The sequence below is a fragment of the Cardiocondyla obscurior genome, linkage group LG04 (assembly GCF_019399895.1).
Source record: "Cardiocondyla obscurior isolate alpha-2009 linkage group LG04, Cobs3.1, whole genome shotgun sequence".
NCBI lineage: Eukaryota > Metazoa > Arthropoda > Insecta > Hymenoptera > Formicidae > Cardiocondyla > Cardiocondyla obscurior.
In genome coordinates, this window is record NC_091867.1 from 607,220 (window position 1) to 740,173 (window position 132,954).

The 132,954-nt window shown below is 39.3% G+C and overlaps 3 protein-coding genes and 3 pseudogenes across 3 annotated transcripts; 4 read left to right on the forward strand and 2 right to left on the reverse strand.

Moving 5' to 3' along the window:
* The first annotated feature begins 14,484 nt into the window (after nucleotides 1-14,484).
* On the forward strand, nucleotides 14,485-16,279 carry LOC139102105 (uncharacterized; annotated as a pseudogene).
* A 4,585-nt stretch (nucleotides 16,280-20,864) lies between these two features.
* LOC139102115 (uncharacterized) lies at nucleotides 20,865-22,113 on the reverse strand. Its single transcript, XM_070655804.1, has 4 exons — nucleotides 22,027-22,113; nucleotides 21,510-21,916; nucleotides 21,227-21,326; nucleotides 20,865-20,906 (listed from the first exon to the last, which is right to left on the reverse strand). Exons 1-4 carry the CDS (start codon nucleotides 22,111-22,113, stop codon nucleotides 20,865-20,867), a joined length of 636 nt encoding a protein of 211 aa, XP_070511905.1.
* Nucleotides 22,114-31,998: 9,885 nt separating this feature from the next.
* On the reverse strand, nucleotides 31,999-89,847 carry LOC139102148 (odorant receptor 49b-like). The gene is made up of 6 exons (XM_070655862.1): nucleotides 87,904-89,847; nucleotides 86,288-86,697; nucleotides 86,064-86,163; nucleotides 75,446-75,547; nucleotides 75,214-75,372; nucleotides 31,999-33,156 (listed from the first exon to the last, which is right to left on the reverse strand). Exons 1-6 carry the CDS (start codon nucleotides 88,195-88,197, stop codon nucleotides 33,085-33,087), a joined length of 1,137 nt encoding a protein of 378 aa, XP_070511963.1. The 5' UTR covers nucleotides 88,198-89,847; the 3' UTR covers nucleotides 31,999-33,084.
* Nucleotides 36,203-44,479, forward strand: LOC139101786 (uncharacterized; annotated as a pseudogene).
* On the forward strand, nucleotides 51,066-56,007 carry LOC139101577 (uncharacterized; annotated as a pseudogene).
* Nucleotides 89,848-91,336: 1,489 nt separating the features above from the next.
* LOC139101652 (uncharacterized) lies at nucleotides 91,337-94,944 on the forward strand. The gene is made up of 2 exons (XM_070654973.1): nucleotides 91,337-94,144; nucleotides 94,336-94,944. Exon 1 carries the CDS (start codon nucleotides 91,339-91,341, stop codon nucleotides 93,010-93,012), a length of 1,674 nt encoding a protein of 557 aa, XP_070511074.1. The 5' UTR covers nucleotides 91,337-91,338; the 3' UTR covers nucleotides 93,013-94,144; nucleotides 94,336-94,944.
* The last annotated feature ends 38,010 nt before the right edge of the window (nucleotides 94,945-132,954 follow it).

Below are 132,954 nucleotides of genomic sequence, written 5' to 3' on the forward strand. Positions count from 1 at the left end.
ACCACGACGCGTCTTCGCGGAAAATTTCTTCTCGCCGGGGCGTGCAACTCGTCAACGAGTCGCCTCCTCTCGGGACCTGCGTCGCTCGACTTGCGCGATCTAGACATGATCGATTCTGTCGCTCGATTCCTCCCGGTCGATCAATTTATAATCAAACCCGCCTCGCGCAGTTCCTCGACGATCGACAGAATTTCGTTGTCGTGAGCGTTGTGACCGGCTCGACGCGAAGCATCCAGCAATCGAAGACGATCCACGAGCTCGTTAGGATCGTCCCAGTGCACGTAGTCGATCGTGTGATCGTTTAACGTCATGAGGCGAGGTAATCCTTTACCGGAGCTTTTTCTTCTCGATTTCCTGGCCGAATCGCCTGACAGCAGCGGTGCGATCACCTTCACGTACTTTGAGCCTCTGTTACCCATGACGCGACCGCTGTCGCTGAAATCTTTCTTATGCGCGTTCGTCGCTTCGAGTATGCTCTTGTAGTGACGTTTATCCGCCTCGGTGTAAGCGGTTTCATCGGGTACCTTCTTGAAAATCAACTCGTACAGACCTTCCGTACCGGGATATCTCTTACCAGCGACGATTATATCATCGTTTTTATGGTCGAATTCGACATGCTTGTTCCCGAGCATTACTTTGTTCGTGTCAAAGTATATACCGAAAACGTCATCGATATTTATTCTTCTGTCACCGCTCGCCGCTTCCAGATACATCGTTGCCATCGATACGCTGGGCCGCGGCGTCGATACGCCAGATCGCGGCGTCGATACGCCGAACCGCGGCGTCGATGTGCGGGGCCGTGGCGTCGACGGAAGTTCGACGTTTTGGTCGTAACGTACGAATCGACGGTCGTATCGACGGTCGTATCACTCAATGACGGATTAGCTACGATCGTATCGCCTAACGTTGCCGACGACAACGAATCGTCAAACGTGACGTTTAAACGCCGTTCGGGTTTTGGTGTCGACCACAATCGTCGCTCCAGTTTCGGTGTCAATCGCTCCGATTTCGACTCCACCTTCGGTACCGCGATACCGGATTCCTCGACGGTCTCGACCATCCGCTTTAGAGGTTCGACGATGGGCTTGAGGCGCTTCTCCGACGCGATGTCGGCGTCGATCGTGTCGGTCTTTATAGCTCGATGCTTCCTGCGAATCGCCTCGCTCGTCTTCTCGATCTCCCGCGTAATCTTTTCATGCTCGCGCGCATCATGGTTGTCGTTTCTCCCCGTCATATCGATCGTATCGCGCGATCCGTTCTCGACGAAGCGTCTTCGACGACTGATTGTCACGCGATATCATCAATCTGTTAAAAATCAACTCGACGGTACCGCAAACACGTCGAATCCTCGCCTGTATCGCCCGTTGTCGAGCGGACTGTCCTTGTCGATTACCGCGAAACCGTGATCATGTTGCCAGCATTCGCGACACAACGCACTGAACTCGTCGTACGACATGTCGGTGTTGACGTGATCGTTGTACACGTGTTTCAGATTGGTTCCGTCCTGTTTGAACAGGATCAGCAGATTCGCGTTGTCGCGTATCAGATGCTTCGGTATCCTCGCGTACGACTGACACAGATAGAAGCAGTCTACGTTCGAGTGACGACCCATCGCGAAGTATTCTCTCACGGCGTCTTGCTTGTCGCACGCGATATCGTCAAAGACGAAGATCGAATGCGGAAGCGCCTCGCTCGGCGGAACGACGTCGCTGTTGTTGGAGAACGTGAAATAGCCGATCTCTTCGATCGGCGTCAGCAGACTTTCCAAGTACTGATACTTGGGCTGCTGCAGCGACTTCGAGTACACGTACACGTTCTCGAAACGCAAACCGTGCGGACTCTCCAACAGACTGATCAGAACGTTCGTTTTGCCGCAGTTCGATGGGCCGCACACGATCGCGCGCACGGTGTTTGGCAGCATCTCACCATGTCTGCGTTTTTTCTCCCTCTCGAGACTGTCCATCAGTCGTAATCTGTCGTCGCAATTCGCGACGCGTATCGTCTGCGGTTGTCGCACGAACCGCATCTCGTACCCGCTGTACGGAGACGATCACTCGCGCGCCTATTTATAGTCGCGCGACCCCGCGAATAGCTCATTAATCGACATGTATCTCGCGCTGAAACATCCCTTTGACGTGTTGAATTTGACCGCGGAACAGTTGAGCATCGTACCAAAAGCCGTTTTGCTGCACGTCTGCGGCGATTACGTTCATCACGTGTGGGACAAACTTCCCGTGCACTTGACGGAAGATCCGGAGGTTCGAACCTACCGCAGGTGCCTCGAGCATTACAATCAACCCTGGCAAGAAACGCACATCGACGGACCTGCTCCGTTAATCCGAGAGTGCGGCGAGTGTCAACGTCGTCTACCGCTTCATCGGAAGTAAAGTGCTGCGGCAAAGGTTTGTTGAATCGCGCGATAAACGCCCTCCCCTTCGAACTGCACATCCCCGGTTATCAATTTTGCGGGCCGGGAACTCGACTGAAGGAACGCATAGCGAGAGGCGATCGAGGCGTTAATCCGTTGGACGAAGCGTGTCGCGAGCACGACTTGGCGTACGCGCGAAGCAACGATCTCACAGATAGACACGCAGCGGACAAAGAACTCGCCAAGAGAGCGGGAAAACGCGTTATAGCGAAAGATTCAGGCTTACGCGAGAGAGCCGCCGCAGCAGCCGTGTGGGCTGCGATGAAAGCTAAAACGAAAATTGGGATGGGTATGTCGACTAGAAAGAACAGGTTGAGGACTGTGAGAAACAGAACGATTACGAAGAGGAGAAGAAGAAGTACGATTCGCAAAAAACGCATGCTTCCAACAGCAAAACGCGGTGGCATGCTGCCGATCATTCCGATTCTCGGCGCAGTCGGATCACTTGTCGGTGGAGCCGCGAGTATAGCGAGAGCCGTAAACGAGAGAAAAGCTGCTCGCGCGGCAGCCGGTGGATCCGGCGTACATCTGGCCCCGTACAACGGTGGACGGGGTCTCTCTCTCAAGCCGTACAGGTACGGCAGAGGTATGACTGTTGCGAAGAGAGGAAGAAAAAAAAACGTCGAGCAGACGTTAAAAATGCCTTTGGGTGCGACTACAAACGTGCAGTTGAATCATCTGGCCAGACGTATGCGCGTTCCTTATTTCAGAGGCGTCTTTATGCGCGACACCCTACCTATGAGTGGTGCGCGTACAAACGAGAGCGGTATCGTGAACCTGGACAACGTGACGGGTCCGGGGACTCACTGGGTAGCGTACGCCAAAAGAGGAAATCGCGTCGCGTACTTTGACGGCTTCGGTAATCTCCGACCGCCCATAGAATTGGTGAGATATCTCGGAGTCGACGTCTCGTCGATAGAATACAATCGACGATCCTATCAAACGTACGATCAGAGTATCTGTGGACAGCTGTGTCTGCGATTTTTAAGTACGATCGACGCGATTACGTTTAAAAACTGACGTCGCGACATACTTCGTCTCAGTATCGCTTCGAACATGTCGATCACGCTCACGTTAACCGGTAGGAGCAGCGTTCTCCATTCGAGCTACTCACCGGCGTTGGATTTCAGCGACGGTGATTACGAGCTCGGTCTCACGGACTTTGCGACTTACAACACCATACCGAACGTCGATTCTACAAACAATAAATTCTACTACGGCACGGACGGCAAGGAAATTACGATTCCCGAGGGATCGTATGAGATACAGGCAATAGACAAATTTTTGAAACATGCGATGCCGCGACAACGCGACACCGCCGATGGTAATCGTAATGAGAAGAGCGAGAAGAACGATGATTTCTCGATAACGATTCGCGCAAACTTCAACACTATGAGAAGCGAGATCAAATCAGCGTACACGGTAAACTTTTCGAAACCAAACTCGTTGGGACCGCTTCTCGGATTCTCGCCACACCGCGTACTGCAACCGCGAAAATGGCACGAGTCCGACTTACCGATCAATATAATCAACCTGAATATTATCCGCATCGAATGTAACGTAACCGCGGGAGCGTACTGCAACGGCGAACGCATGCACACGATTCACGAGTTTTCACCGAAAGTGCCACCAGGATATAAGATCACGGAAACGCCCACGCAAGTCATTTACCTGCCGATCATCGTGCGATACGTTACGGATCTCACGATACGCGTCACCAACCAGAACGGTCGACCGCTCGACTTTCGCGGAGAGGAGATCACCGTCAGATTGCACGTGCGACAACAACAACGACGACCACAACGATAACGTGGTATGTTAATACCGAACAAAACGAGTCGCGTTACAACGATCAGTTTCGGTGCTGGGACGATCCAACAGCCTGAACCGCAACAACAACATTTCGCTGTAAATAGCGTCGAAAGGATAGGAAGAAGAAAAAAAAGATTAACCGAAACAAACGTTGAATTTCTGAGATCGCTCGGATTCGCTGTGCGAAATAACTTTATCTGAACGATGTCCGACATTTTGAATATCCGAGACGAACCGGTCTTCGACGATCGAATCGTCAAGATCGAGACTCACGCTTACAATCCGTTCGCCAATACGACGTTCGAACACAGCGATGAGATAAGAATACCGATACAACAGCAAGATCTGTACACGCTACCGCACGATAGTTTTCTCTACGTCGAGGGAAAATTAACGAAGGGCAAGGTGGTTGCGGGAGCTGACGTGACTCTCGGAGACAACTGCATCGCCTTCATGTTCGACGAGATACGATACGAGCTCGACGGTGTGGAGATCGATCGTAACCGAAATGTCGGCATAACCAGCACGCTGAAAAATTACGCGACTGTTTCGTCCAACAGGAGCGTGATTCTGCGGAACGCGGGATGGCTCAGTCCCACGATCAATGCAAACGGTTACTTCAATTTCTGCGTACCGCTCAACATGCTGCTGGGATTTTGCGAGGACTATAGACGCGTCGTGATCAACGCTCGTCACGAATTGATTCTCATACGAGCGCGCAACGACAACAATTGCCTGGTGGGCAGTTCCGCGGTCGAGCCTAAGGTTGACTTGCTGAAAATACAATGGCGTATGCCTCACGTACTTTTAAACGAGGTAAAGAAATTGGCGATGTTGCGCACCTTGGAGAGCGGTCGATTCGTCAGTATGGGATTTCGCTCATGGGATCTGTATGAGTTTCCGCTACTGCAACTCACGACCAAGCACTCGTGGGCCATCAAGACCGCCACGCAACTCGAGAAACCTCGATACGTCATCTTCGCTCTGCAGACAGGTCGAAAAAACATCATGTCCGAGGACAACAGTCGTTTCGACGACTGCAAACTGACCAACGTGAAGCTCTATCTCAACTCCGAGTGCTACCCGTACGACGATATGAACCTCGACTTTAGCAAACGTAGATACGCGATTCTCTACGACGCGTACGCGCGTTTCTGCAAAGAATATTACGGCTACGAGTATCTCGAACCGAATCTCACCGTCACGTCGTTTCTGCTCAACGGTCCGTTCGTCATCATCGACTGCTCGCGTCAAAACGAGTCGGTTAAAACCGCTACCGTGGACGTGAGATTAGAGTTTGAATGCAAGGACAATGTAGCGCCAAATACCACGGCTTACTGTCTCATCATACACGATCGTTTGGTTCAATACAATCCGTTGACCAACGTTGTACGTAAGATCACGTAGAAATGATCTTCGACGTGTGTATGTAAAGCGGTGAATCGACGACCGTTGCGTATTCACTTCCATTCCGTCGTATGCGTAACGTCGATAGAGAGAGAGAGATTGTCATCGTCGTCATGAAACCATCAAAGTATCAACCGTCTTGTTGGTGCGATAACGCGAGTCGCATGAAGGAAGATAAAGGTACGCAAACGGATCCTAGATCGACGGATCACTTATTGAACAGAGGAATGACGTATCGAGTGACACCCTCGGGAAACACAGTGGTTGATGCATTCACGCAAACGGATAAAAAGTCGCGAACCGAACGACTTCAGGAACGCGTGACGGATTTTGTCTCGAAGCATTTAAAAAAGTAATGCGATTTGGAAAGGAGGGGGAAATTAACAAGACCAATGAATTTGCTCGCGCGTATTCAGTATTGTAACTTCCTTCGATTGAGTCGCATCGTCAAACGTCATCATCATGTCCACACCAACGTTCGTCGATCTGCAAGGTTATCCCATTGGACGACGTTTCGTCGTGAAGGAAGCAGCGGTGCTGCGAGGTGGTGCCGTTCTCGCGCATTACGTCTTTACGACTCCTATGTCGTGGGGTGCAGTATCGCGAGATGACAGACGTCTCGTTACCTGGCTGGTACGAAATCATCACGGTATAGCGTGGGAAGATGGGGACGTTCCATACAGTCGGGCTAAACGCCTGATCATCAGAGCCCTACAGAATGAGGAGGACTGCTACGATCACGCCATCGTATACGTTAAAGGACTAGAAAAACGCGATTGGCTGCAAGATATGCTTGAAGAGGATTACTACGGCGACGATTATGATGATATCAAATTCTACACAGACAATCTGATCGTCAGGAACATCGAAGAGGATTTTGAAAACATTGAATCGCTCAACGATTTGGACGATTCGAATACTTTCCGCTGTAGAAGACATTGCAAAAATTGCGCCGTACAAAATGTATTTAAATTGTACAATTGGTGGCGTAACCATCAAAATGATGACGTATAATTTTGAATAAAAACTTTTTTTGTATCACATACCTATACATGTACGTCTTTCGATTATTTTACCCTCTCCCCAATCACCCCCTCTCTTAATTACCCTCTCCAAAAATTTTTCTAACTGCGTTTTATATTTCCCCACTCTATGCAAATTTTAATTAATGAAAGAGGGGATTTTTCGCAACCGTCCTCGACTCGAGGTACCCTCAGATCGTGCGATCAGTACATTCTTCGCTTTGGCCGCAGCAACGACTTCCTCTACGACTACGACTACGACTGCGAATACGACGATGTATTACAACGAGAGAAACTGTTACGAAGTGCGTCGAAATGATTGCGGTGCTGAAGCCTCATCTAGCGAGAAAAATTTAACGAGTAAGTTTTTTCATTCTTATAAAATTAATTACTTCCAATTAATATATTTATATTCATAATTGCGTTTATTTAATTTCCAGCATCTCGCCAAAACGATACGTGACGCGCTTACTCTGCCGGCGATACCCACTGACTCAAACGGGATACAAATATCTTGAGATCGGCGTGAACGTTGGCACGCGTTGTTTTGCGGAAATCATCATAGGTGATAATCGAGGAGATGAATTAACCATGTCGCTCGACACCTGGAAAGAACTGTGCGAGCATCGATGGACAATTCTGAATATGCTTCACGATCGACCGAAGCAACCGTACGACGTTGCGAACATAGGTTCGCTCACAGTACGAATTTGCCGCATGAACGAAATGAAACTTGTACGACTCGAATCGGTCGACACACGTATGGCCATGACCGAAGCTACGTTCACGCGAATGCTGGATTTCGATGATTGCGTCTCTTTGACGTTCAACGTACTTAACAAAGTCCTACCGAAGATCGACGACAAATACGAGCGATTTTGCAAAATCGCTTCCGCATCGAGGAATCGCACCGAGGCAGTGAGCGCTATACGCAGCAGCGATTCCTTCGACGAACAACAAATTGTAGATTGCGAACTACTTGCGCTTGTAATAAATGTATAAAACTGTGTAATATATTTTAACGCATATTCATAAAATAAATATATAATTTTGTAATCGGCACGTATCATTTTTAATCGCTTCTATTCCATCCTTCATTTTATTATAATTGTGAGTCCGCCCTCGTTCGTATGCAACATACGTATCTGAGTGAGAGAGAAACCAGATAATAAGGAGGAGTCGTAGTCGATGGTGACGAACGCGTGAACGAGAGCGAGCGAGAGGGAACGATAGGCGGCGCGAACGGGTGCGAGCGAGTCGTAGTCGATGGTGACGAACGCGTGAACGAGAGCGAGCGAGAGGGAACGATAGGCGGCGCGAACGGGTGCGAGCGAGACGGAACGATGGGCGCGCGATCCTTTGCGATCCGCCGCCGCCCCGCCGCTCGCCGCCGCCGACGCCATGACTAAGACTCGCGTGATCACCCCCAACACCCACCCCCCCCCCTTTACCCCCTGTAAAAATAAGACACCCCCCCCCTTTCCCCTTTTGAAAAAATGCCAACCCTTTGAAATTCGCGATGCCGCAGGAAAATACCGCGGCGCGATAACGCACTTATTTATTTTTAAAAAATATCAAATTACGTAATTAAAATATCATATTACGTAATTAAAATATCAAATTTCATAACTTTTATGTTATTGTTATATTTATAAACAATCGATTCCGAGAATCGCAGACAAAGGAGCGATTCCTGGAAAAACACCCCTCCCCGCGTGACGTCATTACCCCTCGCCCTAGGTCACACGGACACACTAACACGAATTGGTCCAGAACCGGCCTATGTACATCTACTCTCAGCACCGAAGCCCGACAACAAAGCGAGAAGCGACGCGATCTTGCTTATTCGGCTTATCGCTAAATAATTCTCACGCTTTTAATTTCGTTCCGAATAACCACGCACTTGACTCACACTGACTTTTGTCATCACTAGCCCTATAAAATACAATCTCTTTCTTATATCAGGATCTATTAGGATTAGATTCTGATAAAACCCAGTGGACATAAGAACTGCTTTTTATTTGAGTCAGAAGGACCAAAATGATTTGAACTTGTGCATTCTAGTACAGAAAGTCGGAGTGTAGCCTGGGAACCAACGTGCGCCACCCAAAGAGTACCTTATTTTCTGTCTACTTATGTTGCACCGTTAAAGATAAACTTTTATTTTTACTGATTGGGTACTATGTATTGCAATGCAATTTATTTCCATTAATCGCTGCTTTCGTCAACCTTTCACCAAATTTATTCAACCACGCTCTGCTACCATGTTAAAATAATTGTATATTTAGTGGAATTATTTGACAATAAATTGATTTCTTAATTTGGTAAATTTAATCAATATTCTTTTAGTCTTATTCTTCAATACGTGGTTATGGATTAGTAGTTAAGGACCGAATAAATCATCTTAATTAATAAAACTTAAGGTACAGAGGCTGCACTGATAGTCTTTTCTTAACTCGTATCTTACTACTCTGGATTCTCGCTCTTCCTCTTGTGCGGCTATACGTTCCGCCTAACACGCCTTTGAACGCGCGATGATTATACATAAATTTATCATTATTCTAACACACATATTTAGAGATCAATATTAAATAAATTTAAAAACTAATATTAGCTGCTAATATTCGGTTTTGAAGGGCGAAACCACCTCTAAAAATTATTATAAAACCAATTTACACTTTTTTTAATATATCTCGAAAACTATTTAAAATATTAAAAAATGTTTCATACTAAAGTTTTATGGTGATAATAGTTTTATTTAATTGTAGTAATGAAATTAAAAAAAAATGTTATAACAATTTGTTACGTCTCCAACTCCACATCTCATTTTTTCGACATATATTAGAAAATTTAGTTAAGGGGAAGTACACCGTATTCCATTGAAGCACAAAGAGAAGACTTTGGAACCTTCCAAAAAGACAATTTTATAACTAGAAATATCCACTATTACCATACGTTTGAAAAAAAAAAAAAAAACATATAACAAATTGTAAACTTGGCGCCAACGAAAACCAGACAATAAAAACTTGTCTGGACGCGACACAAAAAATCAAACTTAGAAGCCCATAAATATTTCCAACTTTTATCAAACGTATGACCGTAGGTAACAGGATTCAAGAAGAAGAAGTAATTTTCCGAGTTGTAATTACGCCGTGGATTCCAAGTTTTAAAAAAACCAAGGGCGCGAGAGGCCTACAATTAGAAGAATGTGACGTTCGGACGAAAGACATCAAAATTCAGGCAACAAAATGTGAGGTGCCTATAATAAAATTCTCTAACCATTTTTTCTAAAAATGTTAACAACATTTTGGAAGGCTCGAAGGGGAAGACTCGCTAAGGCGGAGTCTCTTATAAACATTTATTTTAAAACCAATAGATATTGGAAACTCCTCACCAAAATCTAGAAACTGAGGGCGAAAACCTAGAAATTTAAGAAACGGAGAAGGGATGAGGCGCAAGTACCCAATAATTGTAAAAAAAGGAAAGTGGAGGAACATGCTCGGCAAATGAAAATTTTGAGTTTCTGAAAAATTAAAATTCGGCCATAGTCCTCCTCTTTTCCGAGCTTATAAAATTTTGTGTTTCGGCGGAGCACGCTCTCTTGCTCTCCAAACTTTTGACGCAAAGTTTATTTTAAACAAATCGTGTGTGCCTGTGAATTCAGAGAAAATTTCAAAAAAGAATCAAAAGAAGATCTCCTAAAAAGTAAGTCTCAACAGTTAATTATCATATCCTGCGTATTCTTGATTCCGCTAAATATGTAATGAATTCAAGTGTTTTATTTAATAAATCCAAATAAAATGAGAAGAGATCGTCCGTGTCGGGATTTCAAGGTATCAAATAAGTCCTCTGGACTTTGCGGTGAATCGTTTCACGAAGCTAATTGCTGCCGAATATAAGCTACGACATGCTGTCGATGAATTGGCAACTTTCCGTAGTTCACCCCGCAAAATGTTACTAAGGAATTGGCGACTGTTTAAGGCTTAAAAATCGTGTAGCATTCTTTGCGTTCAATAAACTCTAAAGATCCATGGTTGGGCGAACCAAGAATTCCGAATGGATGAGTACGACGAGTCTCCCTCGATCCTTTCTTTATTTTAACTTAATTAATTCCATGTCATATTAAATTAAATTCAATTATATATTCTAGTGAAATCATCGAATAGAAAAACGCTAAAGAAGAGCCAGGTGCGGCGTAATAAACAAATAAGGAATCTTCAAGAATTAGTTCGAAGGTTCTTTATCCAATACCTGTGTGCGGCGGCCCCGAATAAAGAAGTATTTCTGACTCCTCCGCGTCAAGAAGATAGGCCGTGGTCCCCGCGACCGGGTGCTCCTTCAACATCCTCCATACACGGAAACCCCGAGCCACTTTACTGCTATAATCCGCCGACTGATTTACTCGACGCGTCAGACTTCTCCGAACGGTCCACGAAGCCAGGATCGGAACAATTCCGCCCCACGACTCCGTCTTATACACTTAGCTCTTCTCTCATCTCCGACTCACGTTTTCCTGAAAGTGAGTTCAGGGCCTGTTCCTCTCCTCTCTCTCCGCCTCTTTTTCCTTTCGTTCCCGATGAGATCGACTCTCCGGGTGAGGATGATTCAATCTCTCTCCCGGAGATAGACTTCCGAGATTATTCTCCGTCACCTGTCCCGAGTATCGAGGTTCTCGAAGAGCAACCAGAATCAAGGGAGGTCATAGATCCTCTCCTGGAGCTCCTTCGAAGAACTAGTACTCCGTGGACGGATCCTGTTCCAAAAGGGGCCTTCAACATCGGCCCCGACTATTTTGATCTCGAAAAGATTAGTAGGCAGGCGAGTCAATCTCCTCCTGACTCAAATTTCTTTATTTACTATCCGGGGGTGGAAACTCCCTTCCTGGCCTCGATGGGACTTATAAACTTAGTGTTCCCGCGCACAACTGTCAGGGTATGCGAGATTGAGGAGATCACCCTCGACTAAGTTAATTACACACTAAGTAAATTACACACACACATACACGCGCACACGCACACATACACCCACCCACCCAGTAATATACTCTCGCTTTAATGTTTAAGATGTTAAAAATTTACTTAATGTTAAGACTTATTCCATTCTCTTATTATACAGGGTGTCCCATACTAAACGGACGTAATTTGAGAAGTAGGTAGAACTGGTCTAGACAAATAGAAAAGTCTTATATTATTTTGTAAAATTCTCAACCGTTATTGAGAAAATAATTAATTTGTCTAACGCAAGAGCGACAAGGAAGCTACGCGTGAATGAGCGCGACAGACGAGTAACTAAAAATGATGCCGTCGCTTGTCGCGCTCATTTACGCGTAGCTTTCTTGTCGCTCTTGCGCTAGACAAATTAATTTTTTTTTCAATAACTGTTGAGAATTTTACAAAATAATATAAGACTTTTCTATTCGTCTAGACCAGTTCTACTTACTTCTCAAATTACGTCCGTTTAGTATGGGACACCCTGTATAATTTTTTTCTTTCAAATCGATAAATTTATTTTTTTTTGTTAAATGTATCTAGTTAATTAAAAACCTTGTTTATTACATTTGAAAGTTTAAACTATTTTTTTTTCAAGAAAACCCGAATATCCATTAATTGCGAAACATCACTGCTGGTTTTGTCCCAGAGAAGAAGGATTAAATTTTTTTCTCTAAAAAAGAACCATCTACGCGTTTATCTCCGTATTAAAACCTTCCTGGTTCTTCGAAGGAGCTCCAGGAGAGGATCTATGACCTCTCTTGATTCTGGTTGCTCTTCGAGAGCCTCAATACTTTTCTAATTGTCTTTGCGCGTAAACTGCGTGGTTTTCGAATACAAAATCCCTCGCAAAATTCGGTGGTATGTCATTTCTCTGCCTTATCCACGAATCTCTTTCTTAAGGATTTCCTCCTATTTTTAATCAAATAAATTATTTACTTGACGTAACAAATTAAACAAAAAAAATTTATTAAAAAAAAATTTTTTTTTATTTTGTTACTGCAGTTAAATAAAACTATTTTTACCATAAAATTTTTGTATAAAACATTTTTTAATACTTTAAATAGTTTTCGAGATATATCAAAAAAAGTATAATTTGGTTTTAACTTTGAGGGATGGTTTTACCTCTTAAAATCGAATATTAACAGCTAATATTATTTTTTAAATTTATTTTATATCAATTTCTAAGTGTGTGCAAAGCTTCAATTAAAAAAAAATTTTTTATTTTGCGAGGTTCCGTTGTCTGTTAAATAATTGTGGGTTGTCGCTCGCGATCAGTCGTAAGTAATCTCTTACAAGCAACGTGAGATTGATCGCGTGTCGAATACCATAGTACCTTGCAAAGACGAGACCATGCAATAACGCTGTGTCGTGAAAATAGTGTAGTGAAGGGAAGATTGAATCAAGTGTAACGCTCCTCGAAGAAACTTAAAATATATCTATATTTATTCAACTACACTACAATTATTTTACATCCGCTCCTCGCATCGACGGTCCTCGAAGGACAAACCCCGTCACCAACTGCGGTGCAACAGCAGCTTTCAGGCTCCTTTTAAGTAATATTAAATAATTACCTTGATAACTGTACTTAACATAATTTTGTTAATTTGATATACAATGGAGATTCACTAAAATTCACCCATTAATTATCAACATTAACGATCATAAATATTTGGTGGCGACTCCTCGTCTTTTTGAGGTACTTTGATATGTAACACGCAACAAGTTTCACGTTGCTAGTGAGATATCTCTTGGGATTGATTGCACGGGTGACGATCCGATAGATATTTAAACGTGATGCTGATTCTTCAGTATCAGCAGTTTGCATGGCTGTAATTAAGTTACTCGGCTAATGCGATCTCAGCAATTTCGGCAATAAGGTCTCGCAACTGTTTTTATTTCTATTTATTCTTATATTTATTAATTTTAACTTTCGTCATTCTAAGTGAGTTACTGATGCCGCCTTATCTAATGTTTGTTGCGATATCTTATGCAAAATTTTGTTATTATTTAATTACTGAAGTTACAGCAATATTAAAAAAAAACTATTATTTTAATTACTTTTTTTTATAAATGTAATTATTATTTGACAAATGTCTTTGTGTAGTGAAAACTTTTTTTAAATAAAAGAAATTTTATATGGATTTCTTATAGATATTCTTAGTTGATATTCTAAAAATATTTTTGGTAATTATTCACTTTAGGGGAGGCAGCTCTGATGACTTTGACCTTGACATATGTTGTCAAAGTCATTTCCCCGAGTAACGAACTCAAGGTCATATTCGGCGGTCGTGCCTCCTTAAAAAGTTATAACGAAAAAAAAATCTTATCAAGATCTACACATCAATTACAATGGGTTGGGTTAGGTTAGTTTTGACAATCGTGAGGCTCCCCGCAGGAGGCCTAAACTTTCTTTCTGGTATTTTTATATGTTATAACAAAAACAAAATTTTTTTAAGCAGAGACTTATTGTTGTTGTTCTATATCCAGTACAAGACGTTCACAACGTGAAATTATTACGGTGACTGAAAAATTATAACTAGGTACCTAAAGTTACCGACTTTAGTTTATTTAGATTAATATACCAAAATATGAAACAAATTGAAATATAAACACAAAGTATCATAAATTCTATTTCCACTTCTGTGTTTATCCTTACATGTAGTTAGAACAGCAGGACACAGTTGTTCCTTTACTACGGATGTGATTACTTACCATCATGCTCTTTTACGAGTTTATTCATTAAACTTACAATTTTATAAAATTGATACGATACTTACAGAGCAAAAAAGTGCTTCGACATCATGTTACATGTCCACGATGCAATATGGATATTAAAGTAAAACCGGAAACAGATTTACTTATAATGCATTGTGTTGAAACTTTTATTTAAGGATGAATAAAAGGAAAGAATGAAATTATAAGAGTATTTTAATGAACAACTAAGTGTACGAAATAAGGGGAGATATATACGTGCCAGTTGCCAAGGCGAGACTGACTGCCTGCTAATTGAGCGTATGCGAATAAAGCCTATGCGAATAAAACGGGATAGTCCCTCGTAGGATATATGATGCTAAGCAATTATTTCAAGGCCCTTGGCGTCTTGTTACAGAAAAATACTACTGAGAAACGCTCGATAAAATATATATATATAAAATAGTATTGCAATTTTATTATTTCAACACATTGTACCAATTATTATTATAAACAAGTACACAAAAAAAATACAACAAAAAACATGTAATTTTAAATTGAGCGCATTGACGGGAACATGGTTTTCAAAAGCACATTTAAATTTAGTTTTATTCTGGCGAATTATTTTCTATTTTCTAATGATAAATTCTCCACGACAACAATTATTGCAAAGTAAATTGCAAATATCATTCAGTATCGCTGTGGATTGCATTAATTTTGGCCGTGAAGTAAGTATTGCTTAAAAACGTTATATAGTTTAAAAAACTAACAGAATTACCTACGTTTTTTGTAAATGGAATATTTTGTTATTTGAAATAATGAGTGAATTGTGTATAGTTGTTTGAGAGATGTATAGGCGAGCAGTTCAATATTAATTCGTTTTGCTTTCAATCGCAGAATTTGCTTGGTTCGAAACAGAGCACGTGTATGTAAGATGCTCGCACAGCTGTTGTTCTGTCTAGGTCGCTTTCGCTGTTATTATCATCCGTTCGACGCTCTCTTACCAAGCGAAAATAGCTGTGTATTACAGCGTATGGTCTATGTGCTTCGTCGACCGTTTTTCAATGTTGAGAGTCTGGCATTCGAATTCATCGAATGTTCCACCATTTTTGTGGTATAAAAAGCCCGGTTCTCCGAAAGCGGGTTTAGTCGCCGAGTGTAAGAACACACCTCTGTGCTTCAGAGTTTCTTTATACTGTTCTTACGTTCTTTCTTTCGCTCAGGTTATCATATATCGCGCTAAGTATTCTCGCGCTTCGAGAATACCAGTCGATCGCGTTGCTTTGCGCGTTTCTCGGTTTTTACTCACGCTGAATGCAACTGAGTTGATTAAATGTATAATTGACGTTATTAAATTTAATTTGTGACTCTTGCAAACAGTCTTTTAATTTGCTCGTAGCCTAACGTCGCGTAATTCCGTACAATAGTATATTTTATTAATTTTATTGTTGCTGCATCAATGGTTAACTGATAACACTACAACATTAGGCGGTCTAGATATTATTGTTGAAATAAATGAAGCAAAATTTGGACGTCAAAAACATCATAGAAGATGAGTAATTAATAGACAGTGGTTATTTGTAGGTGTAAAACGGCAAAGCGGAAAATCGTTAGTTCTTTTAGTGCCAAATCAATCATTGACCACGTTAATTTCATTAATTCGTCGCTACATTAAACCGTGAACCATATTGTATAGCGATTCTTGGCGTGTCTATGATGTTTTGTGTGAAGAAAGATATTTACATAAGAAAGTAAATTATTCTCAAAATTTTGTGGACCCTATTACTGGTGTTCATACACAAAACATTGAACGATTATGGCGCGATATACGATATGGAATTCCTCGATTTGGTACACGTAAACATCATTATTTACATTATTTAACAAATTTATTTTTAAGCGGCAATATAATTATGCAGACCGTATAAACAAATTTTTTTAAATTATTGCTCAAATCTATCCACTGAATAATAATCAATAAATCATGTATAAACATTAAACAGCTGTTTATTAATAACAATGCACTACACCAGAAGGTCTCTGCTTTAAATAATTTTCTTTTCGATATTACTTTTTAAGGATGCATAAATAATTAAAAATGCCAGACAGAAAGTTCGGCCCCCCTGCGGGGGGCCTCACGATTGTCAAAACTAACTTAACCCAACCCATTGTAATTGATGTGTGGATCTTGATAAGATTTTCTTTTTGTTATAACTTTTTAAGGAGGCACGACTGCCGATTATGACCTTGAGTTCGTTACTCGGGGCAGTGACCTTGACAACATATGTCAAGGTCAAAGTCATCGGAGCTGCCTTCCCTAAAGTAAATAATTATCATATTTTTAAATAATTTATCTTAACCCTACTTAAGGAATCTCATTGTTGGTGTCCATTTTACATTGTACGCATTTGGACACACCTGATATAAATATTACCAAATCTTTTAATTAAAAAATGAAATGTGCATATAAATATTAATTAAATTTATATTATATACAATTTCTTAAATAAAGTGATAGCTGAAAATTGTTGGTAAACCATAAGAATCCGAAACGAAATATCATATACCATTTTACAAAAGCATAATGATTATTGAATAATTAATTTAAGCATCTGAGCGAATGAGCATTTTAAAATTCACAGAATAAATACGGCAGACGACACCAAGTATATTTAAAAGAAATAGATTAGATAGAAGGGTGCGTTTCAGGAGACGCTATTTGTGCTATTTAGCGCTATCGACCGTTCATGGAGCTAGGAGATAGTGCTACCAAACACAACCGTGACGTCACCGATGATATTATTTACAGTTGGCCAACTTGCCCCGTTCTCTCCTATGTAACGTCATTCTTTGACGCTATCAACGCTATTTCTTCCGAAGAAGTGTGTCGATAGCGTTTACGTTGGTAGTGTCTCCGTGAACACCAATAAACGCATTTGTCAGCATCTGTATAGCACGTGATAGCACCGGCTGCTAATGTCTTTGATATCGACGATTATTTAAAACAAAAATTATAGAAAATTGTGCAATTTGTTAATAGACGCTAAAAAATGAGGTCAAGTGGTAATTGTTAACACACTCATTAGATATGCTAGAACACAATTTGTTAATTTAAATACAGACGTAAATTTATATTACTAAAAAATGTAAAAAGAGAAATAATTGTAGTTAAATAAATGATGGATGAATTACGATGCTCGGATTTCGAGGCTTCGATCTTCATTAGATAACATGAAGATCATTTTTTTTTTTTACATCTTTATTTGTGATAACATGACTAATGCTGTCAAACATTGTTCCGCCACACCAAAAAGGTTAGCAGTCGGTGCTGTACTGGCTAACGCTATCTACCGTTTATAGAGAACGCTACTGCTATCGCGCTGTTGGCTCTGTGAACAGAGTTGACAGCGTTTGCGTTGGTAGCGTTAATAGCGTCTTTTTAAACGCACCCTAAGTCAGCGATCAATGATAGACTAGCATCACGCGATAAAGTTGTTTTGTGGTTGCAACATACAGGGTGTCCCAAACGTACGTAAACAAACTTCTAAGATAGATAGAACGTCTCGAAAGAAGACGAAAAGTCCTGTACCACTTTCTAAAATTCTCAACTGTAGGTTTTCCCGTAAGGATTTAACGTAAAAAGGTATAAAGTTCATAAATGTTTATTACGATATATATATAAGGTTCGCGAAGCGACTGTTTGAACTTAATGCTAGCAACCGACTGACTGCGACGACTTTTTTTAGAGACGACCGCCTACGACGATTGACGATCGGACTCGAGTCCTTACGAGGACGTTTCAATGTTATCTGTTTCGGAAATCGCGTTCCGAAACGGTGGTATTTACAAAAGCCGCGCGCGTATTTTGAGGCACTCTACAAACACATCGGCGCGATTCAAAGGCTGTGTCGGTATCTCGGCGGACGACTCGCTACACAACCGTTATCGAAAAAAAATTTTTATTTGTATGCGTAAAAGCGACAACAAAGCGCAAGCCGAGTCAGCGCGCGACAGACGGTGGCGAGTATATCTCAAAGAGAATGGGCGGAGTTAATGCGCGACAAGTGAAGCAAAGCGCCAACACGCGAGCAAAATAAAGCGATTATGCGCGAGCGGGATTAACTTCCGAATTTACTTGTAAATTTTTACGAATTTCTAAAAGAAACGCTATTGTTCGATCGAGGAATAAGGCGCTTAGAGAACTCGCGTTATTTCGTTTAATTCGTGTTTATATTTCGGAGCAGATTTAAGCATCGTCGTTCGATCTAGCGAGACCCGTCGATGTTTACGATCAAAACCTAGTGTTACACCGCGAGGGTGCCGTGGGGTTCGTTCTCCGGAGAGATTTGTAACAGGACCGATAAATAAAGTCGTCTCGTAATTATATGGGTTGATTTCTTTTATTTCATTCTTCTTACAGATCGTCACTTGCACTAATTATATTATAAATTCCACGCGTGATTCTTGGTAGCGACTGACTGTCCGGGCCACGGCTGCCCCTGTATATCTCCTACTGTTGCTATGCCAAAATTCATAGCAATCAGCGGAATCGCGGGTGGCAACCGCGACTGTCCTCGGACTTCGCATCCCGGCCGGAAATGCCGGGTTACCTTGATCGGCGGTATTCTGCCGATCAAGCTAAACGGTCGCGCGCGTGCGACATTCCGGCGTTATTCCCGAGCCTCTGTTGCTAAGGGCTCGGGATATAACACTAGTGTTATAACTGGTTTAATCCAGTTATAACTAGGTTCCTCGATATTGTCTATAACGAGACACTGTTTTCGTCATTTGCTGCTCGCTTTTCATCGAAATCGAGCCAGTCTCGTCCGAATTCACCTGTTCGACAGATCGGCGTCAGGCTCCGTTGTTCAGAGCGAGCATATCTCGCTGCTATCACGGCCAAATTAATAATCGCGCTAAGGGAATTAAATTACGTGGAATTCTGAGTTGCAGAATCGTGGTCGCGTTAAAGAACTAGGCTCGCGAAGAAGATCCTTCGTCGCCTCGCGGTAAAATATCCGCCGTTCGGATAAGAAATTGCTTATCCCCCAAGATTTCCGTCGGTCAGCCTAGGCAGAAGATCTCCGAGACGACCATCAATCCGCAATTCATTCTAATCTTTTGTGTGTTACTATTTTGGTTTTTTTGTTTATTAAATATAGAATTTGAATTTGTTGAACTTAATGTGCTTTTAATTTAATTTATTGCCTACCGCGTCGGAGCTCATCGCTGAGCAGTTCCAGCGATTCATTTTCGTGACTAGATTTGTCACACACAGCTATCGTTTTCACACCACTTTGTGAGGAGGTAAATAGCTCAATGCGTTTTTTTTTAATGTGATATCCCCAGTACGCCTAATCCACTGCAAAAGTTCAACGCAGCAATTGTTCGAAGTACCACTTTTGTGCCTGTAAAAAAATTTCGGATTTTCGAATAATTTGCTGCGTTGCTTTTTGCGCCATGTCAGTCGTAATCGTATCGAAGGCCGCTATAATTGCATTGCAAATCTCTTCAATTGTACGATCACGTATCTTCTCTATTTGGGTTTTAATGTGACCCCACACAAAATAATCCAGCACGTTCAGATCCGGAGAACGTGCTAACCACGCAATTGGTCTCCCTCGACCCATCTATTTATCCGCGAAACGGGTATTCAATATTTGTCGCGGGCGACGAGCAAAGTGCGGAAGTGCGCTGTTTTGCTGATGAATATTATTCTACCGTGTTTGAAGCGGCAGATACTCTAAAAGAATCGACAGATTATTCTCCAAGAAGTCTGCGTATATCTCTCTGTTTAGATTAGAAAGAAGAAAGTATGGTTCAATCTAAAAATTGGTAATAAAAATACTATAAATTTTTTAAAATATTTTAAACAAGTTTTTACGTACACAATACTTACAATCGCATCTCCTATTATTCCTGTCCATATGTTTATTTTCTACCGAAAATGGAACACTTCTTTGCGGACAGCTTGTGGATTTTCGTGAGATTAACGAATAAAATTCTTAGAATTAAACACGCCGTTCGGCGTGAAAAGAGCCTTGTCTGTTTAAAGGATTTGGTCAGGAAATAATAGATTGAGAATTTTAGAAAATGGTATAGAACTTTTCGTCTTTTTTTGAAACGTTCAATCTATCCTTAAAGTTTATTTACGTATGTTTAGGACATCCTGTATAATACCGTGCCAAGAAACCGCTCCTTTACTGCGTTCTACTTGACTCTTATAACTGATTCCATTTCCTATAAACTCACCATCGCCCACTGCGTTCATCTGTTGTAACCCGACCCTGGCAACTAGAAGGCCGCGCACGCGAAGGCGCAGGCCGGGTTAACAACCGAGGCCAGCGGATCTCCCGATTATTGGAATCCGCTGACTTATCGACGCCTTGCAATTTTCACGTTGGCAATGACCGAAAACGGTTCTTTACCTACGTGACCAAAACCCGCTGACTGTTGCTTTTCCGTCTTAGCAACAGTCGCGTATAAAACCCGCGGCCACCAAACATCCGCGGGTTATTGTGAATCTACAACGCAAACCGTTACGCTGCTCGACGCCTGTAAAACCAAGAGAGACAAATAAACGAAGATTATTAAAGTACAAACGCATTTATTAAACGATTAATCTACATCCTCCGGGCACTTCCCGAATATACCGGGAGAACGGACCCCTTGCACCGACCCCGGTGCAACACATCATACAGCTTTTAAGGCGCTCATTTGCTTAGATGTTTTAATTAATTATTTGATAACCATTACGATTATTTCAGAATGATATGACTTTTTCTTTAAGTTTTCATAATCTGTTTAGAAATTTTGGTTCTGACACTTTTCTTCAAATATTCTGTATACGACTAAAACAGTTAATTTATACTTACAGTTAATAATATGAGACCTACAATTATTAGTGCAATAGTACTGAGGCATATAGTTGATAATGCAAAAGGACGAACTAAGATTACCACTTCTTCCGTATATCTAATGTCAAAACACCGATATTAATAGTATCAATTATTAAACATTTTTTATGTATATAATAAAAACTTTATATTTAATGATATAACGTAATAATTTAATATAATTTAAATTGTTTTTAAAAATACTAAATTATTATTTTTTAATTATATTAAAAAATTAAATTTATTATAAATAGCGTCTTACTTTAATAAGTTTTGATGTTCTTGAATGCATTCTTTTAATTCATAAAGGTTTGTGACCTCTTGCAGCTTCTCGACCAATATTTCAAATCTCGCTGATGCAAACCATAATAAAAGTGCTATAAAAATATTCATGCATAACTGAGCGGCTCCTTGAATGCAAGCTATAGTTTGCTGTATAAAGATAATGGATTTAATAGGCTGATGATAAACATTGAATGGATACTCGGCGTTTGTCGGAAAATATTGATCCAGCGTGATTGGTCCAGACATAATAAAAACGGCACTCAAATAAATCCAAATCATAGATCCACCATAAAAGTAGACGCATTTATGAATGTATCGTTGTATAACTATTTCCTCGCGAGGTTTAAGCAATTTACAGAAATTTTCCATTTCAAAAGTAACCAACTGAAATTGGTTATTAATATATTAAATAAATTTACAAAGAAAAAATGTATAAAAGTGTCAATATTTAATTGCTTTTTATTTTACGTGATAACTGCATTGATATTAATTACTTGTAACCGATAACAATTGACTTTGCAGCATACAATATTATAAACAACTTGTATAGCAGGGCAGAGTACGCTTATCGATTTTGCCATAATGACGGGATCGTCAAAGTGATTTCGCACCGTATTTATCAAACCTAGGGCTACGCTGAAGGTCACGATTAGACAAAAGTACTGATAAACTCCTGCGCAGATAACTTTTAATTTAATCGCATCTTTTGGGAGAGGCCAACACCAAGTGATGAACAAACTTAATTTTACAATGGCGATAACCTTTTTAATTGTCAACTTTAACCACATTGTTAACATAATAAATGCACATATGTACACGTATTACAATATATGTTAAAAAAATTTTTTAAAGTTTAAAAGAGAAAAAACAGATAAACAGCAAGAAAAATTTTTACATAAATAATTTTGAGCGTTTTTATATTTTAATTCTACATCGAATATACGTCCGCTATGCAATTCTTAAAAACCCAACGGCGAAGATACATATATGTATATACGTATAATGTAAAAAGTAAGACTTGTAGATTCACATTTTACCAATGTCTACTTTGAGGTAAATTACAAAAGTGGCGTGAGGGATGTTACTAATTTACTACATAGTTTAAAGTTTTTTTTTCTTTAGATTTTCTCGGAGACATCAAAATCGAAGCTTTTAAAAGAATTTTTTCCATCTACACGTAAAAAAATGGAAATATATACATTATGAATGCTCGAAGATTGAAGAATCATTTTGCAGAAATTACTTTATGTCTTATTCAACGTACGGTGAACTTTCTAACATAACCTTCGCTTCATGAAAATTATCTTGAAAATAAAGGTAGTTTATTCTATTTCACAATTACACAATTCCTAGTACTGCATGTGGGTGCTAGTGAATGTTGCATTGAATGTTATCTGTACGTACTGGAACGTAACAGTTTTTATTTTTATTTCTAGAAATGAGCGATCTATAATGAATCTTAAATGTAATGTATTACGAAATAATTTTTTAATATTATGTTTATTACATTTTTTCTGTTTTATCGTATTATACTGTATTTTATGATGAATCTATATGTCGAACTTTACTGTTAATTTTTAACATTTATTTCGCACGTCAAGTTTTTTCTTTTTCTTTTCTTTCCTAAGTATTTATATTTTATTTTTTTCTACTTTTTTTGGGTTATTTTCCATTTTTTTGTCTTTTCTATTTTTGCCATTTTTCTTTTATTCTTGGGTTTTTTTTAAGTTTTTTTTTCGATTTTTTTACTTGACGTTTATTTACTAATATCATTTTTTTTTTTTGAGATTTTGTCTTTTTATTTTTTAAAGTTGAGCAATTTTTTTTTCCTTTATTGCCACTTTTTGCGTTTTTTACCCTTTTTTGTAGAGGTTGTTGGTTTTTAAGTTTTTTTCTCTCACTTGTTGTTTTTTTTTTAAAGTTCGTACATAACGCTTTTTTTGCTTTTTTTTTAAAGTTAATTTTTTCAAGATATTACTTTTTTTTTAGAAACTGAATTGTTGTCTGACGAAATTTCGAAATCTCTTTAATGGCTAAAACGTTCCTTTTCTAACATGGTATATTCAAAAGATTGGGTTCGATTTTATTAATAAAAGTTTTTTTAATTTTTTTCTATTTGATGTAGAAACTGAGTCATTATGTTTTAAATTTTATATTTTCAGTTTTTTTTGTTTGTTTAATTTTAGAAGATCAATTAATATACAGAACTTATCGTCAATCATTAACGCAAAACAATAACGCGTTTCTTGATATATTTTTATACAAATAATATAACAACTTCAGGAAAACGAAAAATCAATACATATTTATATACAATATAACACTTCAGAGCAAACACAAAATCAATACAACCATCTCGTGGAAAAAAAAGAAAAGTACGCTGACGATGACGAGAACAAAAAAGAAAATTGACATTATAATATTTGAAATAAAATAACACAGCTTCCAGACTAAATAAAAGAAAAGTAAAAAGACTTTTATTAACAAAATCAAACACAATCTTTCGATTAAACAAATTAAAAAAAAAAAAAAAAAAAAAAAAAAAAAAAAACGGTTTAGCCGTTAAAGAGATCTCGAAATCTCGTCAGATAACAACTCGGTCTTTCGCGTAAAAAATACGGGGTAGACTCCAAACTTCATACACTTAACGCGAGACACTACCGCGTCTCTTGATAAGTAGATGTGTAAGCGCCGGTTCTGGAACACTCTGTGTTAGAGTGTCCGTGTGACCTAGGGCGAGGGGTAATGACGTCACGCGGGGAAGGGTGTTTTTCCATAAATCGCATCTGTGTCGGCGATCCTCGGAACTGACTGTTTATAAAAATAATAACAACATCGAAATAATAAAATTCAATATTTTTTGAAAATGATAAACGCGTTATCCCGCGGTGGTATTTTCATGCGGCATCGCGAGTTTCAAAGGAGTCGTAAATTTTCAAAGGAATCGCGCGAGCCTTAGCCGTGGCGTCGCGGCAGCGGAGGCGGCGAGCGACGGGCGGCGGATCGCCAAGTATCGCCCGCCCATCGTTCCCTCTCGCTCGCACCCGTTCGCACCGCCTATCGTTTCTCTCGCTTGCACTCGTTCGCACCGCCTATCGTTTATCAACGATTCTTTTACGCGCTCATACAATTCGAATGCGGGTGACGCTGCACACACACTTTGGCTAATCGCTCCTCCTTCTTATCCTATTTCTCTCACTCAGATACGTACGTTGCATACGAACAAAGCGGATTCACGAGGCGGACTCACGCTTCGCAATTATAAGAAATAAAGGATAGAATAGAAATAATTAAAAAATGATACGTGTCGACTATAAAGTATAAATATTTTATGAATATGCGATACAATATATTACATTATACTTTTTTTATGTTATATTCCGAGCCCCTGATAACAGAAGGCTCGAGAATAACGACGAAACCTCGCACACGCGCGACAATTTAGCAGGATCGGCAGAATATCGCCGATCAAGGTAACCCGGCATTTCCGACCGGGACGCGACGCTTCGAGAACATTCGCGGCTGCCACCCGCGAATTTGCTGATTGTAAGATTTTTGGCCTAGCAACAGCAAGGCATATACAGGGTGTATCATTTAATGTGTTTGTATCACACCGGAAAGGAATAGGTGGGTCTTAATGAAAAAAATTAAAAAGTCTAATACCATTTTGCAAAATTCTCAATGGTTATTGAGAAAATAATTAATTTGTCTAACGCAAGAGCGACAAGGAAGCCGCGCGCGAGCGAAGCGACGCGACGATACGGAAAGCGGAGCGAATGGCGACGCGCGAGCGAGATGTTGCGACAATCCACGAGTGAGACGAACCGACCGATATGCGAGCGACGTAAAACGATACCGTGCGAGCGAGACGATGCGACAATCCGCGAGTGAGGCAAGCCGACCGATATGCGAGCGACGCGAAACGATACCGCGCGAGCGAGACGATGCGACAATCTGAGAGTGAGGCGAGCCGACCGATATGCGAGCGAAGTGAAACGATACCACGCAAGCGAGAACAATTAATATTTTTGGAAACGCTATCGTTTCCGCACTACCTTTTGAGGTAGATAGCTCAGTGCGTTTTTTTTTATAGTGGTATCCCCAGTAGGCCTAATCCACTGTAAAAAATTAACGCAACATATGTTCGAAGTGCCGACCTTGTGTTTGTACGCACAGTTCGGCCCTCCAAACAATATTTTGCGTTGCTCTTTCTGCCATGCAAGGCGAGATAGACCTGAACGCCGCTACAATGGTCTCGCGAACTTCATTTACTGCAAGATCTTTCATAGACTCGACTAATGATTTTACGTGGCCTCAAACAAAATAGTCAAGCACGATCAAGTCTGGTAAACTAAAACTTGTCGCGCGCGACGCGAAAAGTGCGGTGAAACATTAGTTCTTTTCCGGTCCAAACGGGGAAGTAGAAAGTATGGTCCAATCTGAAAGTGATAATAACAATATTATGAGTTTTTTTAACTTTTAATGTAATGAATTTTTCTGTGATAGAAATACTTACAATTCTGTTTCCAATTATCCCCGCCGACACATTCAGATTTCACCTGTATTGAAACTGTCGCACTGTCTTATAACACGGAGATTCTCGTTGCTCTCGATAAAGAAATTCTTAGAATTTAAAATTCCGTTTGGTGTGAACAACGCCTCGTCGGTCCACAATATTTTTTCAGCGAACGACGCATTTCGCCTGCACTGTGCTAGTATCTTACACGTATTTTATTAATTATTCATTAATAACAGAAGCGTACTTTAAATGAAAATATACTTAACAAAAAAAGATGTACCTTCGCAGAAATGTATTCACTGTTCTTCATCCCGAGGAAGAAGCTGTTGCACCCGATGGAAATGATATGGGTGTAATCCTTCTTCCCAGAGAACGCGGTGTACAACGCAGGACGGTACACCTAGTGTTCGCCATGCATAACGCACGCTCGCCTCTGGGTTTTGTTAAAAAAAGTCAAGAATTTGCTCCTCGATTGCAACGTCCCGACGCACTACGCCTTCTCTGTGCTGATATTGCTGTGAAATTATAGAGCCTATCTCTCGTGTCCGTTGCACGCACCTCGCGATCGTCCGCGAAGAATGCTCCGCACGATCCGGAAATCTTTCTGCGTATAATCTTTGTGCGGTACGCGAGTTTTTTCCCGCGACACCATTGCAGATAAGCATATCTGTGTACTTAAAACTTCTAATCGACAGATGCTGTTATCGATAGTTTTGGGCAATTATTGTTGCTAAACGTTGCTAGAGCAGCACCGAAGACGTTTACGATTTTCAATTGTTTTTTCTCGATCGCCACGTTGCTCGCTGAAAAGTTATTGTGTGGTATATCTCGCGCAAAAATGTTGAAGTTCACGCAACAAGAATACACAGATATGGTTATCTGTTATGGTACCGCGGAAGAAAACGTGCGTGCCGCACAACGAATATACGCGGAAAGGTTTCCGAATCGTACGGAGCCTTCTTCGCGGACGATCGCGAGGTGCGTACAACGAACACAAGAAACAGGCTTTATGATTTCACAGCAATATCGGCACAGAGAAAGACTTGATTTGTGGAGAACTTTTGAGGACTTATGAGGACTTTTCAGTTTTTGTGTTTTATATACAGGGTGTCCCGCGAAATGCGGAAAATCTTTCGGGTATAGGTAGATATTAGGAATATATTTAGAAAATTTTAGCACCATTTTGTCGAATTCGCGATTGTAACATTTATACGAATTTTCATAACCAAGCGAATAAACGCGCGCTCTTAGAAGCGGTCCACGCCTAATAGCACTGCCCCAGTATTTTCGCCGCTTAGCGATTGGCCGATCCCCCCTTCGGCGGACCGTGCGAAGATAAGAGACGGCGACTAGCCTGCATAAGTTGCGTGGTGTGCGTCAAATGTACAATGACATCGAAGCGCGTACGTACGTGTGCTGTAGAGCGCCGAGGACGCGGGGGAAGTAGCGAGTATAGAAAAACGTACGATAGATTACCGTATTTTAAAATTATTTTTTAATTTTAATTATTATGCTATCCTTTCCGCACCATCTATTGAGGTAAATAGCTTATTGGCGCGTTTTTTTTTTTAACGTGGTATCCTCAGTAGGCCTAATCCACATTAAAAATTCAACGCAACAATTGTTCGAAGTGCCGCCCTTGTGCTTGTAGGCACAGTTCGACCCTTCAAACAATTTGTTGCGTTGCATGATGTGCCATGTCGGGAGTCACTGTGTTGAAGGCCGCAATGATTTTATTGCGAACCTCTTCGACAGTGCCTTCCGGCACGTGTTCGACTCGCGCTTTAATGTATCCCCAAACAAAATACTCTAAGGCATTCATGTCTGGGGATCGCGGTGGCCAAGTAATCGGCCCACCTCTGCCCATCCAACGATCGGAAAACATATTGTTTAGTACAGTCCGCGCGCATTGAGCAAAATGGGCAGGAGCACCGTCTTGTTGAAAGATTAGAGTTGCCTGTACTTGCAGAGGAAGCTCCTCTAAAAGTACGGGTAACTCCTCTTCCAAAAATCAGGCATACTCCCGCCCATTCAACCGCGGGGGCAAAAAATACGGTCCGATCTGAAAATAAACAATATAAATAATAATTTTGTTATTAAGTTTTTATAAAATTTTATAAAATTACTAACCATTTTGTTTCCTATTATGCCTGCCCAAACTTTTAATTTCCAACGGAATTGAAACAAACATTGTCGAACAGCCCGTGGATTTTTATTTGCCCATAACAGGAAATTCCGCGAGTAAATACGCAGTCAGGCGTAAATATCGCTTCATCTGTCCACAGAATCCGTTCTGGAAAGGCTTTGTTTCGACGGGACTGTGCCAAGAAGCCTACAAATGTTTTATTAATTATTGTTAAGTAAACGCGTCGTATTTAAACGGAATAAATAAATAAATAAATAAATAAATAAATATACCTTCACACAAAATTGCATTTCGTCGCGCGGCAAAAGGTGTTGCACTCGTGTGTAATTGTATGGGTGCAAGTTATTTTCTTTTAGAATTCTGTGTACTAATGTCTTAGATAATCTTAATCTTTGGGCTACGCAGCGCATGCTATTTGAAGGATTTTCTTCAAACTCGCGTAACACATTTTCTTTGTCGTTTAGACGCCTTTGAACATGACGCTCGTAATTTGGCTGCCGCTCTCCTCCTACGTAGCCCGTTTCTTGTGCTTGTTGTACGCACCGTAAAATTGTGTTTACGGAAAGACGTCCACGATTTGGATGCCTATTGATGTATAGGCGCCTTGCTTCCAATGCTACCTCGTCGGCCATACCGTAGCAAATGATCATGTTTGTATAATCATTAGCTGTGTAATTCATTGTCACTGAATTTATTATCAACGCGAAGTTGCACCGACAAGAATACTTTGCGATGGTACATAAAGGCACGTCGCAATTGAGACAAAACAATTGAAAGTTAAAAACTTCTACGCTGCTGCAACGACAGATTTTAAACGGAACTATTTTAGTCGGAAACATTAGAATTTATCGATAAATTGGCAAAGGTAATTGAAAACTGTTGCATTTATCGATAAATTCTAATGTTATCGACTAAAATAGTTCCGTTTAAGATCTGTCGTTTTTTCAAGTGTCTCTCAACCTTCTTATGCAGTCACTTGATTATTGAGATTAAAATAATCATTGCGTATGGGCTATTTTTTAATTTGCGCTGAACGTTTCGATGGGCATACACGTCGTCCGTATAGTAGAACGATTTTACGCGTTGTACATAAATTACGCGAGACGGGATGTCTTTTCCACGATTTAAAAAACACTCCTTTACGTCGTCTGGTTCAAGATGAAGAAAGAATTCTCGACCTATTTTTTCATCAACCGGGAACGAGCATTCGTCGTGCGGCAAATCAACTTAATTTGCCGAAAAACATGGTCCATCGTACCTTACGGTATCATGCGTTGCACCCGCATCATTACCAGCGAGTGCAACAACTTTTACCGAGGGACTTCGAAACACGAGTGTATTTCTGTCGAGGTATTTTTATTAACTATTTGTATTGGCAGTAATTTGAAAATGTAATAATCGTTCCAAATAATTTTTTACAGGATTTGTCGCACAATGCCAGCAAAATATGTCGTTTTGTGACAAAATTTTATAGACCGACGAATCAACGTTTACGCCAAACGGTATTTTTAATTCGCGGAACCATTTGGTTTGGGCAGACGAAAATCCACATGTTGTTCGTCAGGAAGCATTTCAATACCGATGGACTATAAATGTATGGGCGGGAGTCATCGGTAGTCAAGTGGTAAGTATAAATAGAAAGAATTATTTTCTACATATTTTATAGTTAAAATATTTTCTTTTATTATTTTTAGATCGGTCCATATTTTTTCCCAGCGCGTTTAACAGGAAACATTTACAAGAATTTTCTTGTAAATAAATTACCTGCTTTTCTTGAGGATGTGTGGACGTTGACGGTGTCCAGCCGGCGCTACAAGTCGCGCAGAATAAGGGGGTCACAATTTAAGACACAAAGGCAGACACTTGACAAATTCACAAACAAAATCAGATATATTTAACAAACAAATAAAGAAAATAACAAGCGATAATAAACACAATAAAAAGTAGAGTACAAATTATAAAAAGAAGCAATCCTCTCATTTGAGGAAATAAAAGCGGATCGGTATAGACCGCGTTAAACTTATCTGTATTCCGCAGCGGCGGAAGAATGCTGTCGGCAGCAAGCGCAAGGAACTCGCAGTTCGCAGCTTGCGGTTCGCAATTCGTGGTTCGCCGTTCACAATTTGTGATTCGCAACAGAGCCTGGCCAGGCTTGAGAACGCAGAGTGTTTCGCACACATGCACTCGATGCACAAACTGGAACGCGGTAGAACGAATGGAATATAAAATACAAAGTGTCGTAGAAGACGACAGCTCAGTGATGTGTTCGCTATGAAACTCGGAGGGACTCTGAGGACTCGGCTGACGCAACGAGCCTACAGAGCTATTGTATAAGAAAAGTAAATCGGGAGAGTCCCGGAAGTTAGCCGGGTAAAGTCCCGAGACAAAGTCCGTTCATGGAGGAGATAAAGTCCGTTCATGGAGTAAATAATTATTAGAAGAAAGGCCGCGGTACTAGAATTTGCTTTCTTCTTCGTATGGTCGGTAACGTGTGAGGTGGCGTCATCCGACGTGTAGCGTCGGAGGGATCCGCCACAGATGTACCACTCGAAATAAGGAGAGAGTTAATATTCCAGCACGACAGAGCACCAGCTCATTCGAGTAGGATAGTGCGTCAGGAATTAAATGCGCGGTTTCCGGAAAGATGGATAGGACGCGGTGGGCCAATTGTCTGGCCGCCTCGTTCACCTGATTTAACAGTGTTAAACTTCTTTTTATGGGGATACATAAAAAATCAGGTTGAGCCCTGGCGAAATGGTACGATAAATGAAGTTCGGGACGCTATCGTTGCAACTTTTACAACCATCACCTTGGATATGGTATAGAGTGCGACGCGAAATGTTTACCGAAGGGCCCAGTTGTGTGTAGAAAAGAAAGGAGGACATTTCGAACAATTTTTAAATTAAATATTTAAGAGTGGATTAAGCCTACCGGGGATACCACTATAAAAAAAACGCGCCACGCTATCTACCGCAAGGTGGTGCGGAAATGATGGCACATCATTTTCTTGTTAATAATTTTTTTCATATTTTTGCTATCCTCTTAAACGATTACGAGCGCGATCGATATCTTTTCCTTGCAAATGTTTGTCGATTGCAGTTATTTCTTCTCGCTCGCTGCGTGCCGCTCGCTTATCTTTACGCGGTGACTCCACCCATTCCTTCTACGATATATCGCGCGCTCGCTCTTATTTCGCGGCTTTCTCGTCGCTCTCACGCCTAAACACTTTAATTTTTTTCTCGAAAACGGTTCAAAATTTTACAAAATTTTATTGAACTTTTTCTCTCCAAATTGAGTTTTCTACTCATATATTTTGGGAGCGACATGTTGTTTGGGACACCCTGTATATTGACGGTGGCTGCTAGCGCGAGATGCTGTGAGGGGGGTAAACACGGGTTCTAATTCAGGAGCGTTAAGAGCGGCGAGGAGACGGGGGAAGAATCTACGATGAGAGGAGCGCGGGGAGAGGTAACCATAGGTGGAAAGAGACAAGGGGGAGAAATTGTCAGTCATTTATATTTATCCCCCCCCCGTCTCTTCCCACCTATAATTTCTTCTCCCCGCGCTCCTCTCATCACGGATTCTTCCCCCGTCCCCTCGCCTCCCTCAACGCTCCTGGGTTAGAACCCGTGTTTATTCCCTACTCTTATCATTTTCAAAAAATATTGAATTTTATAATTTCGATGTTGTTATTATTTTTATAAACAGTCAGTTCCGAAAATCACCGACACAGGGACGATTCATGGAAAAACACCCCTCCCCGCGTGATGTCATTACCCCTCGCTCTAGGTCACATGGACACACTAATACAGAGTGTTCCACAACCGGCGCTTACACATCTACTTTAATACAATGTATGATTTATTTTGTTTAATATGAAACGTAACTATGTTAAATAAAACATTTATTATGTTGCATCGCAGCCGGTGCTGTGGGGTCCGTTCTCCGAATATTGTAGTAAAGAGGACGAGAATGCCGTAAAATAAAGTAAGTAGTTCTTTTATAGTAGATCCTTTATTTTATTTTTTTATTCTTTTACACTGGCGACTTAACGTAGTTTTCGTAATCTGGTTGTCCAAGGTACGCGCCTCGGAATCAAATCGTGTCAACTGCCCGCGGTGGCCTGCGAACCGTCATTATTATACCCGCCTATTGCTAACAATAAGTCAAAAATTATAACAATCAGCAATTCGCGGGTGGCAACCGCAACGTTCTCAAATTGTCGCGGTCGTTCGGAAATCGTCCGGAAATTCCAGAGTGGTCTAATTGTCAAAATTCTGCAAATTTGGCAGTTTCGTTTCGCGCATGTAGAACCTTGCCAGTTAAATCTGAGCTTCTTGTTGCCAAAGTTTCGAGATATAACAATTATTCAATTATTATTAAATTATTTAAAAGTTAAGCACGATTTCTATTATTTCATATTTCTTTTTTTAAAACACTTAGAAATGGTTTTATTTTATTTTAAGTATAAATCTATTTATTTGTTAAAGAAATAATTAAACTGGCAAATTTAATTTGAGAATAGGTGTATGATTTATTTTGTCCAGTACTGTATATATATTTATAGTTTGTATATTATTTTATAATATATATATAAAGTTTTCAAAATTAAAACTGTGATATAATGATTAAAACAACTACCGTTTAAAATCAAAGAAATTAAAAAATTTATATTGCAACTTTTTACATTTCTTTTAGATATTCTACATACTTGATTATGTCCTGCAAAATAAACAGATTTTCTAAAATAAAATCTAATTAAAATAAATATATAATCTGTTCAAATGTTCACAACTAAATAATTTAATTATGTATTATAACCGTGCAGAACTTTTTTATATTATTATTTTCTTTGTTATCAATGACTTTTTAAAAATATCGTTTTATTTACACTTCGGATTTTTTGTCTTCAAACATTAACCGCATTGTAGTAATGTAGGAGAATATAGACGAGAGGTACTGGAACATTTATTACAATGTTATTCACAAGTTTGTAATCAATTATTATTATAAATCGAAATGTAACTTTGTTATAATTATTTTTGCAAATTGTTTTTAAAAATTAAGCGTATAATTAATGCAAACATATGTACATTAACATCTTGGCTGCCAACGTTTCACCAGTGAACACTTAAGAGGATCCTAAAGTGGATGGCGAACTCAAACGGGGATGGTAATAATGGAATTACAAATGTTGGTATTATCGACAGAGTCGGTAATATCAACATTTGTAATTTTTTTATTACCATCCCTGTTTTTAATTATTGCATATTATGCATACGTACATAGATGTACAAACGCATAAAGCATTAGATGCTTCTGATTTTTCTTAGAATCAGTACCATCGTACTAGATGCTTCTGATTCTTGTTATATTCAGTACCATGTAAAGAGATGCTTCTGATTTTTCTTAGAATCAGTACCATCTAAACAGATGTTTCTGATTCTTGTTAGAATCGGTACCATCGTATTAGATGCTTCTGATTTTTCATAGAATTAGTACCATTTAAATAAATGCTTCTGATTCTTGTTACATTTACTGTCTCAATGATCGCGGCGAACCTCACGTCGGAAGCTCTAGGTATTTTGACAGCAACAAGCAACATAACCCTATTCAGGATCGGTAATCTCGCTCCGCTGAGATCGCTGGATCGAATCCCTTCGGATACATTGTAAATTTTTTTTTTTTTAATTTCTTTTACGTGTACAAAAAAGAATTATATTTGACAAAAATACATCGTGTTCTTTGCTAAGTAATAACGGTGTATTTGTGTAAAATATAATTATTCTTTGCAAACGCAAAAAAAAAAATTAAAAAAAAAAAAAAATTTAAATTGTATCCGACGGGATTTAATCCAGCGATCTCAGCGGAGCGAGATTACCAATCCTGCGTCTAGTCGCTGCGCCACAATGATCTCTTTATTAACCTACTTACGTTACGGGTATTTATGTCGCAATACAGTATGAACCGACAAGAGGAACAGAAGGAAGAAGAGACGAATTGACGGATAGATGGTTGTAATATCGTTGGAATAAAGGTATTTTTAAGTTTATTTTTATTCGTAGTTGTCGGTGGGTACGGGATCATCGCCGACGAAGACGACGTACCCGCCGGCGACGATCCCGTACCCGCCGATGACGATTCCGTACCCGCCCGCAACTATGAATGAAAATAAATTAAAAAAAAAACATTTTTTTCAACGATGTTACAACCATCCATCCGTCAATTCGTTTCTTCTTCCTTCTGTTTCTCTTGTCGGTTCATACTGTATTGCGACATAAATACCCGTAACGTAAGTAAGTTAATAAAAAAATCGCTGTGGCGCAGCGACTAGACGCGGGATCGGTAATCTCGCTCCGCTGAGATCGCTGGATCGAATCCCGTCGGATACATTTTAAATTTTATTTATTTTTTTATTTTTTTTTGCATGTGCGAAGAGCAATTATATATTACACAAATGCATCGTTTTCTTTTGCTAAGTAATAACGGTTTATTTGTGCAAAATATAATTGCTCTTTATACACACAAAAAAATAATTTGACAATGTTTATATTGTTGTCCGTCCGTGCCATCTGTCAGAAGATGTGACAATTAATCTTAGACATAATTCTTGACATCTTTACCATAAAATATCATTATGGCACATGCTGACACATGCACAGATATTTAAATCGTAAAATAGACTAATCTTTTTTTGTAAGCTTTTAATCGTAATATAAACAGTGATATCGTCTTCTCGGTGTTGACTGCATTGGAGACTGGCATCTGATTGTGCGTCTTAACAACATAACCTGTATACAAATATTGTGCAGATAAATATAATAAGAAAATTTTTTTTTCATTTTTGGTCTTAATTTGACCAGTCTCCAATACATTGAAGTATGTACATTAATCATGTAAAGCGACTTTTAATTCCGTAAAACTGATTCAAAAATTAATCTATTCTCGTAGTAGGTGGTAAAACAAGGAGCTTTTGGATCCCCTTAACATGAACAAAGTGTTCTTTCACACGTTAGTGTTTCACCGATGACTTATTCCCAAATATTTCCAATAAAATAGAAATTGTTCAGAATTGTTTTTATTAAAAAATAAAATTTATATGAAAATTAAATGATAAGAATGTTTTTTTCATTAAAAAAAAATATATACAGGGTGTCCCATAGTAAAGTATCGTAATTGCAGGAATAGGTAGAGCTTGTCAAGACAAATAGAAAAGTCTTATACCATTTTGTAAAATTCTCAACCGTTATTGAGAAAAAAATTAATTTGTCTAGCACAAGAGCGACAAGGAAGCTACGCGTGAGTGAGTGTGACAGGCGACGGCGCCATTCCTAGTCATTCGCCTGTCGCGTTCACTCGCCCGCAGCTTTCTTGTCGCTTTTGCGCTAAACAAATTAATTTTTTTTTCAATAACCATTGAGAATTTTGCAAAATGGTATAAAACTTTTTTATTTTCCTCACCAAGACCTACCTATTCCTGCTCGGTGTGACACATTAAATGATACACCCTGTACATATGGTAATTTTTTTACAGTTAATACACTATATGCCACAGTATCTTGATAACTCAATATAATAAAAAAAAAAAGATAAGAAAATACTTTTTCTATAAATATTCAAAAAAAATTTAACAAAAAACAAGTAATTCATAAAAACAAAAGTTTATAATCTCACACAAAAATCCAAACCAAAACTTAAATACATCTAATGACATCTGTAAAATTAGCATCTACTTTTCGATTTTTGAACAAAACAGCAGAGTTCCGGTAGACCTCGAAAAAGTTGTAAAATTTCTTGTAGGTTATACAGGGTGGTCCATTTAACTCTGCCACTCCAAATAATTTGGTTTTGCGGCGACCGCTAAAGCGCGCCACAAGCACCTGCCGAACGGCAACCCGGCAGGCGTATAAAAACTGTGTGTTGCAGAGCTCACCGCTAGGAGGCACCGTTTTCTCAAGAGTAAGATTTCTTCAGAGATCCTATATAAAGCGCGAGATAAGGATCGATATTCGCTTTAGCCTGCAGTAAGCTAGTCTTGAGCACATCTCTAGGGATAGTGCCAGACAAGCATAGTAAGCAAGCAAGCCATTTTTGAAATCGTAACTCTCAGAGCATTCGGTCTTAGTTGAACTCTGAATGAACAAACAGTCAGCGGCAAGCAGAGATCTTGGTATAGCCAAGAAGAAAAAGGTGCGGCGAGGACGGAGTAAGCCACCACCACGGGAAACCAGCTCTCTAGACAGCACTACTGGTGGACAGATCCACTGGTGCCACGGATCCTGGCCGTAAAGACATTCCCGCCGGGGCAGCTGCTACTAACCCTGCAGCCGAAATCGGGGCAGCCAGTACTAACCCTGCAGCAGAAGTCAGGGCAGCCAATAGTAACCCTGCCGCCGAGGCCGCAGTCGGTACTACCGCAGCTGCCACTGGGACTACCACCGCTGACACCCCGGCCCTGGGCACCGTGCGCTTTGCGACTGCCGCTGCCACAGCTCACATGGCTACTGAAGGCAGCGCTACTACCCGGGGACATCAGGGCCTACCGGCTGACAAGCCCTCGCTACCAGGTACCATCCACGCCCAGGCCGATACCGGTGCACCAAGGCACGCAAACCAAAGAGCCGTCTAAAACCGTGCAGCACGCGCCGATTACCACAGAGTTAGATACTCAGACTGATCTGTGGGCGACAACATCCGCCTCCGACTCGGAACCCGTGGTCTATCCGGGAGACGAGCAATGGGGGCTTATTAAGGTGACCTTAACGGCACCGCATATTTTGTTTCGAGAACGCCGGGTTTAATACCTGTGCTCGGCTTCTCGATTTTTGTGGAAAGCACCCTCGTGGTGCAATTTGAAATAATTCAAACACAACTGTAAATAATTGTAAATAAAATTTTAGCCTTTAAGACCTACACTTTAGTTTATCATTCTTCCGAGATGGCACAAGCGCTACAGGTTTATTATTGCTTTGTCAACCTATAATTTTTTTTCTTTATTTCAATTCCGCTTGAGAAAAGCCGTGGAAATGAACTATGAGCAAGTATATAGGAGGGAAAGATTGGAGTTGACGTGTTCACTGAATATGCGCGATACGTTAAAAGAGAGTGTCTTACATGAAGCGCACTAGGGATAAGTATAAAGAGTGCGGTTTAGAATAAAAAGACGCGTAGTCGGTTTTTTTTAAAAAAAGAAAATTAATCCGTATTTCCTGTGTTGCACCGTAGCCGGTGCACGTGGTCCGTTTTCCGGGACTGACTAGTTGTTCGAGCAATTTAATTAATAGACGGAATTATTATACTCTTTAAAATATTAACGACCAAAAAGGACAAAGAAATATAAAACGCGCGCAACGAGATAAACATTATAAATAACACAAAAATAAAGACAAGCGAGCGTCGCTAATAAACAAACTTAATAAGTAAACTAAAAACCGACATCCATTGACAACTAACAAAGCGAGCTAAATATATACAAAAACGAAAAATGTTCAAATTTAACGGATAAACGGTGACGGGGGACCGAGGGGAACATCTTTGTTAGCGGGAATATAAAAAGGCGTAATTTAAGAGCGCGGTACAGTTCGCAACAATTTTATAAATCAAGTTCATGTATTTAAGCTATCCGACTCCTGTACGTGGGGCGATCGCCGATCTGTGGAGAGCGACTCACATTTCGAGAACCATTTCCTGATCCTCCCGAGACCGAGATTGTCGGTGACGATCAAACACTACTTGTACGAGCAATGTTAAAATAAAGATGCCTTTTGTTAGTTATACTTACGTGGTTTATTTGCCTTGATTACACTTTCTGTCGCATTTATAGGTGAACGTCGTAATTATAATTACGTGTCGCTTGTTGGTAACTGACTTGCACGAGCTTGGCCGCTCGTGCATTATATTGATGACTGTTATAAATAGTCAGCAAAATTATGGAAGACGATAACCAGATGACCGAGTGCCTTCCGCTGATCGCGCGATGTGGCGAAAACGCTAACTTAATGTCAGCGTAGGCTCAGCAAATTCCATGAGGTTTTGTAATCTGCAGAGTTTCGATTTTTAAACTGACACATAATGTGCCAACAATAAAACCTAGGGACTCGGGTTACAATATCTAAGACAGAACCAGCGGATTGTTTCGTAGGCAAATGAGTTAGAAAATTTAATAAAAAGAGAAATTGTTTATTTTAAAACACAAACTTAACAATATTTAATGATTAATTTACACATTAGGCTTTAACTTTAAAATAATAATAAAAACTATTAAAATTTAATTGGCTGTAAAAAATTATATAAAAAAAAGGGAAAATTTATTCTAAATCACAAATAGCATTTTATGTTTATATATATAAGAAATAATAATTGGAATGTGTGTATGGACGAATGAGTACGCGCGTGCGCGCGCGCGCGTGTGTGTGTATGTGTGTGTGTATCTATTTCGAATATTTCCGCAATCCGCGCTGTGGATCGTGGGAATGCTTTATCTATAAGTTATATCGTTGCCAAAAAGAGTTTCTATCCCCGGATAAAAAATAAGAGAATGTTCATAAGGAGACGAGATGCTCGCCCATTTTCTGATGTCTTCGGCATTGAAATGGTCAGGGCGTATTGTATAGACCCCATCCGGGATGGAATTTGTTCATGAAATGCAAGTCCTCCTCAGGAGTCTGAGGAGAGGGTTTGATATCCCTCGTGGTTTCTCTGGTTCTCTGTGTAACTCGACGCTCGAGACTGGTGACGGGGAAAGATTCGGAAAGTCAAAACCTGGTAGGAAGGCAAGTCTCATCTTCCGTTTGGAAATTGACTTACTTGTGTTCTAAAAAGAAACAAGAAGTTGGGGTATAGAGGAAAAGAGCGGAGGAATTCTAAAAACTTACCCTCACGATACTGAGGTTCGCTACAGCAGCTGAGTGAAGAACAGTTTGTGTATCCCGACAGTTCTCACAAGAGGTCTTGGATAGAGAAAAAGAAAATAAAAGGAGGAGATAGCCGAATGCTTTTCTTATATAAAATTAGCAATTTTGTATTTCCGTAAACGGGAGATGATGGAGGCGCTCGGGAGCCGGAGACTACGGGCGATCCTTTTTGACTTTCACGACAGCTGGTGCTTCTACCTTTGGTGCCTTTGCGAAAAAGAATTGCACCAAAAAGCTCTGCACAATCTCGCGCTAACGGAGAACTTAGTTTCTTTCAAATCTCACCCAAATCACGACGGTATATTAATGAATTTTACTTGTTTTAATTTAAAAAGCCCGAATAGGCATCCGCGGGCTTGAGGTCGACGAGCTTTCTTGGGGGCTGATTGACCTCGGACCGGTGAAGGCTCTAAGGCTGAGTGCCAACCGGGCGCGTCTCCAGGTGGCGAATAAAAAGGCGCCCAGAAGGTCTTCCAGCCCGGACGTAAAACTCTGTGTGCTGGGTAGGCGTCTGGGTAGTGAGTGCTATAACCCGCTCTCAACGGAAGTAAAACCCTATCTCGGGGGGAGGCGGGAGAGGGGGAGGGGCAAGGCTGCACCGCGGACCAACTCTCTAAGCCAAGCTGAAAGCAATCGTGGCGAAGGCTGCGTGACACTGGGATTGCAGTGCTTTTAACGATGCCTCCGGAAAACCGGGCAAAACTCAGTGAATAAATAGGTGAGAAATTGACGACCAAAATAAACAATTAGCAATTGAGAGTCCGGAAGAAATCTGAAGTGACGTTGCCGCGGTTGCGAGTACCATCGGGAACCAGTCAGAACCAGCTGAAGTCGCAAATGCAACAAATACGAGAGCAAACAAAGCAGGGTCTCATAAGAGAAACCGCTCTGGTGCTGAAAAGAGGCCAGGAGCACCAAGGCTGAAGCTCGTAAGGGAATCAGCCAGAAAACTCCGACCGGCCCGATTTTATCGAACGGAGGGAGCCAAGGGGACCACCGGTAACAAGCGCCGATGGGCTCCAATAACACTCCTCCATCGGTAAAACGCGCCGTAAAAAAGCCAAAGACTCACAAAAGTGGGACTTACGCCACAGCGGTGGATCCCCTAACTAAGGTAATAGTAATAGTGGCGGAGGGCTACCCTGATAGGTACTGGACGCTGTGCGCCTAAAACTACTGAGAAATGCGGTCTCGAAAGAGATCGACGGGATCCGAGAGGGTACCGTGCCCAAATTCTGTAGTACTCAGCTTAAAGCAGATGCTGCAGTAGTGAAGTACGCGGATGAGATGTTGCTGAGCTGGTTATCAGACTGAATCGGCAGCATTTCGCCGTGGGAAGGTGCCAAGCTCAAGTTAATGGGCTTGGAAGTGCTTCAAAAACAGCACAAGGCAGTGATTTGGGTCCCGGGTCCGCTCGAGATCCTGACCGTCATCTTGAAGCGGCTGGAGAGGCAGAATCCGAGGCTTTCCATAGCGGGCTGGCGGATATATGCCGAGAACGTAGGGGCCACCGATAAAGGTAAAAATCTAATTCTCGGAGTTTCGAAGTCCAGTGTCTTGAAACTCAAGGCACTGGACTTCAGACCGTTCCTTGGAATGGACCGTGTCACCTTCAAGGTGAACCGAATACAGGAAAGGAGAAGGGGGTAAGGAGGTAAACCTAGCAGCTTTGTCTTAAATTCAAGGACAGAGCGAGGGTAAGCTTCAATTCAATTAACTTGCATCACAATAAAGGCGCCTCAGCTGTTCTTACTAGGCGACTATCTATGATGCATACAGCGGTTTCCCTAATCCAGGAGCCATGGTTCGTAAAAAACTGCATCAGAGGACCAGTGGGATGCGGAAAGCTATATAAAGCTCTTGGCAATGTAAAGCCCAGAGCATGTATAGCAATCAAAGGCATTAACTCCGAACTACTAACGGCTTTTTGTTCCAGAGATGTAGTGCCGATTAAACAAAAGTTTATCGGCGCAGAAAACAGGTTGGAGAGAATTGTAATGTGCTCAGCTTACTTCGACGGAGCGGGAGCGCGGCCTCCCCAACATCTGGAAAATCTGGTGGACTACTGCCAAGAGAAGCACATCCCCTTGATCATTGGCTGCGACACAAACGCACACCACGTGAATTGGGGAAGCACGGAAAAAAGAGATAAAAAACTGTTGAAATATTTTGCGTCTACGGGCCTGAGAATTATCAACAAAGGTAACGAGCCCACCGTCTGCACTGTAATAAGAAGGGAGGTCTTGGATTTAATCATCTGCTCTAGGCGGATGTTGAAGAAAATGAAAGACTGGAGAGTTTCAAATGAACCCTTCTTGTCGGATCATAGGCAGATCGTTTTTAAGCTGGACGAAATCCAGCTAAAAACGATCAGGGTGAGAAACCCTAAGAAAACTAAATGGGACTTGTTTCAGATAGACTTGAAAAGTAGCTTCAAGGACTGTCCCAAAAGGCATGGAAACGTAGCAGAAATCGAGCTCTGTGTGGAACATCTTTGTAGGGCTTTGATGGACAGCTACGAGAAAAACTGCCCAGAAAGGACAATTACGAACACCAAGAACACAGCGTGGTATAACTCCGGATTACAGAGTCTTAGAAAAAAGGCACGTAAAGCTTGAAGTAGAACCAGGAATACGGGCCATCAGTCCAACTAGAACCTTTTCAAGAGGACCCAGAAAGAATACAAGGACTGTAATCAAGGCGAAAAAGAACAGCTGAGAGAAACTCTGCGAGTCGGTAAAGGGCTTGCCCTACACCACTAGACTATGCAGGGTTCTTTCCAGGATTTCAGAGGCCACACTGGAGACTATCAAGCTGCCAGACGGTAATCTGGCGACGGGAGAGCAATGCCTCCTTCACCTCCTAAAGGAAAACTTTTCTGGCTTTTGCAAAGAAGCAGAGGAAAGCTCACCAAGAACAAGGACAGAACAACAGCGATTACGCAATCCAGACTGAGAACTGACTGCATAGGTAGTGAAACATGAAAGGGTTAAATGGGCCGTCAACGCCTTCGGGCTTTTCAGGTCGGCAGGGCCGGTCCGGCTGTTCCCGGGTCTTCTACAAAAGTGACTAAGGGTGCTGATAGGGCCCCTAATTAGAACCTTGAGGACTTGTGTGTCATTTGGCTATACCCCCCACGCCTGGAGGCAGGCCAGGGTGGTGTTTATCCCAAAAGCGGGAAGAACAGAATACACCTTGGCCAAAGACTTCAGACCAATCTGCCTCATTTTATTCATGCTAAAAACGCTAGAGAAGTTGGTAAACAGATACGTGCGTGAGGTGGTTCTAGTACAGCAGCCGCTGCATCTGAACCAACACTCATATCGAACGGGCTTTTCCGTAGACACTGCTCTTTATTTGACCGTATCGGTCATTGAGGAACCGCTAGAAAGAAAAGGCTACGTGGTGGGCACCTTCCTAGCCATCGAAGGTGCATTTAACAACACACCCCATGAGGTAGTGTGTGAATAGGAGGCCCTTAAAAGTGTACCGGCAAAACTGGTAGAGTGGATCTGGGGAATGCTTGGGCGCAGAGTAACAGCTTCACAAGGAACGACCGAGGTCACAGAATGGGTGAAAAAAGGCTGCCCCCAAAAAGGGGTACTCTTCCCACTACTATGATGTCTAGTTGCGGACAGACTACTTAGTACACTTAATAATAATTGATTCTACACGCGGGCATACGCGGACGATCTGGCAATTCTTGTAAGAGGTCCTTTCTTGGAGCCACTGCTCTAAAGCCACTGTTACACAAAGGGCTTTTGCAGAGGTTGAAAAATGGTGTAGAAGGACTGGCTTATCCGTGAACCCACGAAAAACTGAGTTCGTCATATTTACCCACAAATACAAGGTGGGCTCCGTGGAGAGGCCCACCCTGGGAGGGATAAGACTAACCCCAACTGGCTCAGTGAAGTATCTAAGAGTAATCCTGGATAGTAAACTGAGCTGGAGGGAATATCTTGATAGACGCTGTAAGAGCATAAACGCATATTTCTGGATATGCATAAAGACATTTGGTCAAACCTGGGGCCTAAGTCCCAGGTCAATAGTCCCAGGTCAATACTATGGATCTATATGGCGATACTTTGACCCAAGTTACTATATACTTCGGTAGTGTGGTGGCCCAGGGCAATGAAGACACACGTCAAAATTACGCTAGAGCACACTAAGGCCCTAATGCTCAGAGGAAGCCTAGGAGCCATGTACACACCCACAGTGGCGGCAATGGACGTCTTACTTGGTATTGGCCCTGTTTAATTTATTTAAATCGTTTGGATAGTTTGGAAGAAGATGTTAGAAATAAAAGTATGTTTCACAATACAATTATTTTATTTTTTTTTCGATTGTTTTTATTTAGCACAATACACGATATATTCGTTTTAACAAAATTAAACTGCACACGATTGCATGCGTCGATTTGAATGTAACAAAAATGCTTCTGTAAAGCTTAACGCAATAGCACGCGATTGCTTTTTCTACGCAATATTATTCTTATCGCGATGAATAAGAAAAGCTTGATATATTTCGAAAGTATCTGCAAAGCGAAAGAGTACTTAACGAAACGGTTGCCGAAAGGCAACTGACTATCGAGAGCAGGTTAGGACATTGCAGTCATATTCTTAATAGTTTTAAACAAAGACTCCGAACCTTCGAGAAGCAGGGTCTTCCCGCAGGATCTTCCGACGCCTAGCGCGATTAAGCACGAATGGATCGAATTTTATTGCTATCGCGTCGCATTACAAGTGTGGTGACACTGACATTGACCGTTGCAGGTCTGTTTTTACCATCCTAAAGATGCTGATCTTAAACTATATAGAATTTATGTTATATTTTCAAACAGGCCCACTACACCTAGAGGTGGTAGCAAGTGCCGCGATAACCGCTCTTTGGTTAAAATGCGAGCATAAATGGGGTAATAGCGTTAAGTACTATCCAGTTCCGTGATCAGCATGAGACAGGATAGTGAAACGACCGTAATTTTTGGGCCGCGAATATCGGGCCAGCAGGATTGTCCGGATGTGCTCGCCGGGCTTACAGGATTCGCGATAGAATAAGTAAGTCCGTAAATACAACGAGACGTGGATGAACAATTAACTGATTGTTTATTTAATTAAAAAAATTAAAGAACAATTCACAATAAAGATAAATATGACGAACGCGTGGTTGAAACGTCGCCAGAAAGAACAATCGTATAGTAGAACGCTTGCGGTAACGCGGTAATTGGAGCGTGTATGCGCCGGATCGTTACGGCGGTGATCGATACGCGGATCTTTGGCGGGCGGGCCGTTACAAGCTTTTCGGCAACCGCCTAGATAACGCCCTAACGGATCGCGGGGCTAGCGGCGTGAATATTCCCCGTTGGCGCGGGCCTGGGCGGGGCCTGACCGATGTACGCGGAGCGGGACGCGGTGCTGTGAGGCGAACGGAACGAGAACGGTGCGCGACTTTCCCGAATTCGTTTTTTTATCTAGAAAAGGCGACGGCCGGGGGTATCCCGGTACGTGGCGCCTGCCGCGGTATTCCGCGGTACCGTACGCGGCGTGTTCGTTCGGACGAGCTCGGGGCCGCTCGTGTAAGTCCGTTCCGCGGGACTTTGCGCGTACTCGACACTTGTTAAATTATCGCGCCGATGATCGGTTTCTTTGGGAGCCCCCGCGCTCCCCTTCCTGTCCGAGAGGATGGTCGTCTCGGCCTCCGGCGGTTCTTCTCCGGGAACGATACTTTTCCCGGGGGCATCGTTACAATAGAACAGCAGCTATCTGCATCGGGGAGAGGCCATTTGAGCTAGTCTTCCCCGAACGTGAGGATTGGTTTGATGCCCGGAGGTCGAACGTGCTCAATGGGGACATTTGGTTTACAGATGGCTCTAAGGCAGACGACGGAACCGGGGCAGGAATATATAATCAACGCCTAGGAATCGGGAAATCAATTCCGCTCAGTAACTACGCTACAATCTATCAGGCCGAGGTGGTAGCAATTATGTGGTGTGCACAGACAGTGCTCTCGACAAGAGAAACTGGAAGACATATTAAGATATGCTCGGACAGCCAAGCAGCGATTAAAGCGCTCGGAACTCCGATCACGACCTCCAAACTAACTCTAGACTGCAGGTGAGTTCTGGAGTCAGTAGCGGAGAGCAACAAGGTTACTTTGACCTGGGTTCTTGGGCACGTAGGGATAAAGAGTAATGTGAAAGCCGACAAGCTAGCGAAAGCGGGTGTCAGTGCTGAGTTTATGGACCCGGAGCCGGCCCTTGGGGTCCCCTTCTGTTAAAGCAGAGGAGCGATTCGTGGCTGGCTTAGGGACCAAAACGCAATGTATTGGAAAACGGAAATCAAAGACAGGTGTAGACAGGCCGGAAACCTAAAGGGAGAAACTCTGGAAGAGGATCTGGCCAAATACATTAAGTCACTTAACAGGAGGGATGCCAGGCAAGTGACCCAGATGCTAACGGGGCACTGCAACCTCCGATATCACAGGCACAAGATGGGACGAGCAGATACCCCCAGTTGTGGGCTGTGTGGAGAGAAAGAAACAAGCCTTCATGTATTCGGGTATTGTCAGGCGATCGCCAGACTAAGGCTAGTGTTGCTGGGCTTAGCTCTATTTGAGCCCGAGTAAATAAGACAGATACCGACCGATAGTCTTCTTCAATTCTGGAAGAAGGCCACAGCCGGCCGGTAAACGTCATCATGGGGAAGACACAATGGACTCTGAGTGCCAATGGCGGGACCTAAAGACCGTCCCTTCAATAACATTCATATTCATATTTATAATTTAAAGAGTATAATGGTGGAATCGAAGTATGAGTTAAATTAAATTTAACTTTTGGTGTCTAACGAGTTGTTTTGACGGAACGGTTCCTGGTGGTTCTCTTCTCGTGGTTACACGGTCACACTTTTTAAAATTGCTACTGAGTATTGGTGAGCAATCGGGAAACAAGAAAACGTGTCCCGCCGGAACACTTCGTTTATAAGCTTGAAAAAGGGAATAATTGTCGTTGAATTTCCGATTTTCAAAAGCTCAGATTTTTCATTTGTCGTTTTTGTTCCTCCATTTTTTTTCCATGATAATTGGGCTACTCGTGCTTCTTCTTTACTCTTGTTCCTTTAAATTTTCTAAACGCATTTGTGATTCTAAATTTTACTGAGGAATTTCTAATATCCACTAGTGTTCAGGATAAATGTTTATAAATGGCTTCGCCCTTAAAGACCTAAATCTCTTGAATCATTTAGAATGTAGCTAACAAATTAAAAACAATATTTAAAAAAATTCCGGGGCTCAGCGAGGTTCGTGACGTATTCTGACGCGTGGCGCCGAGGCCCCCGGAATTGGCGTGCCCGGAAACGTCAACGGCGCGGTTCGGCGGCGCTCGGGATACTTCGGCTAAGCCCGCAAATAGACTTAGCCGCGGAATAGCTGCGAGTACGCTGTCGTTGTATCTCGCGTTTTCGGCTGTTTAAAATATTGTTTGGGGCGCACCGCGCCCCGGGTCTTCGCCGGACGGTGTTTTGTCCGGCGGGCGGCCGATGTCGTGGCCGGAACGGTGCATCGCCGGGTGCACCGTTACAAATCTATAGCTATTAGAGTTTCAATATTACGTCTTTTAGAGAAAAATGCTATTTGTTGTGTTCTTCAGTCAGAAGATCAATTTTTATCTAACATTTTCCTGATTGAAAAACCTGACGGATTATATAGATTAATTTTAAATCTTAAAAAATTGAATGATTTTATATTTACTCAGCATTTTAAATTAGAGGATGCTAAAGTTGTTCAACGTTTAATTTATAGAAATTGTTTCATGGCCACTATAGATCTTAAAGACGCATATTACTTTGTGTCTATTAAAAAATCTTATAGGAAATATCTTAGATTTAAATTTGAAAATTAGATATATGAATTTCGCTGTCTTCCTTTCGGTTTGAGCTCGGCGCCATTTTTATTTACAAAACTTATGAAACCAGTGGTTGCCTGGTTACGTCAGCAAGGTTTTTTATCTTGTTTTTATCTGGACGATATTTTAGTTTTTGGCGATTCCTATGTCTCTTGCAAAAAGAATGTCCAAGCAACGTGCCAGTTATTAACAAAATTAGGCTTTATTATAAAGAAAGAAAAGAGCATATTTACTCTTTCCACCAGTTGTAAATTTTTAGGACTGATTTATAACTCTATTAAGATGACAGTTGAATTCCCGGAAGAAAAAATATGTAAAATTAAAAAGTTTTTAGAAAAATTTAAGAAAATTCGAAAATTCAAAATTCGAGAATTTTCAAAGTTTGTAAGCTCTCTCGAATTCTGTTGTCCTACTTTAAAATACGGGAGAGCTCATATAAGAAGTTTTGAACGAGAAAGAATTATTGCGCTATTTCGAAATAACGATAACTATAATGCATCAATGAATATTTTAGACACAATTTCAGATGATCTTTGCTGATGGATGAATCACATAGAATTAGCTCGCAATAGTATAGGCTCTCGAAACCCGGATTTAGTTATTTTTATGGACGCTTCTCTTTCGGGATGGAGAACGGTTTATAATAATAAACAAGTTCATGGATACTGAAATAATCAAGAAAAAAATTGAAGCATTAATAGGCTGGAACTTAAGGCAGCTCTTTTTGGTTTAAAATCTTTAATTAATGAGACTAGAAATAGTAATATTTTTGTACGTATTGATAATACGACAGCTTTATCATATATTAATGAGAAAGGAGGGACTCGTTATCCAGAACTTCAATCAATAGCAAAAGAGATTTGGGATTGGTGCGAAGAAAGAAGTAACTGCATTTTTGCTTCATATATATGTTCTGATGAAAATTTTAAAGCAGATCTAGAATCTAGGTAGGTTAGAACCGGAAACAGAATACGCACTATCTAATTTTGCTTTTACAGAAATTGTAATTAATTTTGGTTCTCCGGACATCGATCTTTTGCCATTAGAACAAATACAAAGTGTAAAAAATATGTTTCATGGAAGAAAGATCTGGGAACTATAGCTATCGATGCCTTCATGCTCAATTGAAAATACATATTACTTCTTTTATGCCTTCCCTTCTTTCATACTGTTAAGCCCGGTATACGGAGCGGCGTGAAGCTGCCGACTCGCTCGAAGATCTCGATTTCCCGTTGCTAGAGGAACGAAGATGTTTAATGTTAATGTTTTTGACAGTTCTGCCCGTGATTTAAAACAGTGAGGCCGTCACTCCTTTGTAACTTATTTCTCATTAAATTCATTCGTTCTTTTATAATTCCGAATGATTTATTCGCGGTGCACGAGTGCCGCGAGTGTGAGTGAGAAAAGCGAGTGTGAGCGGAGCGTCTTTACGGAAACGTCTGTTTATCCCGTTCCCGGCGTAACAATATTAATCCCGCGTGTTTTAGAAAAAATTAGACGGGATCATAGTAAAGGTATCGTTGTTGCTCTTTACTGGCCGGCTCATCCTTGGTTCCCAGTATTCATAAAAATGTTACAAACAAAACCCTTATTTTTTAAACCACATAGAAAATTACTATCTTCTCTTGATAGAGATCCCCATCCGTTATGGAGAAAGCTTACCCTGGTTGCCGGGACCTTATCAGGGTAGCTTTCGAGAAGAAACAAATTGTAAGAGCTCGAGAAGTCATGCTAGCTTCGATTTCAGAATCATCTTTAAAACAGTATGATACCTGTTTTAAGCGTTGGTGGAATTTTTGTGAAACTGAAGGTCTTCAAGTTCTTCAATTTTCAATAACGGATGTATTATTTTTTTTATCACTCGAATTTAACAAAGGAATGTCTTACGAGTCAATTAACAGCTTTCGTTTGGCATTGGCCTTCCTTGCTGGTCCAGAATTGAGTAATAATCAACAGATTAAAAGATTTGTCAAACGAACTGCTAGACTTCGGCCAATGGCCCCAAAGTATGAATTAACGTGAGATCCGAATATCGTATTAAAATATCTAACATTTTGGGGTCCTAATGAGTCTTTACCTTTAGAGAAATTATCGCTTAAATTAATTACATTGCTTGCTCTTATTACAAGTCATCGGTTACAGACCTTCACTCTAACAGACATTAGAAACATAATTTTTCAGAATAAAAAATTTGAAATTAAAATTTCTGATAGAATTAAAACATCGGTTATTGGACGAAAACAACCTTTATTAATAATTCCTTTTTATAAACCTAATCTGTTAATTTGCCCTGCGAAGACCCTTGTGTAGTATATGTAGTATATGTAGAATGGTTAATAGTAGATGTAGTATATGTAGAACGGTTAATAGTAATTATGTAGAGCCTTACTAATGTAGCATGGTTAATAGTAATATTAATCAGTGCATTGTAAGCAAAGCGAATAAAAGTCAGTTGTCGTTTAACAGTCTCAATGATCACAACGTTCCCTTCCTAATGAATACAATATCTTGATTATTATTTACAAAAGATAAAAAAATTTAGACATTTAGATTTTCTCTTTTTTTATCTTTTAAGGAGCCATATAAAAAAGTTTCTGCACAGACACTTAGCCGTTGGATTAAAAAAGTGTTAACTGAAGCGGGTATCGACACAAATTATTTTAGCGCCTATAGTACCCGCCATGCTTTATCTTCATTTTTACCTATATTTCCAATATCTTTTTAAATCCGCGGTGGCGGACACTTGAGGCGGGACACCCTGTATAGATATATATTGGTACGCCGGGAACAGGTCAGCGGGCGTCTCCGCGTTCGCGCTTCTCACTCATTCGTCTCATTCACACACTCGCGACGCTTGAGCTCCGCGAAAGAAAGGAAGACGTCTTTTAGAAAAATAAACGGGAATGGTTTAATACAAGAACAATACAGAATGACGTCTACACCGATCCGAGTCACGGGCAGAACTGTCAATTTAACATTCATCAATAATCTTCGTTCCTCTGGCAACGGGGAACCGGAATCTCGAAGCGAACCGGCAGCTTCATGTCGCTCCGTATACCGGGCGTAACAATATATATAGAGTGTCTTATTGTAAAGTATTGTAATTGCAAGAGTAGATAGAGCTTGTCAAGACGAGTAGAAAAGTCTTATATTATTTTGTAAAATTTTTAACCGTTATTGAGAAAAAAATTAATTTGTCTAGCACAAGAGCGACAAGGAAGCTACGCGTGAGTGAGCGCGACAGATGACGGCACCATTCTTAGCTACTGGCCTGTCGCACTCACTCACGTGTAGCTTTCTTGTCGCTGTTGTGCTAAACAAATTAATTTTTTTCTTAATAACGGTTGAAAATGTTACAAAATGGTATAAGACTTTTCTATTTGGCTTGACAAGCCCTACCTACTTTTGAAATTACGATACTTTAGTATGAGACACCCTGTATATATTGAGATTGATACGCATTTGTAATTTGTATAGTCAGGTAATCAAATACGACAAGTACGTTTGATAATCAAGAGTGAAGTCATCAAGAGTAAAAAACGGAAAAACAAAGACAATAGTAAGTGTAAAAATAAAGAAAAGGTATAAAAATGGTGCAGTACTGTGTACCAAAGTGCAAAAATCGTTCGGATTGCCAAAATTAGAAAAATTTAACATACAAAAACAAAATTACGTTTTATAGATTAGAACATTCAATATTTATAATTTAATAAAATATTTCGTAATATTTGTTATAGAATTAATATCATTATTTATTAACATTTTTGTAAGAATATATTTAATATAATAGTGTTTGTGTTTAGTATTTCAAAGAATGATAACAACCGCAAGTTATGGATTAAGATTTTGGATCTTCCAGCACAAATCCCCAATGTTGCTCGAATTTGTTCAAACCATTTTTTACAGGAAGCTTTTGATGAGACAAATTTATTTCGAAAGAGGTTAAAACCAAATGCCTTATCAAATGCAAATATACTGAGCATGCGTACTATCTTAGCCAATAAAATTCAGGCACATATTTCCCTCCGCATTTCGGCTTCACTCTCCTCGCCTATGTTCTAGGCTTACACTCCATCCCTATATTCCTATAACCATGGTTACTCCGTTCACACGTATAATAACGTATTTCTTTAGTTCAATGTGAAATCAGCTCTGGACATTTTATTTTGCTTTTGATCGCGCCTCGTAACTCTAACATATTCTCTGTTCAAAATAAAACGAGTATTTAATAATTTGTAATAAATTATTGCCTCGCAGAACAACATCGTGTTGTTAATAAGACAAAATTACATATTACATTTATGTATGCATTATTTCTCAAAGGCACAGACCTTTAGAGATATCGGGCATCTTTTTTAGAAAATTAGCATTGCAACTATTTTCTTTGTCTTGACTAACATTGCTCTTGCGTTCCGTCGGGCAGCAACAGCGCGCTCCCGTTAGTATACTGTCAATCAAGCTTTCATGAGCTACAATCTTTGTCTCGCATACAACAAGTGTAAAATTGTGATTTGAAATAAACAATATAAAGTAAAAAAGTGTTCAGTGACACACGCCTTAATCTTATTCCTCGTCATTCACTGCCAAGCGCGAGTTATTTGCTATTATTACAAACAGGCTCGGTCAGTTATTTTTTCTGTAGCGCTGTTCCGACAGATTTCCATTGTTTGTGTTTGCTGGCGCCGACTTTTATAGTTCTATTTCATTTCGGACGTCTAACAATATCGCGCATAATTTTTTGTTATACTAAAAAAGAATTCTCTCCAGAAAGTTTGATGTCTAACGCTTTATTCACTAATAGATTATGGTTTACTCTTCTCTTAATTAATATTCTATCAATTTCGCGTCGAAAAAAGAAACGGTGAAGTAGAAAACGTAACATTATTGATTATGTTCTCTGGTCTCGTTCGGATAGTGAATATGTAGTCGTGCGTTTGCACGGCGTTTGATAACAGTTTTTAAAGCAATCAAAAAACCCGCGACCTGGCGCGGTGGCGTTGTGGTCGACTTCCGGGGCCACGTTCGGCCTGCGGCGCTCATCGACACGCGCATCGCGCACCTGATTGTGTTTTTGTTTGTGCAACAGACAACAGTGTTCGCCTTTCGGAAGAATTACTTCGTGAAAATGCCTCGCAGGGCTTCTCGGTCGCATCGCGATCATTCCGAAAGTGTTTCTCGAGGTGAGGAGTCTTCTTCCCCGTCGAGTACCGGCTCGAGGAGATCGTCAGGTAGGAAGGGGCATCAAAAATCGTTGCGGGAAAAGTCGGCACGCCGCCGGTCACGCCGTGAATTCCGAGACAAAATGGCCTTGATCCTGAGCGGCATACAGGTCTTGCTAGAACAAGCCCGCCAACCGATTGAGGTTAGGGCGCCATGTGCCGTACAAACAGCGTCGAGCTACGAGGATGCGACCTTGGGGCAGGATAATGAGCAGGCTACGGGTGAGCAGACGACCCTCCAGGGCCGGGGCCATGAACCAGGTGTCTCTCCTTGCCGACCCGAAGCACAGCTTTGGCAAAGAGGAGAGACAACCGACTGTCTCACCCATTTTGCTCAAGGTTTCCTTTTTTCAGGCAACGTGTCTCCTCAAGGGGGAGCGGCCCCTCCTCTCGGCGATCCTGAGTCCCCCAGTCAGTGCCTGGCTATTGAAACGGATCCTGAAACACAGGTTAGGGCAGTTGGCTTCTCTGAGCCTTTGGAGATTGAGACGCCCTCCGAGATGGAGGCCCTCACATTGGAATTGTTTGGGGCGGCTGACTTACCCTCTGAGGCGGCCTGTTGGTCATCAACGGTGCTGACTTCCATCCAGGCAAAAGTGCGTGCTGGCGTGAAGGAAGACCTACGCTCTACTCTGCTGGAAAGGTACGAGACTAAGAAAGATTTAGCTAACCTTGGGCCACCAAAGCTGAATAAGAAACTGGTGCCGGCCCTGAAGACGTCAGCATCCATCATTAAACGGGACGAGCACCAGGCTCAGGCTCAATGGCAGGTGGCAGCTTGCCTTAATGCGCTGGGCAGGCAGTCTCCGAGCTGCTCAAGCAGGAGGTAGCTTCGAAGCTGGGTGACCCGGGCAAGACGGCCCTGAAGAAGATGGCGGATGCGCTTCATTTGATGGTTGACCACCAGCACCGTCCTTCGCTTGCCAGAAGAGCCTTTATAAAGCCTTCTCTGAGTTTGATAGGCAAAGGCATGTCGGACACCGCGCAAATAGACGAATGGCTGTTCGGATCCGCCTTTGCAGATGATTTCAAAGCAGCGCAGGCCTGCGAAAAAGCAGGCCGTGATCTTGCGAGATCCACGCTAACTCCAGGGAAGGGCACTCAGCAACCGGTATCTCGGACTGCAAATACCTTGGTACCTCGCACTCAGACTCCTGCACAGCGTTCGGGAAACGCCAGAGCCCCTGTTCGCTCGAAGTCAACACCGGCTCGCCGACCAGGGGCATCCAATCAGAACAGCAGGAGGTCGTATTTCCGTCATCGTCCATCGAGCCGTCGTTAAATCAGGTATATCGGGCGGGACGTCTCTCTCTTTTTACAGATAGATGGGAGGTTTTTACTTCGGACCTCACAGTTCTGGAGGCCATCCGAGGATACCGTATCCCTTTTCTTTCTTCTTCACCGGCCCGTCCTTGTCTGCAAGAGCAGCTTCACTCAACCGCTAGGGCAGAATCCTGTGATATTGAGTTGGAGAGGCTGTTAAGTAAGGGCGCCATTGAAAAAGTCTCTCCTTCTGGAGACCAATTTTTATCCCCCTTTTTCCTTATAGAAAAGCCTACGGAGGGCATGCGGTTTATTTTAAATCTCAGAGATCTCAACTCATACATCAACCCATCATTTCAAGATGGAGAATTGGCGTACTGTAACTCGCCTCTTATTGCCGGAATCTTTTATGGCCACATTCGATTTGGAGGATGCCTACTTTCTAGTGTCGGTAGCTCCATCGGATAGACGTTTCGTGCGTTTTCAATGGCGGGGTCTCACCTATCAATTTTCGGTGTTACCGTTTGGTCTGTCCACAGCCCCGTTCATCTTTACTAAAATTCTCAGGCCGGTAGTGGGATATCTCCGTGAAATGGGTCTACAATCAGTCATTTACTTGGACGACCTATTATTATTTGGTTCTTCCAAACAGGAATGTTCAGACAACATTCAAGCGTCAGTTACTCTGCTTACTTCCTTGGGATTTATCATCAACCAGGCCAAGTCTTCCTTTCGACCATCGACAAGGTGCAAATATCTCGGCTTCGAATTTGACTCAGTCCAACAATCCATTTCAATTCTCTCGGGTCGTCGGGTAAAGCTTCTTTAGCTTTCACGTGCTATGAGCTCCAAGAAATCTTGCAAAATTAGGGATTTTGCTAGTTTTATAGGCTCGTTAGTTTCGGTCTGCCCGGCCGTCCAGTACGGCCTTCTTTACACTAAGGCTTTTGAAAGGGCTAAATTCTTGGCCATGTCTCAATCCGGAGGCAATTATTCATCCTCCATGTCTCTCCCTAGGTCTTTGAAGCGGGACTTCCAATGGTGGATACGGGTCTTCTCCAATCCCAACCAAGCCTGCATCTTTCACTCTGGTCAGTATGTCCGCGAAATTTTTACGGACTCATCCCTGTCGGGATGGGGTGCTTCTTGTGACATCTTAAAGACGCATGGATGGTGGTCTAAGGAGGACAGACTTTCCCATATTAACTTGCTGGAGTTAAAAGCGGTTTTTTATGGTCTTCGTTGCTTCGCCTCAGACCTCGTCGACTATGACATTCTCTTGAGAATAGATAACACCACGGCTCTCTCATATATTAATAGGTCTGGCTCAATCCAACACCCTGCCCTCTCTGCGATTGCCAGGGATATTTGGCATTGGTGTGAAGAGAGAAACATATTTCTTTTTGCTTCTTACGTTCCATCTGCCCAGAATGTAATAGCGGATGCGGAATCGCGTATGGAGAAAAGAAATACAGAATGATCCTTGTCTAGAGACGTTTTCTCCCTCATCATCGATAAATTAGGACCTTTTAATATCGACTTCTTCACTTCCACGCTAAACGCGAAATGCGACCTATACGTTTCCTGGTTCCCTGACCCGGGTTCATTCGCTACAGACGTGTTCATCCTCTCCTGGAGCGGTATTTCCTTTTACGCTTTTTCTCCGTTTATTCTTTTACCTCGGGTTTTGCCTAAGATTGTTGACGACGAGGCGGAGGGAGTTCTAGTGGTCCCATGGTGGCCATCGCAACCTTGGTTCCCTTTGTTTCGTCGTTTATTAATAGCCAAACCCTTTATTATACCTCCAGCTTACTCTCTTCTTTCTTCTCCATCTAGAGATCATTACCCGGACTGGAGATCGCTTTCCCTGAGTGTAGGGAGACTATCAGGCAGGCTTTCCGGCTAAGAGAGGTCCCAGAGTCAGCAATAGACACTTGCATCGCCTCTCTGGCACCCTCTACGGTGTCACAGTACTCACACCCTCTCCAGGCATGGTGGACCTTCTGCCGGACTCACAATGCTTCAGTCTTTGCGCCCAACGCTAGTCAAGTTCTCTTCTTCTTAACAGAGGTATTGAGAAAGCCTGTCTCTTTCTCATCAATAAATACGGCGAGATCGGCCTTCTCATTAATATCGTCAAATGGAATTGGAAGCCATCCTTTGGTGAAACGTTTCTGTAAGGGAGTGGGGGTCTTAAGACCCTCAAATCCTAGATACGACTATATTTGGGACCCAGCTCCGGTTATTGACAAGCTTGCAGCGTTGTATCCTCATGACCAGCTTCCCCTTGAGGTAATTACAAAAAAGCTGGTGTTATGTACGAAGAGGAACAATAAAATATAATAATATATATAAAACTAGAGTCGTCTTTATTGGCATGATGTACAGCAACGACTGACTAAACTAAGCGCATCGAGACGGTACGAACGAGCGCAAACTGATACAGGATGAGTCCGTACCGTGTGCATATCTATGAGAATATAATATGATAGCTGTACTACTAAGGATACTAAGAATGATATTAGTCACATAACACCTTCCCTTGTAAGAGAAATTAATAACTTATTCGTATGATAAGTAATCCGGTCTTTTTCTTAGACGCGTCGGACGCTGTATAATTTCTTGTGGTGAAACACGCGGTGAGATATGTGGGGAAGTATGTGGTGACACACGAACGGGAGATGGTCCTTTTGGTATCGGCGCTATATGATCTTTACCGTCTGTGGTATCCCAGTAGTATACGGGGTCAGAAATATTATTTTCTTGTAATAGTGTATTGTTGCCTATGGAGCGTATTTGATTTACATGACGGGACCAAATACGACCGTCGTCGAGTAATATTTTGTAATGTAGTTTTCCGGTTTTGGCGGAAACCGAACCAAATTTCCATTTCTCTTTACCGAAATAATTTCTACATGCTACTCTTTCATTGCATTTGAAAGTTCGCGCTAATATATCAGAATTTGTATAATCAGTATTTTTTTTAACAGGTAAAATTAAATCTATTGAATTTTGTAATTAAATCCCTGTAGGAATATGGCATAATGTTGCATACGCATAGCCGTGTAAATTGGTAGACTTTTGTTTGGAGAAAAGATTTGTACTAGCGGACTGTGGTCTGTGATTAAAGTAAACGTGTTACCATAAAGATATTGAAAGAATTTCTTGATGCCGAATATTATCGCGTACGCTTCCTTATCTATCTGCGAATACTTTTTTTGTGTATTAGAAAATATTTGCGACGCAAATTGAATAACCTTTTCAGAACCATCCGGGTATTTATGCGATAAAATTGCGCCAACTCCATATGCACTAGCGTCTGTAGCTAAAACTAAAGGAATTTTAGGATCAAAATGCGTCAGAAATTCATCACTGGCGAATGCTTCTTTGGCCTTTTGAAAGGCAGTTTCGCAATTTTGGAACCATAAGAATGGATGATCCTTATGCAGTAGGTTATTTAACAGTTGCAGAATTGAACAAAGGTTTGGAATAAATCTGCTATAATAATTAATCATTCCGGTGAAAGCTCGAACTTCTGACACATTTTTCGGACGGGGCATTCGCTTAATGGCTTCTGTTTTAGTCGCGTTCTTATGAATACCGTGTTTATCAATAATGAAACCGCAGTAAGTTATTTTGTCTAAAAAGAAAGAGGATTTTTCCCAATTGATTTGAACATTGAATTTACGCAATTGATCAAGCACCGCCTTAAGTCTTTGTAAGTGCAACTCGTCCGTTTCGCCTGTAATTACAATTTCATCGAAGAAACTTGCAACGCCTGGAATTCCTTGTAAGATATTTTTGATTTCTCGTTGCCAAATAGTAGGCGCAGAAGCAATTCCGAACATTAATCTATTGACTTTGTAGAGTCCCTTGCATGTACTGATAGTAAGCAAATTTCGTTGTTCGGGAACTAATTCTAATTGAAGATAAGCCTTTGTTAAATCTATTTTTGAGAACTTGGAGCCTTTAGTTAATTTCGCAAAAAGTTCATCAATAGAAGGAAAGGGATGATCGTCCACTATTAAATTCGGATTAACCGTGACTTTGTAATCCCCGCAAATTCTTATTTTTCCGTTCTTTTTGAGGATAGGGACGATCGGCGTTGCCCACTCGGAAGTACTAACTTTTTCGAGCACTCCCTCTTTTTCTAAATTATCTAATTCCTGCTCGACAAGCGGGATTAATTTGAAAGGAATCGGACGAGCTCGTATGAATACCGGTTTGACGTCAGGTTTTAAAGTTAGTTTGGCTTGAATACCGTTAATCGCGGAAAATTCTGACGAAATTGAGTTTTGATATTCCGCAAGTAGAATTTGTAACTTGCCTTCTAATTGATTCGCCACGGTATTAATAAATACGCGCTGCGGGGAAAAATTGCATCCGATGTTTAACTGACGTAACCATTCTCGACTTAACAGTGGTTTCTGATGGCCCGAAACTATGTAGATATTTAATTTCTTTTTTGTATTATTGAACTCGACAGTAACCGGAATAAATCCTTTACTTTGAACCACTTTTCCGCAGTATGAGACAAGTTGAAGGTCAGTATTTTGCCATTGAACAACCGGAAAGTACTGTTTCGCGTCATATTCATTGATAACAGTAACAGTTGCGCCGCTGTCTATTTCAAAAATAATTTTTGTACCGTTTACGAAGAGAGCGAGAAAGAATTTGTCTCTGTGATTCGCATGTTCCAACGCTAGAATTTCTTCTAGTTGATTATTTGAGGCAACCGGTTTAAAACAAACAGTATTTAAGTGGCCGCGTTTTCCGCAATTGAAGCATTGAATATCGCGACTGAGGGTACATTTGTTAGCTAAATGTGGTTTTCTGCATCGATAACATTTAACAGAAGTTTTAGTGGTCGCCTTAGAATTAGAGTTAACGCGCGCCGATGATTTCCTAGAATCACGCTTTTGAATTACTATCGGTCTTAAATTTACTTTTTCTTTCTTGTTTTGAGGTAATCGATGGAAGACGATGTAAGATTGTCCGTCTTCATTTGTTCTGAACTCTTCTCCGAAAGGTCCATGGTGACTGCAGTTCGCACTGCCTCCTCGAAGCTGAGGTCTTTCCTTTCCAATAGGCGAGCCTGGCTCTTCTTGTTGGCGAGACCGAAGACGAATTGATTTCGTAAGGCCGTTTTCAAGTAATCGCCGAAATTGCAGTGAATACTGAGCTTGTGAAGAACGGCAACGTACTGTTGTATTGATTCGCCAGTTTCCTGCCTTCGCTGATGGAACTTGAAGTTTTCCGCAATTTTCAGTGGTGTAGGCTCATAGAATTCTGCCAGTTTTAATACCAACGTGTCGTAGGATTGCAAGAATGGGTCGGCAGGATCTAGCCGATCGCAAAGAACGTCAAAGGCTGCCGGTCCAACATAGTAAAGTAAATAGGGAACCCTTGCGTTGTCCACTATGTGGAAGATTAGAAATGCGCCTTGCAGGTGCTGAACCCATCTCCTCCACGAAGTTGCTGCCGGATCGAATGCTTCGATCGCGAAGAAACCCGATATATTTGGCTTGGCATCAACATTCGTGGGTCTTGCCGGTGTAGTCGTAGCCATAATTAACACTGAACTTTCTAATTTATTTTTCTTGAAATGTCACCAAAAGCACAGGATTGAGCGTATTTCAATCCGCCATCCTCGTCGCCAATATTTGTTACGTACAAAGAGGAACAATAAAATATAATAATATATATAAAACTAGAGTCGTCTTTATTGGCATGATGTACAGCAACGACTGACTAAACTAAGCGCATCGAGACGGTACGAACGAGCGTAAACTGATACAGGATGGTCCGTATCGTGTGCATATCTATGATAATATAATATGATAGCTGTACTACTAAGGATACTAAGAATGATATTAGTCACATAACAGCTGGCCTTGCTGCTTGCCCTTGGTTCGGCCAACGTTGTCAAACTCTAGCTAACCTACGCATCTCGCAGATCAACATTGGAGAGAGAGCCATCATCAAAATCACCGACCGTGTGAAGACCTCTGCCGTTGGACGCTGCCAGCCGATTCTTTACTTCCCGCGGTTTACTGATCGTATCAGTTTATGTATCGTTGGACTTCTCGAGCATTATATATCCCGCACAAAGAGCCTTCGGACTCCAGAATCAGACAATCTTTTTATTTCATGGCAAAAGCCTTATAAATGCGTTGGAGTTAACTCTATTAGTCGTTGGATTAAAAAATCTCTGTTAGATTGTGGAGTTGAAAATTCTTTCTCCGCCCATAGTACGCGGCACGCCTCTACATCGCTTGCAGCGAGTAAGGGTATCTCCGTCAATATTATAAAACGCGCGGCGGGTTGGTCGGGTAATTCGCGCGTTTTTGCCTACTTTTATAACCGTCCGATTATAGACCCGGACGAATTCGCTAACGCGGTGGTTGGTTCCTAATTTTCTTATTTTAATTTTTGTTTTACCTTACATAATTAGATTAAGAACATCTTATGTTTGTAATATCTTAGTTCTAAGATTTGGCATAATATATTTGTACTCTTTGGAACCGTTACCCTCTTACTGGTCACAAATTGCGTGCTTTCAACATCTACATATTCACTATCTGGACGAGACCAGAGAACATAATTTTGAGATTAAACAAACTCACCAAGTGAAGTTTGATCCTAATTATGTTCCTGGTCTCATCCGGATAGGTTCCCTCCCGCTCTACATTTCCCTCCCGTTTTGGGACGATTTGTGCCCCCCTTTTGTTCTTTAAAGATTGAGGTGCGCGGTGCGCGTGTCGATGAGCGCCGCAGGCCGAACGTGGCCCCGGAAGTCGACCACAACGCCACCGCGCCAGGTCGCGGGTTTTTTGATTGCTTTAAAAACTGTTGTCAAACGCCGTGCAAACGCACGACTACATATTCACTATCCGGACGAGACCAGGAACATAATTAGGATCAAATTTCACTCGGTGAGTTCGTTTAATCTCAAAATTACACTGTAAAATATCACATGGAAAAATTGTTGCATTTGAAGGGAAAAAATGAGTTTTTAAAGCTAATGTCATCAAAAGGTCATATTTCCTGAGATTTAAATAATAGCAATATTTGTTTTAAATGGAACTATCTATTTATGTACTCTGTACGAAGAAGTTGATATCGAAACGCATTAAACCATGTAAAAATTTTTTTGCAAATTTCAGTGTTCTGAGTGAAGTTTCGTTGGCTGTTCTTAATAGAACTCAGCTCAGAATTTTGAAATTTGCGAAATAATTTTCACCCTTAAAAATTTAAAACTTTGAAGATCTGTAGTTCAGTAAGAATTGGTAGGTGCTTTTCGGACCACAAGAGTTTTTGGTAGAATTTTTGCGAGAGCCAACAGAACTTCGCTCAGAACTCCAAAATTCAATAAAAAGTTTCACCTTTAATAATTCAAACTTTAAAGGGCTTTTTATTAATTTTGATTTTAGAGTTTAGAGTTATAAGAGTTATTGATAGCTTTCTTCGTGAAACTTTTATACTTTGTCTGAAAATTGCAATTTTCAAATTATTTCGAAAATGTGATAATATATTTGGAATTTGTTTTAATTCTTTGAGAAGTTATTTACACGAAACTCTTTATATAATCTACAGAGACCTTTAGAACTCTTGCGGAGGCTATCAGAATTTTGTTGTTTTGTTCAAAAATAGAAAAATAGGGGCTAATTTTACAGACATATTTTAATATTGCACGTGGAAATACTCCAAGCATAAAAATGGATTTTCATTGCAAGTGTTGTAATAAATGTTCACCAATTTCGCTTTTTTCCTAGCGATAACGGCTCCAATTGAACTTAATAAATCCGCGTAGGATTGAACACATCTTCTATGCTTCCGACGATTGTCCTTTGTTATTTCTCTGTTCAACGTGAGGATATGCACTGAGCACTTTAATTCACAACAAATAAATCCACATTAAAACTCTCTTTCCAAAAATTCTACTTATAAAATTAATACGATTTTGACATATCTGAGCAGAACAGTCTCTTTTTCATCGATGAAGCATTGGCAGCCAAAATGTTAAAATATTTTAAAGATTAAAAATATATTAAGGAATTCCTAAAAGTTTCTATTTTACCACCTATTTATATTGTACACTATTTTTTAAATTGGCTTTAGAGAATTAAAAATTATTACTAGTCAGTTTGAGAAAAAAAATGCAAAAAAATTTTTAAATTACAGTTATCTACACAAACATTTGTTTAATGTATGAAGTATATAGCTGATACATACAAATGTTCTTAACAGCACACTTACATACTGAGAATATCCGTATAATATCGCAAAAGTCTATTGCGTAATTCTCAGAACATTTAATATATGATATTTTAAGTACATTTTAAGACTGTATGTTTTCCTACTTTAGTTAATAATATATACTCAGAATATCTTATCTTACTATATAGACAATTCAAATTGTTTCTGTTAACCGGTTCCCTGGTGGAATAAAATTGACGTTTCGTGCCAAAACTGGTGAGAGTTAAAAGTTGTAATGGAGGTAAGAATATTTTTGATGGATACTATTTTAGTCACTACATGCCGCCATCTTGGATTTTTTTTTGAATTTCTCAAATTTGACTTCAGATTCATAATCAGCGACCAAAGTACATAAAATACAGCAAGTTTCATGTAAATTCGTTGAAAATTGGCAAAGTTATTCAAGGTGCCCATATATGAGTCAGCACCAGATTCGGCACGACTTTTTTTTGCCCATATATAAGTCACTACCAGGCAACCGGTTAAAGGGACATGAGCATATGTATTGTTGCGTTTTGGCTCGATAGTCGCGCGCTTGCCCGGTTTCTCGCTCGCAGCTCCGAAATACACGCTTACACTCGGGAAAGAACATTTTACACACTCTTACAAAAGAGACAGACTATATTACTAAAGGCAAACAGAAATCTCATTATAAAGATACGATAGTTTGTGTTGACAGCACAAACCGCAATCCTTCCGCTAATTAAACCAAACATTTTTTTGACAATGGCAAAAAAGCGCAACGTCGCGCAAAACAATCGCGCGCTAACCGCGAACGAGCCAACCGCTGCTAAGCGCCACAAGACGCGGTCAAATATGAGAACTTTGAGTGACGATCGGATTTTGCTTGCTTGCGTTTGACATCCCTGTATACCACCACTTTTATTGATTGTTTGATTGTTCGACACCTTGTAATGAGAAGAGGGCTTTAATTGCACTAACTCAATCGGTTCAACTGTTGAACAAGTGTCAGCGTAATCTTTATTATTAATCACTATGTTGTACATTGTTATACAGTGTTAGGCTCGGCGGCTGTCGGAAGACTGGTCGCCTTCAGTCGGAGCTCCGCTGTTCTCTCTTTTCGCATTTTTGTTCCCAAAGATTCTTTCCCGAAGGTGTTCTTGCTAATCTTTGATTGTGCTTAATAGTTATACGCTTACAGTTCGGCCGTTCTGACCGTTTAAACCGTCCCGGTCAAACGCCTTTTTTTTACAAACATAATAAACAATAAAGGAAAAGGTTATACAACGTAGTTTATACCTATGTTCAAGGTATCAAACGCTGAACGCAAAAACAAATACTATAATAACGCATAACAATTAATAGTCGCGCTAGTGTTTCTTTAGTTAAGTGACATACAGTACTATTTAGCGCATATTCGACCTGTTGAAGAATGCAATCCCATTTTGACGGTGTATCACTCAGTTTCGCGAGCATTGGCACGATTACTTTATTAAATCGTTCAATCTGACCATTTGCTCTGGGAGTACCTATCCCGATTAATATATATGTAATCGCGTTTGCTTTTGAGAATTCTTCGAAAACGTTAGATGTGAAGCACATACCACGATCTAAAATCAAGTGCTTTGGTGTGCTGTATGCGCGGAAGTAGTGATGTAGATGCTTTAATGCTTCCTCCGTGGAGGTTGATTTACACGGATAGATCCAAATAAATTTTGTAAAAATGTCAATGATCGCAGAAAGGTGTCAAAAACCCTTTCCAGTTTTTTCTAACGGGTCAACATGATCTACGTGTATAGTAATGAAAGATGCGTTTTCATTTGAAATACTGTATAGGTATCCCTCCCCTCTTTCGCTTGGTGGAGAAAACTATGCATCGCAAGCAATTTGTAAGATATTGGCGTACCTTTTCATGCATATCTGGAAACCAATATGTGGTCATTATGTTACCGACAGTTTTGTCAATTCCAACGTGACCGAAATCATCGTGGTTAGTTCGGATTACGTTATTTTCTATAGTGTGTGGAACGTAAAATAAGAGTTTCTTATTTTTGTCTTTACGATATACAAGTCCATCAAGTAATTCGTAATGTTTAATATCTCCCGTTCCAAGTTTGTTTCGAATTTTGATGATCTTTTTGTCTCGGTCTTGACAAACGGCTAATGTTTTTTTGAATGTGTTACCCTCGAGTACATATTGTTACACCGAGAACGGGACCGGCGGACGTTTCCGCGTTCACGCTCCACATTCGCGTAACACTCGCTCTGACACCCGCGGCACTCGCGTACCGCGAAAGAAAAGAGACGTTTTAAGAAAAGAAGGAACACGGTTTTAATAACCATCAAATATACAGACACGTCCTCGCCGCTTAAAGTCACCGGCAGAATTGTAAATCGATAATGTTTAACAATCTTCGTTCCCCTAGCAACGGGGAACCGAAACCTCCGAGCGAGCCGGCAGCTTCATGCCGCTCCGTATACCGGGCGTAACACTGCCCCCCGCTCCTCCAGATTGTTGCCCCGACTATCATGAAGGGGCTTCTGTGGCTTTCCTGTTCTAACCTGGACTCCTGTCCAAGTTTCCGAACACGACGAATACTCTGATGCGAAGGTCCTCCTTCAGCGTGAAGTCAACCTCGTCCTTTCCTAAGAAGATCTTTAAACAAGGAGGGGGCATAACTTTCTGTGGACCCTCCGACTCAAGGTCTCCCCAAGTCTCTGTTCCGGCATTAGCCCTACGTCCCACGGAAAACCACAGATCAAAAACCGTGGAAGGAACAGTCTTTAAAGAAAATTCTTTCTTCTTTTCGAGGTAGGCCGGAACGTGATTCTCCAGAAGAAAATCTTCTTCTTCTTTGTCCAGCAATACTCCTCCTTGAAAGAGAAAAAGAAGAAAAACGCAGTATCTAAAAATCGAATTTATTAAAATAAATTCTACTTTAAAAAAAAAACACGGCCCCCAAAACCAACTAATCTTTTTTTTCATAAAATGGAGCCAACCTATCCACATGAACAACCTTTTTCCTATGCCTGGGCGACTTCTGAATACAGAAAACTACCTCCCCTAACTTTTTCAATACTATGTAAGGTCCCTCTCAATTACTCTGTAATTTAGGAACTTTACCTTGAACTCTACAAGGATTGAAAAACCATACTTTCTGTCCCTCTCGGAATAAAACATCCCTAACTTTTCTATCATAAAATGCTTTGACACGAGAGGTCTTAATCGCCATCTTCTCCCTGACTTGAGAATGAATTTCATCGAGCCCTTGTCTTAAACTCCTAACAAACTCTCCCTGAGATATTGAAAATTAAGAAGATTCGGGAGGCATTCCCCGCGTTAGATCTAACGGTAACTATAAATCCCTGCCAAAACAAAGCTCCGCCGGAGAAACTTCAGTAACCTCATGCTTCGAAGACCTATTAGCTAAAGGGAACATTGGAATCCAACGATCATAATCTTTTTGATTTTTTGAAATCAATTTTGAGATATTTTAAAACTGTACGATGCTGACGCTCCACCTGCCCATCCGATTGAGGATGTAAAGCAGTAGTTCTTGTTTTTCTAACTCCCAAAAGATTCAACAATTCTTTCAAAAGACCGGACTCAAAATTTCGTTCTTGATCCGTATGTTTTTCCTCAGGAACTCCGAATCTCGAAATAACTTTTCTAACGAAAACCTCAGCTACAGTTTTTGCTCTAATGTTCTTCACCAAAAATGCTTCCACCCATTTAAAAATGCAATCGAGAATTACTAAAAGAAACCTATTTCCTGAAGAAAATATAGGAAAAAGACCGAGAACGTTCATCTGCAATCTTTGAAACGGAGATCCAACATTATAGATTTGCAAAGGAAATTTTCCTTTGCCGGAAAGTCCCTTTTTTGAACAGCAAACCGAACACGAACGACACCAATCTTCTACATCTTGTTTACAAGAAACCCAATAAAAACGCTTTCGAATTCTTTCTAGAGTTTTGTTGATCCCAAAGTGCCCAACCGTGAAAGGAGAATCGTGGGCATCTGTCAGAACCTCTCTTTCGTTTACTAGGAACCACTAACTGAAACAGAATTTTCCTCAAATTCGGAGCTATCTATTTTTTATAAAGAACTCCGTTCTCTAAAATAAGGAAATCCCAATATGAAGTAAAAACTCTTCCCGTTGTATCCAAAAAAGACAATCCTGAACAGGGAAGACGTTCCCCAAACTCCTTTGCCTGGATTAAGACATTCAAACTTAGATCTTCCCGCTGATCTTTTTTCCAAAGATCCAACTCTTCTTCTTGCAAGATTATTCGAGCCACAGTCTCTCCTCTTTCGGAAAGATTCTTCTGCTCAACTTTAAAACAATACCGACAGTTTTCTACTTCACAAAGCCGCATTGATAAACCGTCGACATTCCCGTAAAAAGTCTCCTTTCGGTAAGCAATTTCGAACTGAAATTGTTGTAATCTTTCTACCCAACGAGCTAACTGGCCCTCAAGTTCCTTAAAAGACATTAGCCACCTTACAGAAATATGATCCGTTCGAATTAAAAACTTCCTTCCTAAAAGAAAATGACGAAAAGATTTGACTGCATCAACGATAGCCAAAAGCTCACGGCGCGTAACACAATAATTTCTCTCAGACTTCGACAAAACCCGACTGAAATATGCTATAACTTTCTCTTCATCTCCTTGCTTCTGCGAAAGAACTGCCCCGATTCCTATTCTTGAAGCGTCAGTATCTAAAATAAACTGACCTTCCTCTTTCGGAAACGCTAACACTGGAGGAGAAGTTAAGGCCTGTTTCAAAGATTCAAATGCTTTTTGACAGTTATCCGTCCAAGAAAACTTTACCAAATATCTTGTTAAAGAATGAAGTGGCTTTGCTATTAAAGAAAAACTTTTAACAAATCTCAGATAATACGAGCAAAAGCTCAAGAAGCTTCTCAATTGCTTCTTCGTATAAGGAACTGGCCAATCTATCACCGCTGCTACTTTTTCCTAATTAGTACCCCCTCTGAAAAAACCACATGACCTAAATATTTAACTTTCCTACTGAAAAGAACGCACTTTTCCGGATTAATTTTTAAATTAAATTCCTTAAACAAAGAAACACTTCTTTAAGATTCTCCATAAGTCCTTCGAAACTTTTTCCGAAAACTATTACATCATCTAAATACACAAAACAGCTCTTAGAAAGAAGCCCTTCCAAGACCCCTTCCATGAACCGTTCAAAAGTTGCCGGGGCATTTGTGAGACTAAAGGGCATGACAGTGAATTGCCAAAGTCTCTTTCCCACGGAGAAAGCCGTTTTCTCCTTGTCTCTCGGATCCATTCTGATTTGCCAATACCTACTCTTAAGATCAAGAGTAGCAAACCAGGAATTCCCAGCCAAACGATTTAAAATATCATCTATTCTCGGAAGAGGAAAAGAATTTTTAACTGTCATCGTGTTAACTTTTCTGTAATCGACACAAAATCTAATTGTTCCGTCCTTCTTTTTAACTAAGACAGCTGGAGAAATCCAGGGACTGTGTGATTCCTCAATTACCCCACGGCTTTTCATGTTTACAATAATTCCATCAACTTTGTCCCGCATTTGAAAAGGAACCCGACGAGAAACCTGTTTGATCGGAAGAGCGTCCGCTACATCGATCCTATGTTTAACTGATTCGCTATTTCCTGTAACTATCTCTTCCGAAAATATTCCCTGGAATTCTCTAAAGAATGAAGAAGCTACTTTCTTCTGGTCATCATTCAATTCCGTTAAGCTTTCTTCAAAAAGCTTCTGAAGAAAAGAAGAATTTACCCCGGAAGTCTGTTTAATTCTGGCAACTTTCAAAGAATCCTGACGAGAACTGAAAGCTTTGTCAAAGATTTTAGAAAAACCAATCTTTTCCAGAAAATCTGTTTCAAGAAGACAATCGTCCGAAATCTTTGCTACAAACATGCTCATTTCAAAAGCAAACTTTCCTACCTCCACAAAAACTTTAGCCTCTCCTCTAATAGAAACATCTTCTCCTGTAGAATAACGAAAACTTAACCCCTTTCTAAGTGATCGTAAAGCCGAGTTCTCTTTCCCGAAAAACTTAGAACTCAAAATAGTAATATCAGAGCCCGTGTCAACTCTAAAATTACACTTCTTTCCATTAACTTTTTCAGGAAAACAAAAATCGTGCGAAGAACAGCCGATTCTTCTGGAAAAGAACTCCTTCGGGGTCCTCTTTCCCTCAGCCGGCCTCTTTCCGAAGAAGTCAACTACCCCGAATTTTCCTTACGGGTAGGGCACTGATTTTGGAAGTGTCCCGGCTTCCCACAAAGCTAACATTCTCCTCAAGCCTTTCTCTTCGTTTGCCGAAAAGATTTATTATTCCTATTCTTTCTAAAATATGCCGAACTTCCCCCCTTCTCTCCGCTTTCCTTAACGTCCCCCCTGGACTTTTCCGAACAGGAGGAATTAAAATTCCGAAAAGAACTTGTACGCCCCTGAAAATTTGGCGTTCTTCTGTCAAAAGACTCCCCAAAAATTGTTTTAATCACCTTCGATCTCTCGATCGTCTTTTTAAGCGAAGAAATCCCTTCTAGTTGGAGAGTTCTCCTAACCCTACCATCTAACAGCGCAGAAATAAATTGTGCACAAGCAATCTTGTCTTGTACTTCGTAGGGACATTCAGGATAAGCTACTTTTTCTATCGATCTTACTGTTCCATGTAAATGTGAAAACTGTCGGCCTTCCCATCCACAATTGCCTTCTTTCTCTATTTTATCTCTCTCTTCGCCACCGACTGCCGAACAAGTAATTCGCATTTTCCACAATTCCCCTCTTCACCGTTTACCATATTCTACTCTACGGGCCCCAAATCACTTTCTTAAGAATTCCTGCAATTCTTTTTTTGTATTTCCTCTAACGAAGAAATCTTTCTTGTTTTTTTACCTTATTTAAAAAGACCATATTTAGTTCCTGAGTTTGTCTATCACCGATTCTTTTCCCGATAACCATTACACAAATTATACCTAAATATATATTTTGTTAAAATTGTAAAAAGTAATTACCAAATAATTGTACACGAGCAAACACTTACACTCCCTTTGAGAAATATTTTTAGGAAGCTTATTTGTAAAAATATATAATTAAATACATTTTGGTAAATTTTCTATTAAGAAAACTTGACTCAAATCATTTTCGTTTTCCAGTTATAAATCGCACCGGCTCTATCCCAGGTAACAAAACCGGTTCGTTTTTTACCTAAATCAGAGCCACCTTTTGCACGGCTCGATAAGCCTCACAGTATCTCTGAGACATTGACCTTTCTCCGAGCTCTTCCAATGCATTCGGCTCATCAGTACTTGAATATTGTTAAAAATATTAAACTCTGTTCACCTAGTCTCATTCTTTCCGTTTCCTAACGGGTCTAAACGCAACATTGAAAAAAAAGAGTTTTCCATTCCGCCATAATAAAATAATTTTATGGTTGAAATATGAGTTCATCAATCTCGAAAAGTACAGTTTCAAAATGCGAATGTGTTGGAGATGTCAGTAGCGTGAGGAACACGAAACAAGTTTTCAATTCAGTTTAACAGTTTTTTTGTTGATGTGATAGAAAAAGAAAAACGTTAAGTGTACGAACTTTAGGCAAAATAGTAAATAATAAAGATATCGTATAAATAAATCAAAAATTTTTTTTTAAATGTATCTCAGAAAAATTAGTGATATCAATTACAAGCGTTAAAAAAAAGAAAAGACAAAAAATTCGATTCTCCAATATAAAAATTAAATAACCGATCAAAATTTCCTTTTAAAAACTGATTGTCGTGACTTTTGTTTAGAATTATAATTTAGGATGATTTAGTTTTGCGGCAACAATCGTAGTCCATTTTAATTGTAGTTTGACTTATGTCATTTACTTTGTTTTATGTCTAGCAAAGTGCGATTAAATTTATGTTTGTACTAACGTGGTGTGCGTCAGGCCCCATCTCCTCTCCCCCGTCCTCTCGCTTTTTTCGACGCTCCACGGCTCACTTACGCGCTCCGCTGTGGGGCCTGACCATGGACGTAAGAATATATGGACGGAGTCTAAAGTAAGTGGATGAGCAAGGGGTTTGGCAAATTTGCGGTAAGGGGAATGAGCTTAGTGTCTCTTTTTACAAGTGGACACCGTCGGTTACTATCGACTTTGTAACGAACTTAGCCGAAGTTAGTAAACGTAGAATTGCATTTTTAGCCTTTCGGGAACCATCGAATATTCGGCGGAAACACACGACGGTGTCCTATTGTAGAAAGAGATAGTACTACACCCCCCTTACCGCGAATTAGGCAGGTTCCGAATTTTAGACTCCGTCCATATATTCTTACGTCCATGGGCCTGACGCACACCACGCTAGCTCACGCGCGTTAGCTGCCGTCGTCGCAGTGAGTAAGGCCATTATTGCCGGTAACTACGCTTAAGCAACGTAACCTCTATAGTAACCAAATGTTTTGTAAATGAATACAATTTCTAATTTTTTTTTTTTTCCATTTTAATATCAAACTGACTCAGCCGATATTTATTTAAGTACGTACTCTAATTATGTAAAAGTATTTGTAATTTTGTTCTGCCAATTGGAAAACAGTTTCCGATAATAAGAGTGAATGTTATATGGATGAAAATTGAGATAGAGAAAGTGTTGTTTAGCGAAGGGTCAAGTAGGGTAGAAAAGTAGAAAAAAAAAGGAAAAACTGGAGAAAAAATGCCAATAAGAGAAAAAAGAGGGGTTAAGGGACAAGAGAGGTGAAAGGAAGGATAGTAAAGAAAGATTTTTAAAGATAGCTGGAAGTCGTAGACAAATTAGAGTTGGGCATTGAGTGTGTAGGACATAGAAAGAAAAGAGGAGTAGCGTAATGGAAAAAGAAGTAGATACATATAGTGAAAAAAAGAAAAGATAAAGATAGAAGGAACATGAGAAGAAAAGTAAAGCTGTAAGGTTGAGATAAAAATAAAGGAAAAGATGAAGAAAAAGAAAAAGGAAAAAAAGAGAGATAAGTGTTAGGATCTGAGTAAATTTATATTTCTAATACGTGCCTAAATTTTAAAAAGCTAGTACTCATTTAAGATATTTGTCATAAAGGCAGATAAGAGAACAAAGAAAACGGTACTTCGAGCAGCCGTGCATCTTTGAGACAAATCCATGGAGTTAAAGAAGAGATCCAATAGGGCAGGAGGTAAAAGCCTTGGTGAGGAAGAGGGGTTCACTTTCGGCCATCTTGTTCGACGCCATTAGAACTGCTATCTATTGGAGAATAGTACTACTTCAAAAATAACTTTCAAATATAAACGCTTTAAATTGTCAAACTTAGTATAAAAATATTATAATATAAAAACTGAAAATGCCATCGTGTGTAATTAAAACATGCACGGCGGGGGAGGGGGGAGAGGGTGATATGGAAAGTGTGAGGAATAAGGAAGAGAAGATTTGGTAGATTGGAGAAAAAAAAGTAATTATTTGACAGATTAGTGTGTTTAGTATTTAGTTCTGGGGTAGAAGTGTGGGGATAAAAAAAAGGGTAGAGGTAGTAAGATTACAGAATAAGTTGAAATGAGTTTTGGGAGTTGAGAGGTGCGTGCCGGGGTATATGATGAGGGGATGTAAGTATTGGGAAGAAGAAGATAGAAGGAAATGCAGAGTATGAGGAGATGGAGAGAAGAAATAGGAGTATGCAAGGCAAAAATGCACAAGTTGTGGAAGAGATAATGGTTAGAAGTAACAAAAAAAAAAAAAAAAAGATGCATGAAACTGTTAGAGGAAGTGATATTTAAAAAGGAAAGAAAAGGGACTGAATAGACGCGTGAATAAGGAAAAGTGAGAAATGCGGGGAAAGTGGAGGTTTATAGAATGAGTGTAGAAGGGTGCAGAAATAAATGTTTGTATGGTTTTCTCTCGCTTTTTTGTACGGTTGATAAAAAGAGTAGTATTATTAGTTCTGTGAACTATTGTATGATGTGTGGGTATGGTTTATAGTTTAGGCATAACGCTGTCTCTTAATGCGACTTTCTTCCGGAAACCTCAATTACTACAAAAGTCAATAGCCACGAAAGCTTAAAATCTAGAATGGTTATTAGTTCTTGATTTAACATTATGTATCTAGGTTTATTTTATTTTGTCTTTCTTGAAATATAAGTAGTAAGATAAATTTATACTAAGAAATATAACAGGATGTTAGGATCAACACTTCTTAGCAGTATACGTGACTAACTTAGAATAAGATAATCATTACTAAAAAGTAAATAAAGACACAAAAAAAGTCTCTTCAAAAAAAGACCCAAGAATCAAATGACTTGGAGAATCGGTCGTTTGATCGTCAGTCGTTAAAAAGTCGCGTTCTTGAGCAGATGATCAGTTAATGATTGTATGAAAAGACGTGTTTGAAATAAAGTCAGAATGTATTTATCTCACACTGTACAAAAAATGTTTTTATAATGCGCGACAATGCCGCAAAAACGGACTCGTGCCGCACGCGACAAATTTAAAGCACCGATGCTTTTAGAATGCTCGACGCGTCGAGTAATTATCAAGTGACAGAGCGAAATACAAGACTCGGAAAATCCGCACGATACTTTAGATTCGACTGTGTTCGCGTAGAAAAACGCCGCTTCTTTTATACTAGCAGACCTTCTAGAAATTACCGGAATATGCTGGCACCGAAAATACGTCACGATAGAACGATCTCGATCATTCTAGACGAATTTTGTCAGCATATCAAAAGTAATATTTATTAAAACAGGTCGACTCGACGTACAGAGCGTCGCGCTGAAAATATTGACGCAGCGTGCTAGTGACGAAGCCAGCTGATCGGCACGCGAGTGCGGCATGATCGACACGGCACTGACTCGCTAAGTCGATGTATTAAATTTGCTTCTTTTTTCTCGAACAATGATCCTGTGCTAAGTTTAATAAAATCAAAAGAGAAAATTTACAGAAAAGAAAACTTACCGAAATTTATAAACGGGGATGAACCCGCGACTCTAAACAATTTTTCCACGGCTCGCTCACTTAGCACAAAATGTTGTTCTATACGGTACCGGACTTTAGTCGTCGCTGCCCGTTGGGTTACAAAATACGACGCTGGTAGAATTGTCACAACGCGATTTCAGAGATAAGTCCCGAAATGTCGCTGTCCGTTGGGTCACAAAAACGACGCTACTATAAACTACACGACGCAACGAATTTACAAGACGCACTTTCGGTATCACAGAAGGCTCGCAATGCCTATCGTGACGTAAAATAATCAAAAGAACGCAAACTGTATTTACACGCAATGCAACTAATTTCTAAACGCACACAAAAATAAATACTCTATGGAATGCCGAAAACGCTCGGAACGCAACTCTATACTGTACAGGCCTCGCGGCGCTCTATACAAAGAAAACGGCAATACAATTCCCGATACGAAAATTTACAATCCGAGAAACCAAAACTCTTCCTATCACGCACGCGAATCGTGCCGCGGCACGCGCGAATTCAACACAAGATTCCCCCCCGTACCCCGAGGCTCCCCACACGCAAAGTCTTACAGTACTCGCCGCACGCTGCTGCGACGCGATGTCCCTCGACGCTGCGAATACCGTCCCACGAAGCACAGCAACTTTCCCTCGATGGCTTCAAGCACCAGGATATTCCCGGTATGATCCTACGGCGCGGCAATGACCGTTGTCGCCGTCCGCAATTCTGCACGTTGCGGTTCCCGTGCCAATATGATCCCACGTTGCGGTCCCCGTGCCAGTATGATCCCACGGCGCGATCACGTGCTGAGTGCGTGCCGCTTGCACGGTCACCTGCTCCCCTCAAATTTCTCTTGTTCGGTCCAAGTCCAGCCCCTGGCTGGAACCTGTATTCGAAAATAAATTAATTACCGTGATCGAGAAAATTCTGGCCCTCCGTCACAGAACGGGCACTCACGGTACGGTACTCCGTCCCTCGTCGGCCACACTCCCTCGACGTGATCGATCCCGCTGAGCGGAAAATCGATGATAGGCAGAAAATCGATGGATCCGCGTGGGGGGAAAATTAATGAGTCTTCCCTCGCGGGCAGAAAATTAATGATATTCTTCTGAGCCGGTGTCGGCTTACACGCACGTCTTCGTCGTCGTGCACTTCCAAAAGGGCGGAAAAACTCGATGGATCGTGGTCTTTGGCCTCCATAAGACTGTCCCGAGACCCGCAAACAGGCCCGTTACCAGACCAACCGCACCGACGCGATGGCTCGTTATCTCGCCGGTACCGCCAAATTTTCCGCAAGTCGGTACGCAAATTAGGTCGGTAATCCGACACCGAAAACCGCGAGGTAAAACAGGCCTCGTTACAATCCTAAATAAAAATAAGTGTTAGGGATTCGCCACCGGGTTAATACATTGACGCATTTGAATCGCAGTCTTTCGCGCGCGCGGCATGATGCGTGAGCCCATCTCACGTTCTTATACGCCGCTTGAGTTACTGGGAACCAATAAAGAGCGCTGCACGCATCATTGGTCCCAGGCGATCGCTCGTGCCAATCCAGGCTCGGCCCCTCCGCTCGGGCATGCGCTTCGTAATATCCGAGCCATATTTCTCAAGAAGGTCATGTCTTCTCTCGTCATTGTCAGAGAACGTCGTGCCACGTCGTGATAGCCGTATAAAAGGAAGGTTCAAGTCATTACGTAAAACCAAACTGTACATTATCCTCGACGATAAGAAGTATTTACAATAAAGAACGCTCATCCGAGCATTGAAATCAATGATCGCTCGCCAAAAAATTAATAATTAACGTCATCCCGTGGGAGTTACGCCCCGCGCAAGGAGGAGAACGATCGCCATTACGCACAATAAGTGCTTCTCATGTAAAAGGCTTTTATTAATTAACAATAAAGTGAGTGTTGTGTACAAAAACAGTGTGTACAATAAAATACCTATCCACGCATTAATTAAATTAACAGACCTTTTGTTAATTTTGGGATTTTATGTTAAATTTTTATGTCGTTATATTTTATGGTTACAATTGCTAAAGAGCTGTTGAACGACTGTCCATGTATTATAGTATATTATAAGTGGAGATTATTGATTATTGCGTATAAATTATAGAGTAGACTTAAGTTTAGATTAGATGTTTTTTGTTTATTTTGCGTTATTTTTATGATTAGATTTAGGTTAGTTTTGAGTTTAATTAAAATTGTAAACCTAGAAAAAGTCCGCAGTGTACCCCGCAAGGGAAAATACATTTTATACTTTTAGAAATAGGTGGTAAAATAGGAAAGTTTAGGATTCCATAAATTTACGTAAATTAAAAACTTTGTATTTTATTTTATAATAATTACAATACTTAGCCATTAAGTATTGTTGTACTTAATTAAATTTGAGATATTTTTGTTTTTATAACATTTATACATTTTTTCCTTTCTGTTTAAAAACTAAAAATTTAATATTAAATAATTGCATATGTTAATAACTAAACATCTAATACATATTTTTTAGAAATAATGTTAATAATAATTAAAATTGTTGTTATTATCTCACCGACGCGTAATAACGCAAAGACAATGATGGCAAACCGCATGGCAATACAACAAATACTGGTTTTTGGCTTCTTAATATAATCATCTGTAAATTCTTCCGAATATATTCTGATTCCTTATACCAATTTGTTTCAAAAACTGCTTGTGCTATATTGGTACTCTGAGATATATATTTGTAATAAATAAAACAAATTATGTACAAACGATATTTTTTAAACGAATAATTAACTTACTACATAAATTAAATGTTCTGCTGGCCATGAATACATAAACACTTCTATTAATGCACTGGTTGCTAAAAATACACATTGAATTTTCAAGGATAATGATACCCCCTATTTAAATAAACAATTTCAAATGTTATTATAGTTTGATGTGATTATCGTCACGAATTTTGTGTAATGTTAGAATAAATTCAAAAATAACTGTATTATACATACAAGGTGTCTCAGAATTTATGCAAAAAAATTTGAGGGAAAAATCTACGAACTAAAATAAAAACTTTTTCATATCAACATGCGTCCAAAAATGCCCACCTTTTGAACTAGAGTTCCCCAAAGTTGCTAAGAAAAAGTTCACCCATTTTTCCGTTCTTAATTTTCAAATAAATTTATATATTATATGATCACTTATAATAAGACATTATTTTAAAAAAGTTTTACTTTAAGCATACGTCTGGTTCCTGAAATATTGAAGGTCAAAATTGGAACCACCCGAGAGCCTGCAAAATAAGTAGATTTTTTGCCCGTTTTTCAGATCTCGCTTTGGAATTGATTTCTAAATCGAGGACCGAAAAACGGGCAAAAAAATTACTTATTTTGTAGACCCTTTGTTAGAATTTTTACAAATAGTTTGAAATAGGCCCTCTGCGGAGCAACACCTCGTGACCGATCGTTCCGGATCGATATCGATTACGCGTTCGATTGTCACCTGCGATTCTCAAAGGCAATAATGGCTTGCGTGGCCTTTCTGTCTAATCATCGTTTTGAATTCACTGTATGTGCTTCGTGTGTTTCGCGTGTGCAGTTTGCAATCAAGTTCTCACTAATTTTACTTATCAAGTTCAACCATCGACTTTGTCTCTTGTAATCACTCATCAGACAATAGAATTACAGACAATCAACCGTGTGCAACTCAAGAAAACTCACAGATCTGCACGCGGCGTGTTGAACCTCGTGCTCAGTAGATCAGCAGCTTCTCAAGTACTTGGCCCGTGCTAATTAATATAATTGTGCATGGTGATAATTACTCAATTGTGAAGCGAGAACTCAAAGCGTGAAACTTAGTGCCAAGAACATTGTACAATCTCTTTGAAATAATCAAGGTGCAACTCATTTCTCACGAGCACGTGCTCGATCACACGGTACCCGCGTGAGTCATCCTTATCGAAGGGCTTATCATCCGCCTTCTTGATCGGGACGATCCGGCCACGATCGCGATAACATCATCGCGGCGTCTAAATAAGTAAAATTCGATACACCCTTTTTTTATCTACTGTCTAAACTTCAACTTTAAATTTTACGAAAATTGATATATTTACATATCAAAATTGTTTTTATTATTTAGCGCTTACACTTATACAAATTTCTAAAGACAGTTTTTGAAGAAGAGGAGAGATATATTTAAATATGCAAAGTTTACGTGTAAAAATAAAAAAATGTAAAATATTTTTACAATTTATTAAAAAAATTTAAAAATAAACATTTTTTAATCTAATTTTTAGGTTTTTGCGGCTACTGGCTTCAGTAGAAATGAAGGTTTTCGGAGTAAAGCTGCGTTGAAAGACAGCGTTGTGCCAAAGTTTCACAAAACATTGTAATTTGCATCATAAGGGCAGAAGCTCCGATACTGAAATTACTTGTTATTAGGTGATCCTTGTATACCTTTTTTTCTCTTCCTCCATAGTGAGGAAGGAGAGGGACAGTGTGTGTTACCGACTAATTATAGTATTTAATTAATCAGCTGATCAATGTTTGCGAAACGTCGACACAACGCTATCCCTTAACGCAGTTTTTTTCCGGAAACCTCTATTTTTACTGAAGCAGTTTTTATCTACATTTTTTTTGTAAAACAAATTGTTTTTAAGATAATAAATTGATAAGTAAAGAGATTTAATTCTAAGCCAGCTGCAAATTGATTCGTACACAAAGCGAACATAAGGCACGCACAGCTCGAAGAAAGTCACGAACATATGCTGATGCATATGTTAAAAAATAACGGACTTTTGACTCAATAAAGCTAAAAAGCCAACAGCGAAGCAATTCTAAAGCGTTAGGAAAAATACAAAGAATCTTGATCATTAGTTGACGTAACACTCTACAGGGTGTTTGATTTAAGGTTTCCTTCCCGGTAACTATAGATAGATATCGGGAATATAAATCGAAAAGTCAGATATCATTTAGTAAAATTCATAACCGTTATCGAGTAAGAAATTACTGAATTTTGACGAATTGACGCGGAGCACGTAATGAGTCGGGTGCGGCAGGTGAGAGCGGGTGGGCCTTAGGGAGAGAACGGGAGGTTAACACCGCGCGACAAATTTATCACACCACGCGTTAACTCCTTCCACCCCCACCCCACAATTGTCGCACGACGTTTAACCCCCGTGTACGGACTCCTCGTCGCGAAAGTCGTCATCGTTTCTTAACGTGCGACGCATTCTATCTCTTATGTCGTGTAACGCGTTTACGGCGTTTTGCAAAGGTTGTACGGTGGTCGGTTGCAGTGCTCGTTGTCCGGTTTGGCTATGAAACCACGAGCAATTCGCGATGCGGTGATGTACGTCTAGTTTGCTATCCGACATAGACCGGTCGGTTACAATTCAGTATAATTTGGACTTACATTAACGCTGTAATTAACATGTATAATCGGCTATACGGTTTGCTGCTTACTTGCTGTCCTCGTTGCTTCCTCACGCTGCTTGCGTTATACTCGGGCTGTGGACTGCTTTGTTGCTCTTCTTGTCGCGCTACTGAGCTGCGTAGATGCTGTTTCAGTCGTTTTGTATGTGCCTCGCTAATCTGCTTGGCTGCTTATTGTCCTCTCTGTCTCGCTGCTTGGCTGCTCTTCTTTGTAGTTTGTCGACAGCTTGTCTGGTTTGCTTCATCGCTCCGGATGTCGGATGTCTAGTTTATCGCTGATTTAAATTTTTCAGTTTTTCCTGACTGACCGTATTGTGATGATACTTTTGTTTAACAATTTGCTCTTTTTTGTTTCTTTGTTGCAGAGGTATTTATCCCATTCCCGGAGGAGTGAGCGGCGCTGAGCTTCTTAGAGGGCGGATCCTATCGCTGTCACCACTTTTGTTGCACCGCGGCCGGTGCACGGGGTCCGTCTTTCGGGGACCGTCGAGGCAGGGAGCGAAGTAAGGTCGCACCAGTTGATGTATTTTAATAATATATCTATTTGAGTTTTCGGGGACCGTCGAGGCAGAGGGCAAAGTAAGGTCGCACCAGTTGAATACTTTAGAAATATATCTACTTTAGTTCGTTTACAAAGTTTCATATTTAGTTATTATTTCCTACACTCCTTTTGTTTCGTGACACTAAGTCAACGCGCTACTTCATCTACGCGAGGTGCTATCGGGTCTGGTACGCGATCGGTCTCACGTTATGAGTGAATGATAATTATCGACTGCCCGCGGCGACAACTCGCGGGTATTTCACTACGACGCTGAACCTTCAGCGTCAGCAAGTTGCATGGCCGTAACTCGGTCACTCGGCCAATACAACCTCAGCGATTTCGGCAATAAGGTCTTGCAACCGTTCTTTTTTCTATTCATTCTTATTTATTGTTTGTTTTTGTTTTCTTTAATTAAAAATAGATTGCTGGTGTAGCATCACCTAATTTATGTTGCGAAGTATTGTGCCGAATTACTTATTATCTCGTTGTAACGAAGTTCGGGTTACAACATTTGATATTCTTAAAATTTTGACACATACACATAAGCTGCATAAACCAATATCTCTAGTTTAACAGTCGTGGAGGCCCCCAGGGTAGCTGAAATCCAACGTTAATAATTTATAATTGTGATTGTTATAAATTTAATAATTAACGTTAGATTCCAACCCCCCATGGGAATCTCCACAACTGTTAAACTAAATACATTGGTGTGCGTAGATTATGTGTGCGCGTCTAAATTAAAAATTAAAAAATGTATGCGTAAACAATGTACACGTGCAAGAGCAAAGTAGAAAAATACTTCCTTCATAATTAGCAATTTTCAAAAATTTATAACTTTGTTACTTATGCGATGACAAATTTAAACTTATAGATTTGTTTTCTACACCTCAAAATCTATGTGTAAAAAATGTTATAACTCTCAATTTTGTTGCTGTTTTGAAACATACATCAAAATAATATTTTGAAATGTAATAGTTTCTACACTTATAAATTTATTATCTTGAAAACGATTTGTCGTACGAAAGAAATATAGTAAACAAAAATGCTTATATTTTAATTTTTTCTAAAAAACAGCTAAAATATTTTACATTTTTTTACATTCACACATAAATTTTAGATATTTAAATGTAACCTGTTCGCGATTTAACGGGCCCGCTCAACGAGAGCGCACTTTTATTTAGTGTCGCGCGTAATTACGTGGTGGCACCACGTTACAGACCGGTAATTTATCGATGATTCGTGCCACATGGGGCATTCGCCGGTTCTAATCCTTCTTCTTGTTTCGGACGTTATAGTGTACACTCGGCTCTAGAATTCTCTTTGTATTTTTCGTTTGTTCTCTCATTGTGCTCATGGTGAATTGACCAGTAGTCAAGCGGCATTGCTCATCTAGGAGTGCGGAAATAACTATTTTGAACAATATAATAAGTCGGCTCACGTAAAACGACCGGATACAGTCTCACGGTCCGCGCACGCTGTAACAGCGTGCTCGGTCACGTGCTCACAGTGTTCTCGTACACCCGTTTGTATATACGAAATACGCCTCACGTTGTTTTAACAGTTCTCTAGTTTGCTTATCGTGACCACAGGTTTTTGCTCATTATTTACTCTGTTTAATTGGACCGCTCATTGACTTGTAATCACTTTCGCGAAGACGCAATCATCCCGGTGGCACGTGGCCCATTCCGGTCATCGGGTTGACTCGAGGCTTTTTGCCGGTACCGCGCTGCCCTTTCGACCAGGGGCATAAAACATCGTAACGAATTCTCTATCAGTAATTCTTCCCTTGAAAACACTTTACAAATTTTTTTGGAAGAGTTAAAAGAGCATATTTAAATATGTAAATGTATTAATTTTTGTAGAATTTAAAGTTGTATTTTAGACAGTGAGTTAAAAATTTGTTTCTTTCTTGATAAACTTGGGGAGCTCTAGTTTAAAGAAAAGGCATTTCCGAACATATGTTGATATGAAAGTTTCTTATTCTGCAATATAAAATAAGGCCTTAAACATACAGGGTGTTTCGGATCAATCGACTTTCCCAAAAAGGTTAGCTAAATCTCATGTAGGTAAGTCGAAAAGTCCAATTCCATTTTATAATTTTCGCGATAATAAGCGAGATATGGATTTGTTAAAATGTAATATTTTATTTTCGATTTCGGTGTCTCTTTCACAACGCGATAATTTTGACACATCGATTGGGCTATAGGCGAGGCTTCAGTGCACGCGAGCGAGGCGAGGAGACGACGCGAGAGCGACGCGAGGCGACTATGTACGCGAACGACACGAGGTTACGATATACGTGAGCGAAGTGAAATAACTACTCGCGAACGAGAACAACTTCTCATGTAATAATTTTACATTTTTACGGTAGAAACGCTATCGTTTCTACACTAACCTCTGAGGTAGATAGCTCAGTGCATTTTTTTCTAAAGTGGTATTCCCAGTAGGCCAAATCCACTTGAAAAGTTTAACGCAATAATTATTCCAAATGCCTCCCTTGTGCTTGTTGGCACAGTTCGGCTCTTTGAACAATTTGTTACGTTGCTTTTTCCGCCATATCAAGCGTGATCGTATGGAAGGTTTCTTGCACAATACCGGCAAAACGAGTTGTTTCTAGGAAAAATTTTATGGACGGAATCAAGCACCCTTACCCTAAACGAAGTATTTAACTCTAAGAATTTTATATTGTGGGACCACGAAAACCCGCGGGCCATTCGCCATGGCGCCTTCCAAATTCATTAGAAATGTTAATGTATAGGCAGAAATAATAGGAAGTAATTGTAAGTATTTTTAATAAGTAAAAATTCGTTTCATAAATATCCATATAAAATTAATAAATTTTTATTGGCATGTTTCAGATTGGGCCGTCCTTTCTCTTTTCACGCATTAGTGGCGAAATATACGTTGATTTTTTTAGAAAATTTATTACCCTTCTAGAGGACATTCTTTTTTCATTACGACACAACATGATTTTCCAGCAAGATGGCGCTCTACCTCATTTTTCCCGCCGCGCGCGAAATGTTTTAGATAATAATTTCCCGGACAGATGGATGAGGCGAGAAGAGCCAATTGCGTGGCAGACACGTTTCCCGGACATAAACATGTTGGATTATTTTGTTTGTGGTCATATTAAGGCAAAAATAGAAAATGTGCATGATTGTACAGTTGAGGAGGTCCGCGATGCAATTAAAACGGCCTTCCATACGATTACGCGTGGCATGATGGAAAAAGCAATGCAACAAATTGTACGAAGAGCAGAACTGTGCCGACAAATACAAGGGATGCACTTCAAACAATTATTGCGTTGAACTTTCCAAGTCGATTAGGACTTTAGGATTAGGACTACTGGGGATACCACTTAAAAGAAACGCGCTGAGCTATCTGTTGTAACCCGACAGCGCACGCTGGTCATTGACCACCAAGCGCGACACATTTTTAAACACAACTCAGCAGATTACCAAACTGTTGGAATCTGCTGAGCTCAAGAATCCGTCTTGTCAGCCTTTCGACATCACGCGCTATCAGCAGAAGGCAGTAGGGCACGCGGCCACTTCCTTCTGCTATTTCGCTGACAAGACCAAAAATAATAATATATAATGCACGAGCTCCGAAGCTCGTGCAAGTCAGTTCGGGAGTTCGAGGTAGCGACTCGTAACTCCATCACCGAAACATTAAGGAGAAATAAATCCATTACTATACTTTGTACAACTAAGTATATATTTATTCACTCCACCGTACACCGACTACACTGAAAAGTGTAATATTCGGAGGACGGACCCCGTGCACCGCTCGGGTGCAACATATCTATCTCAGAAGGTAGTGTGGAAACGATAGCGTTTCTACCGTAAAAATGTAAAATAATTACACGAGAAATTGGAAGTTGTTCTCGTGTTCGCGAGTAGTCATTTCACTTCGCTCACGTACATCGTCGCCTCGTGTCGTTCGCGTACATAGTTGCCTCACGTCGCTCGCGCATTATCTTCTCGCATCGCTCGCGTACACTAAGGCCTCGCTTATAGCCCAATCGATGTGTCAAAATTGTCGCATGGTGGGAAAGGTACTGATGTTCCACCCGAAATCGATAATAAAATATTACCATTTAACAAGTCCATATCTCGCCTATTATCGCAAAAATTGTAAAATGGTATTAGACTTTTCAACTTACCTACATGAAATCTAGCTACCTTTTTCAGGAAAGTTTATTGATTCGAAACACCCTGTATTTGCATTATATCTGGTATACTTTATATATTTTGTTAATTTTATTATATGTTATAAAAGGACCGGAACAGCAGAATAACTCTAAAAATATAAGTTGTACAAAAAATCTAAGTACTGAGTTATTATGTTTTTTCTTGGCAATTTGATAGTGACTTTAAATTTGATCTGGACAATGATCTACAAAGTTATTTCAAAGTTAAGTTATTTTTTGTAATAGGATTTTTGCTATACTTTTACTTTCAGAAATGAAAAAAACGGAATATTTTACATTTAGATATAATCTTGAACATCACCAAATTTGACATCTAAAGATCTTACGAAAATCAAACACTTGTTTTAGACAAAAAATACAAATAACTAAAAAAATTTATCTATTAAGGAGAAATTTTGCGTAAAAGATTGTGAACGTTAACGAGAGACTCATATTTTTCGAGTTACTCTACAGTTGTGGTATTTTTATAACATCTTGTATAATCAACAAAATATATTGGAAGTTTTAAATGCGCACAGTGTAAAACAGATACCACCAATTCGATTGCTTAGTTATAGTATAGGTGTGGACGCCGATTCCTCCGAACCCCAACAGATGCCGACAGCAACCGTCTTACCAACCAGTCGGCGCCGCAAACAGATCCTAGTTCGTCGCCCGGACTTTTGATTCGGTCTCATCATTTCCTAGTAACAGCTCTGGCCTAAAAACAGAACCTTCTAGAAAGCTTGCATCACCCTAGATTTCTACCCTGCTGATGTAGGAATGACTAATTTCTGGAGATATCGGAACAAAGAAAGATAAGAAGACAAAAAACCTGATGTCTCATTAGCATCGAGCGATCATCAAGCACGCCAGTAGTTGCCTGTTCAGTTTCTCGCTCGCGTTGAGGAAGCCTTTACGATTTATTATTTGCATTATATCAAAACTCGTTTAGTACTTTAATTTTGTAACTCTTAATTTGGTGTTTCATTATACGGATTTATTTAATATACTGTTTCTTTATTTCTTTCGGCGACCCGACTCCTCGTCTTCGCCGTTTGTCTTCACTGAAATGCGCGGTTCTTGCTTTCCGCGTAGTGGAACGCTAAATAAGTACTGTGATATAGCGGCACGCTTGACAAACCTCCGAAAATTAAGAGTGGGTAGAAAATCTCCGGAGGGTCCGTGGATTTTTTAAAATTTTTTATTTAATTTAATTTTTTGTTTGTTTACTGGGAGTCATATTTTGTTTTATATCACGTCTTGCGGGAGCTATTCATCAAGACAGCAGGCATCCAGAAAGGGACCGTTGACATGGACCAGAGAAAACCGAGAAAAGACAGAATAGAGAAGCGATCGGGCGAAAGTACCGACAGCTTTAAGAAGAGAACATAATTACCTGGGGCCGCGCGTGCAACTTGATCCGGAAAAAAGACGAGTAATGGCAGTCGGGGGTGTTCAGAACAGGAGACCATCCGCCTGATAGGTCACCGGGAAAAGCAGAAACAACAGAGTAATCCCGCATAGAAAGCTGCCAGCCGCACGGGAGCGACGCGGCTAAATTCGAAAGTTGCGTCAAACTCGCGATTGGCGCGCAATAAAAGCGCCAATCAATTAGTTACTGAAAATTTTTCACGAGGACAACGGTGTTCAAAAAAAAAAACAAGCCGTGACATCACTCGTGTAAAATACGCAAAATCCCATGTGGAGTGAGGAAAAGCCAGGCCTTCTGCCGAAATCGATCGCGATCCTCGTTTTCTTCCGTGCAAAACGACTTCCGGTGTGAATCGACAGCAACAACTAAAAAAAAAAAAAATGGCGAGAGAGAATCAAAACGAGCAAACTGCAGTGTGAGAACGAGAGCAATGACGAAGTCGACAGCAGCTAGAAGACAATTAGTTTTCAGTGAGGTAGACCATGCACATCTTCGATTAAATTGTGTAAAGCCTTCCATATCTCGAGAAAGCAGACATGCGATTGAACGTTGCCGGACCATGTTGTCGCGGGGCCATTCGGGACTCTCAAGGTCAACGGTGATTCCGCAATTTGGAATCTACTCGCAATTTATTTGGTGTGGTTCGAATTTGACGGTCTGACACTTGCAAATACTTGACATGATTTGTTGTAATAAAGTGTCTAGATCTCTGAGGATCGCATTCGTGTATGCGCACGGAAAACCTTCGACGATGGCCGATTGGAGATATTTTGCGACCAAAGAATTAGGACAACGGGCGACATTTTCGCAGTATTTTTTGCTCAGACTTGCCACGTATTTAGTCACCGCGTGACTAGAACACAAAAACGTTAAAGAACGGTTTGCATAAAAAAGGGGCCTCGCTTGTTATAAAGTTTTTCGTGTTTTTTCAATGTTGTAAATAGCTGTCTAATTCAAGAATTGTATCATATTGCTTGCATTTTTGTGTATAAGTTACGGACCCATGAGCGTCGGTCCATCTTCTTTTCTACAGATAATTTTTTGTTCACATTTAGTTGAATAATAAAGCGTATTATTTTGTTATTGTTAATTTTGTATGGTGATATATCACGGAATAACGATTCTCTTGTCAACGAGTTCTCCCTGTCTAACTTCGTTCCTCTCGGGTGAACTAGCGCTCGCACGCGGTAAAGGCGGCACTTAATGTTTCCTAACGGACTTTTAGCGTAAATTTCGATTCAAGATCGGCATGGCAGGGTCCTCTAGCCTGGTGCCCAATCTCTTGAGATTTAGTACAGTCGTAGTCAGAAAGATTGCAACACCTTTCAATTTTAATGATTTTAAGAACACGCATAAAGAAACAGAATGTGAATCGTTACGTTCATTCATGTGCAATACATAGATATGTTTATACCTATGTATTACACATGAAAGAATGTAGCGGTTCGCATTCTCTGTTATAAATTCGTGTTTCTAACTTCAAATGTTGCAACCTTTCTGACCATGACTGTACACCGTATCTTCACTCACTGCGACTCGCAAGACTCACCATTTATTCTTACCGCTACCTTTTGTGTTACACAAACGAACGCAAATTGATAGATCCGCGCTCTTTTTGATCGCAATTTCTTTTCGACTTTCCGTCAGGAGTAACAAAGGAAAGATATATTATGACAGTACAATTAGGATAAATCTATATAATCTAATTTGCGGTGTCCGTTTTACACTGTACGTATTTAAAGTTCACTCACATCAATATAATAATCAATGTAATAACTATGTGAAATTATACTTACTGTAATAAATGTGAAATTATACTTACTGTAATAAAAATAAGACCAAATACTATCAACGACACAGTACTGAAAAATACAGTTACCAATGCAAAAGGACGAACTGTAAGAGCTACTTCTCCTGCATACCTAAAATCGCATTAAAAAAAATGTATTTTTTACATAAATTAATATCTAAAATAGTAAAAGATACATGAAATAACAACTGAAATATTTATTACATATATATAAGCGTTGTAAAACATTGCCGTACTCAAGTAATTGTTGATGTTTTTTGATGCACTTCACGAAATCATAGATACTTGTAATTGTTCGTAGTTCTTCACTCAGCAATTTAAATCTTGCTGATGCCAGCCAGAGCAAAAGCGCCATAAAAGAATTCACACACAAATGCGCAGCTATGAACAAGCCAACCACAATTTGATGTATATACGTAATACTCCTTAACGGCTGATGAGACACATCGAATGGAAAGTCGGCAGGTGCCGGAAGCGGTTCGTCCAGTACAATAGGGCCCGCAAAAAGTCCAAACAGGCTCAAATAGAATAAACTTATACAGAAACCATAAAAGTTGGAATATTTATCAACATACTCTTGCTGAACAATTATTTCTTCATGTGGTTTCATTAGTTCACAAAATTTTTCCATTTCAAGGGTAACGCACTACAATTTAGTAAAATGTTGTACTATTTTGTCTAATAACGTATAATAACGCACGAAAGAAACGTTTGTTTTATCGAATGAAAATACAGTCACATAAAATTACAAATAGCAGATCGGAATTAAAACGAAATTGTTCGGATCAATTTTGTAATTTATAAAAGTTAAGACAATGCTAACCAATTAGAACTGCTTAATAACGTACAACTCTCTTATAGGAAATATTATTATTGTTCAGTATTCTCTTAAAAGGATTCTGGAGTGAACAACAAACTTGCAGTTATTTATCGTAAGGAGAAAAATTAAAATTGTGGGTTCAAGCGAAAGCTATAAACAAATTCTATTTATGTTACTCATAAGGAATTTGTCTTTTTCAAATTGACAATGCCATTTAGTTAAAAACGTTGTATCTAATTTTTGTACGTAATTCTTGACATCTGTACCCTAAAAAATCAATAACAGCTTTTTCGTCTGAATGCGTTACAAAAAACTTTAAAAAAATTTTTTGTTTTCTAAGGTTATAAACTTACCTTTGAATGCATCATAACTAATAGTTTTATGAGATGATAACTTGTCGAAAATTAAAAAATATTTTTATTTTTAGCTTAAACTCAGTCTGCAGACTGTGATAGTGTGTATGTTTTAAACATGGTATATATTATGTAAGTTTGTTAAATATTGTCAAAGAAATGTGTTTACAAAATTTGGTTAGTAATTTACTTAACTTTAGGATCTCTTTAAAGTGCTGCGCATATTTACTGCAGTTAAATTTTGTTTTTTTTTGCGTGCGATATTGGTTTATCTAAAAGTAAGGTTTTCTAAGTTCGTACCGAACATTGTATGTTGAAATTATTCTAAGGTGAGCGGTCCGATATCTGTTCACTCCGCTTTCGTTGTTTTTGTTTGCTAAATGCTACTAAAGTATAATCTCTTGAAATCAAATACAACTTAAGTAAAAATTCACACTCTGCGTGATTAATTAGCATGAACAATTTCGTTTTAGTTCTGTTTCACTGTTCTAACTTCATATGACCGTACCTTTATTCCAATTGCACACAGTGTAAAATGGATCACCAATTAGATTACATAAATTTATCTTAATTATATCTAACGAAATAATTTGATTGGTGATATCCGTTTTAAACTATGCATAGTGTAATCTAGGATCATCTCGTTTTATTACTCATAAATTGTATCTGCATTAATTACTTGTAATCGTTTATAAATAACTAGATGACATAGTATGTTACCAATAACATGGCTACAAGGAAACAGGCCCAGCGATGATTTTATAGCAAGATCGAGGTCATTATGGTTCTTAACAAGAGCAAATATCATTGATGCTAGTACGGCTATAGTGAGTAATATACAGACGTACTGATACAGTTTCATGCTCAGCATTTTGCGTTTGCTGGCATTTTGCGATAGCGGCCAAAACCATATAACGAACAAACTCAACTTTACAACAGCAACCGCCTTTTTTAACGTTACTTTTCCCTGCATGCTTTTATTTAAATTACGTACGCAAGTGCGTAAAAATATATGGCTTATATTATTACTTGAGAATTGTTTCTCGCGTTGTTGAACAATCTACAATTCGAAGAACGTGCAGTAAAATGGTAGAATTAAAATGCCAAGTCTAATTTAAAAGCTGCACTTGAAAATTTTTTTCACGCAAGATATTATCGTAATTCGTATTCTTCATATTCTCATAAAATATGAATTGGTTGAAAGTAAGAAAAAAAAGATATATGCCGCAGTTATCTCTGGCATAAAATAAGTTCGCTTATATTGTGGAAAGTTAAGTTAAGTTACTATTTTGTGCTAAAATGTCGGTTGAGAAAGTACAAAATAGCTGTGCGGTATTAAGTTTTCTTCTACCATTAAGTGGCGTAAACGGTAATAATTTATTCCATATTTAGAACGAGAAATGGAAAACGTAATATTGTATAGCAGCTGCTTCCGACATTATTGAAACATTAATGATCTTCTAACATACATTGTTGAAATAAGTGAAAAGTGAAAGTTTTCTTTTACTCGCACCTACTGTTTAAATTTATACGATAAAATTTTCTTTTATTAATTAATTTTTATCTGCAAATTTTTTTAAACTATTAATTATTATCTTTCTTTATATTTGATTTAATAATTCTAATATTATAATTAAACATAAAACTTTTAATGTGATACAGAGTAAGTCACGAGAAGCAAAACACCTAACAAGGGAACATCGCGAAGCGGCACATATTCAATTTTAAGGTAAAACCAATCCTTAAAGTGAAAAAGGCATTTAATTTTTTTTATATATCTCGGAAATTATTTGAAATATTGAATAATAATATATTTAAAAGTTTCATTATAAGAACACTTCTATTTAACTGCATTTAACAGATTACGTGTGAATTTAAGTCCCGGATGGACGGGACAACGCGGTATCTCCACGAGAGGCTTGAGTCAACTTCAATGGCAAGAATTTGCCGTGTACCAACGAGGCGATTGATTACACGTGACAAACTGAGACGACGATAAATAAGCTGACCGTAATTACAAAATGCGCGGTGAGCGAACCCGAGAAAAGACAATGAGCGAGGCGATGAGCTTTGTCATATCCGTATAGTGAGCGCACGTTCCGGAACGTCTTGAGCACGTGGTGAGCGAGCGGAAACTTGTGATAGGCGTGAGCCCACTGTAAGTTTGATCCGTATGTGAGCGGACCGTTTCTCAATTAGTTGAGCAAAGTTCACGGAACTCCTTTACTGAGCGGTACCGATTGATCTATGATCACTTTACTTTAACACAATTACGAACAAAACCATGAGCTACCAAAAACATCGTGTGATCGCTAGGACGTACGGAACAAAGAAAAGGAATCGAGCCGGCAAGCGCCGCACATGGCGCAGCTGATAAGCAAATTTACGGGTTTGAGACGTAATGCCATCGTGACAATAGGCGGGCACAATGATAACCACGCGTAATGCGAAATAGAGAGCGCGGCCCCTTTGAGCAAGCCCATCAAATCCCGAACATTGCATTAACAAAAAAATTTTTTTTAATATTTTCCAGAAAAAATTAGGGTAACAGTGCCAAATACTAAACATTTTTTATCGAAACAACAGAAATACATTTGATGTAAATTAATTTTTTAAATTAAAGAGCGGTTACAAGCAAGTAGGGAATAAATACGTATTCTAATCCTTAGGGCAATGAGCGGGGCGGGGGACGGGAGAAGAAGGATCTACGGCAAGAGGAGCGCGGGGAGGGGAAATCTCACTGGCGTAGAGACGAAGGATTGTGAATACGATTGATTCACTTCCTCTCTTTTTTTCTCTTTATGTCTCCACGCCGATGAGTTCTCTCTCCACAGTTTTCTAACCGTACACTGTTAATCATGTATCGCCTAGTACCGCCAAATTCGAGGTACAAATTCAAATATTTTTGGAGGTACTAAAAAATTTCGAGGTACACGATGATACGAGATACTTTTCGCGATACATTAGCACGAGGTACGAGATGCACGAGATACATTATACATATAATGATATTTGGAGGTACTTTCTTTAAAAACTCGCGGTACTTTTTTTCGGAGGTACATATTTTCTCGAATATTTCGCGATACATTACATTGGAGGTACGTATCGCCATACGTGTACCGCCAAATTTAAAATAATATCGCCAAGACGGAAAATGTATCGCCAAGACGACAGAACAAGCGCGTCTTAATTCGCGTAACGCGATTGTTTTATATGCTGCACGCTTGCAGCCTGTCTGTCGAGAGCAGTTGCTTATATAATAACGCATGTGATAAAAGTTTTTTGTTATCCATATACATATAATGGATAAATCGGTTCTAACCAACATCGATATCCGCGGTGTGCAACGTGGCATGTGTAATGATACTCATTGCGAATGTACCGAGTACATTCGTAAATGTAACGGATCTACGCCGGAATCTTATTTATTATGTTTGTACTGCGGTCATTCACCGATGAAACATGTACATTTAAATAAGAATGAAAGAAGTACGATAAATAATGCAGGTAAGTTTGAACATCCCATGAATTTCTCTCTCTCTCTCTCTCTGTCTCTCTGCTCGCTCTCTCCGCGCGCTCTTCCTCTCTCTTTCTCTCTACTTATGCGTTATAATTTTCAGCACCTACATTTGAAACAACAGGATCTTTTGATTTTGTTAAACCTCCTGATAATACTGCGTCAAATGTATTACCGTTAACTAATATTGTTTATGAAAATAACAACGGTAAAATATATCTGGATATGTCGAATGCTTGCACCAGTGCACCTGAAATTTCCCAGTGGGACAACAGTGTGATGCCAGGACCGTCTACGTCGGGATCAGTTTTAACTGACTATCCGAATATTGAAAATAAGAACAGTACTTCTGAGTGTATGACAGAAACAGAGTCCACAATTCAAAATTCTGAAGAAACGTCACTTGTAACAAATAATGCATTAAACGGATCGCAACCTGCATTGCCAAATAACGAGCAGGTAAAGTTAAATGACTCTAAAGTTATACATTTTTGCAAAGAATGTAACTTTATAACAATAAGATTAGCAACATTTAAATATCATTATCAAAATATTCATAAAAAAAAAGGTACATTAATTTGTACTAAATGTAATGATATGTGTTTTAATTTTGCTCGTTATACTCGACATTGCGTCAATTGCTCATTTGTTAGTAAATCAATTTCTTTTAATGAGATTATGTCTAATGAATTTAATCTTAGTAATTTCAATAATGATGAGTATATCAATGAAAGTGACACGCGCAGTAATATCAGTGAGTATAATGTTTTTAATAATGATGAACAACTTTTAAGTAATCTATGTCGGGAACTAGAGGGTAAACATAGAGCAACAAAGTGTCTTATTGATGATGTCGTAAAACACTTTCAAGTAATAGTACAAAGTAAGGGATTAGATATTAATATTACTAACTTCATATCTGATAAAAAACGTAAACAAGTATACGAAAATAATGGCTTATACCTTCCTCCTAAGTCGATTGCTCTTGAATCATCGAACACTGCTTATTTTGTACCATTTCAGAAACTCTTAGAGTTTCTTCTTCAGAATGATAAAATTGCAGAATGGTTTTGCAAACCATATAAATCATCAAGTCCTGATGGAATTCTGATGGATTTTTGTGATGGCATTAGATTCGAGAAGCATCCATTTGTCCGTAAACAATTAAATAATACTTTGTATTTAATGTTATATAATGATGAAGTGGAACTTACTAATCCACTTGGCATGAAAAAGCATAATAGAGGAAAATTATGCTTTTTTTATTTAATATTTCTAAATATACCTGTTCATTTAAGATCTAAATTATTTCATATCCATTTGCTTGCAGTTGGACAGAGTAGTCATTTAAAATCTAATGCAGCAAAAGAAAAGTTACTCTCTGATTTTCTGTCAACTTTAAATGAACTTTCTAGTGAACGTGGTTTTACTATACGGACAAAACATGGGGAAGAGACATTTTATGCAAGTTTACTTGTTTATACAGGGGACGCATTGGCTTGTCATAATATTGCAGGTTTTAAACAAAGCTTTTCTAAGTATGTCAAAATGCCATGTCGCACATGCAAAGCTGAGACCTCTAACTTTCCATTTCTTTTCTCGCACGCGCAGTGTAAATTACGCTCTGAAGAAGAAATTATTGAATTTAATAAGCAGTTTAAAAATTGCAAAACGGATCTTGAGAAACTGCAATTACAAAATCAATATCAAATGAAATCAGACTCATTTTTAGTTGATCGAGTGCCATTTTTTTTATTAATGAAAGATTTGCTTTATGATCCTATGCATATTTTATTTGAAGGTGTTTGCAATCGCGAAATAACTTTATTTTTAAAAGAATGTATTCGTAAGAAACATTTATTTACTAGAAAACGTTTGAATAATTGCTTGATTAACTTAAAATTTCATTATTCTGTAGATACTAGCTTGTATCCAAACCCTTTTCCAATAGATTTACAATATACGGCTTCAGCCAGTTCATGTATGAATTTCATATTACATTTACCGTTTATTTTATATCCTCTTATATCTAACCATAAAACTATTCTTTCCGGATATTTAGATTGCCTTATTCTTTTGTGTCAAATAGTTCAAATTGTAATTTCACCCGTTCTTGAAGCATCCACAGTTATATATTTGGAAGAAATTGTTTCGCAACATCATGAAAAATTTGTAGAGTGTTACGGTGGTGAAAATATATCTCCTAAGCTTCATATGCTTATTCATTTGGTCGAGCAAATAAAGTTACATGGTCCACTTCGGCATCATTGAACTTTTCGCTTAGAAAGTAAAAACGCTGTGTCGAAAGCTAAAAAATTTTTCAATTTCAAGAATCTTTCGTTTTCTGTTGCTGAATTTTTACAAATGAACCAGTCTTTTAATATGTGGGATGCTTCAAGTAAACACATGAAAATATCCTTCAAAAGTGGTAATCGTAGTGGTGAAACATTCCCTTTATCATGCAATGTATTACGCAAAACGGGTTGTTCTAATAGTTTACATAACGAAAATGACAACGTAATGGCATCTATTATTGAAAGTGTAACATTGGATGAAGTACGATTTCGCCGTGGAGATATAATTGTTTTTGAACTGTGTAATACTTTCTACGTAGGAAATGTTATCAATATTTTGGAGTATGACGAAAAGATTTTCTTTGTATGCTTCCCATGTGTTTTGACCTTTTATGTGAAATATATGAATGCATTTAAATTGAAAGAAAATAATTCTTCCGTAATAGTTTACTCAAAACAATTATTGTCTCCATGGCCACTATTTAAGTATAAAATAGATAACGAAACGTATATAATTTTTAAACACATTAGAAATGCAGAAATTTTATATGAATAAAATTATGTGTGATATGGGATGACATGTTATATGTATATATTTTGTAATATAATGTATATATTTAATTATTTTTTTTTATTAGATTATTTTTCGTTACTTACAATTTAATCTAATTGTTTCACTTATGTATATATATGTACATAATGTAGTTATTGAATGCTAAAGAAGATGAATACAATTTTCCACTGCCAAACTTTTCAAATATGGTGCAACCTCTGCTTCTTGGTAACGTTAACACCAATCAAGAACAGCACGATTTGTCTTATCAAATGAAAAGCGAATTGGTTCATTACATAAGGTATGGATTTTGCTTTTTTGCTAATTTTTTTTTTGTTTTATGTTCCTGTTTATATACATTTTCACTATTTTTTAATTTAAAATTATATTTTTTAGAGAAAATAATGTGTTGAAATTGCCACCTGATCAAAAGTTGGATGTCTATAATAAAAAAATGTATAGAATGCTTGGAATAACATTGGCAAAGAAATATCCTCAAATGTTATGGGACACTCCGTCTACTCGTTCTAAGAAAATGAAGAATACACAAATCTGGGTATGTTAATATAAATATTTTTACTCAATACTATTTTATAATATTTTTTACGTATGTACATATATATATATATATATATATATATATATATATATATATATATATATATATATATATATATAACAGTAAAATGTTAATGAAATTAATGCAGGTAGGCTCAATTTTCACAAACTAAATATTTTATTTTACAGAGCACATTTATTCGTCGTGTTAGTTTAAGACTAAAACAAAAAATTAACAGAGATAAAAAGGTTAATTCCAAATTACAAAATACATCTAACATAACTGACAATGAGATTGTTAATGAAGAGGAAATGGATTTAACTGTAGAAGATGCTCAAAAGGAACTAACGGTAATTATAATTTCTATCATTTATAATACAATACATTACAGAAGAAAAACTATTTTTTTTATTGCAGCTTTTATCAAATACGTTCCACCAAACTGTGGATTATATAACACTATATTCGAGATTACGAATTCTTCTTAAAAAAACTGCACCGGAACGCACTGAGTGTACACAACTTCCGCCTTATTTTCTCGTGCAGGAAGGTGTAAGTATTATACAATGATGACGTTTTAGTTATATGTACAAAGATTTTATATTTAAATAATATTTTTATATATTTTTTAGCTCAGCATAGAACTGGAAATTAGAACTGAGCAAACAATTTCGACACTTGTAAATAAAATAGACACAAGCGTTAAAAAATATTTTCAAACGGACGGTAATCAGGAGAAAACAATTAAAGATTTAGAAAACGATTTAAAATACTCTCGTAGTATTTACAATTTCATCTGTACTGTAAGTAAAAATTTTAATCTATATATATGGAAATTTAATTTACTTTAGTAATATTTTTTTACAAGTAATACATTTTTGTTTTTCACAGACTGATAAAGAGTTGTCTCAAAAGACACTAGGTCCAAATGTAATATTTAATCCAGCAAAGAACATTAAAAAAATTGTATGTTCGCTAGATGAAGAAGTAATACTCGACAACGATTGCTCCATGACCGAAGCTTGTCTATTGTGTCTGGGAGTTTATTATATTAAGAATTTAACTTATCCTGCAGCATTTGCCCCAATTCTTGCAATTTTACAAAAAATCGTATTTCCCTTGGATAATTTTGGTAAAAATTTTTTATCTCAAAAAGTTAAAGATGTCTTAAAACGTATGGATCTATCTTAAAGAAGTTGTTAAAATTACTTTGTCATTCAAACATTGAATAAAATGTAAAATATGATTCTTGACGAAAGCCGTAGTCACTTTAATAGGTCTTATTTCTTTTTAATATATTTTTATATTTATTATATGATATATAATATATACATTCACACTAGCAGTGAATCATTCCGCGAGACGAAATATTTTTCTTCCTTTTTGGCATAATTTTACCTCAGTATACAACATTTGCTTGATCAGTTTAATTTTGTAATTATTGCATACTGAGGTAAAATTATGCCAAAAAGGGAGAAAAATATTTCGTCTCGCGGAATGATTCATTGCTAGTATGAATGTATCTCCTAATTGTGCAGTATTTTGTACCGCATAAATTTTCTTGACAATAGTACCTCCAAATTTCGCGATACTATTGTCCTTTCTAGTTTGATAGTGTTCTTGTACCTCGAAAAGTACGTAGGGAAAAAAATGAAACATGTACCGCCAATTTTTGGAGATACATGATTAAGAGTGTTGGAACGATCGTGCCGGTTAAATCCAGTGAATGGGTTACGCCGATCGTGCCTGTGTTGAAACCGGTCGGAGATGTGAGAATTTGCGCAGATTTCAAAGTAACACTTAACCTGCAATTAATAACGGTTCGACATCCAGCTCCAAATTTTGATCATGCAATAGCAAAATTGCAAGGCGGTGATCGATATTCGAAAATCGATTTAAAGGAGGCTTATCTCCAAATGCCGGTAGACGCCGGTAGAGAATCGCAACATTTGTTAACAATAAATACGCATAGAGGGTTATTCCGTTATAAATACATGGCGTATGGTATAAGTTTAGGACCGGGAATTTTTCAACTCCAGATGGAAAAAATATTAAAAGGAATCCCGGGAGTCGCAATTGTAGTAGACGATATCGTAATTACGGGAAAGTCCGACACAAAACATTTACAAAATTTGGAACGAATTTTTTCAATACTAAAGAAATGCGGATTAAAAGTACGCGTTAACAAATGTAAGTTCTTTAAAAAAGAAATTAAATATCTCGGATTCAAAATTAAAGGTAATACAATTAGTATTGACAAAAATAAATTCAAAGCAATTACCGAAATGCAAGCTCCACAAAACGCAAAAGAATTACAATTAATCTTAGGTAAAATTAATTATTATTGTCGGTTGTTTAAAAATAGAGCCGCAGTATTGAAACCGTTATATGAATGCAATACTGCACAAACTTTTACATGGCCCGACGAATGCGAAAAAGCATTTAAAGTAGCAAAAGAGAAACTTAAACAAATAGTTGTTAACTTCGATCCGACGAAAGATGTAATTTTAACATGCGACGCATTACCGCAAGGCCATTTGTGCTTATCTTAATCAACCGTATCCTGACGGCGAAAAACTTGTGGCATTTGCCTCAAAACGCTTAACGAAAGCACAGGAAGAATATTCTCAAATTGATAAAGAGGCTACTGCAATTATTTTTGGTATTACTAGATTTTACGATTACTTATTTGGGAAACATTTTATCTTACGTACAGATAATAAATCTCTGCATAGAATTTTTGGCCCAACAAAAGGTATTCCGAAAATGGCAACTAGTAGATTGCAAAATTGGGCGTATTTTTTATCTGCTTTCGATTTTGATATACAATGTATACGGACAAACAAAAATATTGTTGCAGACACTTTAACACGAATGCCAATTAATCAGGAAAACGATACCAATATGTTAACCGAAATTGATAAGTATACGTATTTGTATTATGTGGTTCAAAGTCAAATCACATGATTAGACTATAAAACGGTAGCACGTTACACTGCAAATGACAAAACATTGGCAATTATTAAATGTATGGTTGAACGCGGTTGGCCCAAACGTAAAAAATTTCCGGAAGAATTAAAAGCATATGCATCGCGTAAAGATAAATTATCATTAGAAATAGGCTGTCTGTTATGGGGTCAACGAGTTGTTGTACCTCCTAAAATTTAATCTCAAATTGTTGATCAATTACATGATGGGCATTTGGGTATTGTTAAAATGAAAAGTTTAGCTCGATCAACAGTTTGGTGGCCAGGCATAGATTAACAATTCAAAGAAAAAGCAAGATCTTGTATTTACTGCGCGCAAGTTAAAGATTTCCCTAAGAAAACTGAATTATTGCCATGGCCTTGACCAGAATCTCCTTGGCAACGTGTTCATGCGGACTTTGCCGGACCATATCTTGGCCACGTTTATTTATTATTAATTGACGCATATTCAAAGTGGCCGGAAATTTTTATAGTTAAAAACATGACAGCAAAAGCAACAATCGATTTATTTAAGAAAGTGTTTACGATTCACGGCTTACCATTACAAATTGTTACGGATTCCGGCACACATTTTACGAGTGAAAAATGTCAAAATTTTTTTAAACAACTGGGCATTAAGCATACATTTACTGCTCCAAATCATCCCGCAATCAATGAAGCAGCAGAAAATCTTGTAAAAACGTTTAAAAAAAAACTTAAAGCTATAACTGAAAGCGAAGCTGTTAGTATACCTATAGCAATAGAAAAATTTTTGTTCACGTACCGAACTACTCCTCATACGACAACAGGCGAAACACCGGCGAAACTTCTCTTTAAACGAGAATTGCCAACTCCGTTACAATTATTACGCCCAGATATTAAAACATCTATTGCATTTTGTTGAAACTTTTGTTTTGGGAGGAATTAAAAGAAAGGAATAAAATTAAAAGAGTACTTTAATTAATGATTAAAAGTACATAACAAGGGGAGATGTATACGTGCCAGTTGCCAAGGCGAGACTAACTACATGCTAATAAAGCGTACGCGAACAAAGCCTGTGCGAATAAAACGGGACAGTCCCTTGCAGGATATATGATGCTAAGCGATTATTTCAAGGCCCTTGGCGTCTGGTTACAGAGAAAAATATTACTAGGAAACGCTCGATAAAATATATATAAAATACTATCATGATTTTATTATTTCAACACATTTAAACAAATCGCTCAAATTAAAAATTATAAGGATAATAACATTCAACATTTCGAAATAAATGATATTGTACTTGCTAAAGACTTTCGTAAAAATTGTCCGTCAATGAGTAAAGCTGCAATTGTATTATCACCCCGCAGCGTATTGATTGAATTCGAAGGAAGAGGAGTATATAAGAGACACTCTGATCAGCTGAAACATTGGAGTGACACCGAAAAGCGATTAGTTAAAGATATCATATGCGATAATGAACAGCAAGCGAAAAACGAATGTAGTAATATGAACACGGCGAACAAACTGCGAAAGTTCACGTGGTGTAAAAAAGCGCCACAATATTTACAGGCATCTTAGTAACTTAAATTTGCTCGTAGCAAGTAATATAGATTTAAAAAAATAATAGAGTATTAGTTAACGCGGGGAGGATGTGGTGTATGTGAGTCGCAAATGCGATTCTGTCTATCTAGCGAGTTCTTTAAGTTCTTAGGTTACATGCATCATCCGATGTGCATCATTATCTTTTATACCTCTATCTATCTTGAACAATAAAGCCCAATTCAGACCAGACCTTTGTCTTGACTAGACCATCTTTCAAGAAAATAACACAAGATGCTATTGTTACGTCAAGAGGATAATTATTTTATTAATTGAATATTTGAAGGAAATCCTCAGAATAAATATTTGTAGGTAATGTAGGGAGTTGACACACCACCGAGTTTTGTGTGGAATTCGAGGTCCGAAACCACGCAAGTTTACGCGCAAATTAAATAGTTAAGATTTTCGGATTAAGATTGAGCGCGTAATAGGTTCTTTTTTAGAGAAAGGAGGTAAATCCTTATTCTCTGGGACCGGCAGTGGTTATTCGCATGAATAGGATAATAGGATTAAATATAAATAATTAATTAAAAATTTCAAAAACAAAAGATAACAAAATTTAATATTAATTGATACATCTAAAGTACACAAATAAATTTAAAGTTTTGCCGAAAAGAATAATAAAATACGAAAATGGATTAAATCTGATTAAAAGATATAATTTTAACATGATATAATTTATGTGTATTTACAAAATTTGAGTGTGTATGTGTGTGTGTATGAATTCATGTAAAACGCCAGATCAGTCTATGGTTATTCCTCCAATTTCGCACACCTTGATAAACTTTATCAATCGCATCGGGGCCAGGAAGAGAAATTCCATATATAAAAAAATGAGAATCAGGAGCAGAACGAGCTGCCTGTCTCCTGATCTCTTCTGGCTCGATGTGGTCAGGGCCGATGGAGTAGGCCCCTACCGGAACAGGATCTGTCCACGGAGTACAGGCCCTGCGAAGGAGCTCCAGGAGAGGGTCTACTATCTCCCTTGGTTCCGGATGCTCCTCGAGTACCTCAATACTCGGGACGGGAGATGGTGGTTGATCGGGAAAGTCTACTTCTGGGAGAGAGATGTTATCATCCTCGTCCAGAGAGTCGGCTTCCTCGGGTACAAAAGGAAAAGGAGGCGGTGTGAGAGGAGAGAAGCAAGCGCGAAATTCACCTCCGGGAAACTGTGATTCGGAGATGAGGGACGAATCTGAGGCGTAAGACGGAGACGTGGGGCGGAATTGCTCCGATCCCGGCTCCGTAGATTGACTTGAAATGTCCAAGATATTATCAGAATATTGTCGGATGTTGTCTATGCTGTTGTTGGAGGATTCTTCGGGCGGGAAATAACCGAATAGCGGCTCGGGGTCTCCATGGATGGGCGATGGTGACGGAGCGCCCGGACATGAGGACCACGATCTTTCCTCGTGACGCAAAGGAGTCACAAATACCTCCTCGCTTGGCGCCGCCGCGACCAAATATTGTAAAAAGAACCGACGTACGAGCTCCCTCAGGTTTTTTATTTGTTTGTTTAGCCGCGCTCGGCTCTTCTTTAAAGTTTTCTTGTTAGACGATTCCACTAAAAAATTTATAGATCGATTTTAATTTTTATAATACAAGATTTGGAAAATTTAACAAAAAAAGGGTCGAAGAAGACCCGTCACCAACGATTTTCAAAGCTTTCGACTCGTCCATTAATGAATCTCCGCAGTTCATCTTAGGCGAGGACCGCTTGCCGTTTTCTTAAACCGTGGATAGTCGCCAAACTTCCAGCAACATTTCGCGGCGTGAACCACAGTAAGTCGCTGGTTATTCGACGGCGTATCTCAGCTGATATTCGGAAGCAGTTTTTCTCACACATTAGATTTACCACGAAGTCCAAAGGACAGAATCAAATCTCCGGAACTCCAACTCAAACATTCTCTTCCCTCTTTAGTTGAAATTAATAAAAAGAACACTCTAAATTAAGTAAAACATTTAATGGAATCGATTTTTGCGGGATAACATAATTGATCGTAGAGACTTACTTTTTCGGAGATTATCTAGATGCTTCTTCTCTGCGTTTTCAGCAATCTTGCACAAACAGACACTCGCAATAATTTTAACAAAACGTGTGCGCTGGAAATCTGGTAGGCAAGAGAGCGTGCTCCGCCGAAACACAAGATTTTATAAGCTCGGAAAAGAGGAGGACTATTGCCGAATTTTCACTTTTCCGAAATTCAAAACTTTCATTTGCTGATCTTGTTCCTCCACTTTTCCTATTTTACAATTATTGGGCACTTGCGCCTTATCCCTTCTCTATTTTCTTAAACTTCTAAGTTTTTGCCCTTAGTTTCTAGATTTTGGTGAGGAATTCCCGAGATCCATTGGTTTTTAGAAATAAAATGTTTATAAGAGGCTCTGCCTCAAAGAGTTATCCCTTCCGAACTTTCCAGAATATTATTAACATTTTTAAAGAGATGCTGGGAAAACTTTTACCATCGGTATGACTCATTGTGTTACCTGATTTTATTGCTTTTGTCCGCACCACATACTTCGGTAATTACGGGCCTCTCGCGCCCTTGGTTTTTCTAAGGCTCAGAATCTATGTGCAATTACATTTTAAGAAAAAGTTACTTTTTCTTTTTCTATGATGGACAGTCTAATCAGAGTTTGAAATATTTATGAGCCTTTAGGTTTTAATTTTTTTGTCATATCCAGACAAATTCCTTTTGTCTGGTTTTCGTTGCCGCCCATTTACAATTTGTTGCATGTTTTTTTATGTTTTCACGCAATAACCAATACCGGAATATGTTAGTTTTGAGAATTGTCTTTCTAGAAGGTTCTAAAGTTTTTCTTTTGTATTACAATGGACTACGGTCTACTTTCCTCTTAATTAAATTTTCTAATATGTGTCGAAAAAAAGAGACGCGGAGTCGGAGACGTAACACTATATAAAAGTTTTTTTAATTAAAAAAAGTTTTTATTCACAAAATTTTTTTAATTAATACTGTTGTAACCCAAACCCTGTTACAACAGATAATATTATTTAAAGTATTTTGGCATAAGATCTCGCAACAGATTGAAATCGGGTAATGCTGTATCAGCAACCCACCTTGAGCTATAGATAGATAAAACAAAAGGAGAAACAGTTTCAAGAACTTATTGCCGAAATTGCTGAAGTTGCATTAGCCGAACAACCGAGTTTCGGCAATGCAATCTGATGACGTCAAAGCCCAACGTCATCGTTAAATACTCGCGGGTCGTCACCTACGAGTCAGTGAGTAAATAAAAAAAAAAGACGGTGTATCGCCGTAACATAAGCTCGGTCGCGTGCTGTGATAAAGAGACCTCGCGGAGCCGAGGTAGTGCGATAGCACCGGATCGTGTACCGAGTGTGGTGGCAGAAAAGAATAGGGAAATAAGAAAAGAAAACTGTAATTAAAAATAAAATTGTCTATAATTATTGAGAAAGTTTTCCTCATTTTCGCCCAACTCCGAAGATCTCCGAAGGACGGACTCCGCGCACCGTTTGCGGTGCAACAATACTTACGCATTATGTATATTTGAAGTGTCAGCAGTAGTTGGAATGTAGAAATCCATCTGGATAGTCTTTTCCACACAATAAAGTTTTTTCAAGAAATTGTCGAGAGCGGTAACAGAACGTCGTTTGATGAACGTTTTGTAACTGATGCAACATTACATTTGTTCTATACATTTTTATACACAAAACCCCACCATAGCTACCACTATTATTATTAATAAAAAATGTATCAGTCAGCTGAATTGAATCTTCATTGCAAACTGTAGCTAGTCTAGTTTTTTTTATGCGACACATATAGGACATATCTGGCATGGAATTATCATGAATAATGATAGTCCGCAATTAGTACATGATCTGTCACATAGCGCATCGTGAACATTGATTTCATGTTTACATACGAGATGCATCGATACACCTGTATCATTCAAATTAATCATACATGACGGGCATATTGCAATATCACCATTAAGCGTGGAATAATATACAGACATTATACAATGTTTAGTACGCCTATTAAGGGGATCCAAAAGCTCCCTGTTTTACCACCTACTACGAGAATAGACTAATTTTCGAATTAGCTTTACGAAATTAAAAGTCGCTTTACACGATTAATGTACATACTTTAATGTATTGGAGACTGGTTAGATTAAGACCAAAAATAAAAAAAAAAATTTCTTATTATATTCATCTGCACAACATTCGTTTAGTATACAGATTATGTTGTTAAGACGCACAATTAGATACCAGTCTCCAATGCAGCTTACAAAAAAAGATTAGTCTATTCTACGATTTAAATATCCGTGCATGTGTCAGCATGTGCCATAATGATATTTTATGGTAAAGATGTCAAGAATTATGTCTAAGATTATGTTACGTCCTCGCACTCCACATCTCCTTTTTTCCGACACGCGTTCAATAAATTAGATAAAAGGGGTAAACCGTGACTATTTGGTGACGAGAGAGAACTTCCAAGCTTCCAGAAGAAATAATTTATACTCCGAAATCCTTATCGCTGGATGCTTAAATTATACTTAGAACAATCACGCTATAGATGCCGACGGAAACTTAAACAGAAAATTCTTTAAGGGATATTAAACTAATAGGGACCTAAAACAATTTAAAATCAATATCGAATATCTGGCGATAAGTGAAGCACTTAAGATCGCAGTTATACAGTGGCTCTGAGGTATAAGCAAAACAAAAGCGCGAAAGTCCTGCGGTCGTAAGAATATGACACGCGACCGGATCCCATAAACAAACGCGACCCGGTAATAACGAAAAAGGGCCCTTAAGAATTTTCTCCTAACTGTCAATGACAATATTCTGGAAGGTTGGAAGGGGAAGCCATGCGGGCGGAGATTAGTACGAACGGATCTTTTCTTTCGGGTCAATAGATATCGGGAACTTCTCACCACTAATTAAAAATCTAAGGGCGAAAACTAGAGCTTAAGTAAATCAGAGAAGGGATGAGATCTGAGTAACCAATAATTAAGAAAAAGGAAAAGTGGAGGGACACGGCTGGCAAATGAGAACACTGACTTTTTCAAAAATGAAAACCCGGCGCTAGTCCTCCTCTTTTCCGAGGTTATAAAACAGCGTGTTTCGGCGGGACTCGCTCTTATTCAGTCTCTGAATCATCTCCGCACGATTAATCGCTCTTTGAGTTAAAAAGTGACTTGTGACACTTTTGTGAACGCTCAGCAAATAAAGAGATTGTCAAGGACTCGTCCAAGAATAACCGAAGACAACAAGAAGTAAGTCTCAACATTTATTTAACCCTTATTTTTTCCTCTCCTTCAAAACGGTTCCACTAAAATTCTAATAATTATATATATATATATATACATCCAAAATGAATTACGTGGATATTGTCGGGGTGCCGTTCGCATTCCACAAATTCGGCATCTCTCTTGAGTCCTTCGAGTTCTCCAATGACTCGACCTGGTTAATGGGCTTCCTTTTGTCGGAGGTTGCGATATGCCGCCAGTAAATGGTGACTATCAAAACCTTAGCTCGAGTGAGGGTCCATCCGGTCAGAGGTACCGGAAGAATCTTTAAGGCGATGTAGAGAGAGATCCGGAAGGAAGAATGCGGCGCGTTGCCCTGACATTTTTCCCACTAAAATCATTTCGTTAAATTAAATTCAAATTGACACCTTTTAGTGGAATCAAGAAACCTTCGGTCTATTAAGAAAAGCCGCGCCCGAAGGAATCGGAAGATCCGGAAATTGCAAGAATTGGTCAGGAGTTTCTTCGTCTAATTCTTATTTGCGGCAGCGCCAAGGGAGGTCTCACCCGAACCTCCGAAACGGAGATCAGAGGGGTTATGATTGCCTCTTCCTTTCGCTCCTCCTAACTCACCGTGTAACGGCGAGCGCCCGGAAGTTGAAGAAAGCTCTCCGCCCCGGTCACCTTCACCATCGCGATCAGGAACTCCGACGTCATCCAAGCCTGAGTCGGAGCAGTTCCGCCCTACTTCTCCCTCCTACACTCCCAACAAATCCTTAGATTCCACCAAATCTTCTCCTGGAGCTGCTTCTAGAGCATGCTCCTCTCCAATACCGTCACCAACTCTTTATCCTGGGGAACCCGAGGGGGTCGGCTTCTTTGCTGAGGACAAAACCGTCTCTTGGCAAGAGCCTGACGGCCCGGATCTTTCCCCTTCCCCCGCCCCGAGTGTAGAGTTCCTCGAGGAGCAAGAGGAACCGAGAGCGGTCGAAGACCCTCTCCTCGAGCTCCTCCATAGAACCTGCACTCCGTGGACGGATCCTGTCCCGGAAAAAGCCTATACCATAGGCCCTGACTACTTGAATCCCGAAGAGATCAGGAGGGAGGCCAGGAGGGCGACTCCTGATCAAAATATCCTTATTTATTATCCCGGGGTGGAACTCCCCTTCTTAGCCCCGATCAGGCTCATTGATCAGGTGTTCCCAAGATCAACCGCACGAATCGCGGAAATTATAGAAATTGATTTGGAGTAACATCATTGGAAAATCATGCACATTTGTAAATACACGTGTACACACTTAATATAAATTTTACAACAAAAATCACAATTAATTTAAATTCATTACAATCCTTTTTTTTATTACTCATAATGTATCTACTTAGTTTAAACAATGTTTAAAATTTATTTACTATTAAGACCTTTTCCTTTTTCTTTTTTTGTTATTCTTTCTTTTAATTCGTTTAACTTGTTCTTATATTCCAAAATTGTACTTTATTAATATTAAATTTGTCAACTAACGTAATTGAGAACTCAGAAATAGTTATTTCAATTTAACCAAAATGTCCTTTGTTGCGAAAAATTACCTCCGGTTCTGTCCCAGGGAATAAGAAATAAATTTCTTTCCCTAAAAAGAACCAATATAACTCCTCCTCGTAACCGACTCGAACCCATTGCTAGCGTGTTTACGCATGGCATCTCTAAATACGCACCACGCAAGGATCGGCTGTTACGTCATTCTCCAAATCTTTTCCTCCTTCCTTCCTGCTCTTGAGCCTTTTCCTAAGCTTCCGAGAAGCGGTTAACAAACTCCTAAAATACTTCTATCCCTGACGTAACAATTAATTGTTCCATATTATGACAGATGGCACGGACGGACAACAGTAAAAACATTGTCAAATTATTTTTTTGCGTGTGTAAAGAGCAATTATATTTTACACAAATAAACCGTTATTACTTAGCGAAGGAAAACGATATATTTGTGTAAAATATAATAATTGCTTTTTGTACACGCAAAAAAAAAATAAAAACAAAATTTATAATGTATTCGAAGGGATTCGATCCAGCGATCTCAGCGAAGCGAGATTACCGATCCCGAATAGGGTTATATTGCTTGTTGCTGTCAAAACGCCCGGAGCTTCCGACGTGAGGTTCGCCGCGATCATTGAGACAGTGAATGTAACAAGAATCAGAAGCATTTATTTAGATGGTACTGATTTTATGAAAAATCAGATGCATCTAATATGATGGTACCGATTCTAACAAGAATCAGAAGCATCTGTTTAGATGAGTAGGAAGTGGGCAGCACCGGGGCGACAGTTGTGACGTTACACATTCCGACTGGCGCCAGAGGCGTGTCTGGTGGGCGTGGCCACCCCGAGTTAGTAGGGTTCTGATTGGATACCCCGTAACTGACCGCTCCGTGATTGAAGAAAAGTTTTGGGGCCTTATTAAAAAAGGGGAGGGTTAAGAAGGGTAGAAAATGACGGAGATCGAATGGAAGTCTGTTTTTGCTGTGACTGCGTCAGGTAGAGACGCCCTGGGGTAAAGCGGTTGCTTTCTTATAAGTAGCGCGAAGAAAAAGTAAGAAATTGGGCGTTGGCGTAAGGTTAAAATCGCTCTTGGGAAAAACAAAAGATATAAATATTGAGAAGTAACGCAATGTTTTTAAATATTATTTTTATTTTAACATGATATAATTTGGAGCTACAACAATAAGGAAAAATAAAACTACAAGTATTTTAGCCTATTTACAATATTTCTTATTTTAAAGCGGAAAACTCGCAACGTTGTTTTAAAGTTTTAAAGAGTAGATTTATCGCAGTCGGATTTTCTTCCTCGCTTCGCTTGTTTTCCCTTTGTAATATTAAAGATTTAATAGATTTGAAATTAACTATTAAAGAATTGCTGTAATTTAGCGTGATTCCTTTTATCTTGCAGATTTCATGCGTGCGCCCATCCGGTGTACGAACGTGTTACACCGCGAGGGTGCCGTGGGGTTCGTTCTCCGGAGGAATTTGGTTATAACTTGAAATAAAAGTCGTCTTGTAATAACTTGAGTTCCCTTTTATTTTCCTTCTTCTTACAGATAGCCACTTTGCACTAATTATTTTATATTATAAATTCTACGCGTAAATCTTGGTAGCGACTGACTGTCCGGGCCGCGGCTGCCCCTATATATCTCCTACTGTTGCTATGCCAAAATTCATAGCAATCAGCGGAATTGCGGGTGGCAACCGCGACTGTCCTCGGACTTCGCGTCCCGGCCGGAAATGCCGGGTTACCTTGATCGGCGGTATTCTGCCGATCAAGCTAAACGGTCGCGCGCGTGCGACATTCCGGCGTTATTCCCGAGCCTCTGTTGCTAAGGGCTCGGGATATAACAGATGTTATTACAAATGCTGTGTTTTTTATTTATATTGGAGACTCGAACACTACGTCACCGAATGCAATTTTGGAAACACTCGGTGTATTCCTAGGGCGATCGAAAAAACACCTTTGAAAATGAAAACAGATTCGCAATCATAAGCACAATGAGTTCGATACTCGGTCATGTAAACGATGAGGGTAATGCCTCGATCATTTATATCATTCCATTTTTTCTACTGGTTTTGGAATCAAATGTTCAGACATTATTTTAACTAAATTTCCGTAAGATTTTGAAATTATTTTTTCCGATGCTGTCAATTGTTTAATTAAGCTAAATGCTTCCTCGTTCAGGCGTGTTAACAATTGTGCAGCTTTTTTATCATTCTTCACGTTCTTGACAATGAAATATAAAGCTTTAATCGTTTAATAAAGTTTTCCCACTTATCTTTTTGAAGTGAAAAATTCAATTTAATTCCGTTGTTTGCCATGTTATCTTCGTTTGACGCGTCACTTTCCAATTGTTCTTCGATTAAAATAATACTTGTTTCACTTGAATCGGACGATGTTGGAGACACTGATTGTTCTCTCTTAACTACTTTTTTTAAAAGTTTACATATATCATCAAGATTTCCAACACCATCAATGTCTCTTTTCCTTAATTCTTTAATCACACTTCTTTTATCAAGATTTTGAATCCAGTCGTAACTTGTTATGACATGTAAATTCTGTACTACACTTCTCTGTAATATACTAAAGAGATTTACTGAAAACTAAAAGAACTGAAAAATTTACAGTAACGTTAACTTTGTTCGTCAAATACTATTACATCAAGCACCTTTCTACTTGGAAAAAAAATGTACTGAGCTTGGTAATCACGTGATTTTTCTCGTCGCCAAGTTGTAATGTTTTTATATTGAAATAAAATTCACAGTCGACAAACTAAAGCAAGTCTTTATTAAATCAAGCCAGTACGTTACAATACGACGGTCTACAATTCTCTGCCTAGCCTTTTGTAATGAGAAACGCATCTCTTATATGTGCCGCGATAATTCGCTATTAGATTACAACGGGACTGTCTGCGAAACTCAGTTCGCAGTATTGATGTATCTGTCCTTAAACTATTAATTACTAAATATGCGGTACGCTGATATATTTTAATTTGATACGTCACAAAAATCTAGAAGATAGCAAAGTTAAAGCGAATTTAACCGAGAGCTATTTTTTATAAGATATGTGCTTTTCTGCTATTAAAAATATATTTATAAAAATTTAAGAAATATTTCAAGAACTAATTTATGTTTCGAAATAAATATTTAACGTTTTATATCGCGATCTCGACTATTACAAGCAGCTTTAATTTATAAAAAATAATAAAATGTAATTAAAAATTAGATTTTGACTTTAAACTAAAGGTAGAATTTAATAATAATAAATTTAAATAATAAAGAGTAAAAATAGAAATTCAAATTATAAAGCAAAATAAATTTATATATTATTCGTCTTCAGTCGTCAAGAAGCAATCCATCAGTTGTCTGCTGATGGATCGATATCGACAGAGGACTTGTTGACAGTTTTGATAAAGAACGAACGCATAACCAGGTCTCCCCGTGTTACCCTATATACGAGTTATTTCATAAAGTTTAGTTCTTTTGTAAATGAATGCTTGAATTTCTTTCTCGCGCGCGCGTACAAAAGTGTACGAGAAGAGTGAGCGAACGCATTGAGAAAACGCGAGCGCGGCCGTAATAATAGCTATATAGACTAGATTAATTATTATAATTGCTTGGATGGTATTTACTATAAAAACAATTAAAACATAAAAATATACGATATTGAGAACATTAAATGAATACTAATTCGCTGTCTTCGCCATTTTCACAGTTTTTTTTTTAATTCCTCGGAGAATACAACAGCGTGAACATTGCTGAAAAACTTTTTTTCTAGCAAAATTTGGCAGCATATTAAGCATATCTAATACAAAAATACATATGTAGTTTAAATGTTTTATATTTTTAGATTTGTATTACAGAAAAAATGTATTGTTAAAAAATTGTTAATTTATTGTAATATTTTTTGTATGGTAAAACCTGTAATTAATAATGAATAAAAGAATTAATTTTAATTACATTTTTTATTGTGCTGCAGAAGATCTAGAGCATTCTGTATATGTCTAATATAATTTTTAACTTGTCGACAAAAATATACGTCACATGGTTGACAAAAATGATGCATATTTCGGTGGTATTATGGATAAAGTACACGTTGGAATGCCGACCTCATCCATAAATGTTGTTTGATGTAAGATGGAAAAAGAAGTTTAATTACTTCATAAATCAATAATATACAAAAATGGTTCCATTTTAACATAAATTGTATAATATTGTTTAAAAATTGTGTACTTTGTAGTTTTAAACTACAAAAATGTATTACTTTGTAGTTTAAAACTACAAAAATATATTATTTTGTAGGTATTCAGATTTTGTGCAAATAACATAAATATTTGTATATTTCGTTATCCACTCATCGACTTCTTTCTGAACTTGTGGATCAAATTTTCCACTAATTTCTTGCAGGCAGATAAAAATTTTCGGCAATAATTTTAGCATTAAATTAGAAATTGCCATTCAGATATTGAAATACAACAGCTATTGCTCATTGCTTTAACATCCATGTCTTCTTTAATCTCTCGCTTCAAGAAATTATTCATATTATTATTAATAACTCGAAGCTTATCATATTGCTTACTAATTTTGGCAACTAAAATTTATTTTTTAGTAATCAAGTTGATTTAGAACGTAGTGATTTAATCGACTACTTTGGATGTAGTTCCGCAAGTTGCACAGAGCCGTAATTTTTATTTCAAATAAAATTTTTTTCAATGTTTATTCTTCAATTTTTTTGATGTTGCTGTCTGAAGACAATTTAAAAAATTTTTTTTTCTTTTATGTATTTTCTTCTGTGATTTTTAATAGAGAATAGGTGCCATGAAAGGGACATTTTTCTTTCGCGTCAATTTCTAAAAATATAATAATAGTTACTTAAAATTTAAACTCTCTAATAAAAAGTATGTTCTTTAACCTTCAATAAAAATGCCATACAAACTCATCATTATTAATGCAACAAAGCAAAATTTTAGATTCTTAAATAAGTGGAAAATGTCCCTTTCATGATTGAGTGGTTTTGAATGGGACACAACGTGTTATGAAAAGGACACGTGACGGAAAGTTCAGAAAAAACCGTATTAGGTATTACAATTATAATTTTAAACTTTGAAATTATAAAACAAATAGATGAATCTAAATATAAAATAAATATAATATATATTTTTTTATTTATTTTGAAATAATTGAATACAAAAAGTGATTTAATTATTAAACATAAAAATAAGATTTTTTAATTATATATTAACATTTTTATATTAACATTTTTATATTAAAAATTGAAAATATAATTAATTTGCACATGAAACAAAAGAAATTGCGCAGGCCTTTTATACCGCATAATTCATTAACCCATTTGTCGCACATTTTGCACTGAAACCAATCTTCTTTGTTAGTAGCAAACTGTGCTTTGCAAACACAGCATGTGCAGAATGATGATCGTTCCCCTCCTTGCGCGGGGCGTAACTCCCACGGGATGGTGTGGATTATTGAATCCCTTGGCGAGCGATCACTTGTTTGAGTCCTCGGATGAGCTTTCTTTATTATAAATGCTTTCGATCGTCGGGAATGCTGTACACTTGGCTGTATGTAATTATTAAATCTACGCTTAATACGGTTATCACTGCCCGGCACGACGTTCCCTCTCAATGGCGAGACAAGAAGTGACCTGCTCGAGAGATCTAGCTCGGGTATTACGAAGCGCATGCCCGAGCGGAGGGGCCGAGCCCGGATTGGTACGAACGATCGCCTGGGACTAATGCTGCACGCAGTGCTCTTTATTGGTTCCCGGTAACTCAAGCGGCGTATAAGAACGCGGGATGTGCTTACGCATGCCGCGCGCGCGAAATACTGAGGTTTAAACGCGAGAATGCCTCAATCTGGTTGTGAATCGCTAACACAGCATTTACTATTGTCATTAGAATTTTTTGATTGTTTTATTCGCTTTTGTAAACTCATGTTTGAATCAGGGCAATCATCACATGAGTCTAAATTAGAAATTAATGTCTGACTATCATTACAAGATTTTGTACGCTTTCTTTTTCGTTTTATGACGTTTATTTTTTGTTGTTTTTGACATCTTTTTTTATTACTTCTTTTTTCATTGAAGATGTTTTAAAAATATCTTTAATATCAGTCAAATTACTTGTAAGGTTACATTTTTTAGACAATAGATCTGTTATTGATTCTGTGAGCAATTTGTCTTTCTCTGGTGTTGAGATGATAATTTTAGTTGTAACTTTAAAACGTTGCTTTACATTTTTACGAGGAGGGGCTTTTGGATATGGACGAACATCTTTTAGACGAAGTACAAATGTTTCGGGAACTTGATTAATATTGGATGTTGACGGTATAGCAAGATCAATTTGAAGGGTACTTTGCTGACCATCTAAGATTTAAGATTTGAAAAGATTTAAAAAATTAATTTGCTTTATTTAAATAAATTAGTTTCCTGATTAATAAATAAAAATCTTATCATTTGGAAGCGGTTGTTCTATTTTCAAAGAACGATCCGTAACTGCTGATGGTAGAAAATCATCCTCAGTAAAAATATTCTTATTGAATGGATAGATGCCAGTATTTTTACAACCCAAAGTAATGTTTCGCATACTAAATGCAGAATAATATACATCTTTAGCAAATTCAGCAACATTGTAAATAGTTACAGTTTTTCCGGGATTATATGTCATCCAATCGTTTATTGTAGTTCTGTATCGAATTTTAAATGGCCCGAAGACAGTTACATCAAGTGACTGCAGTCGGTGACTACAATGCGGAGGAAATGTTACAATATTTATATGATTTTCACGTGTAAATAAAACTACATTTAGAGTTATGTGAGTCTTATGATTATCCAGTACGATTAAAGCAGGATTCTTTTCTGTCGGTTTAACAAACTTTACAAAGTGCTTTAATGAGTCTAGAAAACAATCTTCAGTAATCAATCCTGACTGATCGGCCAAGCCTAAAGCACCACAAAGTGCATTTTGTAGCATGTAGAGCTTGAAACGAATTCGTGGAAATATAAATACTGTATTGCACCACGGGGGTGCTGTGGGGTCCGTTCTCCGGATAATGCAAATGCGGGAGGATGTACGAAATAAAGAGAGTTGCACTGTTTTATTTTCTTTTTCCTTAACGGTTTCTTATTGACAGCAATTAACGTCACGTGGTTCAATAACAAATGCCTTGTTGGGTCGCGGTTGCCCGTTAATATACCTTGATGTTGCTAAGCCAAAATTCTTAGCATTCAGCAATTCGCGGGTGGCAACCGCGAAGATTCGGTTTTTATTTACAGTTTATTATGTACGCTATTTACAATGTATTATTTACAAGACGCGTCAAAACCGCTATTCCCGTTTATTTCAATTCGCACGCCGCACGTGCGGCACCGGTAATCGCGCGCGATGTTGGTAAACGCTCCGGGCGGCGCGGTGTATCGGTACGCGGATTACGCGGTTGGGTTTATATCGCGAGGCCCCTTTTAGGAGATACGTGTTAAGAAGCGGGAGCGCGAGGACCAATCGCCGAGAACTCTTGGCCGAGGCAAAGTACGCTTCACCCTGGAATTGCGCCGCACTCTAAGAGACCGGCTAGGCGGTCGGACGTGGTGCCGGGGCCTAGGTCACTAGATATACCGAGAACGCTCGGTGGAGGCGAAGCACGCTTTACCCCGGTTTATCGTTTGCGACGGTCGGTCCCGGATCCGATGGAGAAGAGTCGAGTCGCGCCCAAGAATTCTTGGCAGTAGCCGAGAACACTCGACCCCTATGCTATAGCGACTCTAAGGTTCTTTTTGTCCCGGTGATTCTTACCGAGCGAAGACCCGGTACGGTGCTTTGTAGTTCAGTAGACTGGGCTGGATCCCTCCGGATCCAGCCATTTTATATTCGGTAGATTGTGGTTTGGGGCGTTCGGGTTATCGGGGTTGATATTTGCATCGCTCGGTACGGTTCCGTTCGACGATATTTTGCGCGGTAAGGCGGGATGTGCGGTTAAATCCGTAAGGGCTTAACCGTGCGTTCGTTTTGATGTCGTTAAAAAAAGAGGTCGAAGCACACCGCATCCCTGTGCCCGTCAGACGATGGTCGGTCCGACGGGCCGACCGTTGTTTGCCGGAACGAAGTAAACGATTACTTCGTTACACAATTAAAAAATTTTTGCAATAAGATAATCGATAAGCCAATTGTTGTTGCTCTTCCTTGTTGGCTAGATGGCATATATAAATTTTATCACATATAATTTCTTTTATTTCTGCACACGTAATATCGGCTGACACATAAGCACTACTTTGCGCGACTCCCATAGTCAGAAAAACTGTTTTGTACAGTTGTAAGTAGGTGAGATAAAAGGATGTACTTAGAACAACTTTCCAGCGACTGACTGCTCTTTATTCTTAGAATATTTTAAAATAGATAATTTCGAAACACCATCTTCTTTGTTTAATACTCACACAAAGATATTACGCATTCACATTTAACATATACTAGCTTGGGTTACTTTCTACTTACACATTTATTTTCTAATCAATCGCGCACATAACAAAATCGTTGGACATTTATTTTGAAACATATATTAGTTTGTGAAATATTTCTTAATTTTTTATAATTATAAATTGAATAGCACAAATTTAATTATTTCTTCCCTTTTAATTAATAATACCAATAATATCTTATTAATAAGTAGAATAGTTGAAACTTGCAATAAAATTATTACTAAAAAAGAGTAACATGACAGGGCGCAAACGCATAATCTGCGGATAGTGAGTCTAACGTACTTATCGTACAGTCAACTGAACACTATTTACCAATGCTTTAAATTGAAAATAGATAACGTATTCGCTTAATTTCAACCCTCCATTTTTCGAAAACCACTGTGTATATACGACTAATATTGTAAGCGTAATCTCATATTTTCCTTACTTATTACCACACTAAAGTTCATTGAAAAACTTGGTTGGCAATTGGTAACGTCTTCTTGTAAAAGAGTATGTGAGACAGAAAGTTGCTGATATGTTGTGGGTGGTGATCAGCATGAGTAATCAGTGAGTATTGTTCGAAGTTCGTGGATTTTTCTATCTTCGTGGAGCTTGGTCCGCGTTTCAAGTATTTCATCACGCGCGGTACATGATCATCATGTCTCTTTCCCACATCAGCATTTAGTTTATGATTATTTTTTTCTAGCGCTCTTCAGACCAAAGGTTTTTTCCTTGTCTCTACACCCCGCTTATTGCCCCACAGAATAGAACCCGTATTTATTTTTTATTTAAATAATTAATATAATAATGTAATAGTAATTGTTAAGTAATTTATTTTTAAATGGGTATCTTACCGATGACAAATAACTAAAAGATATTAACGGAGTGATACAAGGTATCGCAATCGTTACCGATTTTTGACTTTTGGTTATAATGATTAACAGAAGTTTTCTTATTTCATTTGATTGATTATACCAATGAGTGTCGAAAACTGTCTGTCCGATATTGGTGCTCTAGAAAAGAGTTAATTAAAATGATAATTATGTGCTAATAATACTTATAAATCAATTTAATAAAATTATCTTATGCGTATATTAAAAAATGAAGAACTTACTAAAAAAATTAAGTGTTCTGCTGGCCAAATAAACATAAACATTTCTGCTAAACCAGTTAAAGCGATACAGATATATTTAACCATTATTATCCGAGATTTATTCTATAAAATAATATATGTTGTTTACACAATTTATATTTTTAGAAGCATAAGATGAAGAGTAAGAAGGAGAAAGAAAATAAAAGATGAAAAGGAAGAAGAAAAGATAAGTAAAGAATAATTAGAAAAAGTAGCAATAAAAGTTGAAAAATGGAAAAGTTGCAGGTGGAAATGGAATAATAAATAAAGTGTGGAAATATAAGGAAAAAAAAATAAAAGAATAGCTGTGGGAAATTTGTAACAGGCTATGAAAAGGAGATGGTTGATTGGAGAAGTAAAAAGAGGGGGTAATAATATTAATAGTCAAAAGATAATAAAGGAGAAAATGTAAAGAGTTATAACTTTAAATAAAAGGAAGTAACATTGACACAGATAGCATATCAAGAAACGCTTCTAATAAACTATCTTGCAACCTCAATCGTTGCACCTGTGCCTGGTATCTTAACCTCGACACAGTAAGAAAGTGTAAAAACATCCCCTCGAATTAATTAAACAGAGTAAACGTGATACTTCCGTAAATTACATAAATCTACAAAAGTTATGTTAATGGAATAAAACTAAGTGTACTTTATGTAATTTTGGTCGCTGAATTTAAATCTGATCTCCGTTTTTACCCATCACATTAGAATTTTTAGATATGACCCATTTTTTATCTTAAACAAAAAAAAATTAATTTTGACCACTAAACATTTTGTAACCGATAGGCTAATAGGTATCAGAAATTGTGTTTTCTACTGTTCTTTAATACTGATTTCAAAAATAATCACGGAAATTTTCCACCATCTTTCGTTTTTAACACATTTAGCGGTAAAACTGAAAATATGTTTTTGGATGAAAGACATATGCCTGTTTTTATTTTATAATAATATCGTCAAATTAGTAAAATACGTTTGGCATCAAATGTGGAACCCACAACTTTATTTTCGTAGGCAATAAGAAATCCAAAATTAGAGTAGAAAGCATCTTTAATGTCTTTTTTATCATTTATAATTTTATTCTGAAATTTTACAATATATTTCACACAAATGTAGCAAAATTGATTGAGCTTTTTAAGGTATAGTTTTCTAGTTTCTATTTTATTAATATAAATAGAAATCTGTAAAGTAACTAATAACTAAAACGTAAGAAAACTAACAACTAAAACGTTACTCGGGTAGCTGGTAAGAACTCCTGGAAGGAATAGTCATATTCAGAGAAAATTAATCTTTCTCTGTTTACCACAGATTTCAAAAGCCTTTTGATCCAGATGGCCAACACATATTTAAAGTCTATACCCAGGGATATGGACGAAGACCATATCAACGGTAAAAGAGCAGAAGATGGACTTCAAAGCGGCGAATCCGGCATAGAAAGCAATCTTGCTTCTATGCTTAGTATAAAAGCATCTAATAAAAGGCAGCGGTTTTGTCAGTACCAAACAACGGCGAGAGAAAACGGACTTATCAAACGGCGTTACTTTTGATATGGAAAGCGCAGCTGAAATATAAACAATGGTTCTTACACTAACATGCGGAAAGAAAACGGAATTCTTACTGCACTATGCTATTTCCAAATCATCCAAATGGCTTATACAAACATGGCCCTCAGTCCGGGAGAGGGTGCTAAGAATACCCCTATCAAACACAAATAAAATTTAAATATACAGGGTATCCCAGACATAACAAAGGATACTGGGAGGATAGATAGAATTGATTGAGACAAGTAGAAAAGTCCCGTACCATTTTGCAAAATTCTCAACCGTTATTGAGAAAAAAATTAAAATGTATAAATTGTATAGGAGTGAGCGACAAGGATGCTGCACGTGAGTGAGTGCGACAGGCGACGGCGCCATTTCTAGCGATTCGCCTGTCGCGCTCACTCACGCGCAGCATCCTTGTCGCTCTTACGCCTATACAATTTATACATTTTAATTTTTTCTCAATAACGGTTGAGAATTTTGCAAAATGGTACAGAACTTTTCTACTTGTTTCAATCAATTCTATCTATCCTCCCAGTATCCTTCGTTATGTCTGGGACACCCTGTATATATATATTTTTTCTTAAAATACATTACTTTAAAGTTTATTTTTAACGTAACATAATTACTATATTAATATATAAGGTGTATATTATCTCTTTAGAGGTACACCGGGACTTTCGTATCCCCATAAATTTTCTATACATATAACCACATACAACAGATATCAACATAATATTTAACATATAAACAAAACGTAACATAACACATCATAACATAACTATATAAACTTTCCTTTCAATATCACTTTTCACGGCTTCTTTTTTCCATTTCTATTTTCCTTTCATTTCTCTATATAATCTCCTCCTTTACTTTTACATTCTTTCCTGTTCGCCACCTTTATTTTTTACAAAACCTTCGCTTTACATCATTTCCATATCTCTATCTTAATTCTATCTTTACAATTTTCTTTTCTTCTTTATACCAATTTCTGAAAATTAAAAACTTATCCTACGCCTTCTTACACCTCTACCTTATTGATTACGCGCCGAGAGAGAAAGAGAAAGATCACGCTTCCATTCATACCTTTACATACTCTGCCTTATTTTACCTTACATTTCTACCTTGGACCCCCACTTCCGACGCTCTTTATTTTACTTCTTCCTTTTCATCCTCTTTCATTCTTCCATTCACACCTATCTTTTTCTTTGTCCTTTCCAGTATTTCTAACCGTTCTACCCCCCTTCCTTTCCCTCCCAAAATTTCCTCCACCACTTTCTCCCAGCTTCTCTCATTCCCCCAATCTATACACTCCTCTCATATATGTTCCCACGTCTCGTCCTTCTTAAAACACATTCTACATTTTCTTTTCTCCTCCCTTTCCCAATACTTATTTTTTCTCATTTCATCCCCTAATCTAAACTTTGCCATCTTTTACCATTTTTCTTTCCTCCAACCCAGCTTCAAATACCCTGGTATCCCTTCCTCTTTCACTTTTTCATAATAATTATTAAACCTTGATCCTCTTATCTTTTCCCATCTTTCCTCTCTTTGCATTTCTTTATTTTTTTTCACCAAATACTCTCCCCTTATTTCCCCTCTTTCTCTCAAATTGTCCACATCTCTTCCTGACCACCCCAATTTCTCAAAAAATTCTTCCCTCTCTTTTTCCCATTTCCCTTTACTTCTTCTCTCCCTCGCCCTTTCCTTCATTTCTTCCCAGCACCATTTAGCTAACTCTCCCCCTTTTCCTTCTTCTAAATGTTTTTCATACTTCCACGACCTCATCTCTACTCTTCCCCTCAATTTATCCCTCTGTAACTCCTCTCTCACCATATATCCTGGTACGTATCTTTTCACCCCCAGCACCCATCTCAGGTATCTTTTCTGCAGTATCTCTACCTCCTCTCTTGACTTCCACCTACATATTTCCACACCATTATTAACAACCCACCATATCAATTTATCAAATAACCATAGTCTTCTACCCCAATCTTTTCTGAACCTTCTTTTGCCTATACTCCATACCTGCCCCATTATTCTTGCCGTTCTTTTTACCCTGTTTCTTACATGCTCCCTCTGGTCCCCGTTTCTCATTATCATATACCCAAATATTTAAATCTTTTTACTTCCTCTATTTCCTCCCCTTTCCAAATCCACTTTACCTTCTTCCATCTCCCTCCACGCTTTCGACATTTCATTATCTTTGTCTTATTTACAAAGTGACCTTTTTTCTTCACATATTCCTTCATATTTTTAATCATTCTTTTCATTTACGCCTCATTTTCTGCCATCAAAACAATGTCGTCCGCGTAGGCCAGCGAGTAAAATCTCTTACCTTTTATCTTGATCAATCCCACCCGCCCTTTTCTAATTCTTCATCCAAATCTGCCAATAAAAGTGTGAACAGGCTCGGACTAAGCGGGCAACTCTGGCTTATTCCCCTTGTCCTTTAAAAATGTTTCCCTTCCTTCTTCTTTACTTTAACTGTATTCACTGTTTCCTTCAAAACTTTTTCACACCTTCTTATCAATCCCTCTCTCACTCCCCTTTTCTTCATTGCTTCCACCTGTTTTTTTCTGTCCGCAGAGTTAAAAGCTGCTCTCATATCAATAAACGCTATTACCATTTTTCCTTCCTTCTTTTCTATCTTCTTATTTATCAAATAATTTAACACATATATCTGATCCACTGTCCCCATGTCTCTTCTAAAACCGGTCTGACTCTGTGGCAATATTCTTTTCTCTTTTACATCCTTCTTTAATCTTTCCCCTAACACAGATGCGTACACTTTGTATGCTGTCTACGTCAGCGTTATCCCTCTATAATCTTCTACCTTTTTCCCTTTTCCCTTTTTTAACACCGGGACCACCACTCCTTCTCTCCATTCCCCCGGCATCCCATCTCCCCTCTATACCTTCTTACACATTTTCATAGCCTTTTTTTTACTTCCACCTCTCTCCATTTCCAAATTTCATTTTCTAGTTCATCACTTCCTGCCGCTTTTCCTTTTTTCAACTTTCTTATTACTCTCTCGAACTCTTCTCTTTCTATATCTTCTTCCTCATCATCTTCTCTAATTCCTTCTATCTCCCCCCTACCCTCCATTCCACTCTACCTAACATACCTCTGAAGTAACCGTCCCATTCTTTAATCTTTATTTTTTCTTCTATTTCTTTCCTTTTCTTTCTTCCCTTGTTGACAATTTTCCACACTTCTCCCTCCGTTCTTATCCTTTCAATCTCTTTTTCCTATCTCATCTTTTCCTGTAATTTTTTCTTCTCACATAACCTCTTATATTTTTCTTTCACTTTCTTATACTTCTCCCCGCAACCTTCTCTCTTCCTCCATTCTCGCATTTCTTCCTTTAATTTACTTTTATTTCTTCTGCACTCTTTATCCCACCATCTTTCCTTCGGCCTTTCCCCACCTCTTTTTTCACTTCTTTCTTTACTAATTTCTTGATCCTTTCCAGTTCCTTACTAAAACTTCTCCAATTTTCTTTTATTTTATCTCCTCTTTCCCTTCTTTCTTCATACTTTTTTCTAAAGATCCTCCTCTCCTTCTCATTCCATTCTAGTTTCGTACCCTTTTTTTTCCATACTTACATCTTCTCTTCTTTCCTCCACCACCCTTTAACGTCACTATTAACGACAGGTGGTCTGAATCTACTTCCTCTCCCACCTTCGTTTCTATAATTTCTCTTTTCGACTCCACATTACTAATAACATAATCTATCACCGTTTTTTCCTCCTCCCACATACGTCCACTCCCCTTCTTCATCCCCCCTTACACATCCGTTTACTATTTTCCATCCTACTTCTTCCAAAACTTTACGAAATTTTCTGCCTTTCCCCGTAATTTTTTTATTCTTTGTTTTCCTTTTCCTTTCTTCCTCGTCTTCTTCCTCGTTTTCTTTATCCCATAATCCCCCCTTCTCTCTCGTTCTCACATTGAAGTCCCCCCCCCCCAATCAAATATCTCATTCCTTCCTCCTTTTCTTCTATCCATAGTCTCATATTCTCGATCATGTTTTCTATCCCTCTGCTAACATATACCCCCGCTATCTTCCACCATACTCCTCCGCATCTTATCTTTATCCCTATCAATCCATTCTTATCTTCAAAGTCTTTCTCTTACTTCTTTCAGATCTTCCTTCCATTCCATCACCATTGCCCCCATTGCTCTCCCTTTCTTATTTTTCTTTTCTGCCCCCTTATTTATCCATTTATAACCCTTTGGCAACCTGTTTCTTATTCCATTCCATTTTTTTTCCTCCAGCCATGTTTCACACATATATATCACATCCCATTTTTTAATACCCTTCCAGAAATCTTCGTTCTTATTTTCTAATCCCGCCACGTTCCAAAAGCTTATCCTCATTTTCTAGTTTTCCACTCCTGAATTCTCTCTCCCCTCTCCTTCCTTTCCCAATCTTTTCCTTTCCCCCCTCTATCCTCCTCTTTTCCTCTCCTGTCTAAATCTTTTTCTTCTCTTCCTCCGCCAATTTCTAGAAACTTACATTCATTCTATCTGTCGTCAACCTCTTTAGCTTTCCACCTTCCGTCTCAAAGGTTCTTGCTCCTTCCCATTTCCTCAAGTCTTCTTTTAAGTCATCCCATAACCAAAGTACTTTTTTTATCCAAATCTTTTTATATCCAATTTTGACTTGCTTACCCTCCTTATTTTATCTGCTTTCCTTTTTATTATTCATTCAATTTTCCTTTCATATTCTATTAGATCATCCCTATCCATTCCGTCCTGTCCTTCAGTTTTCCTTTTCCTCTCATTATTTCCAACTTATCTTTAAAATTTTCCATTTTTACCCATATCATCCCGAAACCTTCCTTATTTACCCCTCCTATTTTATTAACATCCTCTATTTTCGCTTTCACTCCAATTGCTCCAAAAATCTCTTCCACCTGCTTCTTTAATGCCTTTTTATCTTCTCTTTTTATCTTTATTCCTCTTATTATCAGGTTGTTCTTCTTCTACTCTTTTTTTTTCCCTTTCTTTTCCCATTTCCAACATTCTTGTTCTTTCCTCCAGGCTTAAAACTCTTCCGCTCATTTCCTTAGACACTTCCACTTTCTTCTCTCCGTCCCTCTTCTTTTTTCTTTTATTCTCTTTTCAATGCCATCTATCCTTTTTCTAATTCAATCTTCTCTTTTTCCATATCTTCTTTAAATCTTCTACTTCTTTTTTAATCTGTACTTTTATCTCTCTCACTTTCTCCATCTGTGCGTGTATTCTTGCAAACCCACTTCTCATTTTGTTTTCTTAAGTTAACGATAGAGCACAGATGTTCTAGTGGACTGTATAATTTCTCGAACCGGACGGATAGTGGATCGCAGGCTAGGTAAAATCACAATGACGGCATTTCAGACACAAAAATCAGTTCTTTATTTACGGCATAAAAACCCTCCCCCAGCGTGGGAGGAGGGAAAAGCCAACCTTCAAATTACAGTTCTCACAGTTACAGAAAATCCTACCTTGTAAGTCCAGATATTCGATCCTGAGTGAGGCGCGGGGCCGTAATGGTGGCCGTTGCCACGTGCCGAATATGGCAGCGAGATCAGCTCGCAAATTTCACCTCTTTCTCTTATTCAGTTAATTATGAATCACGCCCGAATATAATTGCCGAACAGCGGCCTTTCAGGCAACAGGCCTTTCCTCACTCAGTTGGCGGCTTTTTCACCTAGCACTCTCGCAATTTCTGAGCACAATATACCGAAGAAAAGGAACCGTCTGTCGTGCAGTGCAGCTCGTACGTTATTACTTCGGCCTTCTTTCTTCCTCCACTCTTTTGCCACAACAGCGCCAATTAGGCGGCGCAGCAGGCGGCATTCAGAAAAACTATGACCGCGAAATATAAAGGTGTTTGCAGTCTTCTATTCCGAACACATTTCCTTTATCAATTCCTCAAAACCCTCCCTGCTTACCCCTCCTTTTCCTTCCTCCTCACCTTTCTCTTCCTCCCTGTTTTGCAAAGACAATTCGCGTGGTGACGAAAGAAAAAAAAACGTAAATTTTAAAACGAACACTTTTAATGATTAATATTATATTTACACTATATACAGTTAATACGGCAAGTTGCCAGCACTGCAAATTCCCTTGCTCCGCACTTCGCGACTTCGCAATCCGCTCGCACGACACCATTATACTTTCGAAATCAAGTATGCGCTCGCTTTGGTGACTTTTCGCTGAGTGAGGTTCCTGGGCGTTCCTTCCACGAAAACGCTCGCGAATTCGCGGTAATGTCAAAAAGGGCAATAATGATCGCTCGGCCTCGGCATTGGCTGATTATTCGCACGATCGCGATCCACAACAATGCCGCTGAATCACAACACGGCACGCCGCTCGACAAAGTCATGGCACGCGCCCGGGGCCTGACAGCGGATCGCGATCAGCTGCTCAGATTCAAAAATAACGAGAAACAGCCGGCCCGCCGAGTTCTCTTTTTCGCGATACCGTATGTAATGGATGGATATCCGACACTCCCCCTTTGCTTTCACCGGCGACCTGTACGCCTTTACACTTTTCCTGAATCCTTCCGAACCTTCTACCTCCCCTTTCTCCTCCTGCCTCTCCTTCCTCTTCTCCCCTTTCTGCCATGCTTCCATAATCGGCAGACTGTTTGATCTTTTCCTTGTTAGCAGACTTACCTTTGTCGGCCTCCCCATTTTTTTCTTTATTTTTTCTTTTCCCGTTTCCCCTTTTCTTTCCTCATTACCTATCTCATTACTTTCTTTCCCCTGTTTACTCATTTTCCAAAATAATTTTTGTCACTTTTTTCTTTGTCTTTCTACCTTTTTTCTCCCTTTTGCCCCCTTGTCTTCCTCCTTTCTTTTGTCTTACTCCCAGCCTTTGTCCCTCTGTTATTGCCAACCTGACCTCCAAATTTTCCACCTTTTACTTTCCCTTTTTTCTCCCCTTATTTTAACCACCTTTCTTTCCCTTTAATTACCCACCTTTAAACCCTTCCCCTCTATCCCCAAAACCACCCTCCCCTTCTATAAATTTTTTCTGAATCCAAAAAACCTTCTTCCCAATACTCACTCGCACACTCATACATCCGCTTGCTACGCTATCGGAAACGAAAGTCCCAATTACTATATTAATAAAACATTATTTCAACATATAAATATATTGTATAACAGGTACCAGAAATTTAAAAAAAGATGGACTCGTTATTATCTTCTTTTAGAAGAGAAAGAATTAAATGTTTAACAAAATCTGGAGCAGATAGAGATAAAGTTTACAAATCTTTTTCGTTTCCTTTTTTTTTGTTTTGATTGGTCAAATGCGTTTTCCGTTTAGATCAATTTCCCGCGTGGATTCTAAGGTTTCTTTTGAGTTTGCGAGTGCAATTTGTAATTTTGATTAAGTTCTTTGATGCGTTAATTCAACTATTTCTTTTCTATTGGATGCTTTTTTTATTTTCTTTAATTACGTTTTGTAATTTTCGTGAAATTTGGTTGTGCGTTATTTCTATCGTCCGTTTTGTTTATTGTTCAAGATTAGATTATCAAAAACGATGCTTTTTTGTTAAATAAAATGCTCCGGGTAATTGAGTACCTTTGTTCTAAAGGGAAAAAGATTAGAATACTGAGTCAGCTCAGTATCGCTTTGTTCTGCCGGATTAATATCATTGCGCATCCGGAACAACTCATGCAGGGATCAATTCTTTATTCTAATATATATTATCGCGCTCAGCAACGGGAATATCCCGTCGAAAGGACCTAAGTGCAAAGGTTCTTCTTTGTCAAAAGACAAAGGCATTAATCATTCTAGCTTAATAGCGCAGCCAGATCCAACAGTCTACCGCTAGCACTCATCGAAAGCGCATCGCAGCATCGCTTATTTTTACCTATCCCGGTTAAGCCCGCAGAGGTTCTAACCATTGATTCCTAAGGATAAACTCGCAGTAGTTTATCCCCTTTGTAAATAAAAGCATAATACAGTCCACTGTTTTAAAGAAATAATTTACCAGCATTTTCCCCAGGTGTTCGCACGCAGTCGCGAACATTTTTTGGTCCTTCGAGCCGGATAACAGTATCCTTGCCTTACGAAAATTAATACGTGCTAGCGAGTCGCGGTACCGCGTGTGCGCACAAATTAAATCGCGCCAAGTCAAATCGCGTGTGTATTGAAAGTGGTGATTAGTGCATTCTGATTCTGAAAATGGCTTCTGCGTGTGACATGTTAATTAGAAGTCAAATGGACCTTCGCGACCGAATTCGTCGGGCTCTAGCGAAGCTGCATCACGCTGGTGACGAATGTTATAATGAGACAATGATCGAGACGCGGATCTCGTTACTAGATCAAAACTGGCAACATTTCCAAGGCAATCATCAAGAGCTGATTGCCCAGCATTGGGATGAAATCTCAAAACGAGATTATTATACCTTGGATATTTTCAATCTAGCCGAAGAAGATTATATTCAGCAACGTTCTGGGCTAACAGAATTGCTTTTGAAACTGCGTAAAGAAAAAACTGAGAGTGTCGCGAAACCTGCTAGCTCCGTCGCGCGCTCACAACCTAAACCTACAATAAAATTCTCGGGGCGATTCCGAGATTGGGAGGCCTTCAGGACCACGTTCCGAACCACCATTCTGGAGGACGAGAGCTTGTCCGAACCGCAGAAGATCGAGCTCCTGGATGATAGCCTTTCAGGGGAAGCGCTCAAAATTTTCGATAACACTCTAGCCATCGGCGGCAATCTCCAGAGCGTCTGGACAAAATTAAATGATTACTTTGGAAATCTGCAAACACAAGTTAGGAATTCTGTAACAGGCTTTTTGAACCTTCCGGTTGTGCGATCCGGATCCGAGACTCAGTTACGCGGACTGCTACGCGAGGTAAAGGAAACGCGGAATTTCCTGAAGCGTCTCGAGCGAGACGTTGAAAAGAATGATTTTTTCATTCATGCTGTCATTTCGAAAATGAATCCCAGCCTATTCCAAAGCTGGAGAACTGTGCGCGCTAACTGCCAGAAGCCACCGAATCTAGAAGAAGTATTAAGTTTTCTGCAAGAGAAATTCGAGGAAATGCAGCGGTCCTCGGGAAATTTAACTGCTACAAAAAGTCCAGCGGGCGTTCAAGAGCTGCACGGCTCGCAAACACTGCGATCTGGAAATATCTCGCAGATTTCCGGGAAGAAACCAAGCAAGTGCTCGCTTTGCTTAGGAGCTCACTATATCCTGGCCTGCGGGGCTCTGGCTAAAATGGGACCTCAGGCTAGAATGCAGCTGGTCCAAAAATCCGAACTTTGCATCAACTGTTTTGGCGAACATGACGTTGCCGCATGCCCGTCTACCAGATTCTGTTCCGAGTGCGGAAACCGCCACCACACTTCCGTGCATGACGCATTTCTTGAAAATCGATCCAAGGCAACTACGCCACGATCTTCTCCAGCATCACCTATTGTAATTTCTTCATGGGCCGAGGAATGTAGCAATCATCCCGACATCGAAGTCGAAACAATTCTACCAGCCGGTAGTGAACGAACCTTATCCAGAGCTTCAAGAAAAACTAGTGGAAGAACGACTCCGGAGGATTTGAGAACAAATTTTGAAAAGGCCGCTCTCTAAATGTATTCCCTGCTGTGATACGTTCCCCGATCGGAGCTCGCGGAACGTCGTCGCCGTCGCCAGCCAGCGACGGGACTTCTGCGGCCTGCTGCGGCCCTGCTGTGATACGTTCCCCGATCGGAGCTCGCGGAACGTCGTCGCCGTCGCCAGCCAGCGACGGGACTTCTGCGGCCTGCTGCGGCCCTGCTGTGATACGTTCCCCGATCGGAGCTCGCGGAACGTCGTCACCGTCGCCAGCCAGCGACGGGACTTCTGCGGCCTGCTGCGGCCCTGCTGTGATACGTTCCCCGATCGGAGCTCGCGAAACGTCGTCGCCGTCGCCAGCCAGCGACGGGACTTCTGCGGCCTGCTGCGGCCCTGCTGTAATACGTTCCCCGATCGGAGCTCGAGGAACGTCGTCGCCGTCGCCTGCTAGCGACGGGACTTCTGCTGCCTGTTGTGAATCTACTGTGCAACGTCCCTCGATCGGAACTCGAGGAACATCGTTTCCGTCACCTATCAACAACGAAACTTCTACTGGTCTTCTGCGTCTCTGTTATGCATCGTTCTGCGGCCGGATTCCGTCAAACATCATCACCGCCGCCGGCAAGCAACGAGATTTTGCCGGTCAGCTGCAACCCTTGCTGTACGTCATCGGCAGGACCCGATGAGCACCTTCGCCAACGTACTCCGACGTTGGCCTGCATACGGCCGGCTCTGGCCACCTGCGTCATCGGCAGGAGCCGATGATCGCCTTCGCCAACGTACTCCGACGTTGGCCTGCATACGGCCGGCTCTGGCCATCCGTGTCATCGGCAGGAGCCGATGAATGCCTTCGCCGATGAACTCCGACATCGGCTTGCTCAAGGTTCGCTGAAACCAGTTTGCGTCATCGGCAGGAGCCGGTGAACATCTTCGCCGTCGCCTTCCAGCGTCGGCCAGCTTGCGGCCTGTTCGGCCAATCTTCATCATCGGCAGGAGCCGGTGAACGTCTTCGCCGTCGCCTTCCAGCGTCGGCCAGCCTGCGGCCTGTTCGGCCAATCTTCATCATCGGCAGGAGCCGGTGAACGTCTTCGCCGTCGCCTTCCAGCGTCAGCCAGCCTGCGGCCTGTTCGGTCAATCTTCATCATCGGCAGGAGCCGGTGGACGTCTTCACCGTCGCCTTCCAGCGTCGGCCAGTCTGCGGCCTGTACGGCCAATTTTGCGTCATCGATAGGAACCGATGAACGACTTCGCCGTCGCCTTCCAGCATCTGCCAACTTGTGACCTGCTACGACCACCCTTTGTCATCCACAGGAAACGATGACTGCATCACCATTGACACGAGCCAATGGACATTTTCGTCATTAACTTGCTTTAGCGTTAGATTATTGAAACATTATAAGAATTAAATAAACATTATATATGCTATACTATCACGGCGGGCGGTTGCCACGGCGGGCGGCTGCCATAATAAACAAGTGCTAATCCTTTTTAGATTCTTAGAGATACGAAACTTCTTAATTAAGAAATAAGCATAACTTTGTTAATTGTTGCATAAATAATTGTATTATCCTATGGCGGGCGGCTAATTGTAAAAAATATTGGCTGAGTATATTGAATTATAATTTCGTTAGCATTAACGAGGCGGGCGGAATGTTCAAGATTAGATTATCAAAAACGATGCTTTTTTGTTAAATAAAATGCTCCGGGTAATTGAGTACCTTTGTTCTAAAGGGAAAAAGATTAGAATACTGAGTCAGCTCAGTATCGCTTTGTTCTGCCGGATTAATATCATTGCGCATCCGGGACAGCTCATGCAGGGATCAATTCTTTATTCTAATATATATGTTATCGCGCTCAGCAACGGGAATATCCCGTCGAAGGGACCTAAGTGCAAAGGTTCTTCTTTGTCAAAAAGACAAAGGCATTAATCATTCTAGCTTAATAGCGCAGCCAGATCCAACAGTCTACCGCTAGCACTCATCGAAAGCGCATCGCAGCATCGCTTATTTTTACCTATCCCGGTTAAGCCCGCAGAGGTTCTAACCATTGATTCCTAAGGATAAACTCGCAGTAGTTTATCCCCTTTGTAAATAAAAGCATAATACAGTCCACTGTTTTAAAGAAATAATTTACCAGCATTTTTCCCAGGTGTTCGCACGCAGTCGCGAACATTTATTAAATGCGTTTTTTCGGTTTTTTTTAACTGTGTTCAACAATTTCATTATGTTTGTTTACACGTTTTTTAATTTTTCTTTAATTATTTGCATGGCACCAAATGGTGCCAAATTACGCTATACAGGGTGTCCCAAACATACATATAGAGCCGGCAAGGGAAGGTAGAACTCGACAAGACAAAGTCCTATACTATTTTACAAAATTCTCAATAGTTATTGAGAAAAAAATTAATTTGTCTAGCACGAGAACGACAAGGAAGCTACGCGTGAGTGAGCGCGATAGGCTACGGCACCACTCGTCTCATTTCATTGTGAAGTATCGCGGAAAGTTTCATCTCAGTGAAATATCATATAGTGTGAATCATTCGCTACACTCATTGTCTCTTTGTTAAGAATGTTACTGTAGTGTATGTGATCATGAATGCGATTCTTACCAAGATTCTTGTGAGTAATTTACTCTTGCGTAAGCAGTACCCAAATTACGGGAATATCATCATCTAGAAGCAAAAGCTTTGTACCACATGTCTTTTAAATATACGAGACAGTTACGATCAGGCCATCGTCCAGTCTACTCCTTTACTTGAATCCTATACAAATAGAATAGTTACTCATTGTACAGCATCGTGGCCGGTGCTTGAAGTCCGTTCTTTGAACCAGCGGCAAAGTTGATAGGTGAATTAAAATAAAGTAATTTTTTTTAGTTAGTAAATAGTTTTTATTTATTTATTTCATTTTTTTACACTTACGACTTAACGTTCGTTATTATAATTCAGTAGCCCAAGGTACGTGCTTTGGCATGAAATCATGCAAACTGTCCGCGAGCGGCTCGCAGGCTGCTGTTAAAAAGTGACTCGTGATCGCTTTAGGATGCGCGCTAAGACGGTGGGTAATTGATCGAAACCACACCAGTAATATTAACAATTCAAGAACGTGTGGTGGTTTCTATCAATTATAATATTGACGCGTTTCTCTTCTCGCTACATAACTGATTGGGAAGATGATATATTGCGCACTCAATAATTTGTGACAGAATTGTTGCACCGAGGCCGGTGCACGGGGTCCGTCCTTCGGGACCGATGAAAAGAGTTGAGTGAGCGAATAGAAAATATATACAGAGTGTCCCATAATAAAGTATCATAATTGCAGAAGTAGGTAGGGCTTGTCAAGACAAATAGAAAAGTTTTATACCATTTTATAAAATTCTCAATAATTATTGAGAAAAAAATTAATTTGTCTAGCGCAAAAGCAACAAAAAAGCTACGCGTAAATGAACGCGACAGGCGAGTAGCTAAAAATAGTGCCATCGCCTGTCGCGCTCACTCACGCGTAGTTTCCTTGTCGCTCTTGCGCTAGACAAATTAATTTTTTTTTTAATAACGGTTGAGAATTTTACAAAATTGTATAAGACTTTTCTATTCGTCTTAACAAGCTCTACTTACTGCTGCAATTACAATACTTTACTGTGGGACACCCTGTATATAAGTTGAGTTTTTAATATAGTGTTTTAATAGTTTCTTACACTTGGTCGATGCTTCACCTCCACCACACTCCGCGCTATACTTATTTATTCGCGTCCTCGTCTTCGCGAGGTATCGTCGTTCGGCAAGCGCTCGGGTTCACGTTACAGATGTGATATTCGCATCAGTCATCGCGCATCTTTATCTCAGAGTAACTATTCGCGGCCAGCGGCTTGCGGGTATTTAAATGGTATCTAAATCTTCTTCATCAGCATGTTGCATGGCCGTAACTTTGTTACCGGGCCAATGCAATCTCAGCGATTTCGGCAATAAGGTCTCGCAATCTTCTTTTCTCAATTATAATCTATTCTATATCTTTTATTAAATGTAAGTTGCTGATGCGACTTTAGTCGAATTGTGTTGCGAGATCTTATGCCGTGCTACTTTTATTCTTGTAATGGGGTTCGAGTTACATCAAGATTTTCAACAGAAATAATAATTTATTTTAACAGAACAATACAATACCGCGTATGCTACTAAACTAACTCTAGATAAGATTGAGAACTGCATTGCAATTGTTTGAGGGGTGAGATGAGATTTACAAAATTATAAAAGTGCGCGACTGTGTGCAATTTAAAGAAAAGGCACGGTTTTAGGTGCATTCTCAAACTCGTGACGCTGCAATCTTGATGCCACTAGCGTTTATTACTTTAGAAAAATAATTGTGTTTTGTTAGTGTTACGTCTCCGACTCCGTGTCTCTTTTTTTCGACGTATATTAAAATTTTAGTTAAGAGGAAGGTAGACCGTAGTATATTGTAACATAAAAAAAAAAGGGAACTTCAGAGTCTTTTAGAAGATAATTCATCAGACGTCAACATATTCCGGGACAATTTGTTGCGTGAAAGCATAAAAAACATGCAACAAATTGTAAACGGGCGCCAACGAAAGTCAGACAAAGAATTGTCTAGACATAATACAAAAAAATCAAAACCTTAGAGGCTCATAAATATTTCAACTTTGATAACCTGTCTGTCACAGGAAAAGAAAAAAATTACTTTTTTTTAAAATTGTAATTGCGTACAGATCCTGAGCTTTAGAAAAACCAAGGGCGCGAGAGGCCCGTAATTACCGGAGTATGTGGCGCAGACAAAAGCAATAAAGCCAAGTAACCATATGTCATATGGAAGGTAAAAGTTTCCCCACCATCCCTCGATGGAAATGATAGTAAAATTCTGGAAGGCTCGGAAGGGATAACTCGTTGAAGCGGGGGTGCTTCGTAGGCATATTATTTTCTTAAAACCAATGGATTTCGGGAACTCCTCACCAAAATTTAGAAACTAAGGGCGAAAACTTAAAAGTTTAAGAAATCGAGAAGGGATGAGGCGCGAATGCCCAATAATTTTGAGATAGGAAAAGTGGAGGAATAAACTCTGCAAATGAGAGATTAGAATTTCGAAAAAGTGAAAATTCGGGAAGAGTCCTCCCCTTTTCCGAGCTTATAAAATCTTGTGCTCAGGCTGAGCACGCTCTCTTGCATCTCAGCTACAACCGACTCAGTTTACTTGAAATTAACGTGAGTGTTAGAGTGTGCAAGTCGAACCACCAGGTATCGAAGAAGCCGTTAGAAGATCTTCTACAAAGTAAGTTCCAACGTTTCAATATGTATCCCCGCGAAATACGATTCCACTAAATGTATTTTCCAAACTAATTGTTTTCAAAGTGTTATCTAAGAGAGAAAGAAATGTCCGAGTCAAGGTTCCGCGATTTTGATTCTGTTCTGATTGTTCCTGTGATCCGTTAAATGTGTGAGAATGCCTGCTTCCGAACATCGGTCGGGACACGCTGTCGAATAACTAGCGATTTTCTGTGGTTAACGCCGCGAAATACTGCTGGAAATTTGGCGACTGTCCACAGCTAAAGAATCGGCAAGCGATTCTCGCCAAAGATAGATTACGTGGATTCACTCATGGACGGGTCGAGGCCTTCGGAAATCGTCGGTGACGAATCTCCTTCACTCCATTCTTTGTTAAACCTTCCAGAATTCTGTTCAAATTAAATTAAAATAAATTAATAATTTTAGTGGAATCTCTAAATAAGAAAACCCTGAAAAAAAGTCGGGCGCGACGGAATAAACAGATTAAAAATCTGAGGGAGCTGATCCGCCGCTTCTTCATTCAATACCTGCTCGCGGCGGCGCCAAGCGAAGAGGTGTTCGTCTCTCCCGCGCGCCACGAAGAGAGACCTTGATCTCCTCGTCCGGGCCCTCCGCCACCGTCACCTATCCACGGCGATCCGGAACCGTTACACGGATATGTCCCGGAAGAAAAAAAGAGCCTAAACGATCCGACCGAAAATCCAACCTCCGAGATTAATTTTTCAAGTCAGTCCACGGAGCCGGGATCGGAACAATTCCGCCCCACGACTTCTTCGTATACCCCGAATTCTTCCCTCATCTCCGAACCACGGTTACCCGGAGGTGAGCCAAGAGCCTGCTCCTCTCCTCTCTCACCACCTCCTTTTCCATTCGAACCTGAGGAAGCCGACTCTCTGGGCAAAGATGAATCTATCTCTCTCCCAGGAGTAGACTTCCCCGATCAACCTCCATCTCCCGTCCCGAGTATTGAGATCCTCGAGGAGCATCCGGAACCGAGAGAGGTTATAGATCCTCTCCTGGAGCTCCTCCGCAGGGCCTGTACTCCGTGGACAGATCCTGTCCCGGAAAGGGCCTTCTCCATCGTCCCTGACCACTTTGAACCGGAAGAGATCAGGAGTCAGGCAGCTCGGTCTGCTCCTGATTCTCATTTCTTTATATATTATCCCGGGGTGGAATTTCCTTTCCTGGCCCCGATGCGACTTATAGATCTGGTTTTTCCGAGATCCACAGCGAGGGTGGTGGAGATTGAAGAAGTTACGTTAGATTAATCATTAAAACAGACACACATACACACACTCATGTACATATTGTAAATACTCACTCTACCTCCGTTATGTTAAATTTATATTTGTTCATTCGCCTTCAACCTTTTTCGTACTACTTAATTTTTACTGTAAAAACTTTGACATTATTTTTATATCTAAAACGAGCTGACTAAAATTTTCTAAATTGTTTTACTGTCATTTTATGAATCAATTTTTTTATTTGTAATTAGAGTCATTATATTT

What these genes read in the sequence shown, in the direction of transcription:
- LOC139102115 (XM_070655804.1), bottom strand. Translation starts at nt 22,113, where the DNA reads ATGGCAAAATCGATAAGCGTACTCTGCCCTGCTATACAAGTTGTTTAT. An exon ending in TCAATTGTTATCGGTTACAA is followed by an intron (nt 21,917 to 22,026) that starts GTAATTAATATC and finishes AACCAATTTCAG; the next exon opens with TTGGTTACTTTTGAAATGGA. An exon ending in GAACATCAAAACTTATTAAA is followed by an intron (nt 21,327 to 21,509) that starts GTAAGACGCTAT and finishes TTTTGACATTAG; the next exon opens with ATATACGGAAGAAGTGGTAA.
- LOC139102148 (XM_070655862.1), bottom strand. Translation starts at nt 88,197, where the DNA reads ATGCAGGGAAAAGTAACGTTAAAAAAGGCGGTTGCTGTTGTAAAGTTG. An exon ending in AAACATCAACAATTACTTGA is followed by an intron (nt 86,164 to 86,287) that starts GTACGGCAATGT and finishes ATGCGATTTTAG; the next exon opens with GTATGCAGGAGAAGTAGCTC. An exon ending in TTGGTCTTATTTTTATTACA is followed by an intron (nt 75,548 to 86,063) that starts GTAAGTATAATT and finishes TTATTTAAATAG; the next exon opens with GGGGTATCATTATCCTTGAA.
- LOC139101652 (XM_070654973.1), top strand. Translation starts at nt 91,339, where the DNA reads ATGTGTTTTAATTTTGCTCGTTATACTCGACATTGCGTCAATTGCTCA.